Below are 120,990 nucleotides of genomic sequence, written 5' to 3'. Positions count from 1 at the left end.
TATATATATATATATAGCACAAAAGCATGCTGTTGAATTAATTTGTAAAATTGTTATGTTGAAAACGTCTTGGCTGCTTGCTGTCATACATTTTGTGTTGATCAAGGGCAGACATCACAAGTTTTACTTCTTTCTGCCCCCTTTTCATTTATTTGTATTTTTTTTAAAGAGTGAAATTACAAAATGATGTCATTGACACTGAAACCCCGGGTCCTTTGGAGGGCAATTTTCATGTTAATATCTTGACTTTTGTGAAATGTTGCGTATGACAGCAAAGAAGGACGGTGTTTATTGATGTTCACTTTGTGTCGGGGGGAGCTCAAGATAAACCTTTGCGGGATTAAACGGGAGGGCGTTGACCTCAATCAGGGAAATAATTACTGTTGCCGGACTCTTTAATTAGCCAACAAAGCTCCGATAGAAACACAGTGAGTCAGAAACTAGGGGTGATTACAGTTTAAATTCCCATCGAATCTTTTCAGAAAGCTTGTAATGTCATATTGAATTTTTTTTACCGGAAATTCAATTCTGGCTTTTTGGTTTGTTTCCCTCACAAAATATCTCCCCGCTAAATTCCCCAACTGGAATGCACATTCTGTATATTACAGCCACCGTCTGCGTCTGTCAGTAGGTGACATATGATAATAGAATAAAGGGCATTTGCTTCAAGATAAAAACAAGTCAAGTGTGACTGACTTCATCCTGCCCAAGTAATGAAGACTATTGAAGATTAGCATCGCTGATAGAGGCGATAGATCACAAATACACACACTCACGCAATGTTCTTTTGTCTTAGTGCTTCAGTTTCCTATTATATTCTCTCAGAATTACAAACACGCATGCATTTACACACAGATCCCATCTGTTATCAGTGTTTCTGCTCTTTCGCCAACAACCTTCAATAATAATGTGATGCCCACATTGTGTGCGCCAACGTGATTAACTGTGACTGCAGCAATGAAAGCAACATTGCACCATGCATGTTTTTGCCAAATCGCTTTGGGAGACTATCGTGGACCTCGTGTTGATTCAACTATTATTAATGAATTTCCATCAGTACAGAAAACTACGAATTTAACATACTTTTTTTTTTTTTTTGCAGAGTTGAAATAAAAACACTCACTATGTTTGGGGGTTTCTCTGGCTTCTTCCTACATTCCAAAAACATGCATGTTAAATTAATTAAATTCTTCTTCTTCTGTGATGATGTGAGTGTGAATGATTGTTTGCCTCTAGCCAAAGTCAGCTGGGAAAGGCTCCATCTCACCATGCATAGTGAGTATAAGCAGTTTAGAAATTGGATGGATGGATATGACAGAAAAGTTAACATTATGCATTAGGTTTCATTTAAAATTTGACACGGGCACCAGAATTTGCGAGCAGCTTCTCGGCGCCCTGGAATCGTGTCAAATGATCATTTCACCAAGAAACTTTATGGGATGGAAAACATAACTTGCAGTATTCACGCTTCAAGTTCTTTCAGAGTATTTAGTTTGCTACAGTAGACTTGCTGTTTAAACATCCCCAAAGAAAAACGTCACAAGTTGTCAAGTCTAGAGTACTCCCAGCTGGCTTCTCACAGTGACTCCTTCATGCCGTTCATCACGAATAACATTGGCTAAAGGTAAAATAGTAATATTGAATTCAAATCAAACTTTCAATATTTTCTTATGCACTGGTGGTAACTGGCCAGATTTCATCTTGTATCATGCTAAGGTACTCTTTTGACATTCGTGTCTTTTTCACGCAAGCCACTGCTAGGACAATTCTGAACATCCGGACATTTCGAATATTTCCGCAATGCAAATGCTTCCTTTAAACTGTGAAAACAAATGCCGTATTGTATTGCTTTTGCCTATGACTAGCAAACAAACCAGGCAGATTGTTATAGTAGAGTATAGATCACATTTTGAAATCAAAATAAGCCTCACAAATCATATGACTGTACAGTACAACGTTCCAAAGTCCAATGCATTTAAAGGAGCGAGGAGCTCCTTTCACTGAGTAAAACATTTTGACTTGTGACGTAAGCTCGAAATTGTTCTTTCATATTAGATGACACCGTAGCTCTAAATTAACACCCGGCAAATGTGGGTTCAAATTTGCAACACGTTTAAACATAATGGATCGGTCCCAACAGTGTGACACGACTGAAAGATTTAAATTTTTTATTTTTTATTTAGCTTTCCTTCCTATCCTTTCTAATAAGAGCTGTGCACCTTCAACCATACTACTGGCATATTTTTAGTGCCTAAAGTGGGAGCTACATTTGTCGTGTGGAGGTTGTTTGGTTACAAGAGGTCAGATATGATAAAGCAGACGGTGTTTGGATAATATAAAGCGGTTGCGTATTGTTTTGTCAAGATACAATCCGGGTGGTTAATTTGCCGTGACTGGCAACTCGCCACCTAGTTGACATGACTTTGTGATGCTAACCGTCCGCTAAGTGGTCTCGACAATACGGCTTACACATTGCGACCACGCAGTGGCCTAAATGTGCACATTTGCGTTATTCATAACCGCTTGTAAATGTCTACAAGCATTCACAGCAAATCGGAAACGTTCACGGCAAAATAACATTCGCAGGAGATTTGCCGGTTACAGCAAAATAACCATTGCCTAAACAATAACAAACTAACGCTACAACATAGTCTCTGTAGTAACGTTATGCTACTTTTTCTTATGGTACAACGTTATGCCACTTTTCCACATATTAAAATAGTTCTCAAATGTGTAAAAGACGTCTGTATTTTTATTTTATTCTGCTCAGAAAGGCCAGTTGTTTCCATTCACAACATTAGCACATGGTTACCATGATCGAAATCACTCCCCCTTCGAGAGAGAAAGGTATGATCTAGGCGTGGCCTGGTGCAGCTATTTACATAAAAGTGACACACCCCTAAAACAGACGGTTTTGAACAGAGCGTTTTTTGGCAGATTTAGGGACAGCAAAATCTTAGATCCAAAGTCAATTTTAACGAATGCATGTCACAGACAGGTCTTTTACACATTTGAGAACTAGTTTAGTATGTTGAAAAGTTGAATAATATAAGACTTTAACAGAAAACTACAGTATCTCTGAAAATGTCATTTGCGCACAGTTAGAAGTATTGTTGTTGTCGGACCTCATCACAATAAAGGTGTTTTGACAGCTGAAATGTGCCGTGACTTTTATTTTGGCGGTGCCGTGGAAAGTGTGTTACAGCGTGTGAGGACGTGTCTTCCTTCTGGACCTTCACAATGAACATACTGTATTAGCATTTTAGCAAGAGTCCACGTCCCTCGTCTTGAACTCATTCGGATTTGACAACTTTGACAAGAGTGACATTAATCAAAAATAACAGTAGAGATTTGCTGAAAAACGGCCCCATGAGGCGCGATTTGTTGACAATTTTGTTCCACCAAGAACCATTAACATTGTGACTCAACCACCATATGACAGTGATAAAGAAAAGATAGCCTACCGGTAAGTCATAGCGACACACTCTCCTAGTGTAATTGATAGCGCGCCAACAATTGTATTTCTCTGATTCCACGAGTGCTAAACACGTGAAAAGTGTTGAAAGAAATATGCTTTGTCGGCAAATCAGCCGAGGTCTGTCGGGAGCACCAAACGGATTAAGGTGAGAAACGGTACGCAGTTATATAAGATTTGTATGTGAATGATGCAAGCCTAAAGATGGGCAGTTTTCCAATGTAAATCAATCACATCTGTAGTATAATATATCACCATACTCTCTTAATTGAACGTGTACAAAAATATATTGAGTTGGAGAAGATGTTCTGAAATGCTCACGTCATCGGAAAAAAAGAGCAGGCCTTTTGCACACCGTATGGATGTGGGAGTAAGTACTTTAACTTTACTATATGTTTCAGAATCAGTGTATTTAATACAACATAACATGCTGCCATAGACATATTGTTACTTTATGTTTAGGGGTTTCAAAAAGAAAAAAAAATGTAGGAAAATTTTCACTGGGAGAAAAAATTGTCTGGTGGAAATTGTGTTTGGCTAGCAACTTTAGAGAGTCACCAGCCATGTTAGCTGGTTATCAAAAAAGTTAATTTAGAGCCCTGGATGATGACACAATACTGATTAAGCCTATCAGCTCTTCTAACATATTGCTGTATTTTTTGCTGATGTAGCAGAAATGACGGATTTTACCTAGCAGTGTCTTGTCTCCCTTGTCTCCTGGTTAAATAAAGCTAAATAAACATATTATTTTGAGTTCCTGTAGAACAAAAAAATCATACAGTACTGTATATAATAATTACTTCTTCCTTCATATCAAAGCGACGGCCCTGTTTCTTGTAATTCTGAATTCTGGCATAGGGGGGCGGCAAACACAAAAAAAGGAGAAAAGAAAGACATAAAATGATCGCACTGTATTTAAGAAGAAACAAACATGTAGATACAAATTTAAACACATCATTAAGTATTTTCTAATTGACAATTAATTCCAAGCTTACGTCACAAGTCAAAATGGCGGTCAACTTGGTGAAAGGAAGCTCTCCGCTCATTGAAAACCATTGTACTTAATTGGATTGTTGTAACTCGATTTGTGAGGATTATTTTGATTCCAAAATCTGATTAAATGTCATTTCACTACTATAACAATCTGCCTGCAGAGGCAAAAGTGCGATATGAACAGAAATTAGCCTGGCCAGCCATCAGTAGGACATTGGTATTAATAATTTCAGCAATTTGGATGATTAGAGTGATGTTGGGTGCTATACTCCATACGCCTAAAATATATAGGACACCTTGAAACCCACTTAGGAAGTGCTCACTACAAAGCACTGTGGTCTTGGTTAGCCTCCATTCACGTTCTGGGTCCGTGGCAAAAACATAGAATGCTAATTTAAATTTCTATCATGTTATGGATGGGACATCCAACTCCACAACAACTTTTAGGCATGATTTTCTTAGAGCTTTGTATGCTAGTAGCAATTATAGACAAAATCAGTACAATAAGAATACACAGTGTGTTTTCACCGTGTAAGAGACGTTGCATTGTTGAAAATTGGAAATATCAGAAATGCCCGGATGTTCGGAATTGTCCATACACATACCAAAAATCTAAAAAACGTCACAACAATGAGTACTCAACTAATAATGATTTCGCCTAAATAAACTCACAAAGTGACTTACAAAGTGGCTTGCTGATTACTGCGTTGTGGCAATAGGCAGTTTTTTTTTCCTACCTTCTGTCATCGCATGGCAACCAGTCACCACTGTGATTGGCTGAAAGCAATTCAAATCATACACAGCATGCTCTGAAATGGCTCATCAAAACACAGGGCTGAACTTGTGCGGCCAATCACGATTCGTGTACGCTCTAAGCGGGACGGTCCGAATGCGGAAGTAGGCATTCGTAGTTTTGTTTTGTTTCTTTTTTTTCCCCTCACGGAAATGTGAAACAAATTCGCGATGCAAGGCGGGTTGTTTACAACTTTTTCAAGTTAATTGTCGGTGCGGTGGTAATTTCAGCTATTTTGAGGGTAAGTTAAGTTTAATGAAGGTGTGCGTCGCGAGGCGCTTTGACAAAAACAGTGCGGTGTCTGACTGTATGTACGCTTTAGTCTGGTTTAGGTTTTTAAAACATTCGGCCAAGCGCCATGTTGTCAAACGCCGTAGTGTCTACTTTAACTTGTACCAATTTGAAGCCCTTGTTCAGTTATATGCGTGTGTGAATGCTGAGATGGTCTCGCTGTTGAGCTATAACTCGTTTTCATTCAATTATTCACTCTACGTATGACTTTATTACTGCGTTACGTCCTTCAAACATGCTGACACATCCTCATATTGTTTTAGAATTTCTATGACATTCAGGAATTTTATGGATTAATTGTCCAGGCTGAGATTTTTATTTTTATTTTTACGTTTGTCACCATTCTCTCTAAATGTATGATTTAAGTGGAGTTTGTGTCCAAATGTGTATGTGGTATTTTACTTGTGTCATCCTTGTACAGCAGGCCTCTGAGACATGGAGGAGCTGTATACTTTAGAAAAGGAAATAGGACGTGGAAGCTATGGCGTGGTCTTTGAGGGTCACATAGCCAAAACAGGACAAAAGGTGGCTATCAAGCGTCTACCCTGCAAGGACCCGGAATGCATTGAACTCTACTTGCAAGAACTGTGGGCTATGAGAGCCACAGCCAAGAACCACATCAATGTTATTGCACTGCATAGCTGCCTCCTGCAGACAGGACGCAGGAGTTTGAAGCTTCTAAGGAAGGGCGAACTGCCTTTACATCTAGTTGAAAGTGTGCTTAAAGGCAGTGTTGGGCAAGATAGAGTTTCCCAGTGTAACACTCAAAGGAGGACTAAATCTATGTCCAGACTTCAAGACAGGACCAACACTCTTGCATCAAACTCTCCTTACCCGTCAACTCCCAAAAGGCGTCCAAATAGATCCAGAAAGAGGCTGTCCCAAATAGAGGATGAGCAGACAGGATGCCTGCGCTGCTCGGCCCTTTGGCTCGTGATGGAGTACTGTGACGGAGGTGACTTGAATCACTACCTGCTCTCCAGGCCACCGGACGCCCATGGGAACCAGAGTGTGGTGCAGCAGCTGAGCAGTGCCGTGGCCTTCCTGCATCATCTCGGTCTAATCCATCGAGACCTCAAGCCTGACAATGTGCTTGTCTGTATTACACCAAATGGCCCTATTTTTAAAGTAGGTTCTACATTTCTGTAATTGGATAAATATCTATAAATATAAAATATTTTGTCTTGGATTGACCTATATTGATTGTCATTTGTTCGACCATTTATTTGGGAAAATAATACACGTAAATCAAATGCAAGGAGACATTTTAATGTGACTTTTAATTAGGTATGCATGATAATATCGGTGGTCGATAATTATCGACCGATTTATAACAGATAAACCAGATAATAAAGAAATCTGCCGATAATAATAGACTTGCCGCATTGCTCCATCTGTTGTGGTCGTGGCTCAAGTTGCGTCTCCCCAAAAATGTTACCCTCGCATTTTTTTGTAGAATTTTAAAAACATGACTTTTGTTTTGGCAAACTCAAAATTTGTTACTGGTTGTCTTTGAAGTAGAGATATCAAAAAAATTCTGCTTCATGGTGCGTTACACAATGTTTCAATGTATTTGTACTTAAAGTAGGACTCGAAAGTATAGTTATATTCAAGTTAATTTTGCAAACAATTATCGGCCTATTAATCGGTTATCGACATCGGCACGTTCTAAATTATTGGTTTTTCGATATCGGTTGAAAATAGCATTATCGTGCATCCCTACTTTTAATGAGTTTTGCAATGCATACATATTCCATGTACAGTTGTGTATTAATGTCTACGTCTAGGTGGCTGACTTTGGTCTGAGCAAAATGAGTGAGGGTCTGCTGGATGGAACCCTGACCAGGAAGCACTTCTCTTCCACTTGTGGCTCAGACTTTTACATGGCTCCAGAAGTTTGGGGTGGATTGACCTATACTGCTCAAGCAGACATCTTTTCGCTAGGTGTGATGTTTTGGGCCGTTCTGGAGAGACTCACCTTCCTGGAGGAAGAAACCACACAAGAACAACTTGGTGAGTCTACAATGGGCACAAATTATTCATTATTCACCACACTCAACACCAGTTGCTCCTTTATTTATGTCACAGTCACCATTATGTGGCTCATCCGAAATCTGTGTTGACTACACTGGTAAAAATTTGCTACCACAAATGTTGTTTAACATTTACAATTGCCAGCCCAGACCAATTTATGATAAAATAGGGAAGGAAAAATCACCATGAACACACCCTACCTACACCACAGGACACTTGGTTAGGAATATTTCTTGCAGACATCTGAAAATGCAGCATTTTCTGACTTTGATTGGAGGAGAGAAAATCAGTATGTGCTCTACCAGGCAGAGCCTCAACTGGGAGGTCAAAAAGGTTGTGTGTGTGTGTGATCTTACAGGTTGGTGATGCGGCGCACTGAATTGAGTTTGACTCCATTAACTGCGACATATTAAAAGTGTCAGATACTATACATCATGCGTTCGTCAAGCATGGCCGATGAATCGTTAATGTAAACGGCAGCAAGATGAGGGATGGTTGAAAATTTTGAGAAGGGATTAAAGCGGCACTGTGCCTCTTAATTCAAGACAACAGTGCGTGTGTGTCTCCCTCGCCTGTTGCTTTGGGAATCTCAGATAACAATTTGACTATGGTAATAGAATTCATTAATTCAAACAGTCTTTTTGTAAGGTTCTACATTAATGAAGATTAATTAAAACTTGATGTTAATGAAAAATGCAGGTGAGCTGGTGTTTTTTTTAATTAGCCTTGAAGTCATTTGAGTTTTGATGTAACAGCTCAGCCCAAGGAAATATGACCTTTATATTTTTATGCCCTGTTTTTGCAAGCGGCATTTTATACATTACAGCACAGGGCTCACTTCTATCTAGTGATGAAAGGGTTATGACGTTAATTTTTTTCCAAAAAGTCTTTCTGGCCAAAATCAACCTGGTGGCGGGCTGATATGAACCATTATCCTCAAGTTTAGTGTCTACATTAAAACCTCCCAGGGTCAGTGATGCTCTTATTAGGCTGGATAAAAATGGTTACGATTGGAGGGGGAGAGCGAGAGATTTCAGTAGCATCCCAAAAAAGAACAGAGGCAAAATGGAATTTAGCAGATCGCAATCCTCTTTGTCAGGCAGATAATGGGAGAGGCGGCTGGAGGCATTTCACAGATGGATAAAATGCTCTGCCACTTGACTCTTTCCTTTTACAATAGTCACACATTTACAGCATTTGACTTTGCAAAAGAAAGAGCATGTAGTCATGGATATTGATATAAAGTCACTGTTTTTGGCACTTCACTTTTCCGCATCGCTTGGCAGGCCGGCTAGTGTGTTTGAAAAAGCGAGCACCCGTGAAGCATTGCAGATCATCACCATTTCAACTTTTCCACCTATACTTTTACCTTTCTTTATTTATTGTTTAAAGGGGAAAACAGTCAATATGTGTGCAAAGTCATCTTATAACTGGGGATGGGTAGAGAACAAAACAATCACATTCAAACCCATTTTAAATAGTAGTCGATACAAAGTTGCCTTGTTAAGGACATATTTGTATGTACTGCAAAGTGTTAGTTATGTCAATATTTAATAAAACTTTCGTTTTCATAATACCTAATGTGTCATTATTCCATGATATGTTTTTTTTTTCTTTTTTGAAAATGAATCAGCAAATTTACTGGTCATACATGCGTGATCAGATGAAAAATGTAGTTGCACGGTCTTAAATTTGCCAACATTTTGGGGCAGTCTGGAGCTATGTGATTGATTATTTATCAGAATGCTATTTGCTAATGTGCAACATTTGCGTGTGTGAAAAAAATTATGTTTTTTAGAAGGTTCTTGGGCCTCATTTTTCAAATTTTCACCCCCACCCTCCATGGTGGTCTTGGAACTTAAAAACGGAACTTATGTTTACCCCACAATCTACATCTTTCAGCAAAAGCCATGGTTCGCAATGAGCTTCAAAAACAATTATTTCAGTAATCGGTTAATCTGTCGATTTATTTTTTTTCAATGAATCAAAAAAAACATTTAAAGTTCCGTCCCTTTTTTTTATTTTTTAAATATGACATTAATTGAAATCGATAGTGTATGAATTAATTATGTTTTAGCTACTCGTGTCTGTAACGAGAGGAAAAACGGCAAAAATGTTGATGGATGTGTTCCAAAGTGAAAGCAATTGTTTTATTATGGTTCAAAACAAAGATAATCAGTCTACTTTCATGGAGGACTACAGAAATCTGAGAATATTTACTGTTGAGTTGAAAAGATATGTAAATCATTTATCGATTAATTGTTAAAAATAATTAGATGAATTTGATCATCAATTAGTCGTCGACCTCCACATCAGAGTGACCTTCTTTTTAAAAGGTATGCATAAATCGGGAGATCGGTTGGAAAGTAATTCATTCATACATTTTTGTTAACGCCAAATGAAGTTCAGATGTTTTATACTTGTCTTATTTGGACACATACAGGTGCTTGTCAAAAAATTAGAATATCCTCAAAAAGTTGAATAATTTCCATAATTCCATTCAAAAAGTCAAACTTTCACAGATTATAGATTCAGGGCCCACAACTTTAGTGATTTCATGTATTTATTTGTTTATTTTTACATTATTTGGGCTTCCATCTTATAAAACCCATGAAAACCGGATGTCCCCAAAAATTTATAATGTTAAGAAATCACCATGCATACTTCCCCGTGTTTTGCATGGGAAAAATAGATGGATGGTATTTTCAAAACGATATGTCAATCTTTATCGTACCGTATTACAAGAGGAAAACAAGGTTCACAATATGGTGCTATCAAGAGGAAAATGAGGGCCACCACACCCAAAAACAAAGAGCTGACAGCAAGCATCAATAAAGCCTGGGCTTTCAGGACCCCCAGGCAATGCCACGGGCAGTGGTTAAGGCAAGGGAATCCAACCAACTATTGAAGATTGACATATTGTTTTGAAAATACCTTCCATCCATCTTTTTTTTGCCCATTCAAAAAAACTGGGAAGTATGCATGGTAATTTCTTCACATTATTCAACTTTTTTGACATCCTGTTTTCATGGGTTTTATGAGCTGGAAGCTCAAATAATCTAAAAATAAACAAATAAATCACTTAAACTGTGGGCCCTGAATCTATAATCTATGAAAGTTTGACTTGTTGAATGGAATTACGGAAATTATTCGATTTTTTGAGGATATTCAAATTTTTTGACAAGCACCTGTATGTAATCACATACAAGCCATGGTCTCCCTTTAATGATTCATTCATGGCTCAACAAACATAATTTTTTCCCTCTCTTTCCCTATGTTGATGATGATTTTTTTTGCGCTTATGTTTCCTCTTTAGGCGCTTACGTGTGCAAGGGTCGCTGGTTGATGCCACTGGGCGAAGCTTTGTGGGAGAACGCCGACCTCCAGCTGTGTATCCCCATAAAGTGGAAAAGAGCATCCCCGCTGCCCGCCCCTCCCGGCCCGGCCATGTGCGGCCTGCTTTTCGACATGCTCGCCGCAAACCCGGATTCCCGGCCCGTAGCGGACCAGCTGGAGTCCAGAGTGCGCGGCGCTCTGAAAGAGGACTCCCACTGAGACAAAGCGCTCCTAATAGCCACAGCCATGGCGGAAACGTTGCCTGTGGAGCCAATTGACTGCAGCGCTTCCTCCATGAGTAAATAATGGTGCAGATAAGCGGGGAAAGCAAGGCCACCTCAAGCGATTCAAGGTGATTGTGGCTGCTTAGTTTATCGGGAAGTGCTGCTGTTGATCAGACTGGGAGCTGTCATCCTTCGCTTGCCATGTGAGTCCATCTTCCCTTTGTCGCCACAAGGGTTGAGATAGGAGAAAGTTTGCAGTAAGACCTGAGTTCTGAACCTCGAACCTCAGAACTGTGAGCAAGACATTCCAACCAATATATAATCTACAAAATTGATTTATTTTATAAAGCGAGTCAGTGCTGTCAAAGTTAAAGCATTAACTAATTCATTAATCACACCAAAATGATTGCATTAATCATGTATTAACGCAGATTAATCGCACTACTAACTCTTTGACTGCCATGGACGTTAAAAGACGTCAAGTAAAAACCTATGGAGGGCGGCCAATGACGTTAAAAGACGTCATCCATTTATTTATTTATTTTTTTTAAACGGGTGGAGGAAAGCCTTGGCCAGCTGTGGTGAAAGTTTCAAGCAGATCTAGTTAGCATAATGACTATTTTTGGCCCTTAGATGGCAGCAATGACTCGCTTTTGACAAGATTGGGTAGGCGTCAGTTGAAGACGTGAGGTGGAGCTAGAGGGGACAATGGCTGGGGAAGGGAAGAGAACATGGCGACCGGTTGCAAGCAGTTTTTTTCAAAGACGAAAAGCATCGACCAACGCTAAAGAGCACATTGATGACGACGATGATCATCATCGATGATGATGATGGTGACTCCGAGGTTGGAAGCATTGACGCGGCAGTAGAAGACGTGAGGCGGAGCTAGATGGCTGAAGAAGCGAACAATGGCGACCGGTTGCAAGCAGCTCACACTTGGGAATTTTTTTCAAAGACGAAAGGCATCGACCAACACTAAAGAGCACATTGATGACGACGATGATCATCATCAATGATGATGATGGTGACTCCGAGGTTGACGCTGAAGTTGCAAGCGTTGACGCGGCGGCTATGACGACGTCATAAAGGTTCACTGGCTAGCGATGCTAACACTGGAAAACGCGGAGCACAACCGAGCACGCTCAGGCGGACGTTCAATCGGACGACGAAGAGTGCCCCGGGTCCAATGCATATTCATCGGAGGAGTGGGTACAGTCTGCTACTTGCTATTCCCCGGAAAAAAAGGCCGTCAAGAAAGTGTAACGTCTGCACGCGAAACAGACAATCGAAGTGAAACTAATCTGTTGTGCAAATCCTGCTGCGACTCCTTGCATGCATGGGAGCGTTACAAAAAGAAAAACTGTATTTGAAACATCCACATAATTGTAAATAGTACCACAGTTGCACACATTTGTAAATAGTTTGCGAAATTGTTTTGTCAAATTGTTACACTGTTGAATGGAAATAAACGTATTTTGCAACCAAAAAACACTTTTTCATTGTTGGTGATAGCGTTTTACAGAAGTAAAGCACTATTTAGGTGTTTGTGGCATCATTCATGGACAAAAAGAAGTGTAGAATTCACTAGAGTGCATGAAATAACATTGTTTCACAAAAAGCTCTTTTTCTCCGCTTTTTGTTTCAAAACAGAGCATTTCGGTGAAACTAACCATTTTCAATTGTTGATTACTGAAGAACGGAATAAGGTAGAAACAAACTTTTTTTTTCTGATGAAAGATGAGAGTTCAATCTTTCATTTGGTAGTATGTGTGTTTCCATAGTCCAAACACAACATTTTCTGTGGACCTTGAAAGATCAGTCAAAATGCTTAAATCGGCTGGCACTGGCGACATCCCGTTTCTGAAAACGTCTGGCAGTCAAAGAGTTAATTTTGACCGCAGATGATCCTTTAGCTGACAGCGGATGGTTACGTTAAAGGTAGCACAGGTTGTTTGAGCAATAAACATAACTACACATTTAATAAATGTTTATGTATGACATTCAGAATATTTGTTCATGTCATATTGAGGTAATTTTCGTTCCCATTTTAAATGATACAAGTAATTAACTGTTTAGCAAAAGGAGGATGATGAGCGTGTGCAGTAGATCAAAAAATGTTGAAGACGTCCTCATAACATTAAATGCCGAAAGGAATAACACAACAGGTACTCTTCAAATTTAGCCGGCAAAGAATGTTGATAAAAAAGTCTTTTTAATTCAGCGATTAATCAAAATGCTAAAATGTGATTAATCTGACACAAAAAAATTAATAGTTTGACAGCTCTAAAAGCGACAAATATTGAAATTATATGTATATTATATTATAAAATTATAAAAGAAATGTTGTACACGAATTACTTTACTGAATTAGGCTATACTTGTAAATGTTTAATGGGTTTGGGACCCCGACTGAGCTGTTGCCTGTACATCCATGTTCATCCATTTACGTAGCATAACAAGTACACACGGAGCTCTTCTGGGACTTTCTCAAGTTGCGTTCGATGAAAGTATGATGCTGTTGCCGCCGGCCGTTCATTAAAAGGAGCATGTTGGAGGTAAAAGTCGTTTCACATTGTAAACGACTATAATGAAACCCGAGAGATTACTGCTGCTGCTTTATGTAAATAGATTGTGATGTTGATTGCATTTTTTTGAGTCGAAATTTAATTAAATTTGACTTTCTTTTAATTGCCCCAATGGAATTTGTAATTGTTGTGTTCATTATGTCAGTAAGCATACAGATTTTGCGCTATACACGAACCGCTTACCGGGCTTCTAGATGTGCAAGAGACATAAAATAAATCTATTAAATAATAACATACATAAGCTTTTGGGGTTGATTTAAATGTATTTCTTTTGGTATTACACTTAACTTTTTTTTCCATCTTACACTCGACAAATAATCCATACGAACAAAAAAACTAACTAAAACTAGTACTAAAACTAAAAGGACGCACTTACCAAAAAATAAAAACTAACAAACCTGTTTTAAAAACTATCAATCCATCCATTTTCTGAACTGCTGTGTCGTGGGCGTGCTGGGGCCTATCCCAGCTGCTTTTGGGCAGTGAGTTCAGGTACACCCTGAACTGGTTGCCAGCCAATTGCAGGGCACACATAGACAAACAACTATTCACTAATTAAAGCTAAATGAAATTAAACAACAAAAGATCAAACAAAAAAACACTAAAATGAAAACTCCAAGAATATTATAACTCTAGTCTTCTAAAATCAACCTTCTATACTCACTTTAAAAATTGAGTTCTTTAGGCACAATGTTGCCACAAAACGGTGCCATTTTTTTTTTTGGGGGGGGGGGGGGTGAATTTGCAAATCGCAAAATTGCGGGGAAACACTTTACCGAGAAAAAAAGACAACAATCTTATCACTTTTCTCACAAATGTTTTTACTCAGTGTACATTATTAATGTGGCTTGATCTCTATAGAAACAAGCACAAGAAAGTGACAAAGATACTAAATTCAATTTATCTAAGATCAAATGGTGGTGGCATTAATCCAGTGTGTGAACTGTTAACTAAAATTGTGATTTGACCGCTCGGTGAAATTAACACGGTGGTGGGTATTTGTGTGGTCCATGTGCTACATACACACAATGAACTGCTGCCTGCGCAATTGAAAACACATCTTTTAGGATTTATAAAGCGCACCAATCCAGTTGCAAAATTAATGGGTATAAATAAACACGTCACAATCCTTGTCATTTCCTTAATGTATGTCTGAGTCAGCCCATTGTTTGCGTCTGTAACAGCTGCGTGGGTGTGACTGACTGTGTGAATGACAACTATTTCATTGGGCTTCGGGCACAAACATTTGTTCTACACAATTTCTGGGCAATTTGAGCAACTGCTGCTTCTGCTTGGACCGCATACGTTTTATAATATCAAAAATTGTTTTTAGCATCTTTACAATGTAGTGTGTACATTTACCAGGATACAGTGGGATAAATAAGCCAGCACATTGCACACTGTAGTTTTTACTGGCATGGAGCTCATATAGTGACTGGCTTTGAACCACACTTTTTTTTTTTAAAACACCACTAATGCTGTTGAGCAGAATTAATGTTGCACCTGTTTTTTTCTTCTAAGAATGCAACAAAAGTTTAAAATCTATTTTCTACAGTTAGCATGGACGTTTTATGATGTTTGACTAATATGCCATGAGCCAAAGTAGTAGGAAACCCACTGAACGTGCCACAGCCAAAATCCTTCACACACACAGGCTGTACCTTGACTCAGGAGTTTCATTTCTTCCATGTCCGAACTCGTAACGTTCATCCATCCATCATTACTTATTTATCACATCAATACACCACATACTAATCTGTTCCAGTCACCCTAGAACACAATACTTAATAAAGAGAAATAAAATGATTTGTGAAATGGTGTTGCCGTGGAAACGCATTGTTTGTCAAAGGTCAATAATGCTGAATACATGAATTTTCTTGGTGTTAATGCATATAGACGCTCCCCTACTTACGAACATTCGAGTTACGAACAACGGTACATACGAACATTTCTGCGCGTACAGTATGTCGAAAAATGTTCGGAAAGAGATGCTGTAAGTTAGATTTTGTATTGCGCGTAGTGCTTCTTTCCGCCGCTAATACCGACGCTTGGCGCTGTGAGAGCTCATTGGAGGCTCAGCAACGTGTCGAGGAGGAGGAGGAAGAAACGCCGGTCCCCATGAAGGAGGAAATAACTTTTGAAGCCGATTCCAGCGACGACGAAGAATCTCTCATGATATAAAATCCTCCTCTTCCTCCTCCTCCATCATCTCCTTAAGCATCGAGTACATCTTCCAAAAGTAAGTTAAACTTCATTTTATTTATCTTATTACGTACATGTACATACTGTGTGTGTCTCTCGCTCTCTCTCTCTAACATACGTAGTACAGTACAGTACTGTACGTATTCTCTCCATTTTATTAAAAGTTTTTTTCAGTACAAACCAATGCAGGTTACTTGTACAAGCCTTAAACATAGTTATATAAACCTTCAATATACTTATATAGGCTTTAAACATAAATTATAATACAAAATATAGCACTGAAGCAACTTACGAACAAATTCACCTTACGAACGATCGTCCGGAACGTAACTCGTTCGAAAGGTGGGGAGCGTCTGTATACAGAAGATAACACATAACTAGAAAAATTCCCGCGGAAATTTTGAATGGGACTGCTGACTCTTGTAAATGAGCTGAACAGTTTAAAATTTAAACGACTGGAATCGGTCAAGAAATGTGGAAGTTAACCATAATCAACATCAACTAAAAGTATCTCACTGTCCCTTTAAGAAAAATGCACTTTTCACGCACACACATTTGACTTGGAGACGTCACGCACCCACATTCCATTGATATTGTATGAGAGACGCACACCTCGAACAACGACTCAACGGTTCAAGATGCAGATTCAAGAAATGGCTCGTTAGAACGGCAAGGGTTTGGGGAACGCGAGCATGTTGTCACTTTTTTAATCGGATGAAAAATGACCAAATGAGAGCAGGTTGAAAACTTATGATTTATCCAAAATGAAGAGGAAAAAGGAGGTGAATTTAACATGGAAAAGATAGGCGAGTTAGTCCGACTTCTCCTCGCTTAAAGTGAAAATAAAGGTGCTAAATGACACCTTAGCCAAATAAAAGTTAGTTTGTCTGAAAGAAGAGACTTGTCACTACAAAATGTGAGAATTTGATGTCTAGCGAGCAAAGATTGTGGCCATGGTGACGAGTTGAAGTGAAATTTTTGACTTTTGGAAATATATTTTTTTGGTTCCCGCCACTCAAAGCCTAATTGCTCCACAGAGTGTAATAGAAGGCTATTTCGCTCACTGTCTTTGAACCCGCACAGGGGGGAGAGCTTTCATTCCTTAAAATAAATTTCGACACTGAGCTAAAGATGGGAAAAATTGCTACAAAATGAGCTAAAATTCATATCGGTCGGATAACGTATGCGCGCGCAGCGTGTCTTGGAAAAAGGTGCCTGATCTGTAATTTGTCCCCCCTTTCTCCATTCATTTCCTATGGGAGTTTTTTGGGAGTTTTTGGGGAATTGCGTCGCCATGGTAACTCGGAATTCCTAGAAAAGTAATGCCGCACCGAGTCAGATCGAGCCGCATCGTTTGATACCTCATTTTTCCCGGTGCGATCTACGGTACGGGCCGCATTTTTGCGGAAAAATCTGGGAATTTTCTAGGGTGGAGAGTAATATGTGCTGCTTTCAGCAGTCCCATAATTAGTAGTTTTATCTACTCAATTCAATGCACGTTCAAATTTAGTCGATAAACAAACAAAAAACACAAACTTTTTTTTATGGCGGTAGGCCTAATCATTCGATTATAAGAACAACAGATAAGGTAATCGATTTTTAAAAGGATTCGATACTAGTGACTAGTTTGATCTGACTTAAGGAGACTTATTCAAAGGAGTTCCAATGGTTTTTGTTTAGGTAAATATAAGAGTTACAATAAACAAAGGCAGGTTTATTATTTATTAAGATGTTATATTGTCATATTTTCAAGGAAACATTTATTTTTGTTTAATTTGGGTACAAAAATAGGAAGGCAATGACAAATTAAGGAGCCAAAATTATTTTTTATTTCATAATCTGAGCTACTTTCTACTTTTGGAGAATCACTATTCTTGAGTAACGGGCTACTCCTGTTATGACAAAAAAGTTTGGGGGTACACCAGACAAACAAGATTGGGAACCACTGGAGTAGCACAACCTGCTCTACATCTCCAAGTGTTGCAGAAAACATGAAACCAAATGGCTCCTGTACAAAAAAAAAAAAAAAAGACTCAGCAAAACTGAGAAGGGTGGGAGGGAAAGTCTTTTGCCATTTCACTGCTGATAAGCACCGACCGAGAGTAGAGAGAAAGTGTGAATGTGGCCGAAAGCTAAATGCGTCAGGACTGCAACAGCAGTCACGACACGAGCGCCGCATGCAGGAAATTACGTACGGCTGTTCCCTCCTCTTTCAATCGGGACCTATATGAGACATACTGGAGGTCGACGCATGAGGAATTAGTGCTTTATTGCTCCTATGACAAAGGCCTTTCAAGAAATGTGGCTCCACACAGCATTCAGTCAATTTTCAATAGACAGAAAACGGATGGAGTTGTAATTGCGGAGGCTGTGTCCAATGAGCCACTAAAACACTCTTATGGGGCAATCATTGACGATGTCCTGCAGGGTTGGCATCCTCGTCATCGGGGGAGGATATCATCTCAGAGGTGAATGACCTTTTTTTTTTGAATGGGTTGACATTCACATCTAATAACATCTGCAAACTCATAAATCCTGGTGTCATGATGTTTTGCACTTCATTCTTAAAAAAAACACAAGGTTTACATTTCTGTCTATCAAAACCACTCGTTTACAGCCATGACATCGGATTAAAGGAATGACGGGAACCAATTTAGGTGGCCTAAATAGTCACATATAAATCAAAAAGGTGTCATTACATAACAGTTAGCAGGTCAGCACATTCTTCCCGTCCAATATTAATAACCACTTGGCGCATAATGGCCTCTCTTCAGTGGGATGTTTAACCTGGCTGCTCACCCTGACCAAATGGAGAATATTCTAATTATATGTCCGTATTATTGACTGATTGACAGGGGAGAAAATGCTATTACATTTTCTGTTTCGACTTTAAGTTCATGTACTCAATTCTGATTTAATAATTTAAAAAAAATCACAAGTTACACAACAACCCGCATGGCAGATGCTCCAATTGCACAAAAGTACTCCATCATCAACATCCATCCATTATCTGAACCGCTTATGTTAATACATAAATTATTGAGGCTCCCCCCGTTCCACTGACCGATTTAAATAAGAGAACGCTTACGCCCACAGTCTGCAATTATTTATTTAAAGATTGATAAACCTTTCGTGTAGCATATCTAGACCATATTTAATTAGGGAAGGGTGAGTTCTCTTGTGGTCGTTTTATGAACAGGAACATAAAGCACACGACTGACAGATGCCTATTAAGAATGTATTTATTTATTTAAATTCATTTTATTTTGTGTTCTATACAAAATATATGTTTTATGAACAAATGGAGAGAAAAAACGTTTAGAGAAAATTGCCATTGAATTCGTGAAATTTTAAGGAAAAACGCTTTTAGGGATAAACGGGTCTTTCTTTAAAATGATCTGTCGGTGTTTTGGAAATTTTTTGCATCAAAAGTAGTAGTGATATCAGTATTTGGTATCGGTGAATACTGGTATCAGTCTGAAAAAAAGTACTATTGAACATCCCTTTATTTAATTAGCTGAGCTTTATTATTATTTACTATTACGTACACTTTTACTGTTATCTATAATTTAGGACATCTATCATGGATTGGAAAGCTTTCCACAATGGTTGCACCTCATAATATTTTCCATCTAATAATAATAATAATAATAATAATAATTTAAAAAAGCTAGCTAGCCACATTTTTTTCCATACTTGTGAGCCAGTACAAACCCTGTCTTGTGGAAAATACGAACTCCTGTCTTTTAAATAATTGGTTATTTTTGGTCGCACCACATGCTAATTCACAAAATGGGCATCATTGGACAGACCAATATGCTATCTGTGCATTTAAACTGTACTCGCATTGGCAGATATCCGATACGGAATATTCAGCCATAATATCATGTATCAAAACAACCGAGCCCTCATTACGTGCTATGAAACAAAGTTAAAAAGTGGGGGAAATGATCATCACCTAGAAATTGTGCAATAAAATAAAATTCTGTGTCCGTGTGCCGTCTGGTTATGCTGACAAAGACAAAGTTTCAGTCCAATCGGCATTTTTATAGAAGCTTAACCATATAAGGTCCTTTCAATTCATAGCCCATCTTCCTGTAGTAGTTCCTTGTTCCTACACCTGAAAATGAGAAGAAAAACAACTGTAACTAACTTGTATAGGACTGGGTATTGCTATTGTATGTTTTAAATACATTTAAATTGAGTCTGGAATGTTTGCACATCAGGAGTAGCCACCCTGTGCTTCGAATTCTCACCTGAAATGACCGCCAATTTGTTGGAGCCATGTTCATTCTTGGCAATTCTCTCCGCTTCTTCCATCAACATCATCCCGAATCCCTAATTGAACCAAGATAACCCAGCTCAGTTAACTCATTCACTCCCAGCCATTTTCACTGACGCAACCCCCTTTGCTCCTAGCTGTTTTATTGGATTTTGACTGATTTTGCAAGGCCCACAGAATATTGTGTTCTATTGCTATAAAATCATGGAACCTACCAAAAGAAAGATTAGAGTCTCTTCTTTTATCAGGAAAAAAATATATTTCTATCTGTTTCCGTTTTGCAGCAATTACCATTAGAATATAGCTATAAGTTTCATCATTATTCACAAATCTGTTTAAAACACTGAGGAAAAGAGGTTTTTTGCTTGCCCTGGTTGATCTCTTATACTCTGCTCCCACTTGCTGGCCGTTAGGGTTAGGGTTACTACCATTGCTTTAAGCGTTCTCTTGAGTTTAGAGGCTGCATCAAAGCCTTTTGTATGCTCTAGCACAGGGGTGGGCACACTCGGTCCTCGAGGGCCAGAGTCCTGCAGGTTTTACACAGCTGATATGTGAACAGCTCATCAGCAAGCTCTGCATAAGCTTGGTACCGATCCTGTTGATTGGAATCAGCTGCGTTGCAGCAGGGAAACCTCCAAAACCTGCAGGATGCCGGCCCTTGAAGACCGAGTTTGCCCACCACTGCTCTAGCATAAAAAAACATTTAAAAAACGGACCACGGCAATATTTAAAATATAAAATTTTTGAACAAAAACTACAAGAGGATCGCATCAGTTTTTGACTTGTGTACCTGATGTTGGAACTTGCTGGGGTCCCGGCTGCTGACAGGCACCACGCTGCCGTACACGTGCAGTTCGCGGACGATGGACACGCCCCCTTTCAGCTCTGGTCGGAACGACTGCGGGGAGCAGCGGCGCAGACGCAGTAGTCCTATCAGAATGTCTTGTTCAGGATCCTCGTAGGAGAGGAAGGTCTCCCAGCTACCGTTGGCCACGTAATCCCTACGTACGAGCTCCACCTGAACATACCAGATAACATTGTATGACTCGGACAGTGATCAATTGATCATCCCCAGGATGCTTTCACTTACCTGGTAGGGTCGAACTTTGTGGTGAATCTCCTGAATGCCCACTTCTCTGGTTCGAACATCTCGACACTACACACAAATGTAACTTAAGTACGATATACACAAGAGACATTTGTGGCCTCAGTTTAATAATTTAAATTAAAATGAAACTTTCAAATACTGCTGATTCGGTACAAGGAAAGCAGTACGTTTCATATTTGCACGTGGATTTGCCATCTAGTGAAAAAGTAAAAAGGGAACTAAAGGCAAAGTTGTCTGATGAATGTTGGAGGTTGCCAGCAGGTCCAAGGGAGTCTGATGGTGCAGGTGTTATCATTTGAAATGAACTCGGGGGAGGTACGTCACTTCTATCCTACGCTCCATTGGTTCTGATCTATTCTCGGCAGGTTTATAAATCTGTCCTCTTCTCCTACCACAGCAGCTCAGGCAAATCCCGCAGTTAGCATCAATTTGATCTATGCTCTGAGGTCTTTGGTGATCCCGGTGAGTGTTTGGACTCCTTTTTTTAGTCTTTTAGTTTAATAGGGGCGTCTCACCTCAGTGCCCATATCCTTCATCCTGGCCAGTGCCAACTCTCGCAGGTTTCCGTGTTCCACTCCAGAGCTCACCAATGGCATTGGGATGTCCCTAATGGGTGGAGACAAAGCAAATTATTTCAGAAAAGGATGGTCCTGACCGGGGTATTGCATGGGTAAAAAATAAAGATAAAGTAACAAAAATACTAGACCACCTCAATAAACAACCTCTACAATATTAACATATTAAATAAATAGTTTTTAACCTCTGCACACGATAAACCCGCGTCCAGGGCGGCACCAGCGCTAGGATTCGAGCCACCAGGTCGACCAGGGTGCTGGGTGTGTAGCTCTTGTAGCGGCCCGTCTTCCACAGCTCATAAAGGCCTGTGCCACGGATCACTAAAGTCGGGTACAGCTTTAAACCATCGGGCCTGAATGCTGGATTCTCAAAGAACTCCTGCAAAAAGAGAGATAAATGTTGGAGTTTGTCAATATGCAGATTCCCTAGATTGTACAACCAGAATCCTTTAAAATCAATGTGCGATCTGTACACTAAAAGACAACAACAGAAGCAGAGAGAGTGTGTTGATGTTCAATTGTGTGTAGATCAGGGTGGATCTCAACAGTTTGATGCTTTGTCCGGAGCCGTTTGTTTGTATTTTTAGTCGTGTGTTTTGGTTCTTTATCCTTTTGGAGGACAGTTGACCTGGGGTTCAGAGCAAGCTGACACTGGGCTTCTTTGAGTATTATTTACGTCAGTGGTGTTAAAGTCCGGTCCCCAGGACCTGAGTCCTGAATGTTTTAGAGGTTTTACCACATTAAACACAGCTGATTCATATTTAAGCTCATCAGCAAGCTCTGCAGGAGCCTGATAATGATCCTGATCATTGGATCAGGTGCGTTGGAGTAGAGAAATCTGGAAAACATGCAGGACTCAGGCCCTCGAGGACCGGACTCCGACACCTGTGGTTTACATATTTTGAGGCCAGGCCGAGTGTCCTCTTTTTTGGAAATCAAAATATGATCAACCGAAACTAACATTTTTCAACCATATACTGTAGATTAGGGCTGGATAGCAATTCTAATTTCCTCAATTGATTGGATTTCGATTCACAAGAGTTCAGTTCGATTAAATTTTTCCCGATTTGATTCACTACAGTTCAATCCGATATCGATTAATTATGGAACATCAATTCTTCTCAATTGTCAAGGACATGATAAAAACTACACAAATAAGTTCCAAAGTAAATTTTGCGGAGGCAGTAACTGGTCAAATGATTTAGTTTATTAATGAAAGTAACACAGGTTATAATCAGTTAAGTGTTACATAAACATTGACATCAGCAAGGATGAGATGAAAATATTTTCATAATCTTAATTTAATCATTGTAAATATAAATTTAAATTAACTGAATTGTCTTAAAGTGCAAGTCAGGTCTTTCATAAATTTAAGAAAATACTTTTAAATTCATGTGAACAGTAAATTTTAAGAAAACAGTAGGATACAAAAGAAATTGGCCTTTAAAATTAAATTTTCTTCAGAATTTATGGGGAAAAGTGAGATATTTAATTAATGGATTCATGGTTTTATGAATCAATATTGGGCTTGAAAAGGAAAATCAATTTGATTATTTGATTTTTGTAGGTGCTGAGAAACGGTGGTGGAAACATAAGGATTTATCCAAGGAGATTAATTAAAATTTCTAGAAAAGTGTCTTGATATTACAAAAGAATGGTGAGTGGGCAAAGTTCCTGTCCCAAACGTTATGAACAGCCATCCATTGTAACGCGGATGTCAAAAAGGAGAACGCTACAAGACAGTTCTGACATATTCAATAAAACCAAACAGATGAAACAATCTGGATCAGTCAGTGAATCAATATCATTTCCTGTCATTTTACAATTCTTTCTGCTGACTGCCACGATTGGCATTGTGAAAGTTTGAAAACAGTCTTGGAAATAGGTTGTCAGCACTACTCCCACATTGCTGAGCACTAAACCCGAGTAGGATGGAAACCAGACTGCAATAATATTATTGTCTTACCTATAAAAGATGTCTGATGATTATTTGGCTGGCTTTTAACTCATACAATATTATTTAACACTCATATCATAACTCTTGCTGCTTAAAGGAGAGGAACCCTGTTAAGGACGTCTCTCCCTGGACAGAGCGCGTCTGTAAACGAGAGATAAGTGAGAGAGGATCGCAGGCTAGAGGGGAATTGTAATCAAATTTCACTATCAGGACAAGCATGGGAGACGCAAGGAGGATGCAGAGTTGCGCGACAGACGCTTTCTGCCTACGGTGGCTGTCATCCGCTCTGACGGCTTCCTCTATAAGATCACATTATAAACAAATTGAAAGCATTTGATTATTATTACAAGACGAAAACTATGTCTGGGCTTCCTCTGGCTTATCACTACTGGGGCTGTGCCAGTGAGGCTAGAATTCAATTTTCAAGGAGGCTCTATTGATTCAAAATGTTTTCACTGAAATCTCATCTGATGCTTGCGTCATATCACAAGCATTTGATTTGTTCTCGCCAATTAGATGGTAAAAATAAATATGAGATTTTAAAGACGACAGTCTGCTGCCTTGCAACCCAAAGATTTTTTTTAGATTGAACTACTGAAACAAACAATGTTTTTAACTCATTCACTCCCAGCCATTTTTACTGAAGCAATCCCCTTCGCTCCCTGTTTTTTTTCTCTTTTCATTTTTTTTTTACTGGATTTTGACTGATTGATTTTGCAAGGCCCACAGAATATTGTGTTCTATTGCAAAAAAAAGAAGAAGCATGGAACCTACCAAAAGAAAGATTAGAGTCTCATCTTTCATCAGGAAAAAAGTTTATTTCTATCTGTTTTTGTTTTGCAGCAATTAGCATTAGAATATAGCTAAGTTTCATCATTATTCACAAATCTGTTTAAAACGCTGAAAAAAGCTTTTTTGCAACATTGCCCTGGTTGATCCTCTTATACTCTGCTGCCACGTGCTGGCTGTTTTTTAATAACTACCATTGCTTCAAGCATTCTCTTTACTTTAGAGGCCGCATCAAAGCCTTCTGTATGCCCCAGCATAAAAAAAACACATAAAAAACGTTTAAATGCGTTTTTTGGGATCAACTGAGTTAATGATAAGCAAACTTATTGAAAGCCCCGTGACTGACTGGGGAACAGTCCTAATATACCTCCCCTTTCCCCCTTCGTTGGTGCAATAGGCTCTAGCTGGCCCTGGATAGAATAAGATGGAGAACATGAAAGAGTCTTCAATGGGTTTCATTACTCATTTGCTCCCAAAAGCGTATAAAAACATTCTATTTTAAATATTGTCATGGTCCTTAAAATGTATTTATACATTTTTATGTATTATTTTTTTATGCTAGAGCATACAGAAGGCTTTGATGCAGCCTCTGACCTGAAGAGGTCCCTTAAGGCAATGGTATTTATTACCAAAAACGGCCAACAGTTGGTATAAGAGTATAAGAGATCAGCCAGGGCCATGTTGCAACAATCTCTTTTTGCCAGTGTTTTCAACAGGTTTGTGAATAATGATGGAACTTAGCTGTATTCTAATGTTAATTACTGCAAAATGGAAAAATATACAAATATACTTCCTGATGAAAGAAGAGACTCTAATCTTTGTTTTGGTAGGTTCCATGTTTTTATAGCAATTGAACAGAATATTCTGTGGACCTTGCAAAATCAGTCAAAATCCAGTAAAAGGAAGGGGGTTGCTTCAGTGAAAATGGCTGGGAGTGAATGAGTTCATAGTACAGGGCCCATTATTTCAAATCCCGGAGCTAGGACATTTAAGGAAGAAGAATTCAGAACAACCTAGGCTTGATATAGAAGCGACATAATGATCGTGGAATCTGGGAACGTCAGGAAAATTAGTTCAGAGGAAAGATGAGGTAGAGACAGCAGAATAACAAAAGGTAGAAAAAGTTGGAATGGAGGGAAGTTAAGACAAAGAAAACAGTGAACTCAGACATTCAGAAAGTAGATAAGGTGTAAAGCGTGACGGCAATGAAAACAGCATTTAATGTCCTCCAATGTTACCGCATTACCATAATATTACCATATGATCATGATACACTTTCACGTAAAGAAACCAGCCTGCAGACAGACACACTAGTTATTCAATTCTGCAATTGTATGCTTTAAAAGTGTCCTACACTGACAATTTCAAAAGATCAATAAGTCTCTTGATATCAAGCAAGAGTAGCTTGGTCACATTCAAAGGCTCAACTGTCCTTTGCACTCAGTATGCATGCACCACCTAAAATGGAGTTAATTAGACACACTTCATATTCACAATACACTGTGCACTTTAGACTAGATGCATTTCATTTAGCAGACTCATCAGTAGGTGCAATTGCACAATCTTTGGAAATTAACCAAAAAAAAACTGTACAAAAGGAATCTGCCTCTACTTTATTTAATCATATAAAGATAATTAACGGTCAAACTATTATAGACAAAATAGGGGAAACATCTATTCTACACCATTGATAATAAACATTTTGGAATTTGTAAATGTTGAATTTCTAATGTAGTTTCTTTTAAACAAAAATAATAATAATTCAAAAGCATATTGCATTTGTGCCCAAAGTGGTTGAGGAGTATACATTTTGAAATTAGCTGTTATCTTAAAAATGCATTTTACAGTTTAAAAGGTAATATTAAAGCTTTCACCAATGCCCAGATGAGTACGACCAGCCCTGACTGTTTTAATCTGACTGCACCTATCAGCTTTTATCTTCCCTTTATAGTAGAGTGTGCGGACCCTCACACTCCACAGTTTCTTTGGAGAGGGGAGGGGCGGAGTTTTTCTTACCTCATTTGAAGTCATGTTTTAGTTTGTGCAACTGTGGCTGATGCTTTAAGATCGTGCACGTACTCGCATGCGCACCATGAACGAGCCTGACACAGCTGCTGCAGTTACGCTTTGGGCCAGAGTTGGCAGTTGCGAGTAAAAAAGCAACAAACTGCACAAAGATCCTTTAACTTTGAAGTGCCTTGAGAGATGAACTAAAGACGAAGTCAAGTCAATTATTTTCTTTACAATAATAAGTTATATGCACCTCCACTACTCTAAACAGCATTCCAATTAATATTGTGTTTGTGGAATATTAATTAAGTAGCATAATCCACTCGTTTTTATGCATCTCAGGGGGCGGCCATTTTGCCACTTGCTGTCGACCGGAAATGGCATCACAGTTGCTAAGGGCTCAGGAAATGACCAATCACGGCTCACCTGTTCTATGAGTTTGGTCATGTGATGTTCGCAAACTGAGCCGTGATTGGCTGTTACCTGAGTCTGTGATGTCATTTTCAGTCGATAGCTAGTGGCAAATTGGCCGCCCCCTGAGATGGATAAAAACAGGCGGATTTTGCTGCTTAATTCATATTCCACAAATGCAATATCCATCAGAATACCATGTTTATATTAGTGAGGCTGCATAGAACATATTGTAAAGACAATTTTTGACTTCCCCTTTAATTCATTCTGTCACCATGCTCGTAACTCACACTTCAATCATATTTTCCGCATTTTTATCATAATTACAAAATAGGCTTTCATTTTATTTGTGCATGTTTAAATATATTTATTTAAAAATTTCAAATTTAAAAAAAAATCATAACTAAATTATGAATTTCCCCCCATGGTATCGGTGGTTTGGTTGTCATCATCTGTTGAGGAAATCCAGGTTTTGTACTTTTTCACGAAGCAGTGAGTCACAACTTTGCTCATTAGACACAGAGATTAAAGACCATTGGAAAAGTTCATGAGACACGAAAAACTGTGAAAGTGTTCCAGACACTCTGAGACACTGACTGACACATTTCCATAAGAGCCGCAGGGGCGTGTCACAATCTCACACATAATTTAGTTACACGTCTTTGTTTTGCATCATTGCATTTCTTAATTGCTTCATTTTGTGTGTTAACAGAGCAAAAAAGCAACCAAATAAGCAGAAATTGTTCAAGGTATCAAACGGAGTTGCGGGTATCCTACAGTCACGCTCTGTTCTGATTCGTCACGTTCGCATTAAAGCTGCGTTTCCAATCAGAGCAAGTGAGCCTGCTGTTGAGAGACATCTGACAGTCTCTTCTTTTGAGTCACCTCACAGTTGGGACTGACAGTGTTGCTATTTTGGATTCGACATGAAGGACTTCTTTGATACTACAACACTGTGCAGTAAGTAGTAATGACGCATGGTGAGGCGGTGCAAAATGAGATGTGACGAGACGACGCCAAAGCTAATGGCTGACTTGATGCATCACTTTAATGACTTGATATCAACCTGAAGAAAATAGCCAACAATAACAATTCAGAGGGGACTAAAAATTGATTGTATTAGTATTATTATATTATTATTTGTAATATTACTAGAATTGACAAAAGCCCAAGTGGAGCCCTGTGGGCTCTCTCCCCTATGGCATAACCCCGACTTTCAACTTAACAACCAACCGTTTTATTTAGGTGTGTGGGAGCAGAAAGGAATTACACATCTCCACCATCTCTTCTCAGATAATATGTTTATATCATATACATCCTTGCTCCAAAAATACAATATAAAAAACGGAAATTTTTTACATTATCTACAAGTTAAAAATATGATAAAGAAAAAAATTCCAACACTTCGGGGTACGCTCCAACCGCCTGTTTTAGCTAAAGATATTAACAAGCTTTCTCCGACAACAACAAAAAAAACGTTCAAAAATATATAAGTTACTTTCATATACTGATAAAATGTCTTTACCCATCTCGAAATGGGAGACAGACTTGTCTATAGCACCGGAATCTGACTTTTGGATTCAAGTTTGTGAAAACGCATTTAAAATGACAAAACACACAAATTTACAACTTATCCAATATAAAATTATTCACAGAACATACATTACTCAATATATGATTAAGAAAATGGGACTCTCAGACTCCGACATTTGTCTCCAATGTTTACAAAACACTACAGACACTTATGTTCATGCTTTATGGTTATGTACTCCGGTTATATATTTCTGGACTAAAGTCTTAGAAAAACTTTCCGCTATTTTGGACTGTAGGATACCTTTATCTCCAAACTTGTGTTTGCTAGGTGACCTAACAACAACTGACTTACCACATAAACAATTTCAATCTACACTTGTAGCCATTACTATCGCTAAAAAAACAATTCTTATTAACTGGAGAAATAAACAAACTCTGAATATCGACCAATGGTCTAACCTCCTCATGAATCACATTTTAATGGAAAAAATATCTGCCTCAAATAAAAACCAAATATCAAGATTTATAGAAACATGGTCTACGTATATAGAATTTTTTAACCTAATTCTGGTTACTTAATTCTGTCTGTTAGCGAGAGCCACTACATCGTGATAACTTACATTGATGTTTCTGCATTTGGCAATTTATTATTATATTATATTATTAGTATGGGATTTTTTTTTAATGGGCTTTAGGTGAACTGATGAATGCACACGCACGCACATGCTCACCCACATACAAAAAAAAAAAAATAAATAAATAAAAAATATATGTATATATATATATATACACGTGTGTATATGTATATATTTAAAAAAAAAAGAGAAAGAAAAAAAAACTTCTTTTTTTTTTAACTCTTTCACTGCCAGACGTTTTCAAACACACATACCAAATGAAAGATTGGACTCTCAGCTTTCATCAGAAAAAAAAAGTTTGTTTCTACCTTATTCCGTTCTTCAGTAATCAACAATAGAAAACGGTTACTTTCACCGAAATTCTCTGTTTTGAAACAAAAAACGGAGAAAAAGAGCTTTTTGTGAAACGATGTTATTTCATGCACTCTAGTGAATTGTACACTTCTTTTTGTCCATGAATGATGCCACAAACACCTAAATAGTGCTTTACTTCTGTAAAACGCTTTCACCAACAATGAAAAAGTGTTTTTTGATTGCAAAATACGTTTATTTCCTTCTGTTCAACAGTGTAACAATTTGACAAAACAATTTCGCAACGTATTTACAAATGTGTGCAACTGTGGTACTACTTACAATTATGTGGATGTTTCAAATACAGTTTTTCCTTTTGTAACGCTCTCCTGCGTGCAAGGAGACGCCAGGACTCGCACAACAGTTTACTTTCACTTTCGCATTGGTCCGTTTTGCGTGCAAACGTTACACTTTCTTGACGGCCTTTTTTTCCGGGGAATAAAAAGCAAGTAGCAGACTGTACACACTTCCTCCGATGAATATGCATTGGACTCGGGGCACTGCTCGGTTGCGCTCCGCGTTACGACACCGTCATAGCCGCCGCGTCAGCGGTTCCAATTTCGCCGTCAAGCTCGGATTCACCTTCATCATCATCGATGATGATCATCGTCGTCATCAATGTACTATTTTAGCGTTGGTCGATGCCTTTCGTCTTGTAAGTGTAGAGCTGCTTGCAAACGCTCGCCATTGCCCGTTCCCTCCTCCATCTAGCTCCATCTAATGTCTTCTACTGCCGCGTCAATGCTTCCCAACCACGGAGTCACCACCCTCATCTTCATCATCGATGATGATCATCGTCGTCAACAATGTGCTCTTTCAGCGATGCTTTTGGTCTTTGAAAAAAACGGCTCGGGCGTGAGCTCCTCGCGACCGGCCGCCATTTTTCCTTTGTCTTCCATTCTCATCTCCTGCTCGACGCTCTAGCTCCGCCTCTACTGACGCCCACCCGATCTTGTCAAAAGAGAGTCATCGCTGCCCTCTAGGGGCCAAAAATAGTCATTAGGCACAACAGACCAGCTGGAAACTTTCACCACAGCTCCGGAAGCCTTGCCCGCACCCGTTTCAAAAAAAATAAAATAAAAAATTGGATGACGTCTTTAGACGTCATTGGCAGTGCTTCGTAGGTTTTTACTTGACGTCTATAAACGTCAATGGCAGTGAAAGAGTTAGTTTATTATTATTTTTTTTTTACGGTAACAGTTTGTTCATATTAACAACGTAAATTCAAAGATTTTTAATCTAACGTGGTGTTCCACAGGGATCAGTTCTTGGACCTTTACTTTTTATTTTGTATATTAATGATTTACATTTGGTTATCACTTCGTTGTAGGGTGCTTTATTTGCTGATGACAACGTTTTGTTTTTTTTGTAGTGGGGATCACCTGAAACAACTCCTGGATATGGTTGAGAATAAATTACAAATTGTTAAGAAATGGTTTGATGCAAACAAATTATCACTACATACTGGGAAAACAAAATGCATAATTTTTGGAAATCGGGCATCAAATGAACGCAGAAAGATAAAAATTAATGAGGTTGAAATTGATACTGTAACTAAAATTTAATTTCTAGGGGTAATAATCGATTGTAAATTATCTTGGAAATCTCAAAATGTCAAAATGAAAATGTCAAACCTATTGCTCTTTTATACAAGGCAAAACATTTTATAAACCAAAACTCCCTGAAAATATTATATTATTCACTCGTAGTTCCATATATGACTTACTGTATTGAGGTTTGCGGAAATACTTATAAAACAATTTTCTTGTTGCAAAAGAAAGCAATACGAATTATTAGTCAAAATCGTTTAGAGAATCAACTAATCCACTTTTTATTCAGTTAAATATACAAAAATTTAATGACATAGTAAGTCTTAACACACTCCAAATTATGTTTAAGGCAAGAAATGGACAGTTACCACAAAGTATTCAGACGTCGTTTAAAGTCAGAGACAAAGAATATAATCTCAGAGGATCCTTACTATTTGAAAAACTAAAAATACGTACAAATGTTAAAAGTCACTGTGTCAGTAATAGGTGTCAATATGTGGAACAACTGTTCTGAAAGTATCAAAACCTTTAGGTCATTAATAAGTATGATGAAAAAACTTTGTAAGGGTGGTATGATAATGAGCTAAACTATGGAAAGATAATCACAGATTTATTTACCAGCATAATGAAGTTGATATGTGTTGAATATTTGGTATTCTTTTCCATTGTTCAAAATTTCATTTTTCTATTGGATGATTTGTGTTCTAATACACTGCATTCTGTTAGAATGACCTGGGTAGATGGTCATACTCTGAGCCCGGTCTGCCTGAGGTTGCTTCCTACAATTGAAAATGAAGTAGGGAGTTTTTCCTTACCACTGTTGCCCTTGTGCTTGCTCAGAGGGTACGTGCAAGGTTAGACCTTGCTGTGGAGCGCCTTGTGGCGAATTGTTTTGATTTGGTGCTATATAAAATGTACAATTATTGAATTATTGATTATTTCGCATTTTCTTCTATTTTGTAGTGCTAGAGGGGTAGGCGCAGAAATGAAAAGCTTTTGCTTTTGCCTACACCCTTTTAGTTGTATATTTATGTATGGAATTTGTTATTTGCCAATGAACCGAATACATTTTCATTCATTCATTTTCATTCAAGTAGATCTCTGAAACTTAACTACTACTACTATTCCTCATAATAAATAACAATAATAATAATAATAATAATAACTAGACTAATTGCAATTTCTGCAGAAATTGCGAGGGAATGCTGAAAGCTGAATGCTAAGCTGAATGCTTATGAAGTAAATTGAAAGATACATGATGTGAAAATTACAAAGTATTAATAGTGAAATAATTTGACAATGATTAGTATTCAATATTGAATTTGTACTAACGAGTTGTCCAAGTGGGGTTTGAACCCAGGTCTTTCGATTTGGCAAAAATCAATTGCTCAAACCACTGACCTAACATGTCTTGTTTAACTCTTTTACTGCCAAAGACGTTAAATGACTTTCTGCAAAAACCTACGGAGGAGCGCCGAAGACGTTAAAAGACGTCCACCCATTTTTTTTTTTTTTGAAACGGGTAGAGGGAACCCTTCCGCATCTGTGGTGAAAGTTTCTAACAAGTCTGTTGTGCCTGATGACTATTTTTAGCCCCTAGAGGGCAGCGATGACTCTCTTTTGACAAGATTGGGTGGGCGTCAGTAGAAGACGTGAGGCGGGGCTAGAGTGTTGAGGGGACATTGGCTGAAGAAGCCATAATGGCGGCCGCTTGCAAGCAGCTCACGGTCGAGCCGTTTTTTTCAAAGACATCGACCAACGATAAAGAGCACATTGATGAGACGATGATCATCATCGACGATGATGATGGTGACTCCGATGTTGACGCCAAAGTTGGAAGTGCTGACGCGGCGGCTATGACGATGTTATAAAGGTTCACGGGCGAGCGATGCTGACACCGGAAAACACGGAGCACAACGCTCAGGCGGACGTTCAATCGGACGACGAAGAGTGCCCCGAGTCCAATGCATATTCATCGGAGGAGTGGGTACAGTCTGCTACTTGCTATTTATTCCCCGGAAAAAAAGGCCGTCAAGAAAGTATAACGTCTGCACGCGAAACGGACAAAGCGAAAGTGAAACTAATCTGTTGTGCGAATCCTGCTCCCTCTCCTTGCACGCAGGAGAGCGTTATAAAAAGAAAACTGTATTTGAAACATCCACATAATTGTAAGTAGTACCACAGTTGCACACATTTGTAAATAGTTTGCGAAATTGTTTTGCCAAATTGTTACACTGTTGAATGGAAATAAACGTATTTTGCAAACTAAAAACACATTTTCATTGTTGGTGAAAGCGTTTTACAGAAGTAAAGCACTATTTAGGTGTTTGTGGCATCATTCATGGACAAAAAGAAGTGTACAATTCACTAGAGTGCATGAAATAACATAGTTTCACAAAAAGCTCTTTTTCTCCGCTTTTTGTTTCAAAACAGAGAATTTCGGTGAAAGTAACCATTTTCTATTGTTGATTACTGAAGAACGGCATAAGGTAGAAACAAACTTTTTTTTCTGATGAAAGATGAGAGTCCAATCTTTCATTTGGTAGTATGTGTGTTCCCATAGTCCAAACAACATTTTCTGTGGACCTTGAAAGATCAGTCAAAATGCTTAAATCGGCTAGCACTGGCGACAACCCGTTTCTGAAAACGTCTGGCAGTCAAAGAGTTAAAATCATGGCTTATGGTGTATTTGTATTGAAAAGTGTCATCTGATGCTGAAAGGTATCGAAGCTGAATGGGGGCACATGCTTAGCATAATTGCCATGGATACATTTGCAATGTACAGTCAGAGGTGGGATTCGAACCCGCAACCTAATGGTTACTGGACAAAGCAAATTACCAAGTGCGCCACTGAGCAGTATCACAGAGCTGGTAATGATGAGCAGTTGTATGCATGGAAGTAGATGTGGAAAGTTTGACTTTCAGTTCAATCAATTTCAGTCCCATTGAAAATGAATGAGGAAAAGTTGATATTTAATGTTAAATTCTGCAAATACTGTAAGTAAACGATAAATACCCCGGAAGGCGTGAAATTTTGAGGCAAGTTGAAATTTGAACAGTGTAGATCGAAAGTATTATGTGGGAGTTGTTTCTCTACAAAAAAAGTGAGGAGAATAAAATGCTATAACAAGAAAAATTCCCGCGGAAATTTTGAATGGGACTGCTGACTCTTGTAAATGAGCTGAACAGTTTAAAATTTAAACGACTGGAATCGGTCAAGAAATGTGGAAGTTAACCATAATTAACATCAACTAAAAGTATCTCACTGTCCCTTTAAGAAAAATGCACTTTTCACGCACACACATTTGACTTGGAGACGTCACGCACCCACATTCCATTGATATTGTATGAGAGACGCACACCTCGAACAAAAGCCTCTCACGACTTAACAGTTCAAGATGCAGATTCATGAAATGGCTCGTTAGAACGGCAAGGGTTTGGGGAACACGAGCATGTTCTCACTTTTTTAATCGGATGAAAAATGACCAAATGAGAGCAGGTTGAAAACTTATGATTTATCCAAAATGAAGAGGAAAAAGGAGGTGAATTTAACATGGAAAAGATAGGCGAGTTAGTCCGACTTCTCCTCGCTTAAAGTGAAAATAAAGGTACTAAATGACACCTTAGCCAAATAAAAGTTAATTTGTCTGAAAGAAGAGACTTGTCACTACAAAATGTGAGAATTTGATGTCTAGTGAGCAAAGATTGTGGCCATGGTGACGAGTTGAAGTGAAACTTTTGACTAAGATTGTGGCCATGGTGACGAGTTGAAGTGAAACTTTTGACTTTTGGAAATATATTTTTTTGGTTTCCCGCCACTCAAAGCCTAATTGCTCCACAGAGTGTAATAGAAGGCTATTTCACTCACTGTCTTTGAACCCGCACGAGCTTTCATTCCTTAAAATAAATTTCGACACTGAGCTAAAGATGGGAAAAATTGCTACAAAATGAGCTAAAATTCATATCGGTCGGATAACGTATGCGCGCGCAGCGTGTCTTGAAAAAAGGTGCTTGATCTGTAATTTGTCCCCCCTTTCTCCATTCATTTCCTATAGGAGTTTTTGGGGAATTGCGTCGCCATGGTAACTCGGAATTCCTAGAAAAGGATTTTGTTTGGAAATTGTTTGATACCTCATTTGTCCCGGTGCGATCTACGGTACGGACCGCATTTTTGCGGAAAAATCTGGGGATTTTCTAGGGTGGAGAGTAATATGTGCTGCTTTCAGCAGTCCCATAATAAGTAATAAAGGTTAGAAACAACATGAGGCACTTACAATGAATTGCTCCACATCTCTCTCTATGCCAACATTGGGCAGGTCTGGCATCATGTGGGCCACCACTTTGAAGCCAGCATCTTTTGCCAGGTGGAAAGACTCACAAACAGCTCGAACCGTGTGACCCCTGCCATGCACACACAAAAAAAACATATGCAGTCAGACCATGTCCTTGCTTAGTCTTGCAGTCAGCCCACTGACCTATTGGTATCCCTGGCCACATCTTCATAAACACTTTGGACCCCGATCTCCAGTCTTGTGCAGCCGTAGCCCAGCATGTCACTCAGGTGTCGCTTGAGGCAGTAGTCGGGCCGCGTCTCAATAGTGATCCCTACACACTTAGTATTACTGCGCTCAGAGTACCTGTGGATGTTAAATAAATAAAAAAATTAAATGTATCAATCAACATGACTACGAGCTTTTATTTTGGCATGTTATTTTATTTTATGATTTACTATAGTTTGACAGAGACAACATTATTGGGGTAATTTGGCAACATCAATTTACATGCTGAGAGAGTGCATGGCTCATTACTCGCAAAGTTAACATTAACCTCGCATTAAGGACATGCAGATGCAATAAAAATAATATGATGGCAAAAAATGTGATTGCAAAGCAAATGTTAAATGAGATATTAATGAGTATTTGCTTTATGATTAAAGCAATCTCAAGGAATGATTTAGAGAGAGTTTTGATTGTAAATGGATACATCCATTTGCAAAATCAGAATCAGTACCAACCTTGGGGTTATGATAACAATGAATGGACTACAGACTTATATGTACTGTAAAAGGCGCTTCTCATAGCTATACAGTAAGCCAAGAAGGCAACATCAGCGAACTCAACATTTTTTAGCACATTGTTTTGGTTTAATTGCCCTTGACCTTACGATTATGATGGCTGTAATTGCTCTCATTGCAGATCACAGTAAAAAAGCTTGAATACACCCAATTACAAGCTACTGTTTTAAATCAGTTTACACATACATAAGACAATTCTCTTTGTATGCATGTTGCTATTGAAAGATATTATAACATTTTTAATACCTAATTTCATATATCAACTATTGTTACACATTATGAACATTTTAATTCTTCACATTAACCTTGTCGAAATGTTTTGTGTCCTGAGCAGAGCAGATGATGTCGACCTCGTATGGTCTGGCTCTAAACTGGGTCATATTATTTAGTCTAAAAAAGTTCCATCTCAGCACTTTGTGCGAAAACACATTTATCCCTTGAACCAGAATTTGTCTCAAAAACACACACACTCCTTAGGCTGGTACACGCAAATCTCGGTCATGAAAACAGAATTAGTTTTGAGATAATACACACACACTTTTTACTTTCTTCATCAGTCACGGCCACCGTAAATTTGATTCAACTTGTTTGTGAGATTTTGCTATGGGAAAATCCTTCAACTATATAACACATTCTGTCTCAAAAACATCCACCTGACCTTGTTTACGCCATCTGCTCACGGAAAAGTACCAGAGAGTATGTTTAGTCTATAAATGAAAAGGAGGAGGTCTTTTTTAACTATAAGAAGCTATTGTACACGTAGAAGAGCACATTTGACGCTCTGAAATCCCACGTTCTTTAAGTGATGAAATCGGAAGCTGTTGAAGTGTCCAGAGATTCTCTGTTTTTTATTAAATCATTTTTGCAAAGGTGTATTTTTCTTGCATTAAACCTATCCTAATTTTTGGAACACGCAAAAAGGACAAAATTCTTGTAAATTCTTTCACTATCCAGTCCATAAATTGTTAAGCTTCTTTGCCCACCTCATCTAATTTTGAGGATTCACCATGAAAAAAAAGGGTTCGAGACCCTGGTCATTGCTGCTTGCAACTTCATCCATCTATCCATTTTCTAAAGGGTTCGTCCCAATTGGGGTACATGTTGGACTGGGCTTCAGCCAATCACAGGGCAATACAAACAAACAAACAACCACTCACATTTACGCCTATGGACAATTTAGAGCCTTCAGTAAACATAGTGTGTGTTTTTTAAATTGAAATTCTGAGTACCTGGAGAAAACCTATGTAATATGCAAACTCCTGTAATCATTGTTAATATTGACTACTGTATTATTAGTATAATCATCATTAGGGATGTAAGATACCACTTTTTTTCAGACTGATACAACTACGATTACTCAACTTATCAGACACTGATACTGATACCAAAGAAAGAGCTATATATGGGTCATTGAGGGATAAGTTTGTCCGATGGTGCCCATTTTATGAATTATCATGTGATGCGACCAAAAATAACCAATTTGGGACTATTATGAAATACATTTAAAGACAGGAGTTTGTATCATCCACAAGACAGTCGAGAACATATTGGAGCAGCTATCACGTTGAAAAAAAAATGTTGAAAAAAATCCCAAACAATATATATTTTAATTGTAATTGTGTTGCTCGCGAGATTGTTTCGTTTAGATGGCTTATTTTTAGCCTGATAACATTAATTCAAAAGAAAATATTATGATGTGGGACCAATCATCATCTAGTGCAGGGGTCAGCAACCTATCCTGTCAAAAGAGCCATTTTAGACCAAATAAAAAACCCAAAATCTGAGAAGATTGTGATGAAGGAAACAGTGTGTTAGTGTTAGTCTAATGTACTGAGGTCCCAAGAGCTAATTGTTGCTGCACCAGAACAGAAAAATATGCAGCATCCAATACTTTGACTTTTTGAATTTTATTTTGGCAATTTTTCAGACTTTTTTTTGTTTTCAATAATTTTTTAGACTTTTCTGCTTTTCTGTCGATACCTTGAAATAAGGCCTGGTATCGGCTTGACACCAATACCTTGTATCGGTACTCAGTACTCACCCATCCCCCACTATTATATTACACAATAAAGTAATTTCCACAACTATGCATATAAATTGGAAGTTATGAGTCTCGTCACCTTTTTCTGAGGAGACTTTCTACAAGATTTTGAAGTCTATCTGTGGCAATTTTATGAGGTCAGAGATGTTGGACTGATATTGGACCTGAGAGATTCCTGCTCATCGTCATACTAGCCTGATTTCATTTTCCAATGACCATTAGCTCTCCTCATGCCAGCTCACATTTCTTCTGATTCTCTAGGCTCTGGTAGTAAATATCCATCTTTTACAGTCTGCTGGTTGATCTACACCAATTATTGGAGTTTGTGCTGCCAAGAGGACAATCAGATTGTGTGAAATGAATCAATAAAAAGTCTATTATCTTGGGTTATTATCTCGACGTATCTGGCTGATGTGAAAAGATTTGGAGCAGCGTCACCATGCTGAGGTGAGTGTCATACGTGGGTACACGCGCTAGAAACAAAAACACACACCACGCCACCCTCCTTGCCACTGAAACTCCATAGCAATTACTGCAATCAAAGCATCTTAACAAGGCCTGCTGATAGCTGATAAGCTTTTTCTCTTTTTTTTTTTTTACACACACGCACATACACACACACACACACACGAGTGTGACAAACACATACATATGCTGGGAAAATGACGCACAACCAAACTGCCCTCGTTGGTCTTATCAGACTTTAGGGAAGTAAACAAAGTCCTGTGAAAAAAAAGCTATTATTTGGTCCAAATCGTCTGACGTCGTCAGCTCCTGAGCAAATGGGTAATTCTACTTTGACTTTGAATCTTCTCCAAGTCATCTTAAAAGTTGCTCCTCATTCATTCCGAGCAGACATGGGCCCAATTTTATTCAAAGCTCAGTGCCTCAGTAAGCGAGAAATCAATGGAAGCAGCCCCAAAAATCTCCCAGACAGGGTCTTATTTCTCCTGAATTTTGGATCAGATGTTTAATGGAGTCTGCTGACATGGGCATTAAAACTTCCATCTAATGGAATTGTTGCTGGTGTGGCTAGTTTGTCTTAAGGGAGATCAGGAGGCCAGTTTTTGTGTATTGTGGATAGTCAGAGTATAAGTTGTTTGAGAGCAAAAATGGCTAACGGGGTGGTCCAAAAAAAGCACCATAGAAAAGCTACAGTTTGCACTCATTTTCAATTATATTTTTTGGCTTTGCCATGTCTTGAAGCAATCATAGTGAAACAGCTCTCTCTAGTGAACAAAATAATATTACATTCATTCACTGGCGCAGCACAGTGGTTAACTACAGAAGCGTATTTTATTGCATTCACTTGTGGGGAGAGAAAGAAAAACCTCCTGAAACTCCTGTTTTTCTGACAACTGATTTTTTGAGGAGCATTGTTTTTAGTGTAATTTTTTAATTATTACTTTCAGTTTTTCTGAATATTTTTTTCTGTTAAACTGCATTTTTTTTCTGTCCTAAAAAATATTCAGAAAAATAGGGTGGAAAATTATTCTGAAAAAAAATTAGGAAAAATTACTCGGAAAAACAAAAAAATATATATAAAAAAACAGGGTGGAAAATTATAATAATAAAACAAAACTGAAAAAACAAAATTTCCGTAAACAGCACCAGTTTGTTTTTCTGAGTTTTTTTTTTTTTACCACTGAACTCCGAACTTGACATGTTCGTATACTTACCTTAACTGAGCCAGTAAGGGAGGTATGTGGGAAAATGTCTGCCATTAATGAGTCAGCAACAAGTCACTTAGAGTTCAGAGGTAAAAATAAATAAATACTCAGACCACCACTTCTGTTTCTTAGAGTAATTTTCTTTCAGTTTTTTTACCCCCCGCCCCCGTTTTTCTCAATATTATTTTTTCTATTTTCTGAGTAATTTGTCCTCCTGTTTTTCTGAATCTGATTTTATATGTCAGTTTCTCCATAACTTGTACTGTATATTGTCTTCTACCTTCCCTTGTTCCATTGTAGGCGCATCCACCTTTAGCCATTTCTTAGTTATAGCTTTTTTTCACAGCAGCAAGAAGAATTTTTTTTATTTTTATCAAGTATTGGTCTTCTTTACAAACAGTCTCTCGTATATAACCAACGTATAACACTTCAAATGCAATGGTATATCATAACCCGGTATCTTACGAAGAGATTTATGAATCAAAACCCAGAAAGGCTTGATGACTTCACAATTCCAGAAAACATGGAAATGATCTGTGTCTGAATGCTCACAACCTCCAGCACATTTGTATCATTTTCTACCGGTAAGTTTGGGTGTAATGAAGTAACAGATTTGATTATTCCAAACAAATTCTCTCCAACCTTGTAAATGGGTTGTAGTAAGATGAGCCTTCCACATGTCATCCCATCTGCCTTCTGGGATGTCTTCATCAATCTTATTTTCCCATTTGTTCTTCTCATATATAGTTGATCCATTTCTGGAATCCATCAAGCATCGACACAAAATTTATACAATCCTACTTGGAGTCTTGTTTTCCGCTTGTACTTCTCAACTTTAGAGGCTTTTTTCTCTCTAATCAAACTGAACCGTAGGACATCAGGGGCCTTCAACTTCCACATTTGGTTATGTTCTCTAAGTCCCCTAAACGTAAAAATAATTTTAGGGTTTTAATGTAATCCCCTATGAAGGAGACATGCTAAACTTTTGAGTACCTTACAGCCTCAGCCACATTATTTGACGTGTGTCCAGACAAAGCATCGTGAAGATTCCGAATGAAGTAATCCCTGTAGTCTTCAGAAAGAGCCATGAAGGTTCCACCCATTACAATGAATTCCACCTTATCCACACTGTGGCCCAGCTGCTTTAGCTGCAGATACACAAAATACATACATGTTGTTGATGTGCAGTTTTGTATACCAATGCATGTTAGCAATAGTTATGGGAGCTACAGAATAATAAATGAATCAAATTTGTCAGACAGAGATGCAATAGCGGCCTCTACTGTCAAGATAAGGAGTTACAGGACGCTGCTGCTGAACATTCTGCTACCATTCGACATGGGATTGTTTGTATCACTTTATAGAGAAGTAAATTCTTAATTCAGAACAGAATTTTGATATGACACCAAAAAGATGTGAGGGAAGAAGTGAGACTGCAGATTACAAGCAACGGTGTGAATGGCCCTTCATCCAGGATTTGCTAAATCATATTTAAGACCACTATAAATGAAATGTAAAGACCTATAGCATGACAATTTATTCAAATTTAATCATGCAGTAAGATGGTTAAAGGGCTCTATAAATAAATTTGAGTTGAGAAATGTTACACCCGGAATGGACAGTAAAATACAGTAGTCTTGTGGGAAAAATGGTCAGGTTATAAAAAGCAATACTTAATTGTGCATAACAGAATGATATAGCATTACATTATGTGCAAAAACCTATTTAAAAGGGAAAGTCAACCCGAACAATCACATATGTTCTATGCAGCCCGACTAGTCTAAACACGGTGTTCTGAATAATACTATGTTTGTGAAATATGAGTTAAGCGTCAAAATCCACCTGTTTTTATCCATCCCAGGGGGCAGCCATTTTGCCATTTGCAGTCAAATGATAATAACATCACAGTTGTCCAGGGCTCAAGTAGCGACCAATCATGGCTTTCCTGTTCTCTGAAGCTGAGCCATGATTGGTCGTTGCCGCTCACGTTGTGAATGAAATAATTATTATTGATGTTTGTTCACCTGGCTCCCACCTTCTTTGTAAATTTGTGACTTTATTGTTGGAGTAGTTTAAGTGAATTGGAAACAGCTCAACAAAATTATTTATAAGAAGAGTTGTCAGGAAAGTTGACGTTGTGTGTTGATGCTTTGCAATGAAATTTTGGCAACAGTGTCTATTTACAGTACATGCCCTCATTGGCCAGTGGCATCAACTACTACAATGAAAGCGTACGACTGACCTGCTCCACACGATGCCTGGTCTGAATGTAGGGATCATATCGCGCTCGAATGGCTCTCATTGAAGTCGGCTATGACAAAGAAAAACAAGGGATCAATTAAAAATATATTAAGAAGCCAAGCCAAACAAATAAATACAAACACCAGATTTTCCTCAAATATTGCCTGCAGTCTGCTTCAGATTAATTTCAGTGTGATGTTTTAGTGGCTGTCACTCAATTGTAAAGGAGTTCCATGCGCACTAACAAAGAGGATTTTATGTTATGTGGACACACCCTTTTCTGATTAGCAGTTGAGCTGACAGTTGTGCTTGCTCCTCAGAGTAGTTGGTGCGTGTGTGTGGATGCTTATGTTTCTGGGACTAGAGGAGTTTCGATTATTTCTACCTAATATGTCTTTGTCTAGCATGTCTAGGTTTCTTCTGTTTTTCTGCATGTTCAATGTGGCCTCAAAAAAAAAAACATCATAAAAATCTCCTTTTTTTTTGTTTAATCAGACTTCCCCTTACCCCTTCCCTTTCAGAAAAAGCAAATGACAATGATATATATTCAAAACGAGTTTGTCTCTACCTTGTGAAATTTACTTCTCCTGACACTTTTTTTTGCAAAATATTAGCCTTTTGTAAACAAAAAAAACCATAACATTTATGTAAACGCAATCCTACATGCGTGACACCATTTTTTTAATTACTTTTTTTTGTTGCTTATGTCTTGTAAACAGACATCTCTAAATAGTACCTGTTAGTGTAAATGTGCTTTCTATAATTTTCTTTTTGTTATTGTTCTGCAGGTTTACAAACTTTGCCAAATTTTTTAACTTCATCTTCTTCTTTTTTTTTGATGATGATTTTTTAATATCTGTCCAGGGACTACATGTAGAAAACCTGGGGTATTTACAGCAGTGTTTATTAATGTGTCCCTGTTAAATACATTTTAACAATAGCATTTTAAATGATCAACAATTTAACATAATAAAATGAGCCTGTGTTGCTGAGCTGGTCCATGTTTTTTTTTTTTTTATATAAATAAAGTTTGACATTGAGTTCAGTAAAATAAATGGTTAAGGCCACTACTGTATAATAAGAAATACAGCAGTCTGAAAAAACGTATCTTACCTCATAACCAGTGTAAGACTGTGTGGAGTATTCAAAGTCTGAGTCCGGCCCACCAGGGCAGTACCTACAAACATGAGCATGGCAGAAAAAAGGGGGGAAAAAAAGAGTCTATAAATACATGATAGGTATAGTGAAGTATTTGTAGTTTACAGTGTAAAAGTATTTAAACCCTTCCTGTTTTTTTCATATTTACCACACTTAAATGATTCAGATCATTGGACACATTTATATATTTTAAATATCTAAGTGTCATAAATATGCAGAAAGTCAGAAATAACAAAGGAGCAAATAGTTTAGTTTTTTTAAATTATATATTAATGTTCAAATGGGCTGTTTGATATTTGTCTTCCAAACACACAGACAATTCAACAAACTAGCCAAGGAATTGTTTCATCTTGTTTGTGGATGTAAGAATAATATAATTTCAAAAAGGTTGAGGGCAGCTGTCACTTACACACAAATGTTGCCGGTGAAGCTGATATGTGGACATCGATGTGGTTTACACATCACAGCAACAACTGCAATCTGTGTAGAGACAGAAAAAAAAGGTCAAGTTTTTTTTTTTTTTTTTTTTTTTTAACAAATCATGAGGAACAAATTGTACACATTAATTAATAGTAATGCGAGAGTGATGTCAACAATTTTAATTAGTAATTATGTGTCAAAGAGCTACTTACCCCACTAGCAGTGCGGATTGGTTTGGCCTTTAGCTTGGGTACCAGAGCACGTCGGTATTGTGGAGGAACAGCAGCTATAATATCCACCAAACGAGGCTGAGCCTCCAGGCCATATTTAGCGGAGGTCTTTGTTTTCAGTCTGATAGAAAATAAGAAGTGTAAATAGCTGCAAGTGCTATCACTGTGGTTATTTGTTCAAAGTTGATTTTAACCTTGTGGTAGTTTGGACTTCATGATTATAAGCTACCAGGCCATTTCTCTATACCAGGGGTAGACAACCGTGGTCCCAGAGAGCCGCAGTCCTGCACATTTTAGATGTCTCCCCCCTCCAACACAGGTGATTCAAATGATCAGCTCATCAGCAAGCTCTGGAGAAGCCTGATAGCCATCCTCACCTGTGTTGGAGGAGGGAGACATCTAAAACACGCAGGACCGCCGCAACCTAGGACCAGGGTTGCCTACCTTTGTTCTACACTGACACGCAACATTATAACTACTTGCACACTTAATACAATCTTTGCAAAGATAATAAAGGTGTCAGAGAAGTATAAATCCAACAAAGGGTTTCTTCTTGTGGGTATAGATTGCAGGTTAGGTACCACAAAATACAATTGGATCTCCCAGGTAGTCTACCTTAATGAAGTGGCCAGTCCTAGTGCATTTGTCATAATAGTACAAGGATTATAGTATACTTTTTCACAACCCCTTTGACAAGACATCAAAATAATACAACATGTGAAGTGTCAAGTGTTACATACTTGTTGAGGTTGATGTCTTTTCCCTCTTCATGTGCTTCAACCAGCTGTTTGATGACATCGGCGATTGTCATCATCATCAGTTCAGCTCGACTGAGGTCACCTGTCATAAACAAATTCTCAAATATAAAAAAAAATACCAACGACTTACAAATTGAGAAGAGCAATAACACACTGAACAGCAATTGAGCAAATGACATAACATAATAAAACAACTGATAATGAGGTAATCTTGTGGCAAAAAAACATTGATGACTCAACTGTACGATTATTGATACATCATGTGAAATATGGGTACATATGACTTGTCGTTAGCATTAGCAATTAGCTCCAATAGCCTAACTCAGAGCGACTCCAAGAGCTACACTTTGTCACAAACTCACTCTTTTTCTTTGGCTTCCCCATTCTTCCGTATCTGTTATCCGCTTAAATTCAACTGTGTTAAAGAACTTTACAGACGCAAATGGGCTACGCTTGTGGGCAATTATAGTAAATAACAACACGTTGCATCAGAACACGGCTTGCGGCTCAGCAAATAGAACTGTCGTAAAACGACGTAAAAGACAGTTCGCATTTAAAACCATTCTGCGCACAAGCAAAATCGGTTTACTCCATGTGAATACGATGTAATTTTAAAATTACCCTCACTTAATGTTTTTCATGCCTCTTGTTTCTACAGTGAGACTTTGTTTTTCATAGTGTATTTATGTGCACAAAAAAACGGATCCTCAGAATAGAATACTTGATTGAAACAAAGTATAAACCTCATGTAGTATGCTACATTAGAATTGGAATCTTAAGAACTTAAAGAACAGGATTAAAGTAGCACAATACGTGGACCAGAGATGATACAGTACATATCATTTCACCTGTCCTAAAGTGTGTGTGAAAGAAAGTAAAAACATCCACTACTACGCACCTTGCTCTTCATGTGTTCTCCCCATTGCCTAGTGGGCATATTATGCAAATTAGAATGTAATTTGCATTTTTCCATCGAACGTGTTACTATGTTGTATCATATGGTGATGTACTTGTTATAGATCAACCATCTACTTATTTAATTGCAAAATCGTCGGCAAACACGTTTTATTTGCGTTTATACACCGTGACAAGTGGCTTGTTTCTCACGGTTTGTGTGTCAACGTCGTTGAGAAGGTAAAAAACAGACTTGTATAGCATACGGACCGATCCAGTGGTATTGAAGTGATTCACGTGCTCTTGAACAGGTGGCTTACAGATCAGATGCCGACTGGCAACTTGTTCCCTGGCTAAATCTCACCGCAGTAAATCCCTTGAGCTGCGAGGTGACATGGCTTGACGAATCTATACGGGAACTTTCAGGAAATACAACAGGTGGACGAGCCCACGCAATGCCCCGTGGACCACCGTAAGCGACTTTGTTACACCTGCAAATATTAACAAAGGTTTGATTGAACAGCGGGGTCAGTTTCGTTCAAATTCACTACAGTATTTTAAAATAGTTTTGTGTTTCTGTCAACCAGCTCTCGTTAGCGTCCTTGGCTAACTGAAGGAGACGTGGGTGTCGGTTGACTGCGCACTTCCACACGGTCTGTATGCACAAGATTGAAGTGAAGCTTTTATTTGATACAAGTTTTTTTTTCGTGGGGTGTGTTTTGTCGCTTTTATTTTATTTTTTAATAGCTGAGACATGCTTGTTGGCCAAACCCTTTGAAAATTCCGTTGAGCACAGTGGAGTTAATAATTTGGGCTGTACAGGAAGTGTCAAATTAACTATTTTGTCCCACAGGTCAGGCAGCACCATGGATGACAACAAGCTGAATGACTCCAACGTTAAGGTCGCCGTTCGTGTGCGACCAATGAGCAGGAGAGGTGGGATAAAATGTCACACAGACAGTCACTATGCATTTATGATTTTATGTGCCCCATTAGACAGACGTACGTCTGTCGAGCTCCAGTGGGTATTCTAGACTATTTTCTTTTGTTCGTTTACATTAAGAGGTTTGTTTGTTTGTTTTCTTTCTTTTTGAAAAGGTGTATCAGGTTTATCAGAATGACTGTTTGAATGGAAATTAAAACAAGTGCAGAATGTGGAAGGGGGTTACCACATCCTGTGTTTAAAGATGATCTGTATCTTATTTAAACAGCAAGTAACAGTTATTTTGTTGGGCTCTCAATTAGCACATTTTGGATATCGCTGATGGGCAGAACCCTCATACCTCCAACATAATCACTCTTAGGGAGACCCCAAAATCAGCATGTTTTGTCCAACAATTAACATAATCAATGACAGAAAATCATTTTGATACTTAAATTTAAAAAAATAATAAGAATTAACCAAATTGTGACATGTGGTTTTAGCCGGATGCTAGCAATATAGGACTAAAACACATTTAAACTGATATCTTAAACGGAGAGTGGAATCAGGCCAATTCCAAACATGGATACAAATTAATTGATTATCAGTATGTATCGGATTCAGATATCTGTCAGTGCGAGTGTATCGCAAACAGACAGATTGGATATTGACACTTCCGAACATCCGTGCATTTCTAATATTTCCCAATACAACGCAATGTAAATGCTTCCTTTACACGGTGAAAACAAATGGCGTATTGTGTTGCTTTTGCCTGTGAGTAGCGTACAAACCAGGCAGATATTATTTCATTGTTGTAGTAATCAAACGATATTTCATCACATTTTGAAATAATCCTCAGAAATCAAATTACAATGATCCAAAGCTCAATGCTTTTCAATGAGCGGAGAGCTTCCTTTCACTGAGTTGACCGCCATTTTGACTTATGACGTAAGCTCGGAATTGTCAATACTCCGAGGGTGGGTAGTAATGACCTACATTTACTTTATTATATTTGCCCAAGTAACTTTTTGTATAAATTTTACTTGTCTGAGGAGTTTTAATGCAATATGCTTTTTACTTCTACTTTAGTATTTTTGTTCAGAAGAAATCCTTTAACTTTTTACCTTGTTACATTGAGCTGTATTCCACTCACTACTTGTATTATGCACTGGCAATCTGGTTGTTCATCAGGGAGACTTGTGTCACATGACTTTTTCACCAATCCAACGTAACTACTAGTGACATTTGACTTCATTTGTCCAATCAAAGTCTCTGCACGACCCCACACAGAAGCAACTTAATCAAGTGACTTAATCACATAAAATATGGCAAAAATTTATATTTAGAGATGGGCTCCATCTCACCCATTGGCCCAAGTAAGAAACAGCAGTATAAACTTTGGATTGTTAGATTATGTAATAGAACAGCCTACAGAAACAGCACTTGAAACTTAAATAACATAGACGAGGCTATCTTTGTCTGCGTTGGCAAAATTTCACGTGTAAACAAAGAAAGTGTAAGTTAATGTGGCTGAATTGGCATATTCCCATTTCCTATTTCATAATTCCTTTTTCCCACATCCAATACTAATTAACAGACAGACATACACACAGACAAACACAAATGTGAACGTCTCTTGACGTGCACAAAGTTAGTATTTCATCCTTGGTGGAGGTCAGCGCTCTAAACTGTTATTCGCTTAATTCCCACTTCCTTCGACAGGCCAGGCCCCACCTTTTAAACAGGGGTGGGCATACTCGGTCCTCGAGGGCCAGAGTCCTGCAGGTTTTGGATGTTTCCCTTCTCCAACACAGCTGATATGATCAGCTCATCATCAAGCTCTGCATAAGCTTGTTAACGATCCTGTTGATTGGAATCAGTTGCGTTGCAGCAGGGAAACCTCCAAAACCTGCAGGACGCCGGCCCTTGAGGATCGAGTTTCCCCACCACTGTTTTAAAGTCACACACATTTATTCACTGATAGGCATAGATACTATAGTACTGGGGAATGATAGATCAGTGTTTCCCACACCTTGTTAATACTTGGGCGGGCCACCCAAGTAAATTGGCCACCACCCAAGTAGATTTCAAGAAAATTTAATAAAAAAAAAAAGTTTTTAAAAAAAGTGTCATGACCAGATATGCCGCATATAACATTAGTTTGCCGTTACTCACTTGTGGATCATGAGCTTAGAGGAGGTGCAAGTAGCACAGGACTGAGAACACCCTATTATTATTATTATTATTTTTGTTATTATTATTGTTATTTTTCATTTGTATTTGTATTTTATGTTTTATTTAAAAAAATATATTTTGTTTTCTATTTCAATAAAGTTAAGTTAAATAAAACCTCTGCCCATCATGCAAGTGAAAGTGGAGAGGATGGATTATTGTCAAGCACAATCAGGATTTGTCTGTGCCTTTGAAGGCAACACTTTAACAAAGCATTTAGGTTGAATCCCTAGGTTATACCTGAGGGATACCTACTTGACACCTGTTGTTCTATAATCAGAGTAGTGACTGCTGTGGAATGTAATGATGACCTTTGAACTTGTGCAGTGGGCAGCTGATGTTGTAAACAGTGTTGCAGGCAAAAGAATAAGAAAGTATATTTTGCTGTTTTAAAAATTTCCCATACTGTATGCTTCCCTCCAGAAAAAGACCTGACGGCAAAATGTGTGGTAGAAATGGAAGGAAACCAGACAATACTGAATCCTGCCATGGCAACTTTGAGCAAAGGAGACCCCCGGTAAGTGAAAAACAATTCATTTAATTTAGCAACCTTAATTAATAATGATACTGTGGACATCCACATAAACATATAATTTACCCCACCCCCACACACACACAAAAACATAGGTAACATTTTTATTTGGATCGCTCAACACCGACCCAAATATGTCTCTGCCTTCAATTTTGTTACTTTTTTGGGGAGGATTTGTTGTTTTGTTTTCATTTGTTATTAGTTGTTTCTTCTACTAAATAGATGTTTTATTGCAATATGATAACTTGACACCCACTTGGAGCCAACTACATGGGCTTAGGCATTTTCATTACTGTATTGACATTGTTTGCGTGAATAAGATCCTAATCTTGTTACACTGCAGTTCATAAAAGAATGTTTGGGTTTTGAAATATACACCTATTGGTTAATTGTACCCAACTCAAGTGTTGATATATTGCTAATGCCAAAGGAATTCCTCTTGCTCTGGCAGCAAAGCAGGCTGTAACCAGCCTGTCTGGTTAGCAGCCAATGTTTGGTGGAGGAGACTCATATCCCCCACCTTTATGTCCTTCCTCGATCATGCTTCTCTTTACAAAGGGTGTGTCGCCTACTGCTCAGTCTTGTTTGAAAAGAATAATAATAATAAAAAAAAGATCCTGTGCTTAGGAATTAATGTAAAAACAAAATCGGTTTAAAGTCCACATAATGCAAATTGTGCATTAACAGACATCATTCACACAATAGACCATCGAATGAGAGAATGAAGCTTTTAATAATATTAATTTGGGCTTGGCTCTTAATTATTGTCATTGTGTTTGGCCACAAAGTAATGTTAAATAGCTGTCCTCTTTTCTGTGGTATTGCTTCCCCTTCCCATATGTACTTGCACAATACAATTAGTTCACCAAAATGTGCTGCATAAAAAAAATAATACTGCATCAACAAGGACAGTAATGCTAAGTTTTGTTGTATGCAGACATCTGTGCTGCATCATATGAAGCATCTCTAATATTTAGCTTATGGTGCGCTAAAAGCAGCACAGTGGATAAAATCCAGTAAAACAGCCGGGAGCGAAGGTGGTTGCTTCAGTGAAAATGGCTGGGAGTGAATGAGTTAAGAAATGTGTGAAATATTAAGCATGAATAAATAAATGTTAACAGTCATTCTTCTTTTGTTTGAATTATTCCTAGCAAGTCACAGTGTCCCATCACTAGTGAGCTATTTTTTACAACAGACCTGTGGGCTACACATGTTGTCCTTAGGGCTAACTATTACGGACTTGCACCTCCACGTGTACAGATTTTTTTTTTTTTTAAGGACAATGGAAACACACCCGTGTAACTGTAACTGTATCTCTCATCTATCCTCCCTCTGTCACTCATTTTCCCTCCGTCCCCCCTTCTCCGTGCTCGTGAGAAGAAAGGGGGAAAAAGCAACTTGCATGATCCAATTAACTTCAAAGAGTTTTGGTTTACTCTACTCTGGAAGCATCCAATCATATTGTACACTGCAAAGAAGACCCTCAATAAAGAAAAGAAGAGCTAATGTAGTGGTCAGGATACTGTATATTTTCTGACATAAACTCGATAGCAGTCAGCCTGGCAGTGAATCAGAGTCAAGTAAATATTCCTGCAGGGCTTTGACAGGTAGTCAGGTTATCTAGTTTGAGCAACAAGCCTGCTGATGGGACACTATGAAAGCCCATTTTGTTGAAAGAGAGATCCTTCTCGTATACATAGCCAGCCTTGCTACGCGTTTTTGGTGTGTCAGAGTGTCCCTTCTGCCCTGACATGCTTCAGCTACGTGTTTTTCCCCTTTGGGCATGCTACAAACAGGTTTTACCAGCTCTCTTTAATGCAGGGACAGATTTCCACAAGAGGTCATATACAAACGGAAGCGCACGATTTTAACCAAAACACTGAATGGACTTCCTAATTTGTCATTATTGGCAAAATGTGTGTCAGTCAGATGCTTTGGTTGTAACGCAAGTCACTGACTAGCCACTTTTCCAAGGTTTGTGCTTTGTCAGCTTGCTGCCTGACAGCTTGAGCTGAATTGCTGTGTGAGCCTCAGGGGATGTTAATATGTTACAGCACTCTAGGTACCCGCAGCTAGCCACTAATATAGCAGGTTCTGTCAGAGCCTCTCTAGACGGTAAAGATTAATGAAGCCTTGTTACTGCTTTCATAACTTGAGAGGCCACTTACAGAAGGGTTGTGCAGCCTGCGGCTCTGGAGCCACAATGTGGCTCTTTAGCCCCTCTACTGTGGCTCCCTCTGGACCTCTAAAAAAATTTGTAGAATTTAATATTTTTATACATATTTATTTATATTTTTTAGATAAAATATTCTTCAAATGAATTAATGACTTAGATTAAAAAAAAGAAGAAGAATTAAATAATCCAAACCATGTCTGAATCCAATCTTATGTCAGAAAAAGAAAATAAGAAAATGTCCAAAAAGTGATCATAAAATTTCCAAAATGGAAAATGAATAGCAGAAATTTGCCATAAAATGTCCATGAAATTGCCTAAAATGTCAGAGAATTGAATAGAAAAGGCAAAAAAGAGAATGTTCAAAAAGTAACCTATAATGTCAGGAAATTACCAAAAATTATTTTTGGAATTGCCCAAAAAGTATATCCCAACTTAGAAGCTGCTGTGCCTCTTAAGTATGTTGTCAGCATACAGAGTGGCCCTGTTAGAGTAATCTGGGTAATCTGAGTTGGTCATATTGTAGCACTGGCCTACACTTGGTTTAGTCACCCTTACCTTCTTCCTCCCTCCCCTTTTGTGACTCCTTGGAGCTGGGATTCGCTGCCAGTTATCTTAGGAATGTCCTTGCCAGCCCAGGAGAGTACAGGGGCTTAATGTTGCTCTTTCATGGGCCAGCAAATGTCACACAGGGAGGGCCTTGTTTCAGTCGATGCGTGGTCATGACTACTTCAGAAGTCTGTTTTTTCAAACCTCTAAATTGATATGTCTGCTTGCTTAGGGCTTGTGCTTTTTTTCTGTACTGCATTCAAAATGTGTCTAATGTGCACCACCCACCGCCCAATTTGTCAGATGCTCTTGCACATTCTAATAGAATCAAAATTGGAATTCTGCTGTTGGAAAAGTGTGCTTCGTATTTTAGATAATCACGTCTTAAAATTGTGATGGCAGTCGCTGTTATACTGCAATGGCTTTTGAAAAGACGATCTTTTTACATTTCTTTTGACTACAAGTTTGTATAATATGGAAGCTTTTGAAAGAGGACACAGTGGTGCGGAGCAATTTGCTAGTCATAATGGCTGTCAAAATAAATCTTAGGACTCTCATAGTAACTCACATTCCAATTGTGTAAATGCATTGTTTAGTAAAAATGAATGGTAAATTGGAAAAAAATAACCTTTTTATAATGTTGCTGTGTGCAGAAAATATGTTGCCATTTGATCATACTTCTAGTATGGGAGATACAAAATTTAATTAATTCATGCTAAGAATCTAAACACATGAAACAATTACGTGTTATACTGAACTTTGAATGGTAAATTGTAGAGATAGACCAAATGCCAATATCATTTTTCTCAGAATCGATCCGATACCGATTATTAATAGTTACGAAAGCAGAGAGCCGATATTCACTTTCACTAAACGGGTAGATAAAATCTTCAACTATTAACAAATATATTATTGATGCATGTGTTTATTCAACAACTTTTCAGACTTGCAAAGTGGTGAAGCTTATTTATTTATTTATTATTATTATTATTTTTATTTATCTTAGATTCTTAGACATTTCGTTTTAAAATTCTTACAAAAAGTTCAGTGAGCTCCCAGGGTAATCAGCATGTCTTAAAAATTAAATGAAAACTTAAAACAAGTAAATACATCCCTATGGTTTTCTACAGTAAATCAAGTTTTCTAAAATTTCAAAAGATCTAAAATAAAAAAATGTCACTTGAATTTAATATCAAACAAAAACAGGGTTGCAGAGTGTAGAGTGTTCCTAAGCTTTACAGCATCTCTTATAAATAACTGAAAATGTAAATATTTGTCTAAGTGCTGAATATCAGTGCTGAATATCAGTGCTGATAATTGGTCCAACCCTCGTAAAGGGACTGAGCTAATATCGCATTTTCTACACCACATGGTGTTCAAAGCGTTTTACAATGCGTCACATTCACCCATTCACACACACATTCAGACACCAGTGGTCATTTGCCACCATGCAAGGCGCTGCCAGGTCTCACTGGGAGCAAGTGAGGGTTCAATGTCTTGCGCAAGGGCACTTAGACATGGTCGCCAGAGGTGAAGATCGATCCCACAACCTTTGCATTTGGAGATGGCCACTTTAGCACTGAGCGATGCTCAGAAACTGAAACTGAGGTTTAATGGATTTTGTGTTGATATTTTAACAGATTTACAAGCATTGATTGTGATACTGTTAAAAGACTAATCATGTGCCAGCTCTCAGCGCGACTTAACAAGTTGTGCCATCTTTATTCTTGGAGTCTGAGTTTCAACTGTGCTCGAAGACAGTTTCTTGTTTTCCAGTTTCCATCCCAATTGTGTCGTACGCTTGCTAACACAACACTACATATTCGCGGAGATGAGCATGATTCCACCCTCCACCACTCCACTCCACCCCACCCCCAAGAAACTGTGGAGTGAAGATACAAGCTGATAGGTGCAGTCGCAGTCAAAAAGTCAGGGCTCTTTGTACTTATCTGGGCATTAGTGGATAATGCATGATTTAGAAAAACTTTAACAGTTTAAACTCTACAATGCATCTTTAATCCACAACTTTATCAAAGCTTGCATTGTACGTACCTTGTGCAAGTGTTTCTGAAACAAGACCAATGACTTTCTGTAACTATTCATAAAAGACATTTGCATGCACATATTATAAAACAACATGGTAATAGCATCTGGCTTTGTTTTACTGTGTTTATTTTGTCTAGCTTTAAAAAGAATAATATACTTATTTATGTGCTCTTGCCATTGCAACATATGCACTGTATGTGTATTCAAGTTAGTTGGATCTAAGTTTAGTAAATTTAAACTTGAGTTTTAATCTTTTCAGTTTTTTTCTCCCTTTTTCCTCAGGAATCAGCCAAAGGTTAGTATTAAATAAAAATATACCACATCCATCCCCTTTTGTTTTCAATGAATGAAGTAGTTCTGGAAATGTTAATCACTTCTATGACGTCTTGTTTTTCCTCAGGTTTTTGCCTATGATCACTGTTTCTGGTCCATGGATGAATCTCAGAAAGACAAGTTTGCAGGTTTGCTTTTTATCAGTCTGTTCTATTTTTAGCTTGTATGCCTGGTGACTCATTTCTTATACTTATCTCATCACAGAATGTTGGCTGAGCTCTGAACTATTTATGGAGTGAGGGAAAGAAATGGACTGTTTTAGTGCTAGGATGTAGTCACACGTTAAGTGCAAAAAAAGGAGGGAGGGAGGAGTCTATTCTCAGCCACTTTCGTATCCTCAGATAACAAATAATAATTATCTGGGGAAAATAAATAAATCACAATCTTTGTTCTGAGTGCACCTCCCCCCTTATTGCCTTTAAAATGAACTGAAAGGTAAGGTTTGAATTATGCAGAAGATAAGTTTTCCTGTGTCATTTGTGCTAACAGGTCAAGAAGTTGTATTCCAGTGCCTTGGTGAGAGTTTGCTAGACAATGCCTTCATGGGTTACAATGCTTGCATCTTTGCTTATGGGCAAACAGGTAAGTACTATATAACCCCATGAGCAAAAAAATATGATTATTTTTGTTCTTGCAAAATTTGCTTTAATTGTATTTTTCTTATCTTTGCCCCAACCCTTTATACATTTCATTAAAATGTAGAGTATGCAAAATGTGCTAAATTGCCAAAATGTAGGATTTATGTTGCCCGAACCAAAAAAGTACCTCACACAATTGATATCTGTTAGAATTGATTCAGGGACCGTTTTTATGTTGGCATTGGCAGTGGCTTTACTTGAGTGTAATGTATCTCCTGCAGGTTATTTTTATAGCACTTCTGGCCTTTAATGCGTGGTGTGGAAAGGGTGCATTCAGACTCAGCCAGTTGTCCCTTACAATGCCGGGTACGCCCATTTCTCCTTTCCTCAGCTGTGCCACACTCATTGGGCCCAATTTACTAAGATACTGAATAGCAGGCGCTAAATTGGGTGTTCACTCCAAACGATTCCATGCGCAGTTAGCAACAGGTATACAAGCTGTGGGAGACCACCATGTTTAAAAGGTTTTGTGCATGAGGTAGCACTGGTTTTCACCGTGGATGATTTCGGAGGGCATTTGCATGCACAAAATGAAATTTGAAGTGATGCAATTGGAAGTGTTCGTATAATATTATTGAGTTATAGAAAATAATTTGCTCCAATAATTTTGAAAAGGCCAGAAATCTTATAAAAGATTTTGGCCAATAATACTTAAAAAAAAATGAAAGTTAGCTAGTCACAGTGTGTAGGAATTACATGAAGAGTATATGTAACGTGTACCGTATGTGCCCATCCTATGTAAAACCGGGTAAATCTTTAGTCAGCACACCCAGAAAACTGTTCTCGGGGAGTCCAACACCAATTGTCACAATAGACTGAAACGTACCAAACGCAAGGAAATGTGGAGTTGAAAGGAGTTTTGTCATTGGTAATGGCATGACTCCTTCTTGTGATTGGCTCCATGTCTGCACTTAGTTCAGAAGCTTAAGAATTGCAAAAGATGTTTACAACGGAAAAGATATCCTTGCCGCCAGTATTTCAAGATGCAAAACAATTTGTCTCAGATTTTATAAATAACAATGTGTGTGCTAATTTCATCTGTTTGCGTACACTCCTCCCAGAACTCAGAAAGTGAACCGCACGACACTTTTGCACTTTTGGCAGTTACAATTATTGGTGCACCCAGTTAGTTTAGATCACTTTCCACATTTGCCATTCAGTAAACCAAGCCCATAGTGCTGCACTCATCCATACCCAAACACTTTTATGTAAATCATCACATCATAATATGACACAACATGGAGGGCTATTTTCAGTCAGTCTGGAGCATGGACATTAGTCAAACATTACAAGTGGTACTTGTCAAGCATGCTTGAGCACAGCAAAGATTGCAAAACACTGCTTCACTGGGCACACAGAAGCAGCAATTCTGGTGTCTAAATACATCTGAGAGTGCCTTAAAATGGCAAAAATTAAATGCCTTTCTCTAGCTCTCCACCATATTACGCTTTTCATACTGCACATATTACTGTATACGCATGACTAGAACAGCCGTTAAACGTATCTTCAGAATTTACTTTGCAGGCAACTATACAGTAGTTTATAAAAGTGTATAGTACATTTAACTAATGTCAAAATAAAATGGCGGAAATATCGAGTACGGAACATTTATTTGATTGATATAGTAACTTACACTCCAGATGTGGATTGTGACACTAACTGTGCATGTTCAGGCTCCGGAAAGTCTTACACCATGATGGGCTCAGCAGAGCAGCCTGGTCTGATCCCTCGCCTCTGCAGCTCCCTGTTCTCCAGGACCATGAAGGAGGCCCGAGAGGGGGAGAGCTTCACTGTGGAAGTCTCCTACATGGAGATTTATAATGAGAAAGTCCGAGACCTGCTTGACCCTAAAGGGTGAGAAAAACCAGTGACTTGTGTACAGTACATGTACACTAAATTGTTTTATAAAGACAGTTGATTGTTGTTTTTGGTACCTGTCTGTTTTCTTAATATTTTACTGTGTGTGTCTGTGAGATACACAGGCACACCACACCCGCTCAAGGTGGAGTTTATTGTGGGAATGCTGAAAAGCATAATAAAAATAACTTATGTTGTTTCTAACCTTTATTATTATTGTGGGAGTACTCAAAGCACGGCAGCAATGGCACAGTGGTTTGAGCAATTTCCTGCCACGCTGGAAGACCTGGCTTCAAACCCTGCTTGGATAACTCTATAGTACAAATGCAATACAAATTATTTCACATCCATTACTTTTGATGTCATTTGTCATTAAGTTTTTACTCCATTTTCTATTTAAAATTAAACACAAGCTTTCAGTATAAACTGACGTATTCACTACAATTATATGCAATGTCACAAATTTTTCTATGACAGCATTGGAACAGTGGATTGAGCAATTGCCTGCCACACCGGAAGACCTGTTCAAACCCCGCTTCAACAACTCTTTAGTACAAATGCAATATTGAATACTAATCATTGTCAGATTATTTCACTATTAATACTTTGTAATTTTCACATAATTTATCTTTCAGTTTGCTTCATAATAATTCATCTTAGCATTCTGCTATTAGCATTCAGCTTTCAGCATTCCCATGCAATTTCTGCAGAAATTGCACTTAGTCTAGCTCTATGTATGTGATTTCTATTGTACAGTGTATTTGGAAAGAGCACCTTTTAACTGTACGTCTGCATTTGTAGAAGCCGGCAAACGCTGAGGGTAAGGGAGCACAATGTTTTGGGACCTTATGTTGATGGGTTGTCACGTCTGGCTGTGGCTAGCTACAAGGTACAGCAGCGGTTACCGCTTTGATATAGATAAATAAACTTACAAATCCGCTTTCCTCTTTCTCTGAAGGCATGCCAAAAAGTCATGATTGTTTCTCTTGATTCTGGCAGGACATTGAGTCTCTGATGTCGGAGGGAAATAAATCTCGCACAGTGGCCTCAACAAACATGAATGAAGAGAGCAGCCGATCTCATGCCGTGTTTAACATCATCCTCACTCACACCCTAATGGACTTGCGGTCAGAAGTGAGAGGCACACACTCAGCAAAGCCATCAACTTAGCACTTCCTCCATTTCCTTTTGCCCATGAATATAAAGATTGTCATTTCTGATTATCCAGTATTGTACATAAACATGATTTTCTTTTTCAAATGTTTGAATAGCAAGCGGTATTTTAACAGTACACTGTAACTGTTTTGATTCCCTCTGCCGTTGTGTATTTACTTTAGACAAGTGGAGAGAAGGTAAGCAAGCTTAGTCTGGTGGATCTGGCAGGAAGTGAGCGTGCAGCCAAGACCGGGGCAGCTGGTGAAAGACTGAAAGAAGGCAGCAACATCAACAAGTGAGAGAACTGAAATAACAGTGCCACACATAATCATATTGTAAATGGGATGGAATTATCTGATATCAATTTGCTTTAGTGTTAAGAAGTTTATTTACTAAAGGTTAGTTGTATTTTAAATGTAATTTTCGTCCAAAATTGTTCCCTTCTCTCCGCTGAGTCCCCTCTTTCTGCCTACCTGTAGATCTCTCAGCACGTTGGGTTTGGTTATCTCAGCCTTGGCGGATCAGGGTGCAGGAAAGAACAGGAGCAAGTTTGTTCCCTACAGGGACTCAGTGCTCACCTGGCTGCTCAAGGTATCAAGAGTAAAATCGCAAAACAACTGATTATACTTTACGCGTATTTATTTTGAAGTGTCTCTTTGTTTTAATTTTTTTCTTTTCCGTTTGAAAAATAGTTTTGTGCGGTTTAAGATCTTGCTTTAGCATATTTGATTCATAATTGTTGTAACTGATGGCGATGTGGTGTCTGTAACTGCAGGACAGTTTGGGGGGAAACAGCCGCACAGCCATGGTGGCCACCATCAGCCCAGCAGCAGACAATTATGACGAGACTCTGTCCACCTTGCGTTACGCCGACCGGGCCAAAAGCATCGTCAACCACGCTGTGGTCAACGAAGACCCCAATGCCAGAATTATCAGGGAGTTGCGAGAGGAAGTAGAGAAACTGAGGGAGCAGCTCACAGAGGCTGAGGTTTTTATATGCTGTTTGGTTTATTTAAGTAAAAGGAAAGCTTTTTGCAACTAAAATGTTATTGACACAGCATATACACATATGGACAAAATTAATGGCACCCAGTTGGAATTTTCCAAAACCCATATTGGCAACTTCTGAGAAGAGGTACTGTGGACTTTTTGACAAACAAATGCAAAAATTAAGCATGCAAACTAAAGGACAGAAGCTTATGACGCTCAATGATTTTCAAATGTGAGAGGAAAGCAGACTTACCCAAGAAACCTCGCACAATTACGAGGATTTTACTTTATACCAGTACCAATAATTGTGTCCGTGTATAAAGTAGAGCTGTCAAACAATTACATTTTTTAATCAGATAAATCACATCTTAGAATTTTGATTAATCACAATTAATCGCTTAATTAAAAGTATTTTTATCAACATTTTTTGCCCGCCAAATTTAAAGAGCACCTGTTGTGTTATTCCTTTTGACATTTATTGTTATGAGGACGTCTTCGACATTTTTTGATCCACTGCACACAGCCATCCTCTTTTTTTAAAATCAGTTAATTACTTGCATAATTTAAAATGGGGAAAAAATTGACCCCGATAGTTTGACATGAACAAATATTCTGCATGTCATACGAAAACATTTATTAAAGGATTTACATAATTGTGTAATGTAGTTATGTTTATTGCTCAAACACAACCTGTGCTATATCTTTAACGTAACCATTCGCTATTAGCTAAAGGATCATCTGCGGTCAAAACTAATAATGTGATTAATCTGTGTTAATACATGATTAATGCGATAATTTTTTTGTGATTAATTAGTTAATGCTTTAACTTTGACAGCCCTAATATAATGCATCTTAATTTCCCCTTGATGGATTATAATCAGTAAAATAAATTAAAATGAAATCAAATTATGTTGCTTTCAGTCTATGAAGGCCCCTGAGCTTAAGGATCGTCTGGAGGAATCAGAGAAACTAATCCAGGAGATGACTGTGACCTGGGAGGAGAAACTCAGGAAAACTGAGTCTATTGCACAAGTAACAAACCCTCACACACTAGTTGCACCGCAAATTATGCCTAGATTTTATTCAGCTAAATAAAATTTGATCTGATAATAACACATACTTATTTTCATTTGTAGGAGCGTCAGAGGCAGCTGGAGAGTTTGGGTATTTCCCTGCAGTCATCTGGCATCCGAGTAGTGGATGACAAGTGCTTCCTGGTCAATTTGAATGCTGACCCTGCCCTCAATGAGCTACTCGTCTACTACCTAAAGGTACAACATATAATATTTATTGTTGGACTGACTTGCTGATATTATCTATATTTGATGTTTTCTATATATGTAGGAGCACACGCGTGTGGGCTCATCCAAATCACAAGACATCCAGCTGTGTGGTATGGCCATCCAAGCCGAGCACTGCATCATTAATGTCACACGAAACGACGGTGTGGTGCTCACACCTCACCGCAATGCTCGGTATGTACTCAGTAAGTTCTTCTTTTGGAGTATTATTTGTCTATGTTGTGTTTAATTGATCTTATCATTCTCTGGTCGAACTGCAAAAATATAATTCAAAGTTAATATTGTTTTTATGTTGAGTCTAAGCCTCATAATAATTGTGTACTTGCTATTTCTTTTTTATTGTTGTTTAAAGGGGACTTGTGTTCTAAGAGGCTGGTCTGTGGGATAAAATTACACAACCAAGTAAATATTTTGTGAGCTCCCTATTGCCAAAAATTTGTTCGTGAACAAGCCACTCTGAAATTTCCCAACATATAACATCAAAAGTATATATTTGTTGACGTCTCTGCTCCATGTGTCACATATGGTACATAAATCCGAAAACTAAATTGAAGAGTGTAATTTTTTTCATGGGCCAGTCGGGAAATTCCCAATGGCCAGTCCGCTCCTGATTCCAGCACAGAACATCACTTGTCATTCATCAGTGAATACAGAAAGACAGATTAAACATTAGTCTTCATGTATTTTCTCAACATCAACCCTTGAGATTATGAGTGGCCGAAATAGAGCTTTATGCATGCTAAGCCCCTACATTGGGAGATTCGTGAGATGTCATCCCAGCAGCTTCAAATTTCTGCTTGTTGCTAATTACTGGCTTTTTGACCGTTACTCTGTTATCTCCAATGCATTTGCAATATATGACATTATTAAAACATGTTGGCTGTTAATGTTCTTTGCCCTGAAGGACGTGGGTAAATGGCACTGTGGTCACCGGTCCAGTGCACCTTCATCATGGTGATCGGATCTTGTGGGGGAACAATCATTTCTTCAGGTTTGTCTGACTTAATTTAGTGTGTATATCTTTTTTTTCTCCTTTTTTTTTACTCATCTTCCCTCGTAAGGAATTTGTCCAATTTTTGGCTTTTTATTAATATTAATATAAAATATAAAGCACATGAAAAAAATACTTTAATTAATTGAACGAGCTGAAATTACACCTAATTGTCCAAAACATGTTTAAGTTAAAAATGACACCGTCCAAAATCTCAAAATTATTATTCTCATTATTATGTGGGAAATAAATTTTTATAGTACACATGAGTAAAAATGTCCAAATTTTGGCCCATTGACTCCCATTATAAGTAATAATTTTCATGTTTTTTGAGGCACTGTACAACCGATGTGTTAGTGCATTTCCCGCAATTACCCAATTTATCCCATGACTGGGGCATCAACTAAACGTAGAATTTTTTTTTTTTTACTTTAGCGTCATAAAAGCCATAATATACCAGATGGTGCTAGAGAGCTAAATATCACTTTTGGTTGAGCTGACTTGCGTGCTACCTCTTATACCAAAACAAGAAAACACAGTTGGGATCGAGAGCTCAGGCAAAAAAAATATTCAGAAATTACTCAGATATCAGACTTCCAATAGTGAGCCAAATTTTGGCTTATTTTACTAATGTGTCATAAAAAAAAATTACGTTGCGAACGTGATTTATTTACTTTTACAAAAATAAACCTGCCTTTTATTCTTTGTCTTATTTTACTTTATTTTACCTGCTCACATCCATATTGCACTCCAACAGGATCAACTTGCCCAAGCATTTGGTCCATGCAGGGGGTGAGGAGGAGGAGGGCAGAGCTAAAATGAAGACCTGCTTGAGTACGGAACAGCTGGAGGTGGACGTTGATGCATCCAGTGATGTTTCTAGTGAAGTTGGCTTTGAGTTTGCTCAAGCTGAAGTCATGATGAAAGGAATGGCCCACAATGGTGAGCGACATCACTGGGCTTGTTTTGTAATTCCGTTCATCAATAATGCTGAAAGTATTTAATGTAGTGTAATTATCTAACTATTATGTCATACATATTACTAATAATCTCCTCAACTTTGGTTGCACTTCTCAGACCCCTTGCAGTCAGTGTTACAGACCCTAGAGAGGCAGCATGAAGAAGAGAAACGCTGCGCCCTGGAGCGCCAGAGGCAAATGTACGAACAGGAGCTGCAGCAGCTTCGTCTGCGGCTCAACCCTGAGAGATCTCCCCATCTCCTTGACATGCCGGGCTTAGCAAATAGTGCTGCTGCCACTGGCACATCACCAGTCTCCCACAAACGCATGCGGCGCTGGAGTGAAGACAGGTGAGACCTGCTCAATGGGGACCTTTTCACAAATGCGTTTATTTCTTTATTATTATTTTGGGATAAAATTCACATACATTGTATGGTTTTGCTTTCAAGAGAGGCTATGATTACTCGAAGCCTTCGACGTCTGAAGGAGCAGATCGTTCGTGCCAACCTTTTGGCTCAGGAGGCCTGCTTTATTGCAGAGGAACTTAACAAAAGGACAGAGTATCTGGTCACTTTGCAGATACCAGCTGCCAATCTGGATGCCAACAAAAAGGTATGATGATATCGTCTTATATTTAGGAAGAAGTATTGTACTTTCCTTCCAAAGTAGCCATGTTAATGTGGTGGTGTACGTCAATTTTGCATCATAGAGTAACATTGATATTTATTTTTGTAAAAGCGTGACGTGGTGCTGAGCGAGCCAGCCATTCAGGTTCGCCGTAAAGGGAGAGGGAAGCAGATCTGGGCAATGGAGAAGATGGAGAACAGGCTGGTGGACATGCGGGATCTCTACCAAGAATGGAAAGACTTTGATGAAGACAACCCTGTGAGTCAGGAGAGTGAATCCTTTTTTTTTTTATATATACTGTGTATATATATGCCAGATCCACCACACCAGCATCTATTGAAATTCAAACACAATCTGCTTCTTTCTCTGGTTGTTGAATCGATGGAAGTTGATGTCTGTGGATCTCACTCTGCTTCATCTATCCTTCCTTCCTTTCCTCAGTCTCTTGAGGTCTCCCTAATTTGTTAGAATTTAGATGTTTCTGGGGTTGGTGAAAGACTCTGGTTGGTAACCCGGTGGGTAGTAGGTAATGTCTGGTCGGTGCTGGATTTCACTTTTCTTTCTTTTCTTTGATTCCTCGGGTCTCCTGACAACCTCACGACTCTAGCTGAATTCTGAAGTATTCGGTTTGGGATGGGTATGGGATTTTTAATAGGTTTTAGGTGAACTAATGAGTACACACATACACACGCACATACACACACGCACATGCACATACTCACGCTCATACAAAATAAAAAAAATTATGAATATCAAACAAACTCTGAATATCGACCAATGGTCTAACCTCCTCATAAATCACATTTTAATGGAAAAAATATCTGCCTCAAATAAAAACCAAATATCAAAATTTATAGAAACATGGTCTACGTATATAGAATTTTTTAACCTAATTCTGGTTACTTAATTCTGCTTGTTAGTGAGAGCCACCACATCGTGATAACTTACATTGATGTTTCTGCATTTGGCAATTTATTATTATATTATATTATTAGTATGGGATTATTTTTAATAGGTTTTAGGTGAACTGATGAATACACACACGCTCGCACGCACGCACACACACACACACACCCACATACAAAAAATAATAATATATATATATATATATATATATATATATATATATATATATAATATTTTAAATAAAAAAGGAGAGCAATGATGACATGTCAAATCGAATGAACAATACTGAGCTCTCCTTAATAGATTTTTTTTTTTTTAAAATTAAAAATAAAGAGAGAGAGCAATGATGATGACATGTCGAATCGGTAAAATTACCGAATGAACAATACTGAGCTCTCTCAAGAAAAAAAAAAAAAAAGACGAGTGAATCCTAGAGATTGAATGCTACCGGATTAGTTCAAGAGACTCATTCTAATTCACTCTATTAGTAAAAATAAAAATGCGTAATAAGTTTGACGCACCTAAAGAACAGTGTTGTTAACAAGCTTGCCAACTTTGAATGATTAAAAAAACTAAATCCCTCATTAATAAATAATAACTGGCACTAAATCATGACAGCTTGCTGATGAGCTGATCATATATCAGCTGTGTTGGAGAAGGGTAACATGCAAAACGTTTGTCCTGGCTAAAACTAGGCTAAAACATTGTCAGTTTTTGTTGACTAAAACTAGACAAATTAAATTGGGTTTTCTTGGACTAAAATAAAGACTAAAATGCTAGATTTATAGTCGACTATAAATTGACTAAATAAAAACTGGATGAGGTTGACTAACTATGATAAAAACTAACAAGCGGGTTTGAAACTGGACTAAAACTGAGACTAAATTTTAAAATGGAAGATAAAGTTTTGAACATTTTCAGACTGCGGACATGTCTACTGAATGTGATGAAACCCTTGCCAATTTGTCACCTGTCAATGAAATAGGTTTCTTATGCCTACATTGTTTGAGCTTTGAATTATATAAGGAATAGCCCCACTGAGTCGTTGCTATTTTTTCCCATGGTGCAGTGAGGGTGCGCTAGCTCACGGACTGACAGGCTTCTTGAGAACGGAAGCGGGCCAGTCCAATACGTCACCACCTTACTTGGCGTTGTCGGTGTGTATGTCTCAACTGACATACCCCGGGGAAAGTTAACCATTTAGTAAACAGACGTTATTCAGCCTGTAGCTCACAGCGTGATAGACCTGCACCTGCTTCCTGCTAGTCGTATGACCAAAGTAGCCTATTTTGTGTTTTAACATACCTGGAACACAAAATATATAACACTTGGGTATTAAAATTTTAAATAAAAAAATTTGGGGGTCTGTTGACACAGCAAGCTAGCTAACTGCATGTTGTAGTGGGAGACACGGGTCAAGTAATTGTAACAAAGTTACTTAATTGTAAAAAAGTAACTGGATTAGTGAAAACAGTTTAACAATATATCTCAGCAAGTGTCTGCTACGTCGTTCTCAGCACATTTTTTTTTTCCATTTTCAAACATGTACTGTAAAATGCATTTCCAAACAAATCTCTGAGATCTTCCCATGGTCTTTTTGAGCAATGTAGATTGTTCTTCCTCTTTTTAACACAGGTGATGCGGTCTTATTTCAAACGGGCCGACCCATTTTTTGATGAGCAGGAGAACCACAGTCTGATTGGGGTGGCCAATGTGTTCCTGGCATGTCTGTTCTATGATGTAAAACTACAGTATGCAGTTCCCATCATCAACCAGAAGGGAGAGGTAGGACAGTCCTGATTGTGTTTTCGCCAAAGTCTTATTTTCCAGGCAGACATATTCAAACCTGTTGCCAAAACAACAGCTACAGTATCTTATGTTTGTGTTTCAGGTGGCGGGTCGGCTTCATGTGGAGGTATGGCGAGGAACAGAAAGCTCGGAGGACGAAGGTTCACAACAAACTAACACAGATGGAGAAGCACAGGAGCGTAAACTGAACTGTGTGGTGAGAACTTGAGTACTCTCTCACGTGGTGAATCTTCACGTGTGTCGTAATGCGTTTTGTTTTGAGTAACCAAATGTGTTAGCAGCTTATATGCTGTTCTGTTGCCACCGCAGGTGAAAATCCTCCAGGCGACCGGTCTTCCTCGTCACCTGTCTAACTTCGTCTTCTGCCAGTATCACTTTTGTGGACAGACAGAGCCGATATTCATCCCTCCAGAATTGGCGCGGGCCCCCTCGCCATCTGCTTCCAAAGACCCTCAGTGCACTGTTGTTTTTGACAGATCCAAGGTATCACTTCATGATATACAATGACTGGCGTGAAGCGTAAATCATGATTGTATTTTATTATGAAATTGTTGATTGGAACTGTCTTTATTGTTTTTTTAAGGAGTTATCAGTGCCAGTGTCAGAGGACTTTTTGGAGTATTTGTCTGAGGGTGCGGTGGCTATTGAAGTGTATGGTCACAAACAGTACAACCATCGGAGGAACCTGGCGCTGTGGGACCTCGGTGTAATTCAAGCCAAAACTCGCTCACTCAGGGAAAGGTTTATAATCACATTTATTAAGAAATCACTTTGCGAAGTCCGGAATTCAGGAAAGAAATTAAGAATAAGTCCATGTTGTCCCCTGTCTCTTGCCCTGACGAGGATAAGCAGTAGAAAATGGCTGGATTGATGATTACCCTGAGCTGTCAAAATTAATCGACAAGTAATCCATTATCAAATTAATTGAAAACTATTTTAATAATCTAGTAATTGTTTGAAGCCATTTTTTTTATTTTTAATTATCCTCAGATTTTTAGCATATCAGCACTTCAGCAGTAATTATTCACTGATTTCTGTAATCCTTCATGAAAGAAGACTGATTATCATATGCGTTTAATCAAATTAAGACATTTACAAACATCAGTTTTTACTTTGGAAAACAATGACTGAACCGGTAACATAGTACAGACGCTCCCCACCTTACGAACGAGTTACGTTCCGGACGATCGTTCGTAAGGTGAATTTGTTCGTAAGTTGCTTCAGTGCTATATTTTGTATTATAATTTATGTTTAAAGCCTATATAAGTATATTGAAGGTTTATATAAGTATGTTTAAGGCTTGTACAAGTAATCTGCATTGGTTTGTACTGAAAAAAAATTAATAAAATGGAGAGAATACGTACAGTACTGTACTGTACTACGTATCTTAGAGAGAGAGAGTGAGACACACACACACAGTATGTACATGTACGTAATAAGATAAATAAAATGAAGTTTAACTTACTTTTGGAAGATGTACTCGATGCTTAAGGAGATGATGGAGGAGGAGGAAGAGGAGGATTTTATATCATGAGAGATTCTTCGTCGTCGCTGGAATCGGCTTCAAAAGTTATTTCCTGCTTCATGGGGACCGGCATTTCTTCCTCCTCCTCCTCGCCACGTTGCTCAGCCTCCAATGAGCTCTCACAGCGCCAATCGTCGGTATTAGCGGCAGAAAGAAGCACTACGCGCAATACAAAATCTAACTTACAGCATTTCTTTCCAAACATTTTTCGACATACTGTACGCGCAGAAATGTTCGTATGTACCGTTGTTCGCAACTCGAATGTTCGTAAGTAGGGGAGCGTCTGTATAACATCAATCCCACCTTTTTTTAAATTGCTATACAAATACAAAATAAACACCAATCACTGATTAATAAACATTAATCAAGTAAAAAAAAAAGCTTTTGTAATACACTTTAATGCAAAATTAAAATTAATCAGATTAGTCAATTAATCGTTTGAATAATCGATCGATTATTCGATTCTAAAAATATTTGATAGTGGCAGCACTAGTTAAAAGTGCTGCAAATTCTTTGTTTCTTTTCCTGCATCTTTCCAGGTGGAGCGAGGTGACTCGGCGGGTGGAGCTGTGGGTGCAGCTAATGGAGCTAAATGATGCGGGCCAGTTCACACCTGTGGAAATTCTTCCTTCTAAGGACGTACGCACTGGGGGAATCTTTCAGCTCAAACAGGTGTGTTTTGTCTGAATATTTTTACCTGCAATTATTCGGCGTTAAATTGGTATGAAAAAAATTCTGTCAGGCATGATTATAATGCTCACTATCCAAAAACTACTCTTGTGAAATCTTGCCATTCAGGGTCAGTCCCGTCGAGTGCAGGTGGAGTTGCGCTCTGTGCCGGACTCTGGCACAATGCCGCTGATCTCCATCTCTATCCTGTCTGTGTCCATTGGAGACGTCAAGGTCCAAAATACAACAATAGGCAGGGACTCACTGCTGGTAAGAGGACATGATAATATTAATAGTACAGTATTGACATTGTTTGTTTGTTTTTGGGTGCAATTGTGTTGATCTGTAGTGATATGCCACAACTTTCCTTCCATCTGCCTTTTCCACGTTTTAGTTTTTATATCAAAATATTGATCTAAAAATATCTATTTTTAGGTTAGGGATGAAGAAATGGACAGCTACCAAGTAAGGTTTGCTCTTACATATCGTAATATATCAGCTAATGTATTTGGCCAACCTATGAAAGAGTTTTTCTTGGTAGGCAGAAAATCAAATGCTTATTTTGGTTGTGCTTGTGTGAAGGAAAACGATTTGGAGAGCTTGAGGGAACAATGGCTGGCCACGCTTACTCAGCGACAGGAATACCTGGACCAGCAGTTACAGAAAATTGTGTCCAAACCAGGTACAGGTGAATTAAAACACTCCACTGTTTTACATGCACATATTAAGAAAACATCTATTCAACTTTTTTCAAAAAAAAGTGATAGTAGGGAAAGACCGATTATTAGGCCAATTACCAGCGCCAATGTTTAGCATTTTGACGAATATCGGCATCAACCTTTTTGAAGAATCATACGACTGATGATAGATTAATTAAAAATTATGTTAACTTCAAGCAACTATTTATTACAATTTTTAGTTAGTTTTATAAGAGATTCTGCTGACGCTATGAACTGTTTGTACCTTCTGTTTTTACAAGTACAAATCCTACATTTCAGATATTTTGAAATTTGTGGAAAAAAAATATTTACTGTAACAAACAATAGGGAGCTGTTTACTTGTTAAATTTTTATTTTACTTTTTAAGACATGCTAATGATCCTGGGAGGTCCCAGAACTTTTTACTAAAATTTTAAAATTTCTATTGACTAAGATAAAAGATAAACTAACATGCAAATCTTACAAGAGTTTCGTTTATTTGTTTTGTTTTTTTGACACCAATAGTTGCACTTTTAGTGAAAATGAATATTTGCTCCAAATATTGGTTATTGACTTCCTTGATTATAAATCGGTACTGATATTGGCCCTGAAAAAAACATATGGGTCTAAGTCTAATAATAAAAACACAATTATTCCTGAATTGTCGCTTTACACATCCATCACTACCATATGAATAATACAGGAGCATCAAAGGGATCAATAATGGTGGTCATTGATTTAAGAACAGTAAAAAAAGATTATTTTAGGACTGATGTATAATTGATTATTGGAAGGGTTACGCCGGTATTATTAAAGTATTTTGTAATATTTTGCCATGTACGTTTATTGTAATTATGGTTGAGAAGACATTTCTAGTTCTACTTAGAGACACCCTGACCCTCGTTATCTTCCCTCCTTCATTACCAAACAGTGACGTCACCTGTTTCACCTGTGCATGTGCATACAGATAAGTCGGAGGACGATTTGGAGCGGGAGTCGCAGCTGCTTGAGTGCCGTCTGACACTCACTGAAGAACGCAATGCCGTTTTGGTGCCGTCAGCTGGCAGTGGCATTCCTGGAGCACCAGTTGAAAGGTGCGTGTTTGTGTCCAGGCCCACTGTTGCCGTTTATTCAATTCAACCAAACAATGCTGCTTTTCCCTTGCAGAGTTCCTGTACCTGGGATGGAGACACACATTCCTGTCCTGTTTCTGGACCTCAGCGGTATTTTGCCTGTAATTCTTTTAGCAACACATTCCTTCGATGAATCAAGGGTGAGCTCACTTCTGTAATGTTCTGGTCTGTAGCTGATGATTTCCAGTCGAACCTCTCTGCCCCTTTCGCCGGGGGTGTAGATGCATATCTTGCTGGCGAATATGAAGACGACTTCTTTGCCCTTCACGTTGTCAAACACTACGATTCAGAAGTAAGGTGACATGCACCGGTTCTGTTCTGTAAAATTATACTTTGTTTTTTTTCCAATTTGGTTAAAGACTAACAAGGAGTTAATTAAAGTAGCACTAAGAAACTTTTCAATCTTAATCAAATATTTTCATAACTCTTCTGATGAAACATCGACTTCAAACTAGTCGAATGGTACCTTTGCCATGGTCTGGGGGGGGGGGGGGGGGTCTGTATCCTTTTTACTGGCACTAAACAACTTTGAGGAGGATAGTAGGAACGCTGCTAAACAAAAAAACTACAAATGTGCTGACTGCTTTATGGCATATGTCACTTCCCTCTTTATCCATTCGTTACAAAGACAGAAGTCAATTTGACTGGCGCCGCAATGCGCTTGTCCTCATGAGAAATGTGGTCTTCCTTCAGGCATAACATTATTGCTTTTGTCTATATGGTGCCGCCATAATCAACATAAACTAAAAGTTCCTTAGTGTTGCTTTAAATATTGGATGAAAACATTTAACTCATTCACTCCCAGCCATTTTCACTGAAGCAACCCCCTTCGCTCCCGGCTGGATTTTGACTGATGACCCACAGAATATTGTGTTCTATTGCTATAAAAACATGGAACCTCCCAAAAGAAAGATTAGAGTCTCTTCTTTAATCTGGAAAAAAACATTTCTATCTGTTTCCGTTTTGCAACAATTAGCATTAGAATATAGCTAAATTTCATCAATTTTGCTTAAAACAGTGGGGGACCTAGAGTGTTGCAACCTGCTGTCCGTTTTTGTAATAAATACCATTGCTTTAACCGTTTTGTGCAGTTGAGAGGCTGCATCAAAGCCTTCTGTATGCATCAAAGCCTTCTGTATGCATCAAAGCCTTCTGTATGCTCTAGCATAAAAATTAAAAAAAAAAAAAACATTAAAAAACATATAAATATGTCTTTGGGACACTTAAAACATTTAAAACAGAATGTATTTATATGTTTTTGGGAGCAAATGAGTTAATTACATTTTCTCTTTGATGTGGTCTAGATAAAGGTGGAGGCATCCTGGGACTCAACAGTACATGAGTGCCCTGAGCTCAGCCGAGTGACATCTGGTGAGCAGAGGGTGTACCTGACCATCCGTGTCGTGGTTGAGTTGAGCCACCCTGCCCACATGCAGCTGGTCCTGAGGAAACGCATCTGTGTTAATGTCGCTGGGAAAAAGGTGAGCTACGATCTTTTGTTCCTGTTTAACAGCAGAATTACACAAACCTACTGTATCTAACTTTGTGGTGGTTAAGGCATAGGTAGAAAGAACCCATTTAACTTATTCTCAATGGGCGTCTATCGTCATCAACTGGCATCAAACTGTCCATGTGAAGTACATTTCTCAATCCTTGTAGATGCAGTACTTTGGATTTGATATCAGTACAGCTTTTGAGTTGAAGATATAGATTAGGTGGTGAATTTTGGGTTTCTGCAAAGATTATGAGGGTTAGAAGACAATTTTAGGGGTCTCACACTTGAACGCAGTATGTACTGTATAAGTATGATTATGGTGTAGACCAGGGGTCTGCAACTTGCGGCTCTGATGCCACATGTGGCTCTTTAGTCCCTCTTCTGTGGCTCCTTGTGGAGCTCTAAAAAAAAAAAAAAAATGTTGAAATGATTTCAAAAAAATTTTTTTACATTTTTTTTTCAAATTAATGATTTACATAAGAGTACATTAATATTCGAAGTCGGCAGAAAAAGAGAGACGAAAGGTCGATGAATACGTCTTTAAAATTCCCTAAAAATGTCCAAAAAGGAAGAGAAAAGCAGAAAATTTACATAAAATGTCAATGAAATTGCCAAAAATGCCAGAGAATAAAATAAAATGATGAATTTAAAAAATGCAGTACAGAAAATGCTCAAAAAGTGACCATAAAATGTGCAAAAACAAAAGAGAGGCAGAAAACCACCATAAAATATCTTTCGAATTGCCCAAAAAGTCAGAAAATGTATTTAAAAAAATCAAATAGCCATAAAATGTCCAAGGAAGAGGCTGAAAATGGCTATAATATGTCCATAAAATTTCCCAAAATGTCAGGAATTTAATAAAAAGTCAGAAAAGTCAAAAAATGTATGAACAACAAAGTATGAAAAAAAAAACTGACGAAAGGTAGAAGAAAATGAATCTCAAAGCATTGGATGCTGCATATTTTTGTTTTTAATTAGTTTTTGGGCCCTCAGTACATGAGTCTAACACTTACACACTGCTTCGGTCATCACAATGTTCAAAAGTTTTGCGACTCCCGACAGATTTTTTTGTTTTTTGTTATTTATTTGGCCTTAATTGGCTCTTTTGACAGGAAATGTTGCTATTTCTCATGGTAGTTAATAGAAAGTGTGTGTCAAAATTAGTGGAGTGAACAACGAACACCATGTAAAAAAGCCACTGATGAGCAAGTAAGTCAGCGTTTCATAGTTGTAAATCAATTATATACACTGGTCAGCGTCAACACATTCTTAATTAATCAGAGATAATTTAGTAAACTTTTCTAAAAGATTTTTCTTTAGCGCTGATTCCGAATCTGCCCTCGTTTTTTTCCAGCACATGGTAAAATATTGTGCTAGCTTTTATAGGTCAGATTTTAAAACAAAAATGAAAATACCACAAAATTCTGATGTGCTAGTAAAATTATGGATTTTTTTTTTTTCACTTGTGTTAACATTTTGAGAGAAGGGATTTGCTTGAATTTTTCAGTGAATGATTTCGAAATATTCAAAACAGGACCAGATACACACAGGAGGTTGGTGTCTATTAAAATGGGGAAAAAAGAGCACTTTTATGAACTTACATTTGTGTTGGTGATGCATGCAGGGTTTTGCCCAGAGTCTTCTGAAGAGGATGTCCCAGCGCAGCACCATCCCAGGAAGTGGCGTCACCTTTGAAATTGTCTCAAATATACCGGGAGTAAGTGTCTATACCATTTTATACAGATATTTATTGGGTAACAAAACTGAAACATAACCTAAACGCCATATTGGGTATTGTGGGGCACACATATCAGTGAAGGTTGATGATACGAGGCATGGCCGATCACTGGTTTGATGATTTACTGTTGTTTTAAAAAGTCATGGTTTCAATAATTGGTATTACTGGCTGTCACTAATAATGAGCTCGCTGTAATTTTTTTAGGCGATGTCGAAGCGGGGTGCCAGCGTGTATTAGTTAGCCCCATGGACAACATGAGTAGCCCACAGGTCTTTTCTCAAAATAGCCCACCAGTGATGGGACGCTAAGATTTTTTTTTTTTTTAACTTAACATGGTAGCTGTTTCTCCTGTAGCAAATAATATTTTTCCTTAAAAATGAAATATTTAGTGCTCAATGGGGAAAAATGTTTTATTTTTTACCAAGTGTTTCAAAAAGGGTCATTTTAGAGCTGTAATTTTCATACCGTGACACTGCAATATTTTTGTTCACGGTTATCGTACCATCACAATTTAATACCGGCCCGTGTCTAATACCATGATTATGCAACTGCCGTGGTTTTACTGTGAATCAATATGTGTTTATGTTGTAGCATTGATACCATATTGACTAAAAACGATAATGTAATGTTCTATTTATATCACAAATAAAACCGAAACCTTAAATAAAATCTTTTACTGATTGCTTCCTCAGGATTTTCATGGACCGGAAGACCGAGAGATGCTGGCCCGATTGGCCGCCAGCACGGATGATGACCAGTCAGGCGACAGTGAGGCAGCTATCGAGAAATACCTGCGCAGTGTCCTGGCTGTTGAGAACATCCTCACTCTCGACAGACTTCGACAGGTTGTGGTGAACGGTGAATACGCAGCATATAAAACTATTGTCCTGCTAACATAACATTTGTTCTATAGGAGGTGACAGTGAGGGAGCAACTAGCAGTCAAAGGGAAAGCAACGAGGCGCTGCCTCAGCACGCCAAATGTCAACCGGGTAAGTGAAAAGCAGTCTTTTCTACATCCCTGGGTAACATCTCTTAGTGGCCCTCATCTGGTTGGTTCTCCCCACCCCTGGCCCGACCTGCTGTCACTAACGCGCCACTACATGCTGCTTCTGCAATTCTCCACCCAGCTCTCAGCCAGCAATCTCGACATATTCATTTCAACTCATAAACTTGGTGACTTCAAGGTGAGAAGCATAGTACTTCAGCTTCAACCTGCTTTTTGTTTGTTTTTGTTAATACGCTTCAGTACGACGGTGTATTAGGGCCACGTATAAATATATATTTTTTTAGAGGGCGAGGAAATATTCAGAGAAAAAAACTCATAAAATTGCATGTTTATAAAGTGGCAAATTTGAGAGAAAAAAACTCAGAAACTTAAGCGAAATACACATAGCGTAGCTATAGTTTAATGTGAGGATTTGTTAGTGATTAATGGGACACTGTTTATAAAATGAAAAGGCAGGATGGAGACGGATTCATTCTTAATTTAAACTGTACTCATCATACACGGCAGCTAGAGCGACAACACTTCCTGATCCCCTATCAGCTGACTAACACTAAACAATCAGATTCTAGCATACTTTAGGTAAATGCAAGTGAATGACGGAGAGCAGCAGATTCGACACATCAACTTAGCTACTTATCCAAAAAAAAAAAAAAAAAGTTTGAATGTGGAAATAATAATTCTGGAAACATAAATGTACAAGTAAATATATATATATTTTTAAATAAACTTAAATGCTTGATCCACAGGGTGTGGACCTTCACAAAGCGAGTTGCCTTTGTCGCTGGCAGTACCCAACGCTTCAAAGTGCGAATGCTTAACACAGGGGTTAAAGTTCAATGTCAAAACTAGCGACTGGGATAAAAGTACGTTTTGCGGTTGATGTAACGCATCAACTGTTATGGAGAAAGCAAATCTACTTTCCTCATAGGCTAAATAAATAATCTATGTATCTGAGGTGAACAGCTCTCTGTCTGTCTGTCTGCATGTATGTATGTTTGTCTGTCTGTATGTATGCATGCATGCATGCATGCATTTAAATAGGTGTCAATTACACATGGATTTTCGTTATTCGCCGAGCTGGCCGGTGTCTACCCCTGCAAATAGTTGGGGTCCACTGTTACTGTCCAAGTTACATTATTTTAATAGTATGGTTTTAACAAGTAACGAGAAACTGCATCAGAAGAATACAATTTAAAAGTAAACCTCCCAACACTGCTTATATAGCATAACAAGACCATGTATATTTAGTTATTTAATTATACATTGATGCTGTCTTTTAAGTCTGCTTGATTTTTATCTCTCAAAATGCATCAAATTGATGTTTTTAAGTATGTATTAAGTATTGAAATTTTTTTGCATTCCCAATTACCCTCCTAGAGCGGTCGTATACATATCACATTTTTCATCCCTAAATATTATTATTTAAAAAGAATCAGTGTGCGCCCTACTGCCCTGCAAAATTTGTGTTAATTGACCAGAGTCAATTAAAACATAAACATTTTTTTCAGTCAAATTACATTTTTTTGCTTTAACCCTTGGCTTAACATCATATGGTTAAAGCCATTATTATATCCTTATTTGAAAACTAGACCGAAAGTATTGGCACGAACATCCGAGTAGTGTATTTCTCGAGTTTTTTTTCCTCACAAATCTGCCATTGTATAAAGTCGCAAATTTGCCACTTTATAAACTCGCAAATTTGCCACTTTATAAAGTTTTTTCCTCTGAATATTTTCTCCGCCCTCTAAAAAATATATATTTTATACGTGGCCCTAATACGCCGTTGTACTTCAGCTTTAAGCTTTCTCTTATTTTTTCAACTTTTTTGTTCAATGCCCTCATTGCTATATGAAAACAATAAGTTGTGTAAAAACTATAGAAGCCACTAAATGTTGAGCAGAGTCTTCAGTAGAAATTGTTTCAAGCCACAGATGGCATGTTCTCATGTGTATTTGTGTTTGTTGTGTGTGTCGGTGCAGGATTGGGAGAGTCACCAGGACCTCTCCGCTGCCGCTCCTCAGTCCAGGCGCACGATGCACAGCTTTATATCGCACAACCTGAACCCAGACACTGGTGCGACAAATTAGCCTTCCCTAATTGTTTCTTGTGATGCCAGAATTATCCTTCATTGTTTCTTCATCTTGCTTCTTAGGCTCTAGTCTATCTTCTCTTCCTCCAGTGAAGGCTGTGCCGAACATCCTCAAATCGTTGCTTTCTGCTGGCAAAGAAGAAAGTGGAGACCAGACAATTGTCCATCAACAGGTAGTCTCTTCAGCTCAGGATTTATTGTGTTCCTTATAAGGGATTTCAATTTTATATCGCCACGTTCTAGATTTAAAGGGGACATCTTAAGGATTATTGACTTTAGAATTTACATCAGGGGTGTCCAAACTACGGCCTTGGGTCCATTTGCGGCCCGCTATTTATTTTTCAGCGTCCTGTGATAAAAATGCTAAAAAATTGTATTTGACACGGCCTACAGGCTAGTTTAAAAAAACAACAAATCAAACAGTAGACAGAGTGAGAAGGGAGGGGGTAAAATAAAATACCGTAGATGCCACTACTACTACAAAAAAGGCTTAATTGTCTGATTTATGAATATATCACATTAATGACCCTCAAGTGTTTTAAAAATGGTCAGATGACTACAGTTTGCTCTTGTTTTGGCTCTAGTGGGTTACAGGCCTGACGACCACCCTAAAATTGAGAAAATTCCTTAAAAAGAACCCCGACTGTAATGACAAGATTGCTCTAAAGTTAGTTTTTTCCTAAAGGGACAATCAAAACTCTTGAATGCGTCTGGCGAATGACGAGAGCACGGCGTGGGGGAGGGTGACTCTACCAATAGCATGTTGTTTCTTTAGGAACGTTACGAGGCTTAACTTGCTTTCTTTATAGGCGTTTCACATTGCTTGGCAGAGAGCCGCCATTCTACGTCACTATACACTGAATGCGTTGCGACGTAAGTACGTCCAAATAAAGTTTCTACAAAACATATTAAAGTGAAAATTATTTTTTTTAAATGAATCGGGGTTCCTTTTAACTCCTTTGCCTTATCAACTCTAACAGAAAGCTGCTATATAAAATTGCTTGCTTGATTAATTTTAGCCTGTTAAATAAATTAAAGTAGATTATTTAATTTTTTTTAAGTGGCCCCTTGAATCCTTCCATTTTTCTTTATACGGCCCTCAAACAAAAGTTTGGACACCACTGATTTACATATTACATATAAGTTTCTCCGACCATGATTTAGCATTTTCAAGGACTTCACAAACACACGATCATGTCAAACTAAAAATAGTGAGCAGAGTTGTAATATTAGTTAAGATTAGCATTTGCTAACAGTATAGTTCGAAATAGCTTCTGATTACTGTCACATGCTGGGATGTTTGATGAAGTTGTTAATTCTCTCACTCCCAGCCATTTTCACGGAAACAATCCCCTTCACTCCCGGCTGTTTTACTATATTTTGACAGATTTTGCAAGGCTCACAACAGAATATTGTGTTCTATTGCTATAAAAACAAGTCATCACTTGTGGCTTTGCCGGAGAGTGAGTCTGGTCAACCGCCCAATCAGTCGCATCTCTGAGGCGGTACAAACCTGGCTAACAGACAGTGGAATGAACAAATGAGCAAAGAGCGGAGGCTAAGTAAAAAATCCAACATGGCTACTAGCCGAAGAGAGACAGTAGTGAATGACATCGTTGAATGTTGTTGTTGTGGGAAAAACTTAAGTGACGTTGCTCACCAAGACGACGTCACGCAAATAGACGAATTTGATTAGCCCGGCCTGTTTTCGGCCTGTGCCGAAACGCTGTTTATGGACGCCTGTCCGGGCCCACTTTCTTTTTGAAGAGTGTGGCTTGCCAGGCTAATAAAAACATGGAACCTACCAAAAGAAAAATTAGAGTCTAAAGTATATTTCTATCTGTTTCCATTTTGCAGCAATAATAATTTCATCGTTATTCGCAAATCTATTTAGAAATGAGAGTAAAAGAGCTTTTTTTCCCCAACATGACCGTGGGTGATCTCTTTTGCTCTGCTGACACCTGCTGGCCATTTGTGTAATAACTACCATTTCTTCAACCGTTCTTTGCAGTTGAGAGGCTGCATCAAAGCTTTCTGTATGCTCTAGCACAAAAAAACTTAAAAATACGTCTTTGGGACACTTAAAACGTATTTATACGGTTTTGGGAGCAAATGACTTAACCTGGTGCGAGGAGTGTTTATGTATGCACGCTGATCGACGTGCACTTGGCTTTATGGGGGGTTCACGTTTCTCTTCATACTACTAGTAGCCACTTGCTAAGCTCTAGTTACGCCCTTGGATGTTGTGTGTGTGGTTAATGGGGTGACCAGTGGCATATTTATATATAACAGGTCCACCTCTGAAACGGCCTCGATGAAAGATGCTGTATAATTCTTGATCCTTGGTGTTTTGACAAAAGCTCATCATAGATTTGAGATGATTTAAATTGTGAAAACATTATATTATGTGGCTCCTATGAAACGCACTGATGAATATCAGTCCTGTATAACTTTCGTTTTGTAATTTAGGAGCTAGCTGTTTAGAAATGCTAAGTAGCACCACTTAAGTGCAAATGATTGATGGGTTGCATAACATGTTTTCTAATGTGCTGTTTGGGATGAAAGCCGAGATTGTTCCAAACAGCCCCCACTGAGACGGGAACATACTGTGTAAAAGGAGCCCTAATTAGTAGCAGGTGAACTTGTCATGCTCGTGCTATCGAAACTCTTCACTGCGGTTAAAAACACGACGGCACTCCACTTTTCTGATGAGCACCTTCAGCCACAGTCTGCGGCCCACGGGGGGAATGTAATCAAGGAAATCGCGTGTCGTAGCGCTGGAGTGGAAACTCTCATATTGGCGGGTTGCTTCTGTAAAATCTCAACATAATAAAAAGAGAATGCATTTCAAGGTGGCGTCCTGCATGTGTCGACTTTCAGGTTGGCTGTCCTGAGCCCCCGCAGGACAGGATAGATGTGTTTGACCTGCTCTCGACTGTCCATGTAGGTTGAGATGCTGCTCAAGCGCCAGTGTCCTTTTTAGTTCTCAACTGCTGCATGGAGAATGAAGCGCATCGCTCAGAACGCTATGCATGTGTTTAATTCATTTATCAGCTTGTGTGCTGCCTCGGAGTCAAAGTCATTAGCCCCCCCCAAAAAAAGCTTCACATTTGAGAAAAAAATGTTTAAACACAAATGGCACAATATTTCATCAGCTAACGGCTCACGTCGAGTGGCAGTACAAGAGAACTGAATTGGGATAAACGATTCTGGATGCAATTATAATTGCACTGCAATTACCCTGATTGTTTCACGGTGATTGTCTGTTTGAGGGATCTGATAAACAAATATTTGTCTCATATCACCATCCTCACTGCTAATCTCTCCGCAAAATACATGTTGTTTCTCTTTGTGAAACATGAATATACAGACCTCATTACATGGATGAGAAGTGCAGGCAGGCCCAACATAATGAAACAGATGGCCTGGTTTGCTATCCCACTTTCATTTTCTTTCAGGCGCTGTGATTTCGCTATCTGTCTTACAGATCATACGTGAACTTTTCCCCATAGGCTCGATTTCAGTTTTACTGGCTCACTGATGACTGAATTGTATGATTTCTTCACAGCGCTAAATTGCACAAGCATGCTCCTTTGTAAGACGCTTAGAAAGAGCACTTGGAAAAATGTCGACCATGTTAGGAAACCCGAGTCGAGCCTTTAAACTGCTCCTCTGTTGCAGAATGTTCCTCGTATCATGGTGCAGTCAGCCAGTGTTGAAGAGGGAATGAACACACACCAGCAAGTAAGTTGAAGTGCCAAGATGTTCTCATTTGCTGCAAGCATCAAGTATGTCTTTTGGAATTTAGATCCTTTGGGAAATATTCACTCATATGTTGCTTTTATGATGGATACATCAGGACTTTTATTTTGGTACACCACGCTAGGATTGGGTGGAATTGTCTTTATTCTCCTGAACAGGAGCTCAGGGCCTTGGTAACTAACGACCAATCATGGCTCAGCTGTTTTCAGAGTTTGGTCATGTGACATTCACAAGCTGGTCGTTACCTGAGCCCTGAGCAACTGTGACGTCATCTTCAGTCAACAGGTGACAAAATGGCCACCCCCTGAGATGGATAAAAGCGGGTGGATTTTGCTGCTTAATTCATACTCCAGAAAGGCAGTATTAATCACAATACCGTGGTATATATATTTTTTATTTTCACTTTTATTTATTTATTTTGGTATTTTTGGTCCTACATCAAATAGGGTATTTCTGTATTGCGGATTTCACTCATCATGAAGCTTTCTGGAACGTAACCAAACCCCCGCGATGGAAGTGGTGCACATCGTAAACCAAAACCCCCCTTTTAGTGTAAATCGCCAATAAATAAAATTAACTATACCTTTACTGTTAGTGTTTCTTTGTAATATTGGATCAGTGCCAAAGTCTTTAAAATTTATATTTGGAAATGGAAGACAAGCAGAGTTCCAATAAAATCAATACAAACATCTGCAAATTGTACTTTTACTTGACAACTACTTTCATGTGTACAAGTGATGGGAAAATGAAGCTTCATGAAGCACTCGTGATATATATATATATATATATATATATATATATATATATATATATATATATATATATATATATATATATATATATATATATATATATATATATATATATATATATATACAGTGAGGAAAATAAGTATTTCACCCCCTGGTGATTTTGTGAGTTTGACCCTTTACAAAGAAAGGAACGGTCTATAATTTTCATGGTAGGTTCATCTTAACAGTGAGTGACAGAATATTTAAAAAAAATCCCAGGAAATCACATTATATTAATTTTAAACATTTATTTGTCTTTTATTGAGGAAAATAAGTATTTCACCCCCTACCAACCAGCAAGAATTCTGGCTCCCACAGACCGGTCATGTGACCAGGAGGCACACACATTAGTCCTCTTACTTAATTGGTATTCCTAATTAAGTTCCCGTTACCTGTATAAAAACACACCTGTTCACAGAATCAATCAATGCATCAGATTCCAACCTCTCCACAATGGGCAAGACCAAAGAGCTGTCTAAGGACGTCAGGGACAAGATTGTAGACCTGCACAAGGCTGGAATGGGCTACAAGACCATTAGCAAGCAGCTGGGTGAAAAGGAGTCAACTGTTGGTGCGATAGTTAGAAAATGGAAGACACACCAATTGACCATCAATCTCCCTCGGTCTGGTGCTCCACGCAAGATCTCACCTCGTGGAGTGAACCGGATCATGAGAAAGGTGAGGAAACAACCCAGAACTACACGGCAGGAGCTTGTTGATGATATCAAGGCAGCTGGGACCACAGTCACCAAGATGACCATTGGTAACACACTACGCCGTAATGGATTGAAATCCTGTAGTGCCCGCAAGGTCCCCCTGCTCAAGAAGGCACATGTACAGGCCCGTCTGAAGTTTGCCAATGAGCACCTGGATGATTCAGAGGAGGCTTGGGAGAAAATGCTGTGGTCAGATGAGACTAAAATCGAGCTCTTTGGCATCAACTCGACTCGCCGTGTTTGGAGGGCGACAAAAGCTGACTTTGACCCCAAGAACACCATCCCCACCGTCAAGCATGGTGGTGGAAACATTATGTTTTGGGGCTGTTTCTCTGCTAAGGGTACAGGACAACTTCACCGGATCGAGGGGAGGATGAATGGGGCCATGTACCGGGAAATCTTGGGTGAGAACCTCCTTCCCTCAGCCAGGATATTGAAAATGTGTCGTGGATGGGTGTTTCAGCATGACAATGACCCAAAACATACAGCAAAGGCAACAAAGGAGTGGCTCAAGAAGAAGCACATCTGCGCAAACTTGGTGACCAACTACAAGAAACGTCTGACCGCTGTGCTTGCCAACAAGGGTTTCTCCACCAAGTACTGAGTCATGTTTTGCTAGGGGGTGAAATACTTATTTTCCTCAATAAAAGACAAATAAATGTTTAAAATTAATATATTGTGATTTCCTGGGATTTTTTTTAATATTCTGTCTCTCACTGTTAAGATGAACCTACCATGAAAATTATACACCGTTCCTTTCTTTGTAAAGGGTCAAACTCACAAAATCACCAGGGGGTGAAATACTTATTTTCCTCACTGTATATATATATATACAGTATATATAATTTATTTTTTACTCCTCTAGATGGTGCTCTTGGTTTAAAGATAAAGTGCAATCAAAATTGATAAAATTTCCACTGCATCTTTAAACCAAGAGTGCCATCTAGAGGAGAAAAAAATTGCAAGTGATTTATGAAGCTTCATTTGTCCATTACTAAATGATATAGCTTTCTAAGCTCACTTGTGTCACTGCAGATTGAGAAAACTCTCCCTTAATGTTTTGCTGATATTTTTCAAGACCGTCAACATCCCTAACAAGTTGTTTTGGTTATCCTTCAGGTTCCTACTGAGGAAATCAGCCTGCCTGCCATCCACCAGGAGAGCCCCAGATCAGTACCTCTCCCTCCACCAATCATCCCAGAGACAGAAGACTCCACCCGGAGCTCAATGAGCGAAGCGTCAAGTGGTTACATTTCAACCAGCATCTCCACGGCAACGCTTTCAGACGTCTACACACTGAGCTGGGACCTTCCTCCGTCGTCAGGCCAAAGAGCCGATGAAGAAGAACATAAAGTGATACAGAGACTCCCCTTGCAATCTGACATGAGCTCGGGTTCCGAACCTCACGAGTCTTTCCAGGCAGCCGCCGAGAATAATGACGATCCGTCTGATTTAAATCACAGTCACCGGGAGCCAAATCCATCTCTTGTAGTACAGGGAGTCCAGTCCAATATTCCGACAACACATTTGGAACGCGACTCAAAAGAAACAGAGCAATTGAACAGTGAGCGACAACTAACAGACTCAAAACCAAAGACTTTTGTCCTGGAAAGTGTTCAAATGAAAATGAAAAAATCCACGAAAGCAATTCAAGAAGTGTCTGCGAAGAATGAACAATCCAAACAAGACCATACTAAGATGGAGTCTGAAGATCCTGCTCCTGTCTTAACCCAAATCTCATTGAAGGATTCTGATCCACTATCCTATTCCCAGGAACAATCCAGTGGTTCTGCCATCCCAGCTTCCTCCACTGATGAAGTCCACCTGGAGGCAACACTTGATGCTTCGGCAGAAGCCGATACGCAACGCTCCAAATCCCCCACAGCAGCAGCCAACCCTTTCAAGATCCAGAAAGTCCAGTCATCAGAGCTCAAGTCTTTCCAGCGTATACTCGGCGAGCCGGAGGCGGAGCCTGTTCAGACCGACATTTCAAAATCAGAGCCCAATCTCGCTGAGCCCTTGGAGCTCATCTTAGACTGCGAGGAAGGAGAAGCGGCCGCTGCGGTCATTCTGCCCGACTGGATAAAAGAAGGGGAATTTGTCACTGTAGGGAACAATAAAAGGGGCACCGTGCGCTACGTGGGACCTACAGACTTCGCCGAAGGCACATGGGTGGGAGTGGAACTTGAGGTACCTGCAGGTGAGTGGGGAAACCCCCAGAAAGTAATTCTGAGATCTAAAATGTTGTAGAATACCAAAGTGCTGATTGATTGAGTAATAATGGTAAAATGGAGCTTGGTGAAGCTTCATGAAGCACTTGGGATATTTTAGGGCTGGACGATTAACCGAAATGTTATCGCGATTTTGAGTTTGGCTTCTCTCGATCATTAAAACGTAATGATCAAAGTAAGATGATTAACTCATTCACCGCCAGCCATTTTAGAAAATGTCAAAATTTTCAATACCCACATGATATAATGTTCAATAATTATATGTAAACCGAATCTGCCAAATGACAGAATACGGTCTCTCCTTTCTGCCTTGTCCTGTTCTTTTTTTAATTGACAGGAGAAAAATGTAGGTTGCACAAAATGCAGCCATTACTCCCATGGACTCTCAAACTGTAAGGCTTTTCCCTTCAGGGATCGGGCAATGATGTCATCTTCTGGTGGTTTTGTATCAGTAAAGTTGTTTCCAAGCTTGATATTTACAGTGGAGCATAATTAGATTCTCCCCCACCTGGCCCCGTTGAAAAGAATGTATTTGACAGAGACAATATGTGCAGAATGCTGCGGCGCGTTTACTTGTGAAAGGACCCTGAATGCGCCATGTAGCTTGTAGCTAGCTCGAAGCAAATCAGTGTGATTCTGGCGTCTCTAATCGTCCTTTAAGCTGTTTCATGACACTCCAGTTGACGTTAACTGTAAAACTAAACACACGATAAGGAGAATTGCATACAGTGTGTATTTAACTACTAAACATGCTTCGTTTTTATCACATCGCGAGGCTAGCGCTAATGCTAATGCAAGTGTAAGGAGGATGCCATTAAAATGCTGACAGAAAGTTAGCATCAACTTTGTAAGTGATAGCCCTTCAAATAACGAATATTCACAAACATGCTGTGGAAACACACGGCCACGGGTAAGATAGCACTACTCAAAGGCACAAATTCTTCTCAATTTGTGAAAAACAAGTTATTTGAATAGAATTCAATCGCAACTTTCTTCTCTTCTCATTGTTAGCGTGTACACCATGGATGCACAGCACCACACTGCCCCCAAAAGGCCGAAACGGACAGGAACACCCAGTATTTGTTTTGGAATTACTGTTTTAGTAGTGTTTTTACTTGAACTTTTTGGAGTTTGAAGATTCACAGGATTTTCGTTCATTTAAAAATTTAAGGATACAAATATATCCTAAATGAATAATTGTTTTATTAATCGCGATTATTATTTTCCCCATAATCTTTCAGCCCTGGGATATTTTTGTCTTGGAAATTGATTTCCATTGCATCTTTAAATCAAGAGCGCCATCTAGAAAAGTAAAAAAAAATATCCCAAGCACTTCATGAAGCTTCATTGGTCGATCACCACTGTGGGGTCATATGTGTGTCATTTACCAGGAAAGAACGACGGCTCGGTAGGAGGGAAGCACTACTTCCACTGTAATCCCGGTTACGGAGTGCTGGTCCGGCCGGACAGGGTGAGCCGCGGTGGCGGCAAACGGCGGCGACAGCAGCAGAAGCGACGCAGCGCCAACTTGTCGGGATCCACTCCCAACCTGCCGGCGCTCGCGGCTCTGGCCAAAGAAGAGGCTGCCTTCGCATCATCAGCTTCTCGCAACAGTGGCGAGGTCCATAAAAATTGTTGACAGAAGAGCTGAACATGTGCACATTTTTCCTCCCAAAGTTTTCATTCAATGCTGGATGTGTTAACTTGCACACTTTGTAATGCTACATGCCAACAAGTGTAGGTTTTGTTTTGATATTAACAATTATGTATCGTATTTAGAATCTTACGGGGGTTTTGCTGCTTAAGGGAGGTTTTTGTAAAATTACTTTTAAGCATTTTTTATGTTTTGTGTGCCTTGAGATGTCACTACATGACTGTACAAGTGAGTTCCTTGTTCATGACTTGGCATATATCTGGTTAGTGATGCCAGGTGGTCCGCCGCTTCAGTCACTTAACTTGGAACATCAAATCTGTTGAGTACGACTTTCATGAGGATGATAGACATCCTCCTTTTCTCAGAATGAGCATCAAAATTAAACATGTAAGATTCTAAGTGCTTAAGTTTTGTCTCCATCAAATAGTTACCACTTAATGCTGGCATAAGTGCTTTACTATGTAAATGGTAGAAGAGTTCTCTAGAAAGTTGATAAATGTGAATTTGGGTGTTTGAATTGACTTTTAAACCGCATATGTTTTAAAGAAGTTATCTTTTGGTGTGTTTTGTTGTAGGCATTATGCTGACATAAATACCGGGGGGGGGGGGGATCAAGTTATTCTTTTTCTACAGTCCCTCAATGTGGTATATAAGAATTATGCAGGTTTGTAGTTTTTTTTACACACACGCGTAAATGAGTACACCCCCTTTGAAAAGTAACATTCTAAACAATATCTCAATAAATACAAAAACAATTTCCAAAATGTTGGCAAGACCAAGTTTAATAGACATCTGATTAACTTATAACATGAAAGTAAGGTTAATAATATAAATTAGATTACACATTTTTCAGTTTTACTCTGATAAGGGTGATGCAAAAATGAGTAAATCTAGTACTTTGTATGGCCTCCATGACTTTTTAATCACAGCACAGCTTCTCGTCATTGAATGAACAAGCTGGCAACATTTTGTTGCATCAATCTTTTTCCATTCTTCAAAAATGGCCTCTTTTTGAGACTGGATGCTGGATGGAGAGTGATGCTCAACTTTCCTCTTTAGAATTCCCCATAGGTGTTCAATTGGGTTCAGATCAGGAGACATACTTAGCCACTGAATCACTTTCACCTGGTTCTTCTTCAGAAATCCAACATTGGCCTTAGATGTGTGCTTAGGATCATTGTCATGTTGGAAAAGTACACGACGACCGAGGGCATGGAGTGATGGCAGCATCTTTTCTTTCAAAATTGAGCAATACAGCTGTGAATTCATGATGCCATCAATGAAATGTAGCTCCCTGACACCAGCAATACTCATGCAACCCCACATGAGGACACTGCCACCACCATGTTTCACTGTAGGCACCATGCATTTTTCCTTGTATTCCTCACCTTTGCGACGCCATACAGTTTTGAAGCCATCCGTTCCAAAAACATTTATCTTGGTCTGATCACTCCAGAGTACAGAGTCCCAGTAGTCTATAGTAGTATATATATATATATATATACATAAATAAGTATGTATATACATATATATACGTATGTATATAAATATTTATATATATATACGTATATATATATATGTATATACATATACACATATATATATACACACATATATATGTATACATATATATACACACATATATATATATATATACACACATATATATATATATATATACACACATATATATATACACACATATATACACACATATATACACTTATATACATATATAGACATATATACATACATATAGACATATATATACACACATATATATACACACATATATACACATATATATACATATATACACATTTATACACATATATATACATATATACACATATATATATATACACATATATATATATATACACACATATATATATATATACACATTTTTCATATTGTGAATTATATGTGTTTTTTTCCACCTGTGTGTATATCTAACCATCCATCAATGAAATTAATTTGGAAGTTAACAATTGTAGCCTGCTTGGTGCAAACCGTATGTGATGTGATTTTAAGCTTTTGTGTCTACTGAGAACATTTGAAGTGGCATTGCAATACACAAAAGTGACTGATGTGAACCTACGTTAAATTAAAAAAAAAAAATGTTGAGAGAAAGCAACATGAGATGATTTATACCACGTAGTACATTCAAAGGAGGTTTCATTGATATATCTTTATTCTCTTGTACATTATATATATATATATCATACTAAAATAAACACAAGTTAAAAAATGAACAAAGAAACTGTACAAAAATGTATATATACTACATCTTAATTACAGAACAGTCTACTGTCCAAAAAAGGCACTAAATTTCAAAATGGGCAATACAATAAAATTGAACATAACATAGCTTTTGAGATTGAAACAACAGCATTCAGTCCTCTTTTTTCTGAGCTATATTCGGATGAGGTGTTTTACAGAGGATGCGGCGGAGGGACATTGTAACATGGAAACCCTGACGTACCACGAGAGGACATCCCCCCTGGAGAAGAAGCACAAACAACAGGAGTACATGTTGATGCTGGGGAGGGCGCTTTGGACCAGAGTCAGGGTTGCGGCCTCCATTTCAACACCTTACGAGAAATTCAATACAACCGATTCACTACTGGAGCACCTCAACACTCATTTTGTTCATCCCGTAATGGCCTCTGCCAAGCTTGAACACTTGGATTAAACACTGCTGGATAGACATTTGTACTGCTATTTCATATCTGAAACAATAAAGACAATTCATTTGAAAGCAGCTTGAAGTGAGGATCTCCAGACACACTCATGTGCGTGGCAAAGACAAAATGATCTTCATACAAGGGGGTCCTCGAGTTACGTCGTACGCGACCTACGTCGTTTCGACTTTACAGTGCCCGTGACTCGTCTTTTTACGTTAATTTCCCACAGTAATCACGCCATTTTGAAGTTATTTAAAGCTGTGTTGTTGTTGTCGGTTCGCCACCAGGCGCGTCACATTTCCGTGTTTAAAGCTCCGCCCTGCCGTCCCTCAGCAATGAATGTCCGTGCGGAAACACGAAAACTGGGTTCCGGCTCTTAAGTTTCGGGTCCCGCAAATATGTTTTTTTTTTAAACTACTGTACAACATATTTTGATGTAAATATCAACTTTAACGGGGGGATCCGACTTAAATCGAAATTCGAGTTACATCGCCAGCGTAGGAACGGAACTCCGTCGTAACTTGAGGACTCCCTTCAGCCCTTGTATTCCTTATATGGGCCACGGTCTTCCTCATGCACAACTCCAAAGGCAAATTTTCCCAAATTTTTGTAATTTTGCCCTCTTCGGTTTGAAAAACTCAAGACAATCAAATGGATTTGGGAAAACACGATGTTATACAATCAGCCACCGCTTAACTGTCATTCAAATATGGTCTCTACGATCACCTGAAAAAATAAATGATAGCCTACTTTGTTAAGTATTTAAGGCTTACATTTACTTTTATTTTCAATACATCTACCTTAAAGCCTCCTGTGGCCGAAATCGATTTCACTGGGTCGTGGCAGGACTTTTCCACACTGCAACAATGAGGCGCTCTAAAGCGGCCACGCCCTGTTCCACATGCTAGCTATCAAGTCAGACTTTAAAAAAATTATAATTCTTTCCTCTCTGAAGTTTTGCCTTTATCCATGCATGCACTCATGGCTGACAACGTGGCGCTCTAAAAGCGGTGGACTACAGAGGTCCCTCGTTACTTGATTCACTATATCGCGGATTTGTATTTGGGTCCAAAATTACTATATTATAGGGTTTATCTTGGGTTGCACCTCGCTGTAAAGCGTTTTTTTTTTTTTTTTTTTACGTCTTCTTCGCAGAAATTCACCTATTGTGGGTGGGCGTGAAACGTAACACCGGCAAAAAGTGAGGGAACACTGTTTCTGAAGGGAAGATGCTTTTTGGGGTATAGCTTGCTAACTAGCTAACTGTGCCAGATAACTACTAATGTGAACAAATTGAACACTATATTCATCCAAACTTCTGAACTTGTAGATGTTTTCAGCCATTATTTACAAACATGTACAGACGCTCCCCTACTTACGAACATTCGAGTTACGAACATGTCTGCGCGCATGCACGCATGTCAAAAAATGTTCGGAAAGAGATGCTGTAAGTTAGATTTTGTATTGCGCACCCTTTTCCGAGTACTGTAGTGCTTCTTTCCGCCGCTAATACCGACGCTTGGCGCTGTGAGAGCTCACCCAGCATTGGAGGCTCAGCAACGTGTCGAGGAGGAGGAAGAAGAATAAACGCCTGTCGCTCATAGATAAAGCCATCGCACTCTTCGAGCAGCAAGACCCAAATATTGAACGTTGCACAAAGGTTGCAAATCAATTGAATGATGCCATACAGTGCTACCGCATCATTTATGATGAAAAAAGAAGAAAACTGTGCAATCGTCGTTAGATCGCTTTTTTCGGCCAGTTTCTAGTAAATCCTCCAAGGAAGATACTCATCAACCCTCATCTTCTTCTCCTCGACCCTCAACTTCTTCCTACATTGAAGTTACGGAGGAGGAAGTAACTTTTGAAGCCCATTCCAGCGACGACGAAGAACCTCTCATGATATAAAACCCTCCTCTTCCTCCTCCTCCTCCAAATCCTTAAGCATCGAGTACATCTTCCAAAAGTAAGTTAAACTTCATTTTATTTATCTTATTACGTACATGTACATACTGTGTGTGTCTCTCGCTCTCTCTCTCTAACATACGTAGTACAGTACTGTACGTATTCTCTTTAAACATAAATTATAATACAAAATATAGCACTGAAGCAACTTACGAACAAATTCACCTTACGAACGATCGCTCAAAACGTAACTCGTTCGTAAGTTGGGGAGCGTCTGTATATCTGAATTCACTTTACAGGGTCTTCAAGTCTACGATTCTATCACATTTTTTATCGTTTTATTTCAAATCCATTGTGGTGGTCTATCAAGGCAAGACTGAGGTGAAAAAGTCAAAATACTATAATTCTGAACCTATGTATGTGTATTTCAATGATTTTCCTCTTCTGTGCCAGTGCTCCCACAATCGGAAACATTTCCCAAATGGAGTCATGCTTGAAAGGAAGGGACAAGATCAGAGGTGGCAAATTCAGATCCAGAAAGTAGAAACCCTGCCACAGTTTGGCTTCAGCCCCAGGTGCTAGCTAGCTAGCTAGCTCCCAAGGTGCTTGTTTACCTGCTAGCGAGCTAGCTAGCAATTTTGATAGCTAGTATCGGGGGCTAAAGCCAAACTGTGGCAGCGTATTTACTTTCTGGAACTGGATTTGCCACCTTTGGACAAGATCATATCAAGTTGAAGTAAAAAGCTTAACATTTTCCTTTTCGTAAGGTGCATTGTCATTTGTCTTTCACAAAATACCTCAGACACAAACAGGAAGACTGCTGTTCAGTCGAATAACGAACAATAAAAAAAGACATGTAAAAAAAATTCTGAGTGAACTTAAAAAAAAGAGCTTGATTAATTTAACAAGAGGCATGTTTCTTTTCAAAACACTTTGTACATTAGCCTTAAAAATGAGTATAAATACTTTTGTTTTTTTTCTTTACCCTAAAATCCTTTTTTAAATCCTTTTTGAAATGCATGAAGATGTTACATTGAAGGAGACACTTTTAAAGCCACAGTATGCGATTCATCCAAATCAGTTTCAACAGTTTCAAAGTAAAATTACTCTCTCATTACATAAGGGCCTCTTTATAAGGAATAGTTTTACACTTTGGGGAAATGTGTTATTTTTGTGAGGACAGTAAAAAAAATAAAAATAAAAAATTATAATTATATATATATATATAAATAAATAAAATAATCTTACCCCGAAAGACAATTATGGTAGCTTAGACTACAGATTGGAATATTGTGCAAAAAGTCACATTTTAAAACTACGTTTGCAAGATAACTTACTGGTTGATGGAGGACAATGTAATACAACGTGGCCATGCTATTTCTTATTTATTTTTTTCTAAATTCTAGGGCAGGGTGGAGACAAGTTTTATAATGCTAAGACAAAAGGAACAAATGGAGTGTTTTTAAATGAACCACGAAAGCTCCCATTTTAAATTGACAAAGAAAAAATATGGTCATAAAAAAAAGTTTTATAAATGTAAAAACTTACAGCTTATTTTTTTAAAGCACTTTCATTTTTATTTTGTTTGTTTTCATTAACTCTTATAACCTTGGCCCATCGGCAGACTTCTTTGTGAATGGCAGGACATGAAGTAACATTGGGCCAGACCAATTTTCATTCTTTTAGATCAGCTTAACAGAAAGTGAGAAAATTAAATTTTAATTAAAAAATAATAATAATTTCCACTGTGACTGTAACAGCAATTAAGGCATAACTGTTTTTTTGCTTAGATTTTTTTCCCCTTACGTGTGGGGTTTCCTACATTCAAAAAATCAGTTAAGATGTTAACATTTTTAATTCATGTACACTGCTTTAACGTAAAAAAAAATAAACAAAAACTCTTGCTTATTAATGCATTGACCAAAATTATAATAAGAAATAGCTAACTGTTGAACTGACATCAGTCGTGTGATTAGGTTGACAGATTCTGCACAAATTTGAGTTATGCTACTTACATCCTGACTTTGATGATAAATGTGTATGCAACCCTTTTCAAAAAAAGAAATACACAAACAATCATTTTCCCAGAATGTAAATCTACTCCTATGGTCAAAAAGTGCCGAGTTAAGTTAGACTGAAAAGTTGCCGCATCATCATCATTAACCTTTGAGCCAATTACACTGGCAAAGACCAAACCAATTGCTTGTTTGGTTTTAGTTTGATATACCTAATGACTTTTAAAAAAATCTGCTCCGATCACATTCTTTAGGCCTTTATAGAGGCGGATAAGCCACAATTACACATCCGGCCTCTGTTAGCTAGCGTTGCACCATTTGCCAAATCTAAGAAATGGCTTTGGATGTCCATGAAGACGGCGGTCTGACGAGTCCGTGGTGATGAGAGCCGACTTTGAGCCGGCCTCATCAGAGCATCGTTTCCTTTGGCATGGATGGCGTTCAAACAAAGCACAGATTCCATTAGTAGATAGCTTACATTTGCTTGATTATCACATTGACCCATAAACTGATTCTTCATTACGTCATGGATGAGCTAAACGTCACAATGATTGTAAAGACTTTCTGCTGTGGAATGGAAACTTGTTTTTTTTCCCCTACACTTTAAATATCATTTTAAAGCACTATGGATGGTTTCTGGCATGCAGATTCAAAAGAAGTGTTTCGGAACTTAAGGCTATTCATCTTCAGGTTTGCATTCGACAGCAGAAAAACCGCCATGATTCCGACGAGGGGCTGAGAACATTCCGAGGGTTGGGAGGGCGTCTGACGGAAGGGCCTCCCAATCGGATTCGTCTCGACGGAGGAGACGCTCTCCGTTCGTCTCTCCCAAAGACATCGTCCATAATTGCACAATAACAAGAGTTAGTGAGTGGCGAGAGAAGGTAGGTAGCACACCGTACGGTGGGGGCGACTGAGAACTAGAAGAACCATATATCTTATATACAGTACACATTTGTTGAGTTTGTCTCTGAGGTTGAGTGAGACTGAGTGAAGATTGGCTCAGACGACCAGGTTGCAGAGGTAAGGAGGAGTTGGGGAGAGGGAAAGTAGAGGAGAGCGTCCGGGAAGGTACAACCGCAGGTTTTGCTTGTGAGAAAAAGGCCAGGACTTCTGCTTGAGCTTTTTTTCCACAGACCGTTTTCTGGGATAGTAAGCTGAATCCTTTGTTTAGTTGTACGATGAGTTCATATATCAGGAAGTTGAGACAGCCATGAGGGTTTGCTTTAAGGAAGGAAGGGAATGAGGTCTCGGTAGGAACTAGGAACACCCCGGAATCAACAACTCTGTGGAGGGAAGTTGAGCGTTTGGACAATGGGAACGACTTTAGAAATTCAGTTTCTGGGATTTTTTCTGGGAACGTACTTTTGAGATGCCCAACTTAACTCATTCACTCGCAGCCATTTTCACTGAAGCAACCCCCTTCGCTCCTGGCTGTTTTACTGGAATTTGACTGATTTTGCAAGGCCCACAGCATATTGTGTTCTATTGCTATAAAAACATGGAACCTATCAAAAGAAAGATTGAAATGCTACTTTCATCAGGAAAAAACATATTTGTATCTGTTTCCGTTTTGCAGCAATGAGCATTAGAAACTAAGTTTCATCAACATTCACATTCCTGGTGAAACACTGACAAAAAGAGCTTGTTGCAACATGGCCCTGCCTGATCTCTTATACTCTTCTGCCACCTTCTGGCTGTTTTCTGTAATAACTACTGTTGCTTTCAGAGGTGGTAAATCCGGGTCCAGAAAGTAAAAACCCTGCCATAGTTTGGCTTTAGCCCTAGGTGCTAGCTAGCGAGCTAGCTAGTTCCTGCTAGGGAGTTATCTAGCTAGCACAAGGGGTTAAAGCCAAACTGTGGCAGGGTTTTTACTTTCTAGACTCGGATTTGCCACCTGTGGTTGCTTTAAGCTACCTCTTCATGTCAGAAGCTGCATCAAAGCCTTCTGTATGCTCTTGCATTAAAAAAATATGTTTTTGGGTGTGGAGGGCAAAGTATTAAATAATGTATTTAGACGTTTTGGGGTTTGAATGAGTTAATTTAGAAGTACTTCCTGTTCAAACACACAACGATCCTCCAAAAGTTCCAAGTTGTCAGGTAAGGTTCCTGCGGTTGAATGCACCTTTGAATTCCCTTTGGCCTCTTGTTGCTTCCTCCCCTCTCGCCGTTCAGTCGTCCTCCAGGACCTCTGTCTTGATGTCGCTGGGGACGCCTCCGGTTCGAGACAGGGCAAGGATGGTGTGATTAACGGCGGCCATCTCTACAGCCAAAGAGATGGGATCCTGGTGCTCGCTGTGAGCGGCGCTGTCATCCTGAGATAAGGGAGAGACGATTATGGGAATCGAAGAACATGCAACAAAACAGCAAGTGACTACTGTGCAGTGCTACTCACACTGGTGTATGTAAGGTGCGAATGTTTGGTGGTGGTCAGAGGGGCCATAGGCGCATACTGGCAGCCACGCTTCCGTAAGTTTGCCCCAGGGCAGCTGTGGCTACTTAAGTAGCTTACCGCCACCACAGTGTGAATGTGTGAGCACACAAATAATGCAACCACTGTGAAGCGTCTTGAGTGTCCAAAAAAGCACAATATAAATCTAATGCATTATTATCATTATTTTTAAACCTTTAAAGAAATGTTTGTTTGGTTTATTAGATTAAAATCGTAATTGTTCTGAATTTTTTTTTTAGATTTTATGTTTTTGGCCACATTGCCCTACGGAAGAGGATTAGGACCAATGAAGAAAGAGAAAAAAAGGTTTGGCAAGATTCCCATTTTAAAGTCAGAATTCTGACTTTAATGTGACAATTGTTATTTTATTCTTTATTCAGATTTCTGACTTTATTCTCAGAATTCAGACTTAATTCTAAAATCAGATTCAACATCATAAAGTAATTTTAATGAGTGGTTTTGTTCATTTCAGGTTCAATTCCCAGTGTTTAATCAGCACTAAACTTTTAAGTGTTCACATTTGTCAGGTTGGTTCAGCTGATTGCTCTGCTCGCAGTAGTTCCCCCCAGAGAGCAAACGCTATTATCTGAAGCCTTGTGCACACCAAACAAGTGAACCGAAACCACTTGAAGAACCTTTTGAACTATTTTTAGAAGCCTTCTGTTACATTAACTGGTCGAAATGACCACATGAAATAAATATATGGAGCACAGCAGAATCAATTTATTTTTGTTTGTTTCATCACCCAATAAGTGAAAAAAGCGGTCTAATCAGTGCAACTGCCCAATAATAACAAAACTAGGGGTGTCAGGCGATTACATTTTTTTAAATCGTAAATAATCGCATGACTTCAATAGTTAACTCACGATTAATCGCACATTTTATATCTGTTCTAAATGTACAATAAATGTAAAATATATATATTTTTAAGTTTAAAATAAAAGTGGAAAAATGTTAAACTAACAGAAATATGGCTGCATCTTTTAGTCATTGATACAATTTCATAATAATTCATAAATAGGAGTTAAAATTTGGTGTCTGATATTGATTTGTGTTGGTCATTTTTCTGCCACTAGATGGCATAATTGCATTTGTAAGACATTGGTGACAGCTCAGTGCATTTTTCATTTTCATGTTAAGAGCTACATAATCTTTAACATTAAATAACTTGAAGTAAATTCTGCACATTTTTAAAATCGTAAAATACAATTTGACCCCAGTCTCCACAAATGTATGCATTATTATTAAATTTATTGCTGCTAAATGTTGAGGTATATGTGTCTGCTGCGTTGCGACTGGAATTCCCCCGGTACAGGCTTTCCAAGTAAGGGGCGGTCATTAATCGTGAGGTAAAAAAATTTGTGGCGTTAAAGGAACTTTAAATTAACGCGCAAATTTTGACACTCCTGAATAAAACTTTTTTTTTTTCCAACACTGTCATACGTCTGGAATGGACTAACAAACTACAAGAAAATCATGTTGACTATATGTGAAGAGTTACCTGTGTAGGAGAGCTGGGCTCCAAGCGGTAAAGCCCAAAAGGTCGGCTGAGAGGTCTCTTGTCAAAATATGGCAGATCACATGCCTACAGGGAAAAGAAAAGCTCTAATTTGAGAAATTAACCATGATCCCAAATTTGTGATGCAACAGCAAGCAGATAAATGCACATTTCGATCATCTTCTGTTGTTGGAGATACATGAAGCTGCTGTACCTGGTCTGTGAAATCGTTGCCATCAATGTCGTCGCTGTTGGAGTGTCCCCCTGGACTCTGCACATCTATCCCATGACTCTCCAGGATTGTGGCTTCTTGGAGGAAAAAGACACGTCGGTCAATCTCAAGTCTCAGCAAAAACTGTATTGCAGTTCTGATTCACCGCTTGGGACACTTCTGTGGTGGGTATGAAGTGTGTTGGGCAACAAAAGTGAACTCAAAACAACATATTAGTTATGGCTTCTCGATTATGGAAAAAATATTATTATTTTGGCAATAATTGAAATCATAATTATTCAAACGATTATTTTTTGGTACAAAACAAGGAAATGTTTACACTAAAAAAACATTAAGACCAATTTAAAAAAATAGAAAAGCTACAATTAAGTTATTTTTAGACCAAACAGAATTTATATCATATAATATATATATATATATATATATATATTTAACATTACATTTTACAAGTTTGCAAAAACTTGAAGTTGGAGTGCAGCATGTGCACTGTGCAGTAGGACGATAATTAATTTTTTTGAACAAAACAAAGAAAATGTTTAAACGCAAAAAAATATATATATATATTAAGACAAATACAATTCTTGAAACGTCATAATTATGCAATTTCTTTTGGATGAAACAAAATTTATTAAATTAGTTATTTTTAAAAGTTGTTTAAAAAGTATATACGTATATATACACGTATATACGTATACACGTATATATACACACGCATATATACACGTATATACACACGTATATACACACGTATATACGTATATATACACGTATATACACACGTATATACGTATATATACACGTATATATACACGTATATACGTATATATACACGTATATACGTATATATACACGTATATACGTATATATACACGTATATACACACGTATATACGCACGTATATACGTATATACGCACGTATATACGCACGTATATACGTATATACGCACGTATATACGCACGTATATACACACGTATATACACACGTATATACATATATATACACGTGTATATACATATATATACACACGTATATACATATATATACACGTGTATATACATATATATACACACACGTATATACATATATATACACACACGTATATACATATATATACACGTATATACATATATATACACGTATATACACACGTGTATACATATATATACGTATATATACACGTATATACATATATATGTATATATACACGTATATATATATATAATTTTTGGGGGGAATATAAACGTGCAGTGCTTTAATGCTTTGTTCTGTCCCAAAGATACATTACCAATGTTAGCTCGTCTCTTGATCTCCTTGCGCCGGTTTGCAAACCAGTTGTACACTTTGAGGGAAGTGACCCTCTCCAAATCAGATAGCTTCTTCCCTGAAAAAGATCACAGAGATCTCGTTCCACTGAATCAATGCAACACAATCTAACAATCAATTAAAAGTAGATAGCATCAGAGTCTCTCTAAGATAGATGAATGCTTTTCACTCAAGCATTGTTTTTTTTGTGTGTGTGTGTGTGTAACCAAATCAACTAGTATCATCAACGTGATGCACATAGTATATTTACAGTTTCTGTGGCTTACCTGGTTTCTGAATAACAGCATTGCAGGCGTTGGCAATTTCCTCCCTTTTCGTCTCATCCGGGTATTGGTTGTCGTTGAAGTAGCTATAAAACACACAAGAACCAGGCTGAATGATTTAAAAAAAAATCTTTACACATTTTTTACACGACCAAGTAGACTTTTTGTACTTTCTACAATCAAGCCAAAGTTATATGTGGATATCAGTGGGATATAACAATAGCCATAATTTGTCATCCATCCACTGCTCTCAAATGTGTTCACTCTCTCGTCTCCTCACCTCTCCATCACAGCCAGGCACTCCTTCCTCCAAGTGAAGCGACTTCCCCGCCGAAGTCGGAAAGTTCCCGGGGCGGTGGCCAGTGGAGGAGGGGTTTGCCTCCACTCCATCTCCTCCAGAGGCAATGGCGCCGGTCGCATGTTCAAGGTAGCACCTGTGGCGAGAAAAAGCGCCGAGTCACTCAGGAGTCAATATACAACCACCACTGCTCTAAATAGACTGGACAAGTGTTTATACTTCTGTAATCATTCATGCAACTCAACTTTGGATAGTTAACTTAGCTGGTTTTATTTCGTCCCTCCCCACCGCCAGGTGGTGGTGCTGAAACAGCATGAAAATCCCCCACGGAAAGAATTCATAAAAGGACATGTCCATGGTTCCGGCTGACGTGATCGTCATGTATAAAAAAGGATAGCAACCGGAACCCAGTCTCTTTTACCCTTCTCGCGCGGTTCACTCACATTGTTTATCGCTGTTCTTCGTAGCCGTCGCTGGTGCCCTGTGATCTTGTTGGTTGGGGCTGCGGGTGTTCCCCGCCCCACTTGGCTGCGAGGGCTCAGTGTATTTTTTAGCGGGGCCAGGCAAAACGCAGGTCTGCTTCTCCTGCTGCCCCTGACCATCGGAGTAAGAAAAGTCGGGCTGATTCTCAGATTGCCTTGCAGTTGAGTATGATGTCAATGCAGGCTCAGTTGGATAATCAAAACCCTTTTGCTTCTCAAGCCTCTGCGGTGGCGTTGCCTTCTGCAGAGGTGGCCTTGCCGGATGCAATACTCCAATTGCCCTCCCAAGCTGACGTTGTCGCCGAGGATGCCGTCTCCATTACGGCCTCTGGACCTTGTTTCCGGGACTCTGAGGCACATTCGGAAATTGACTCTGATTCCACAGCCCCGCCTTCTCCGCCTTCTGAACGTTTTTTAGCTGGAGTGGAATTCGTGCGAACTGTTATGCTTAGCGCTTTCCAATGTTTAAAGTTGGACACATTTGGCTTTTCTCTGCCTCCTGCTGTGTGGCCTCTCTCCGCTGGACTACTCAACAGTCTTTTTAGATTCCGGAATCTCGTCATTTTTTTGACAGATCTTCATTCCTGCTGGTACAATTCTAGTGTTTATCCTCGGCTCTTGGCAGACGGCCGTGCCCTGGCAAACATGCGGTTTCTTAATCCTATTGGTTTGGACCGTATGCGGCCTACGTGGGGATCCGGAGCTCGTCGGGCACCCGTGACATGCCCCTGTGAGGTCCGTCCCTTTGGCCGAAGGTCAGCCCCGAGCTACACACACCACACCATGTCCCTCCCGGATCTCTAAATCCGGGAGGGCCAGGGATTGAGCCAGAGGGGCCGTCAGTCGGTTACTTTTCCTGTCGGCAGCTCAACTACTGGGCTGCCCTCGTTTCTGACCCATGGATGCTTTCAACCTTGTCTCATGGGTACAGGATTCAGTTGCGACGCCGGCCCCTTCTCTCCAACCGGGTCAGAGAGACTGTCATCAGCGACCTGGAAAAGGCACTAGTTTTAGATCAGGAGCTAGCGACCCTCCTCGCCAAGTCTGCTATTGAAGCAGTGGATTCCTTGGCTCATCCAGGGGGATTCTACTACCCTACTTCCTCATTCCAAAAAAGACAAGCGGATTACGCCCTATCCTGGATCTGAGAGGTCTCAACCTTTACCTCAGGGTGTTACCCTTCCGCATGCTGACTACGTCGGCCATGTTAAGGACGATCGCCCGAGGGGAATGGTTTCACGTCAATAGATCTGAAGGACGCTTACTTCCACGTCCCTATTGCTCCTCAGCACAGGAAGTTTTGCCTACAGGGGTCACCACTGGCAATTCAGAGTACTCCCATTCAGGCTGTCACCCTCTTCCAGGGTGTTCTCTCGCTGCCTTTTTTAAAAACATGTGCTAGCACAAGCATATGCTTTAGCATAATAGCATGCTACCATATGTTTTGAGCAAGTGTATGTTTAACCGTGCCTGCGCCCAATAGTGTGGTGCGCCTTATGTGTGTGTTTAACACAGAAGTAGCACCCGTAACTGTGACTGCGCCTTATAATACTGTGCGCCTTATGGTCGTGAAAATACGGTACTGTACTTGAGAATCAGTTAATCACCAAGCCATACATCCCTTTGCTGTTGTAAATCTGGAAGTTCCCAATTACTGCACTAATCAAGGCTTACGATATTATATTTTATGTAACGAGACAGAGAAGAAAAATATGCATGCCAGAACACAAATAGTCAAATACACTGAGCTGAGCAAAATAAGACTGCAAGACAAACCATTAATGGTAATCAAAGCATGCGTTCTTATCCAAATGTGAATAAGTGCTGACGATTGGTTTCTGAAGAAAAGAAAACAGGAAACATGAACGCAATTGCAAAACTATAACTGCAAGCACACTATTGACATCCAGACATTTGCAGAGTCATAACCCAACCTAACTGGTTAACCCTGCAACAGTTCTTTGCAATCAGCATTAAAGGACATCGGCTTCCTCTGCAGCAGTGATGGAAGTGTATGTGGTGCTTGGCTGAGCTCAGCGTGGCCATAAATATTACAAGGAAAGAGCAGTTTGCAGTGCTGATGGCGTTGGCAGACCTCCACCAAGGAGGATGCCGCAGAGGACAAAGCGTGGGATGTCTGCTGCCTGTCTATAGGTTGATACAGCACATTTACACTAGAGATGCAAAGTCAGCATGTGGCTTCAGTTTAAGCATCCACATTGAAGTGTGTTTCTTTCAGTATAGTTAGTTCAATATAGCTGGATTCGAAACTTCTGCTTCTACCTATGGAAAAGTTTTTCTTTTTAGTGTAAAATGACTTACCCTAACTAGAATCCCATGTCACATTGTGGCCAAAGGTGCTGTAAATAGTAAATACTTGTGGCAAACGCTGCATGCTAAACTAGTGATATTAATGTCACTCATAAGTTGCCATGATTACTACTTCTTCTATCATACGCTCATAAACCACAATAAACCTAATTGAATTGGACCTAGCGGTTGCCTGACTTTAGAGCTAACAAAATTAATCGATTAATCAACAAGTAATCGATTATCAAATTAATCGACAACTAATTTAATAATAGAGTAATCGTTTGGAACCATTTTTTCTTATTTAAAATTGTCCAAATACTCTGATTTCAGCACATCACCAATATTTTTTTCCGATTTCTGGAGTCCTTCATGAAAGAAGACTGATTATCTTCTGTGTTTAATCAAATTAAGACAAATTATAAACCTCTGTTTTTACTTTGGAAAACAATGACTGAACCAGTAACAAGCCGCGTTTCCACCGCAGGACTTTCGGGTATGGGGAGGGGGTAGGGACTTTCACAGGAAAGGTCCTCTCAGCCGGCCCGCTTGTGTCGGTGTCTCCACTGCGGAGTACGACCCATTTCGCGTCATCACGAGTTTCGATCGACACGTAAACGCCGTGCGACGGTTTCTCCCGTGACGTCACCCAAGCACCGCGCGCCGAAGAATCAGAACGAGGAAAGAGAAAAACTTTAGGTGGTTGCTGTTTTTCTCTGCTTTTTATTTTATGTACTTGGCGTGGATGGATGGTTAGAGTGACCCGCAAGTCCCGAGTTTTGATCAACACGTAATCGCCTTGCGACGGTTTCTGTGACGTCACCCAAGCACGGCGCCGCAAAAATCAAAACAACGAGGAAAGACAAAAACTTGCGGCTGTTACCATTTTTTTCTGCTTTTTTATGTGCTTGGCGTGGATGGATGGTTTGAGTGAGAGGAGACAGCGTCTAGATGAGTAATTTGAAAAGGCTAACAGTAGAGTGGAACGGAAATAGGCAAAGAATTATTAAGAGAATTGTTTTGGTGGAAGAGACTTAAGCCGAGAATGCATCATCGTCGCGCATGAAGGTAAGATCATTTTTTATACTAAATAATTTTTAGCCAATCAGCATGAAAGCCCAATCGGGAATTTATCTGGCCGGTGGAGTACCTACCCTCGAGTAGGGCCTCCGCTTGTCCCCGTAAGTTCCTGTAAATGTGGCCCGGTTGGGAAGGCTCCTGCAGTGGAGACGCGCACATACGGGGCTGGCCCCATAAATTTACCCCGAAGTTCCTGCGGTGGAAACGCGGCTATAGTACATCTATCCCATTTTTGTTGTTGTTTTGTTTTAAATCCCTAAATGAATACAAAGTACAAAATAAACACCAGTCACTGGTTAATAAACAGTAATCAGGGAAAAATAAATGTTATAATAGACTTTAATGCAAAATTTAAATGAATCTTATTAGTTGATTAATCGATTGAATAATCGATAGATTAATCGATTCTAAAAATATTCGATAGTGACAGCACTACTTGACTCATTTCAAAATTGTGTATGCATCTGCTGTAGAAGTGCAGCATCCCACCAATCACTTCCAAATGCTAATTTCAGGATTTTAAATACTTTTTGAGTATCTCATCAACCATCTCAGAGGAAACTGTAGGCATCATTTTGCTCAATTTTTTGAGAACTCTTCACCTTTACATTGAAATAAGAAATTTACCAGCTTCTCTGCATTTGCTTTAGCAGAATAAAACATTCAGCTGTACCTGGAGTGGTTTTCTCCAGCGTGTACCAGCGGTAGAAGGCCCTCTTCTTCTGCTCACTCAGGTCGGAGCCATGTTGCAGCAGCCAATGAGAGATTCTGCTCTGGCTGATGCCTGGAAGGCAGCCAGACATCAAATTAGGGAGTGTTTTACATCAAGCCCTGGCACAGTTAGCAGACAAATCCCTTGAAATAATTTTACCGACAAAAGGGCAAACGAGAGAAGAATGCAGTTATCTTTGTGATTTAGCTTCTTGCATCACGACTGTATTGTTGGGTTATTTAAAATAATCTATCTCCCCTTCGTGCTTAAAGGAGCTAGTCCTGGTTAGTCTCAACATCCCTTTTCAAAGAGGCAATAGTGTGTCACTATGGCCACACCTAAATGCACCAATTTAGAATTTTTGTTCAACTGACAACTTGAAACCAGCCATTTTTTGAATGAAACACACATAGCACCATGGCCCTCAAAATAAGTAGTGCTGGCCGATTTATCTACTATAATACAACCAAACTATATTAGCAACAGAGAAATTAAATTTCAAATTCACCTCACAGGGTCAGCTAACAACATATGTGAAAGCTGATCCAAGGTCAGTGAAGACGCTACTGGTAAACGAGCATGCACTCGCCTCGTCTGCTCAAGATGAACTGAGCGAGGAGTGTGCAGACTTAAGTCTGGGATTGATAACGATATGAATCAATGACCTTCATAATCAATGTATATGGCTGATGCGTAGAGTAAGAATAGATGGGGACGGGTTACTAATAAGCCATGGCTTCTACCAGTCAGCCATTCTTTCAGATGTCAATGTTGCAAATGATATGATGTGATCAATGTAACCTGTAGTAATGTGTCCGAAAGGAAAAAAATAATAAAACAAAAACAAACAAACAAAACAAATGGAACCCAGACTGTCATGACAAGTTTGTTCTATATTATTTATTTGATTGTTACTAACATAATTATGAGATTCATTTTTCAAAAATAATTTCCAGTTTAATACATTTTGTAGAAACTTCATTTGGATGTACGCCGCCATTGTTATTTACGTCGCAACGCATTCAGTGCGTAGTGACGGCGTCTATAAAAGCTGTATTTTGCGTGCAAGTTAATATGTGGCGGACGTTGCTCAGGGTGTAAAGAAGGTCGTTCAGTAACTAGTAACCAGGCTGTTCGATCCCCGCTCTCCCCAAGTCATGTGTAGTTGTGTCCTTGGGCAAAGCACTTCACACACATTGCTTCCAGTGCTACTCTCACTGGTGTATGGAAGGTGCGAATGTTTGGTGGCGGTCGGAGGGGCCATAGGCGCCCACTGGTAGCCACGCTTCCGTAAGCCTGCCCCAGGGCAGCTGTGGCTACTTAAGTAGCTTACCGCCACCACAGTGTGAATGTGTGAGTGAATAATGTATTCATTCCATTGTAAAGCGTCTTTGAGTGTCTAGAAAAGCGCTATATAAATCTGATGCATTATTACGAGTATATAAGTGGGCGTCAGGTCATACATTATGATACAGTATTGTACTGTAGTGTCCCTCTCTGCCACAACCCCACCGAGCAGCACCGCGCCACTTGCGGATTTTAACTACCTCTCCGGCGATGAACGGCACAGCCTGGAGCAACGGCCAGTGGCCACGGCGCAAGCACTCATGCACTCTATATTGGCGCCACACTGCGAGTCAGGGTTCTTGCAGAAATCACCAAGTTAAATTTTAGACCTTTTTTAGGTCCCACCCATCCCACCCTGGCAAGTGGCTGCATTGTCCTTGAGCAAGAACCCGATACCCTAAACTGCTCCCTGGGTGCTTAACTCTTTGACTGCCAGACGTTTTCAGAAACGGGATGTCGCCAGTGCCAGCCGATTTAAGCATTTTGACTGATCTTTCAAGGTCCACAGAAAATGTTGTGTTTGGACTATGGAAACACACATACTACCAAATGAAAGATTGAACTCTCATCTTTCATCAGAAGAAAAAGTTTGTTTCTACCTTATTCCGTTTTTCAGTAATCAACAATAGAAAATGGTTAGTTTCACCGAAATGCTCTGTTTTGAAACAAAAAACGGAGAAAACAAGCTTTTTGTGAAAAGATGTTATTTCATACACTCTAGTGAATTGTACACTTCTTTTTGTCCGTGAATGATGCCACAAACACCTAAATAGTGCTTTACTTCTGTAAAACAGTTACCACCAACAATGAAAAAGTGTTTTTAGATTGCAAAATACGTTTATTTCCATTCAACAGTGTAACAATTTGACAAAACAATTTCGCAAACTATTTACAAATGTGTGCAACTGCGGTACTATTTACAATTATGTGGATGTTTCAAATACAGTTTTTCTTTTTGTAACACTCCCCTGCGTGCAAGGAGACGGAGCAGGATTTGCACAACAGATTCGTTTCACTGCGATTGCCCCTGTCGCGTGCAGACGTTACACTTTCTTGACGGCCTTTTTTTCCGGGGAATAGCAAGTAGCAGACTGTACCCACTCCTCCGATGAATATCCATTGGACTCGGGGCACTCTTCATCGTCCGATTGAACGTCCGCCTGTGCAGAAGTGCTCGGTTGTGCTCCGCGTTTTCCGGTGTTAGCATCGCTAGCCGATGAGGCTTTATGACGTGGTCATAGCCGCCGCGTCAACGCTTCAAACTTCGGCGTCAACGCTTCCAACTTCGGCGTCAACCTCGGAGCCACCATCATCATCATTGTCGTCATCACTGTGCTCTTTAGCATTGGTCGATGAGCTGCTTGCAACCGGTCGCCATTGTTCGCTTCCTCAGCCATCTAGCTCCGCCTCACGTCTTCTACTGCCGCGTCAACCTCGGAGTCACCACCATCATCATCGATGATGATCATCGTCGTCATCAATGTGCTCTTTAGCACTGGTCTTTGCTTTTCGTCTTTGAAAAAAATGCTCAAGCGTGAGCTGCTTGCAACCGGTCGCCATTTTCGCTTCCCATCCCCAGCCATTGTCCCCTCTAGCTCCGCCTCACGTCTTCTACCTGACGCCCACCCAATCTTGTCAAAAGAGAGTCATCGCTGCCATCTAGGGGCCAAAAATAGTCATTAGGCTATTAGCAACTAGATCTGCTTTAAACTTTCACCACAGCTGGCCAAGGCTTTCCTCCACCTGTTTCCAAAAAAATTAAAAATTAAATTGGAGAACGTCTTTTAACGTCCTTGGCGGCCCTCCGTAGGTTTTTACTTAACGTCATTTAACGTTTTTGGCAGTAAAAGAGTTAAGCAGCCCTTGTTGTGGAATTTACCGTAATCAGGTGAGATCAATAGAATAACAAATTGTCTTTTGCCCCCTGCTCCAGTGTGTGCCATTAAAAGTGTGATGGGGAAAATTTAATGTACATGTGTGTACAAGACAAAAATTTAATTTTGCCTCAAGTGCTTGAAAAAGTAGTTAATCAACAAATACATTTGACAGAATTCTATTTATAGATTATGATAATTTCTAGAGGGATATTCCCTTCTGTTTATCCACTTTTTTTTGTTAAACATAGACCGTATATTCTGTGCTGTTGCTCTTCTATGTACAGTTAATGTCGCTAGTTTATAGAGAACATCAAGGAGTAACAATGGCATAGTATGCTCTAAATCGGCTTTGTCCGTGTGGTACTTACCAGTGACTTGTGCCACCACTGCTTGAGAGATCCTACGGGTCCCCAGGAACGCTTTAATCTCTTCTTTCACCATACTGCTATCCCTCCTGCAAAAAATAGCAACAACACAGAATTATTATCTACACAAATGCATCACAGGTGCTAAAAATGTCTGTCAATAAAACCGTCAAGTCTCTCGTCTTATGCTACACTGAAAACAAAATTAAGTTAGACCGGGGAATTGAATGATGCAGGTATTTTTTCATATTCTGTCTCTCAACTTCTCCAGTAGTGTTAGTTGATGTTTTAATGCATCTGTGAGCAGCCGGATGGGGTTTATTCCACAGACTTCTGGTTTTAAAGACTAATCCAGCTCAGGTTTTTCTGGTCTGTCTATATCCGTGCAAATGACTGCATTCTTCACAAGGTCACTCAGGACATATCGCATATTTAAGCAAAGCAAACTACAGCATCATAATATTCTCGTGTGCCCCCCCCCCCAACCCCCTCCGCATCAACCACCAGTTTACCAACCACCTCAGAGACTTCGACCCCAGAGATAGGGGAGCCCACCCCAGAGTCCCCAGACCCTGCTTCCTTAAAGGAAGACATGTCGGTAGTGCTGAGAAAGCAAACTGCTACCAATCAGGCAGTCTACGTTTATATTTGGAGTCTATAGCAGAAATTAACTTGCCACCCCAGAATGATAATAAAATATGCAGTGTGTGTAAAATGGTACTGCGGAATCTCAAGGCTTTATATTCTTTTTGAAAAAAAAAAAAACACATTAAAGTCTTATTCTGGGCTGCATTCTAACAGTATTATTGGTGCATGTTTTTGTGACTCATACGGTAGCACTGTAGCTCAGAGATGCACAGAGGTTCTCCAAATCAAAATGCCCTGAGCCATGATCATATGATGTACATTTCCAAAATGCATATGGATGGATGACAGGTTAGTACAACTGTCCTCAACTTCCTCAAGGGAGGAATACATGTACAGAGTTGTGGGAAAAGAGGGTAGTAGTTGGACAGACTCAGAGTACCCACTTCATCTTCTGCACAGCATGTCTCATAATTAATGATTTAACCACGTACGAAACCAACACCAAGATGTAACAGCTAATTTCTATGAATCTCTGCAAGTGTTTACATTTCCAAATGATCACTTCTGCAAAATTCCTTCAAATCATAGTGTCCCATCACAGGTCAGCTATTTTTATAGAAAAGACTACAGACACTGCAAATATTCCAAGTAGGGGTTTTTGATACCACCTTCTTTTTTTTTTACACCAATACTGATACCGATACACAAATCTTCAGTACTCACCGATACCAAAACCAAGTGCCGATACCATTAGTACTTAAGATACATAAAATTTCCACAGAAAAAAAACAATGACAATGATTTTCTTTTTTTGCATGAAATTAATGGCAATTCTATTTTTTTCCATTTGCTCATTAAAGTCATTTTGCATAGAGCACACAATAAAACAGATTTTTTTTTAAAATCGATAAATAAAATTAAACAAATAATCCAGTGGCCCAAAAAAGTCCCAATCAAATATGTGGTTGTACAACTTCTTTTTAAGGAATACAGTGAAGTGTAAAGAATTCAATTCAATACAATCGGGCTTCAAGTAATTTAGTCATATCTACCATGTTAAGAATTCCTCAAGCTGTTTAGTGTGTGATGTTAAATTAACTAATTAATTAATTAATTTACTTATTTATTTAGTCATTAATCATTATTTTTAATTTTTGGCAGTTTTGGTCCTCCATAGTAAATGGCACCGTTCTATTTGTAGCACACCGCAGCTCAGATGAGCTCAGATGACGTTAACGAGGCAATTAAGCGCGTGCCAAACGTAAGAGGCAATTAAAAGCGGCAAAGTTAAGTGAGCTACAAATATATATAACACACATTGAAGCACAGATATAGGTGATATTACTCACAACAAGAGTACTTATTTTATTCTCAGAAATGGCGCTGCCGGAACTAATGAAATAAACAATTGTTACCTCATAAGGCGACTCACAAGAAACGAAAGAGACGGAACAAAACTTTCGTTCCACCCTGTCTATCTGACAGTTCCTGATTAAAAAATGGCCACAAGAATGGGGGCCGATACAAGTATCGATATCAGTCGCGAATACCGATACCATGAATGTGACCTGGTGTGATACTGATACCTGGTATCGGTACTCGCCCCCACCCCTAATTTGAAGCATCAGCAGCATGGCAAAGGCAAATCAAAGCCTGGTCCACTTTTTCTTTTCTTTTTTTGCAACATGTACTTCTTAAATCAAAAAATGACTGGCTATTGACATCCTGCTCCAATATCCTCCACACTGGTGTCTTGTAGGCTGCAGCACAGCTAAAATTAGAGTTGGAAAAAAAAGCTGCTTGTATTGACACCAGTGAATCAATGTAGCACAAGCTTCTGTACAAGACAGAGGAATTGTTGAAAGCTGCAGAGAGGAGGAGGGAGAGGGTGAGAGTGATTGACTCCAAAAAAAAATCCAAATCTCCTGCAGAGACCAAAATGTGCACTTAGAAGTGAGAAAAATCACAAGGGCAACGTGGGATCCTTGACGAGTTTGAAACAACGCGTCACACCCCCACAGTCCATGTGGAACATAACGCTGGAGGGCCCTAAACGTGGAATGGACTTGAATGCTACTTAACTTCTTAGGCTTTCCATGGAGGACATTGAACCTAATGGTAGGGGCAGCGGTTAATGCGGCGAGGACATGTTCAGACTGCTCATATGGGGCAGCATGACAGCATCAGAGGTTTACAGCAGCAGTGGGAGAGGGCTAATGTGTAAAGTGCTTAGAGGCTGAGGAAAAGGTGGCTAACAGGAGAAGACTGATGGATTGTAATGGCCCTAAGTAACTACCACACTGCTACTTTGAGCATGTGATTTGAAGCTCTAATGTTCTTTGACATTTAGCAAATTTAATCCAATAAAATTGTCTGAGGTGGGACTGGAAAGCTTTTATGCTCCCCAACATAAATCTGGTGGTGTTTTTCTATGTAATGAAGTATTCTGACTGTAGGTATATTCTAAACAACACCTTTATTCCTGTCCATGCTCTCTTGAAGTGTCACAGAATTTGTAACTTGGCAAGGTAAATGAATTTCTGGAAAATGTAACTGATTACTGATTTTTATCTCTCATTTATTCACACTGCTATAATAAAAAAGCCACACAAAGGAATACATTTGAGCACAAACTGTTCCACCAGTCTTTAAAACATTTAATATATACATAATTGGTTCAATTAATCAAAATGTAATTCATTGAGATTTCAATTTTGGCTTTTCAGAAAAACGAGTAATGTGGAGAGCGGCATAGTGTGTTTGCAAGTTCCCGGCGTTGTCAAAGTACACTGTGATATGTGATTTTGCCCTGCTTCATGCTGTTTAACGACACCCTGCAGTTGGAGTTTACTGTAAAACTAAGCACACAATACAAAGATATAAACACAATACATATTTTACATTTAAATGAAAGACATGTTTGATTTTAAAAACATTGCTAGCACTAATGCTAAATGTCAATGTAAAATCCCTTTAACTTGCTAACAGAAAAAAAGGAAGATTAAATACGATAAAGAAACAAGGGAGCTGCTTATTGAGCTTGAAAGTAGAGGCAGGAAAGGTGCGAATGTAGCAGGATGAAAACGAAAGAGGCCATTTAAAGAGTCTTAACAAAAACAATAGTGTTCAAAGTGCAGGGATGAATTCAGACATGAGTTTTTAGTAGTAAAGTTTTAGACGTTGAATAAATACAAAGTTTTTAAATCTAAAAATAATTGCTTTATTAATTGGGATTTCAATATCAGTCAAAAGTTAAGTCCAGCAGATACTGAATTCACTGGTCAGGCAATCTGATGTTTGAATAGTTTAGTGAGATGAAAACTCGAAAGTAAGAATAGTAGCAAACCTGAAACAAAAGGATACAGCAAAACGGGGCCAATGTGTCCCTAAGATTACGTTTGCAGCTCATGTCCCAGTTTCAAAACCACATCTTAAAAATGAGCAAACTGGAGTTGCTTAATTTTCCAGCCAGACAAAACAGACTGGTATATGTATATGGGGTGGGGAGGTCTCTCACTACCACCAAGTATTCTCCGAAAACAAACAGCGAACAACAGCGAGGTAAAGGCACGTGTACGTAATGCAAATTCAGACCAAAAACAAAAGGTTGTGTGGCACCACGTGCTTTTGTTCGTGTGGGTGACTCCACCGGGAAGCAATCGAGTAGTCTAGTCAATCTAGTGAGTGGTGATTGTGTTGGCTGCTAAATGTTATCTTGGTTGAAAGTTCAACAGCTGGAAACAGTACAATTAACTCACCAGATATACCAATTTCCTCGCTCCCCATTCCTCAAGTCTGCTTCTTTTTGGCTCGGTCCCGGCCAGCATTGAAAGCTGGCTGTGCCATATACCTCCCCGTCCTACATACCGCAACAATATTGTCCCACATTGTTTATATTTCCCCAGCCTGTGTACGTCTGCTGTGTCTGACTTATTAAGTACATTCTCAACGCTACTGGCACTGTGTTGCCGCCAAAGGTTCACATCAGCAAAGCATGGCAAAATGGAAGGAGGAGCAAAATTTTTGTTTCAAAGGCATTGCATGAAAACATGCTACCAGAAGTATCCAGCTCGGGCGAGTTCTGAACACATCCACATCTCCAGTTATAAAAGTGTTACATTATCTAAGTTATTTTAACTCAGATTAACTAAGATTTGAGGTTGTTTTTCCCCCATAACTGAGTTGTACTGTTTATGGATCACATTATTGGTAGAAAAAGTTTTCAAATGATGTATCAGCGTCTCATTTTTATATAATACAAATTAGACCATAGCATTTGAACAAGGGTGTGTATACGTTTCACATCCACTATAAATCTTGGCATGTGGTTGTTGGTCAGGCTAAGAAGTCAAATCTTATTTAGAAGTATAAGCTTACCAAACATGAGCAAGCATGCTCATTATCACCATATCCTCAAATGTTGTGGCAATGGCCTGTTAACCAATGAAAAATTATCTATTCTAAAGGCAACACGTGTGCGATGTGACTCAAGTAGGGGTCTGCTCTCTGGAGCCACATGTGGCCCTTTAGTACTGCTTATGTGGCTCCCTGTGCAAATTAGTAGACATTTATATATTTTTTACATAATTATTTTTTAGATAAAATATTCTTCAAATTAATCATTGATTTAGATCCCAAAATAATAATTAAATATTCAACAAAAAAAGTCAGAGTCCAAAATTTTAAGTTGTCAGAAAACGAGAGATGAAAGGCAGATGAAAAAGTTTTAAAGCTGACCTAATAACGTAAAAATAAAAAGTGAGCATAAAATGTCAAAAAAGGATAAGGAAATGGATGCACAAAATTCCCCTCAAAAAGTCAGAAATTGTATTTTAAAAAAATAATAAAAATAAATAAATAAAATTATGCCCAAAATCTATGACGGCGTATGACGGCGCTGCATACATACATATTTTCCAGAGGAGGGGTAATATTCCGGGAGGAAAACTCAAATTTGCCACTTGATAATAATTTGCGAGAGAAAAAAAACTCAGAAACTTACGACAAATATACGTAGCGTAGCTATAGTCTAATGTGAGGATTTGTTAGTGGTTATTGGGACACTACTTATAAAATGAAAAGGCAGGATGGAGACGGATTCATTCTTAATTTAAACTTTACTCGTCATTCACAGCAGCTAGAGCGACAACACTTCCTGATCCTCTATCAGCTGACTAACACTAACCAATCAGATGCTAGCATACTTTAGATAAATGAATGATGGAGAGCAGCAGATTCGACACATCAACTTACCGATAGCTACTTGTACAAAAAAATACCAAAATGTATGAATGTGTAAATAATAATTCTGGAAACATAAATGTACAAGTAAATAAACATTTTAACAAATTAACTTAAATGCTTGATCCTCAGGGTGTGGACATTTGTAAAGCAAGGCGTCTTTGTCGTTGGCCGTACCCAACACTTCAAACATTTTATGGTTAATCTCTACTAAAGCAATTACTATCTCCTTATTTAAAAAAACATACCGAAAAGTACTGGCACAAACATCCGAGTAGTAATACGGCTAATACGCCGTCGTAAAAATCAAAAAGAAGAAACCACTAAAATTACCATATAATGTACACGAAATTGCCCCAAAAACGTCAAAAAATTGATTTAGGAATAGGCAAGAAAAAAAATGTTCAAAAAGTAACCATAAAATGCCCTAAAACATTTAAGAAATCCCGAAATAGACCATAATATGTAAAAAAAGAAGAAGAAAAAAAAGTCAGAAAACTGATTGCAAAAAAAGGCAGGGGAAAAAGTAAAAAAAATAGCCATAAAATGTTCAAAACAAGGAAGAAGACAGGCATACAATTTCCATTTTCATAAAATTGCCAAAAATCTCAAATTTGACAGAAAAGTCTAAAAATGTATGAAAAACAAAATATGAAAAATTACACCTCAAAGTATTGGATGCTGGAGATTTTTACTATGATGGTGCAGCTCTAATAAGTTCTTGGGCCCTGTTTCGTTCATCACAATGTTCAAATGTTTTGCGGGTCCAGACAGATTTTTTTGTTACTTATTTGACCTTAAATGGCTCTTCTGACAGCAAAGGTTGCTGACCCCTGGACTAGAGCCATGTCGAGTTGAGTAGGCAAGGCACCATGCCATGGCATAAATTGTCAAATATGGTTACATATGATAACAAATATGTAAAAGTTTAAAAGTCTTATTTCTACTGACCTCATCAGCTCCTCCACTTTATCATCAACGTCAAGGTCTTCTTCTATAGCTTCGAACCCAAAGGTTCTTGCTGCCGCGGCGCTGTTCACAGGGTACCGAGGAGGAGACAGCTTCCCATTGGGTGTGGCAGCTAGACTGTCGCGCCCATTCTGTGACAACGCCACCAGTGCGACAGGTGAGGGCAGGATGGTGGAGGGCGGGGGCGGCGCCGGAGGTGGGGAGGTGTCGTAGCTGTTACTAAGAGAGGGCGAGAGCCCCCCATTGCTGCCAAACTGTGTCTGCGTGGCGGTGGATATCTTGGAGGTTGTAGAGGAGGCAGTGGTTGCGGAGTGGTCGCCGACGCCGTCTTCGCCATTGTTGATGGCGCCGTTGCACGTCACGGAAGAGGTGGTGGTTGCGGAGGCAGTGTTGTTGGAGGCAGAGTTGTTGGTGCAGCTGTTTGTCCCGCCTACTATGTAGGAGGAGGAGGAAGAGGAGGAGGATGAGGTACGGCGACCGAACTTGTCGCCGTGCTCCCGGTCCAGCCGGTCCAGAGTTTCGAGTGCGTGGAGGATCTCCTGCTTGGTCATGCCGGAGCGACGCAGCCGCTGCAGCAGATCTATCTGCTCAATAGTAAAGCGAGGCTCCTCGCTGAAGTCAGACATCCTGATGCTGAACTGGACACAAATCAGAATGGTTATGAGAAAGACTGAGGACAACGGCAAAGTAAAGGGAATCTGAGGCAAAGAACTGCAAGGAGACAGAAATAGACAGATGAAAGGATTGTCAAGGGGGAAATGAGAGGATTAAGTAGGAAAGGGTGAAAAAGAACGCAGCTGCAGAGGGGCAGAGAAAATGAGAAGGCTGAGGCAGAGAGAGGAAGTGGCATGACAAGATAGAAGAAAAGTCGAGAGAAACTGTCGGGAAAGTGAGAGAACAAAAACTGCAAGATGAAAATAAAGCAGCAGCAGATAAGAAAATGAAGAGTGAGAGATAGAAGTGTGAAAAGAAAAAGGAAGGGAGGGGCCGGGCATAAAAAAAAAATCAGCTATTTTTGGGAACCAGCGAGCAACACACGCCGAGTGCCAGAGTCACCTTGACAGCTGATTCGATCTTAACATTCTGACCGCCATTCTTTAACAGCTCCTGTATATGCGCGCACCACCCACGCTCGATGCTTTTCATAAACAATTTGCTAGGCTAAAAATCAATGCGTCTAGAATAAGACTGCAGTACATTTGTGCCAGCACAACCTCAAAAAAGAAGAACATAATGTGGTCAGGCTTAGGTTTAGGTTGAAAGAAATTTAAAAGGAAGGGGTGGTCACTGGTCACTTTAAGTTTACTACATATACTAAATGTAGACGGGTTAGGGCTGTGCAATTAACCGAAATTCAATTACAATTTCAATTACTACACTCCACTAGGGGAGTCGGCAATATATTGCGATATGACAACTCTTGAATCGATTCAATATGCGGCCGAAACGATGTTTAAACATCAATTTTTGTCTGGACATATTCAACAAAACGTCTTACTTAGGGTTAGGGTTCATACTTTAAGCATGGAAGAAAGTTATATCAATGGAACATTAAGCCATAATATTTTATTTCAGTGCTGTTCAAACATGAAACAGACTGCAACCTGTTCAATACAGTGGCTCAGTTATAAACCTGAAGTTTTAGATAAATTAATACATTTTCATACAAATCTTACAGTGTACTGTACAGTACAAGTTAACTGATTAGTATTTTCTAAATTTGAGTAAAAAAATCACGCACAAAAAATCGCAATAATGAATTTATAGATTTGTATCGGGATTAATCGGCATCGAATCGAATCTTGGCCTATGAATCGTGATATGGATCGAATTGCCAGGTACTACGCAATTCACACCCCTGCACTCCAAAATTACAAAATCAGCATAGTCGTAAAAAAAAGAAAAGAAATGATTAACAGTCATTTTTGACTTGTTTAAATTTATACATTTGCACCTCTTTTAAATTTTGAAATAACAAATGTAATACATTTTGTTCCATCCAAAAGGAACTTGCATAATTATAGCGTTTCAAAGAATTGTATTCGTCTTGATATTTTTTTTTCGTTTAAACATTTTCTTTTTTGTACAAAAAAGAAAATGATCGACCTAATTGTGATTTTAATTCTTATTTATTACTAAAATAATGGTGATTAATATTTTCTTCATAAGCAAGCAGCCCTATGGGGTGTAAAACATTCCTTAAAGTAACGTGGACATTGTGAATACCAGCTCTTCTGCAACAAGACATTTTCCAATGGGGAAGTACACTTTGCATCACAGGCTCCAGACTGCCACAAAATTGTGCCATTTTGCCACTAAAATTTGAGACAGTGTAACTAAAATGTTCACCTACTCGCGCCAGTGCAATCTGTAAATGAGCTGATTTAAAAAAAATGTACCATTCCTGAATAATTCGTGTTGACAAGCCTCTTCTAAAATTTCAGCCCAATTAACAGTAATATAGTGAAAATAAGTGGTATGGAAAAAGTCAATTTACAGTATTTACACCTAAATGTTCTATTTGCACTCCTACAATTTCAGACAGTGCTTCTCAATTATTTTTTGCTACGCCCACCCAAGGAAGAAGAAATTATTTTTCCCCCAACCACCCTCCCGCCTAAATCTCAGTTGCAACTATAAATTGTATAATTTGTCTATAAAATGGTTGGAGAAAAAAAAAGTTCTCTGAAGGACTGGATTAGGACTGTGCACCTAATAGTAAATTTAAAAAATAAATAAATAAATAAATAAAAAGTTAGTCTGAAGTCCTACATCACTATTGCACGTGACTTTGGGTCAGCATGCATTTATTGCCTCTATTCCATAGGGTAGTTTGGTATTGTAGCTGAAATTGTTTGCTGCATTATCTTTAAGGCTTTATAAAATGCACTAAAGCTGTAAATGATTATCAATGCAAAGTTACACAGGAAAGCTGACACATAGCAATGATACCAGCAACTTACTGTATAGTCATAATTACAGCATTAAATATACAAATCAACATTTAACAGCAATTTGGATTTTGTGCAGACACTTTCTACTCTCAAAACAAACACTGAGTGATCATTAGTTATCTTGTTCAAACATTTACAGAGTTAACTATTCACAGACTACAGCACATTTAAATAATTGAATTCCAGTCCTGGATGAAATCACAAATGACTCTCCTGCACAGTGCATAGAAAAAACACAGAGAGGCTGCGCAACTTACAGTGTTAAAATAAAAACCTGTACAACCTTGTTCAAAAATATTTTCGAGAAGGTAGTATGTAATGAAAGGTAATAGTTGCACAAGTATGCACACCCTCTCATGACTGGAGAAGTGGCTGCATTCAGAATGAATTAATCACATTCTAACTAAATCAGTCAGCACACACCGGCCACCATTTCAAGCGCCTTTAATTAACCTAAAATAAAGTTGAGATGTTCTAATAGGCTTACTCTAACAATTTTGTAGTCACATCTTATAGCACAAGCCATGGTCAGCCGAGAGCGTCCACAGCATCAGACGGATCTCAGGTGATGAAACCAAGGTTGACAGAGTTCAACCATTAATGGTGACCCGGGGCCACTATGGCGCCGTGTCGGGCCACTACTACCATCAGATGCCTGCCCGCCCGGGCCAATGGGGGCTAATCTCAATTGTACTCCTTAATAAATCACTGTCATGTCCTGTGAGAGCTGGATATTTAAATTCAAACTTCTATTCTGATGGGTAGATTTAATCACAGGACACCTGCAGTTCTACATTCCTACAACCATTGTGTAGCTTCAGTTTCTCGCCATTATCTCTCGCTGCTGTGCTTTGGAAAAGCATCCCTTTTTTACACAATACTATTGTCAACAGTAAAGTTCATTCAACTTTACTCCAACATAAGCATTTTTGAATATGGACCAAAAGACTCTTGTCACCAAAACAACCCGGCTGAAACTGGATGTTATGATGATTCGAGGAACAAATGTGACCAGCGCAGTTTTGACTGGATAAAGGAGCATACATCAGGGTTAGCCTCATGTTGATAGCTTTAGCTAGCCCCATCACTGCTAGCCTTAATGACAGCGAGGAACAAGGGCAGTGATACAAAGTAAAGCTTCTTCACTAGATTATTACTGGCTATTCAATTTTGTTCAGAATTTTTTTGAACAAAATTTCAGTTTAGATTATCGTTTAAAATAATGCATGGCCTAATTGGTTTGTTGATGTGCTTAAACTTATTATTTTGAATTTAATTTATGAAGCACATTTCAACAATAAAAATTGTGGACTTCAAATCTTCTCTTCTTGATGAATTCAATAGATTAGTCATGCACTACAATTTTGTAATGCCCTAGAATTCAAATTCTTTATTTGGGGACCTTTAGTAGATATGAGATTAAAATAGACTAATTATATTAATTAATTAAAAACCCTGTAATTAATCAAATGTTTTAATCGCCCGACAGTACTCAAACACAACATTGTTGATCATCAAAAAAACAAAACATCACCATATCTACACTGAAGCTTTGTACTTTGTGGCAGTTTTTTCTCTCTCCTTCAGATGGAACTAACTGAAGTTTAAGATGAAGTGAAATTTCATCTTTCAGCATGATAATGACCTAAAGCACACATCTACATCAACAAAACAATGGTTCTGGAATGGCCAAGCCAGAGTCCAGATCTAAATCTGACCGAAATGATGTAGAGTTAGCTGGCAAGGGCTTGCACAAGGGATGCAAAAGTGGAGCAGTTTTGTTGTTTTGCCTTATTGCACAACTTTTTATCCTTCCCCCAAAATACTACAATTGTTTTTTTAATTGGGTTTTATAGGTTATAGGATACAGATGTAGAAAATGGAGGGGGGGAAAGGTTTGAACAGAAAAACCTGGCTTTTGAACAGGGTGTGTAAACTTTATATACACTGTAAGTGGATTTTTGTTTTTAATGAGAACATTTATTTATTTATGCATCAAATTCCTTATTAACTAAGGGGTTATATTTGAAGTAATTAAATAAGTCACAAAGACAATTATCTACTGACAGGTTACATTAATTCAATAATAACGTGGTAACCCCGGTTATATTACGTTTTTCATAAACTGTTAAGTAGTTTCTACTTAGTTAACATTTATTTATTTATGCATCAAATTCCTTATTAACTAAGGGTTTATATTTGAAGTAATTAAATAAGTTACAAAGACAATTATCTACTGACAGGTTACATTAATTCAATAATAACGTGGTAACCCCGGTTATATTACGTTTTTCATAAACTGTTAAGTAGTTTCTACTTAGTTTGGGTTTTAGTAGTAGTAAACCGGGTGGGTTTTAGTAGTAGTTAGGACCCCAAATTTGTCTTGGTTTAGTCACTTAAGGGCAAAGCAAGATAACTGCTGATGCCAGTTTTCACGCCCGTTGCCCAAACAGCTAATGTTAGCAAATGCTGCTGTGGCAGACTGATAATGTCCGTTGTTCCGTTCAGTGAGAAGGACACCACCCAACACTAAATGAAAAATTCCACCCATAACCTTCATAACCACATCGGCCCACAGGCGCCAAAAACAAGTAAAACAGCAAATTGACGGTTTCAGCAGCATGTATGCATTGTGCGCTAGTTAGCATGACATGCTAGCCGTGCCAACGCGAAGACTAGCTGACTAGACGCCGCTACCGACCGCGGCGGCGGCGGCTGCTGCTGCTAGCGATGGTTTGATATTAATATAACAACATTTCCAGTGTATTGTATGCCAAACTACAAGACTTACCTCGATTTAGACTGTCCACTTCACCATCTAACTTGAACAGACGACCAAAAGCCCACCTCGATTTAAATTGAGGCCCGGTATTAACGCAGTTTGATGTCAGTACCCCGTTCGACTCTTTTTTTCCAAGGATTTCTAATCAGAGGCGAATTATTTGCCTCTCCGCTTTGTCTGTCTGACAACAGCCATATTGACAAGTAGCACTTTCGAGGAGCTCCGAGGGAATTGTAGTTTTCTCTTCAAAAAAACTCTCCAACATCCGACGGAGTTCTTGGGAGTAAAAACTACAAATCCCCTAAAGGACGAGGAGGAGGGGTGCTGGTGGCTCGGCTCTACAGTTGGCACTGAAAATTTATTTTACATTCCCTCGGTGCTTATGAATTCTGCTTCATATTACAACCTTAATGCTAAACTATAATAATAATAATAATAATAATAATAATAATAATAATAATAATAATAATAATAATAATAATAATAATTTTAAAGTGGATTTATTGAATTATTTGAATTTCAATTAGGCGAGCAACTCGTACATGGTTTAGATAATTACATAAAAAACTGTTACTAATATATATCAATTTAAAAGAATATGCATGATAATACAGTATTTGTAATAAATACGCCAACGAAACATAATAGATCCAGGGTTTCTCCTGATCGAAAATGTTTTTTTTAATTCAATATGTTTAAGTGTATATATGCGTGTATATGTGTATTCTGTGATATAAAAATATGTGGTATGAATTATATTTAGTATGACAGCTGGTAGCTGCATTGTCGTGTTGACAAAAACTTATTTTTATAATGATTTTCTTTGCATGTTGATAATTTAGTTTGTTGTACATTATGGCGGCGTATGCATCGATAAGCTTCTGCTTCAGTTTACTCCTTTTGGGATTTCATTGTGATGTATACAATATTGTATGTAAATGTTTTGTCTGGAATGTACAGTACTAAACTAAACTAAACTAAACGACATTTTGATTAAAGCATAGTGACTTATTAAAGTGTGTATTTTAGATATGTAATGTGACTAGCAACATGCTGGATCTTATGTATTAACCCTAGAAAAAAAACTGAAATGCGGTGGACTTCCTCTTTTGTCAAATGTTGTCTTTTCAGTTTATCAGTGTTGATATTTTTGGATGTGTTTAGTCTGTCGTTTTTTTTGTGTGTGTGTGTGTGGGGGGGGGGGGGGGGGGGGGGTAGCTCTGCAACCAATTTCAAGTTCCTACTCAGCAGATTTAGTTGCAGTACATTAGTCTCAACCCATGTTTCATGAGCACACAACTGCTGCATGTGAACGTTGCCATGAAGAAAGAAATTATAGAAATGATAGAAAATAAGTGAGTTATCAAATTATCAAGCGCTCTCTAAAATCTGATCGTGACCTGCGTCTTAATTTTGATGCCAATGCTGGTGGTGGGTTGCACAGTCTTTGAAAAAACAGTAGGGGGCAGCAACGTCTAATATACAGTAGGCTACTAAGGAGTTAGTATTTCCACTGACGATACAGCGAGTCAGGAAAAAAGACTGCTTTTATAAATTAATCATGGCGTTTATAAAACGTAAATACGTATTCTGAAATAAACAAGGTCAGATTTTTTTTATTTTATTCAAGTTAAATGCAGACGTTTTGTTTATTCCAATAAGGACAAAATGACACCACGGTAAACCTTACAAGCAATTAATTATATTTATTTTAATATACAAATTCATGATGTTAATTCAAAGTTTCACAAATCAAGAAAAACACAAATGCTCATTATCTATTCATCTGAGTTTGGTGAGCCATTTCAAATAACCGCTGATCCGGATGTATTTATTTATTTATTTATCATAAGTATAGATAACAACACAGACCTATTATTAGTGCTACCCCCCCCCTTTTTTTTCTTTTTCTTTTTTAAACGTATTTACTCATTCATTACATTGCTTGGCCTATCTTACATGAAATTGTTTTTAAATGTCTAAATACAAACTACATAGGTGCTATACTTGTTAAGGATTACACAAAATAGTTAAATGCAATGGTAACCATGGAGTAATGTAATTTCTTATAATTCAATGGCTATTTTAAGGCAAGTTTAGAAGGTAAAGGTATGAAGCAGGAACAAAAAAATATTAATTTGTTTCAAACACACCCACTCACGCACGCACGCACGCACGCACGCACGCACACACACACACACACACACACACACACACACACACACACACGTGAACACAAACAAACAAAAGAAAATCTGCAACTTGTAAAATGCTCTCTATTTTTCATTCGTTTTGCATACCATGAAAAATATGTTTTTAAAACATAGCATTTCAATGATCTTGTTTGCAGTATTTTTAAATAATCCACAAAGGTTGGATCGAGGCAAACTGAGCAAAAAGGTTCAAAATCCTGAGTGTCAGTCTCCCTAAAAAGCTTTTTAGATTAAAGGTAAACATGTT

At 38.7% G+C, this 120,990-nt stretch overlaps 4 protein-coding genes across 21 annotated transcripts; 2 read left to right on the top strand and 2 right to left on the bottom strand.

Moving 5' to 3' along the window:
• The first annotated feature begins 5,331 nt into the window (after positions 1-5,331).
• LOC144039413 (serine/threonine-protein kinase pdik1l-B) lies at positions 5,332-12,605 on the top strand. Of its 4 annotated transcripts, none has more exons than XM_077552728.1 (4): positions 5,332-5,502; positions 5,977-6,680; positions 7,340-7,565; positions 10,903-12,605. In XM_077552728.1, the coding sequence occupies exons 2-4, from the start codon at positions 5,988-5,990 to the stop codon at positions 11,139-11,141; spliced, it is 1,158 nt and encodes a 385-aa protein (XP_077408854.1). In that variant the 5' UTR covers positions 5,332-5,502; positions 5,977-5,987; the 3' UTR covers positions 11,142-12,605. The 4 variants fall into 4 exon arrangements, with proteins under 4 accessions (XP_077408854.1, XP_077408852.1, XP_077408855.1 ...); XM_077552726.1 differs by having other exon boundaries at positions 5,974-6,680; XM_077552729.1 differs by lacking the exon at positions 10,903-12,605 and adding an exon at positions 8,873-9,162 and having other exon boundaries at positions 5,974-6,680.
• A 5,580-nt stretch (positions 12,606-18,185) lies between these two features.
• On the bottom strand, positions 18,186-45,845 carry elp3 (elongator acetyltransferase complex subunit 3). Of its 3 annotated transcripts, none has more exons than XM_077553211.1 (15): positions 45,625-45,845; positions 44,709-44,808; positions 43,951-44,089; positions 43,728-43,798; positions 43,274-43,337; positions 42,162-42,230; positions 40,913-41,067; positions 35,610-35,771; positions 35,409-35,535; positions 22,084-22,277; positions 21,839-21,929; positions 21,306-21,371; positions 21,006-21,233; positions 20,190-20,271; positions 18,186-20,053 (listed from the first exon to the last, which is right to left on the bottom strand). In XM_077553211.1, the coding sequence occupies exons 1-15, from the start codon at positions 45,647-45,649 to the stop codon at positions 19,980-19,982; spliced, it is 1,647 nt and encodes a 548-aa protein (XP_077409337.1). In that variant the 5' UTR covers positions 45,650-45,845; the 3' UTR covers positions 18,186-19,979. The 3 variants fall into 3 exon arrangements, with proteins under 3 accessions (XP_077409337.1, XP_077409338.1, XP_077409339.1); XM_077553212.1 differs by lacking the exon at positions 45,625-45,845 and adding an exon at positions 45,089-45,251; XM_077553213.1 differs by lacking the exon at positions 45,625-45,845 and adding an exon at positions 45,089-45,241 and having other exon boundaries at positions 44,709-44,824.
• A 114-nt stretch (positions 45,846-45,959) lies between these two features.
• LOC144039641 (kinesin-like protein KIF13B) lies at positions 45,960-85,697 on the top strand. 10 transcript variants are annotated; one of them, XM_077553203.1, is made up of 42 exons: positions 45,960-46,092; positions 46,208-46,273; positions 46,474-46,556; positions 49,198-49,291; positions 54,357-54,369; positions 54,475-54,535; positions 54,897-54,989; positions 56,719-56,899; positions 57,704-57,791; positions 57,902-58,036; positions 58,240-58,352; positions 58,537-58,648; positions 58,833-59,045; positions 59,969-60,079; positions 60,184-60,318; positions 60,392-60,522; positions 61,253-61,339; positions 62,097-62,281; positions 62,417-62,648; positions 62,748-62,910; positions 63,037-63,183; positions 65,467-65,616; positions 65,723-65,836; positions 65,950-66,123; positions 66,224-66,381; positions 67,705-67,837; positions 67,964-68,104; positions 68,270-68,299; positions 68,417-68,522; positions 69,500-69,626; positions 69,700-69,755; positions 69,839-69,957; positions 70,970-71,146; positions 72,785-72,877; positions 73,591-73,743; positions 73,812-73,889; positions 74,028-74,084; positions 75,886-75,979; positions 76,086-76,168; positions 79,677-79,739; positions 82,384-83,464; positions 84,887-85,697. In XM_077553203.1, the coding sequence occupies exons 3-42, from the start codon at positions 46,487-46,489 to the stop codon at positions 85,132-85,134; spliced, it is 5,799 nt and encodes a 1,932-aa protein (XP_077409329.1). In that variant the 5' UTR covers positions 45,960-46,092; positions 46,208-46,273; positions 46,474-46,486; the 3' UTR covers positions 85,135-85,697. The 10 variants fall into 10 exon arrangements, with proteins under 10 accessions (XP_077409329.1, XP_077409334.1, XP_077409332.1 ...); XM_077553204.1 differs by having other exon boundaries at positions 45,961-46,092; positions 68,417-68,516; XM_077553202.1 differs by having other exon boundaries at positions 45,961-46,092; positions 68,417-68,516; positions 76,059-76,168.
• Positions 85,698-87,320: 1,623 nt separating this feature from the next.
• Positions 87,321-118,734, bottom strand: LOC144039644 (homeobox-containing protein 1-like). Of its 4 annotated transcripts, XM_077553215.1 has the most exons (11): positions 118,540-118,734; positions 112,777-113,432; positions 106,000-106,085; positions 102,369-102,479; positions 97,806-97,959; positions 97,529-97,611; positions 97,225-97,320; positions 95,921-96,015; positions 95,710-95,793; positions 93,882-94,071; positions 87,321-87,652 (listed from the first exon to the last, which is right to left on the bottom strand). In XM_077553215.1, the coding sequence occupies exons 2-10, from the start codon at positions 113,418-113,420 to the stop codon at positions 93,928-93,930; spliced, it is 1,497 nt and encodes a 498-aa protein (XP_077409341.1). In that variant the 5' UTR covers positions 113,421-113,432; positions 118,540-118,734; the 3' UTR covers positions 87,321-87,652; positions 93,882-93,927. The 4 variants fall into 4 exon arrangements, with proteins under 4 accessions (XP_077409341.1, XP_077409340.1, XP_077409343.1 ...); XM_077553214.1 differs by lacking the exon at positions 87,321-87,652 and having other exon boundaries at positions 93,777-94,071; XM_077553217.1 differs by lacking the exon at positions 87,321-87,652 and having other exon boundaries at positions 93,777-94,071; positions 95,921-96,012.
• Between the last annotated feature and the right edge of the window lie 2,256 nt (positions 118,735-120,990).

Source organism: Vanacampus margaritifer, chromosome 19 (assembly GCF_051991255.1).
Source record: "Vanacampus margaritifer isolate UIUO_Vmar chromosome 19, RoL_Vmar_1.0, whole genome shotgun sequence".
Classification (NCBI taxonomy): Eukaryota; Metazoa; Chordata; class Actinopteri; order Syngnathiformes; family Syngnathidae; genus Vanacampus; species Vanacampus margaritifer.
This window is presented reverse-complemented; position numbering and strand designations above follow the sequence as displayed.

Coding starts and splice junctions, on each gene's coding strand:
- elp3 (XM_077553211.1), bottom strand. CDS start 45,649: ATGGGGAGAACACATGAAGAGCAAG. Junction 42,231..43,273: donor AGTCTTACACTGGTTATGAG/GTAAGATACGTT, acceptor TCTTTGTCATAG/CCGACTTCAATGAGAGCCAT. Junction 21,930..22,083: donor CGGGTTTATCGTGTGCAGAG/GTTAAAAACTAT, acceptor TCCACCCATTAG/GGACATCCCAATGCCATTGG.
- LOC144039413 (XM_077552728.1), top strand. CDS start 5,988: ATGGAGGAGCTGTATACTTTAGAAAAGGAAATAGGACGTGGAAGCTAT. Junction 6,681..7,339: donor CAAATGGCCCTATTTTTAAA/GTAGGTTCTACA, acceptor GTCTACGTCTAG/GTGGCTGACTTTGGTCTGAG. Junction 7,566..10,902: donor AACCACACAAGAACAACTTG/GTGAGTCTACAA, acceptor TTTCCTCTTTAG/GCGCTTACGTGTGCAAGGGT.
- LOC144039641 (XM_077553200.1), top strand. CDS start 46,487: ATGGATGACAACAAGCTGAATGACTCCAACGTTAAGGTCGCCGTTCGT. Junction 54,990..56,718: donor CTTTGCTTATGGGCAAACAG/GTAAGTACTATA, acceptor GTGCATGTTCAG/GCTCCGGAAAGTCTTACACC. Junction 68,105..68,269: donor TAGGCAGGGACTCACTGCTG/GTAAGAGGACAT, acceptor ATCTATTTTTAG/GTTAGGGATGAAGAAATGGA.
- LOC144039644 (XM_077553215.1), bottom strand. CDS start 113,420: ATGTCTGACTTCAGCGAGGAGCCTCGCTTTACTATTGAGCAGATAGAT. Junction 97,321..97,528: donor TGCTGTTATTCAGAAACCAG/GTAAGCCACAGA, acceptor GATCTTTTTCAG/GGAAGAAGCTATCTGATTTG. Junction 95,794..95,920: donor GCAACGATTTCACAGACCAG/GTACAGCAGCTT, acceptor TTTTCCCTGTAG/GCATGTGATCTGCCATATTT.